The sequence below is a fragment of the Gobio gobio genome (genome assembly GCF_949357685.1).
Source record: "Gobio gobio genome assembly, chromosome: 21".
Taxonomy (NCBI): domain Eukaryota; kingdom Metazoa; phylum Chordata; class Actinopteri; order Cypriniformes; family Gobionidae; genus Gobio; species Gobio gobio.
Window position 1 is genome coordinate 27,257,668 of NC_137117.1, and position 111,760 is coordinate 27,369,427.

The 111,760-nt window shown below is 38.1% G+C and overlaps 7 protein-coding genes and 2 long non-coding RNA genes across 14 annotated transcripts; 4 read left to right on the plus strand and 5 right to left on the minus strand.

The window, feature by feature from the left end:
* Positions 1-990: 990 nt before the first annotated feature.
* Positions 991-15,414, minus strand: LOC307117578 (solute carrier family 35 member C2-like). Of its 4 annotated transcripts, XM_079802509.1 has the most exons (11): positions 15,315-15,414; positions 14,389-14,483; positions 11,176-11,322; positions 10,887-11,037; positions 10,265-10,328; positions 9,062-9,134; positions 6,286-6,454; positions 6,093-6,176; positions 3,528-3,703; positions 3,217-3,346; positions 991-1,760 (listed from the first exon to the last, which is right to left on the minus strand). In XM_079802509.1, exons 3-11 carry the CDS (start codon positions 11,284-11,286, stop codon positions 1,633-1,635), a joined length of 1,086 nt encoding a protein of 361 aa, XP_079658635.1. In that variant the 5' UTR covers positions 11,287-11,322; positions 14,389-14,483; positions 15,315-15,414; the 3' UTR covers positions 991-1,632. The 4 variants fall into 4 exon arrangements, with proteins under 4 accessions (XP_079658635.1, XP_079658634.1, XP_079658633.1 ...); XM_079802508.1 differs by lacking the exons at positions 14,389-14,483; positions 15,315-15,414 and adding an exon at positions 11,896-12,095; XM_079802507.1 differs by lacking the exons at positions 14,389-14,483; positions 15,315-15,414 and adding an exon at positions 11,739-11,952.
* On the plus strand, positions 11,227-18,839 carry taf13 (TATA-box binding protein associated factor 13). Of its 2 annotated transcripts, none has more exons than XM_079802514.1 (2): positions 11,227-11,341; positions 18,175-18,839. In XM_079802514.1, exon 2 carries the CDS (start codon positions 18,176-18,178, stop codon positions 18,548-18,550), a length of 375 nt encoding a protein of 124 aa, XP_079658640.1. In that variant the 5' UTR covers positions 11,227-11,341; position 18,175; the 3' UTR covers positions 18,551-18,839. The 2 variants fall into 2 exon arrangements, with proteins under 2 accessions (XP_079658640.1, XP_079658639.1); XM_079802513.1 differs by lacking the exon at positions 11,227-11,341 and adding an exon at positions 17,975-18,066.
* Positions 18,840-19,468: 629 nt separating this feature from the next.
* Positions 19,469-22,543, minus strand: tnnc2.2 (troponin C2, fast skeletal type, tandem duplicate 2). The gene is made up of 6 exons (XM_079802512.1): positions 22,386-22,543; positions 21,327-21,378; positions 21,101-21,244; positions 20,523-20,637; positions 20,295-20,431; positions 19,469-20,201 (listed from the first exon to the last, which is right to left on the minus strand). Exons 1-6 carry the CDS (start codon positions 22,386-22,388, stop codon positions 20,170-20,172), a joined length of 483 nt encoding a protein of 160 aa, XP_079658638.1. The 5' UTR covers positions 22,389-22,543; the 3' UTR covers positions 19,469-20,169.
* Positions 22,544-23,867: 1,324 nt separating this feature from the next.
* tnnc2.1 (troponin C2, fast skeletal type, tandem duplicate 1) lies at positions 23,868-35,437 on the minus strand. The gene is made up of 6 exons (XM_079802511.1): positions 35,327-35,437; positions 26,857-26,911; positions 26,576-26,719; positions 26,295-26,409; positions 24,900-25,036; positions 23,868-24,397 (listed from the first exon to the last, which is right to left on the minus strand). The coding sequence occupies exons 1-6, from the start codon at positions 35,327-35,329 to the stop codon at positions 24,366-24,368; spliced, it is 486 nt and encodes a 161-aa protein (XP_079658637.1). The 5' UTR covers positions 35,330-35,437; the 3' UTR covers positions 23,868-24,365.
* Positions 35,438-59,279: 23,842 nt separating this feature from the next.
* On the plus strand, positions 59,280-68,063 carry LOC307118206 (uncharacterized protein). Its single transcript, XM_079803739.1, has 13 exons — positions 59,280-59,425; positions 60,544-60,617; positions 61,345-61,418; positions 63,528-63,729; positions 63,839-64,138; positions 64,240-64,293; positions 64,376-64,426; positions 64,530-64,601; positions 64,724-64,822; positions 64,906-64,989; positions 65,140-65,360; positions 66,533-66,692; positions 66,781-68,063. The coding sequence occupies exons 4-13, from the start codon at positions 63,528-63,530 to the stop codon at positions 66,924-66,926; spliced, it is 1,389 nt and encodes a 462-aa protein (XP_079659865.1). The 5' UTR covers positions 59,280-59,425; positions 60,544-60,617; positions 61,345-61,418; the 3' UTR covers positions 66,927-68,063.
* A 663-nt stretch (positions 68,064-68,726) lies between these two features.
* Positions 68,727-71,557, minus strand: LOC307117874. Its single transcript, XR_013815473.1, has 7 exons — positions 71,437-71,557; positions 70,783-70,849; positions 70,531-70,578; positions 70,364-70,447; positions 70,033-70,213; positions 69,707-69,864; positions 68,727-69,610 (listed from the first exon to the last, which is right to left on the minus strand). It is a non-coding gene; the product is annotated as an uncharacterized lncRNA (long non-coding RNA).
* Positions 71,558-84,311: 12,754 nt separating this feature from the next.
* Positions 84,312-89,035, minus strand: LOC307117882. Its single transcript, XR_013815474.1, has 5 exons — positions 88,530-89,035; positions 87,806-87,877; positions 87,574-87,639; positions 85,287-87,324; positions 84,312-85,232 (listed from the first exon to the last, which is right to left on the minus strand). It is a non-coding gene; the product is annotated as an uncharacterized lncRNA (long non-coding RNA).
* A 1,609-nt stretch (positions 89,036-90,644) lies between these two features.
* LOC307117249 (olfactory receptor 2G3) lies at positions 90,645-91,832 on the plus strand (the record flags this gene model as incomplete). Its single annotated transcript, XM_079802041.1, has 1 exon — positions 90,645-91,832. One exon carries the CDS (start codon positions 90,645-90,647, stop codon positions 91,830-91,832), a length of 1,188 nt encoding a protein of 395 aa, XP_079658167.1.
* Positions 91,833-95,720: 3,888 nt separating this feature from the next.
* LOC307117405 (phosphatidylinositol 4,5-bisphosphate 3-kinase catalytic subunit gamma isoform) lies at positions 95,721-104,787 on the plus strand. Of its 2 annotated transcripts, XR_013815429.1 has the most exons (12): positions 95,721-95,823; positions 97,306-99,242; positions 99,370-99,435; positions 99,572-99,797; positions 99,875-99,969; positions 101,144-101,290; positions 101,388-101,478; positions 101,690-101,820; positions 101,995-102,106; positions 102,207-102,368; positions 103,208-103,365; positions 103,905-104,639. XR_013815429.1 is itself a non-coding variant. In XM_079802231.1 (11 exons), the coding sequence occupies exons 2-11, from the start codon at positions 97,311-97,313 to the stop codon at positions 104,160-104,162; spliced, it is 3,216 nt and encodes a 1,071-aa protein (XP_079658357.1). In that variant the 5' UTR covers positions 95,721-95,823; positions 97,306-97,310; the 3' UTR covers positions 104,163-104,787. The 2 variants fall into 2 exon arrangements, 1 of the variants encoding a protein (XP_079658357.1); XM_079802231.1 differs by lacking the exon at positions 102,207-102,368 and having other exon boundaries at positions 103,905-104,787.
* Positions 104,788-111,760: the final 6,973 nt, after the last annotated feature.

A 111,760-nucleotide genomic window follows, 5' to 3' on the forward strand; every position in this document is an offset into this window, starting at 1 on the left:
CCTTTGTCAACACTGTAAGCATTTGTCAACTCCATCAGTAGGCTATTTAATGTTTTTGTTAATTTTGAAAGAAATGTCTTATTCTTTAACACATCAATGGAACTACATGAGATTATGTTTCATTTACCTAAGAACATTGGTGATATGTGTTTAATATTAAATGAGGGAAGAGAATTAAGGAATTTAGGAACTGGATTGTTCACAATAGTGTGAAAACAGAAGAAAAAAAAAAACAGAGAATGTATTTTATGACAGCTCCTTTACTGAACACCAATATTACATAATTGAAAACTTAACACATAAGTGTTTATGAATGGTTAAATTACCATGGTTTGTAAAAATATTTTCATAAAAACCTGTTCCCTTAAATGAGTGTATTGTATTGTTAGGAGCCCCTGCTATTTAAATGTGTTTCAAAATAAATAAAGTTTACTTGGGCTGCAGGTGTGGATGTTCGCAAGACGTAATGGGAAACCGAAGCATACATTCCGCTTAAGTGAATCCATTCCCATCTCCTGAAACATCATATGCACTCTCTCTTGAGCTTCAGACTACTTGGAACCGAACAGGCCCTTTCTGAATTCATGATTAATCCACTAAACAAACTCAATGAACTCAATCAGGTTCATGAATTTATAGACTTCCCTCCACCTGCATGAAAACTCCAAACAAATCTAATAAGGCTAATCTGCTTTGCTGAATTCTGCCACCCACTCTAAGAGTTGATAACATTTGCTGAACGATGAAGTAAATGCATGCCATTCATAAAGTTGCCTTGTAGAAAGTTAAAAGGAAAGGAATCCATGATAGAATAAATCAAAGTTCATTTTATATATATATATATATATATATATATATATATATATATATATATATATATATATATATATATATATATATATATATATATATATATATATATATATATATATATATATATATAACAAAACACAACACACATTAAGTGTCATAATTAATAAAATCATCATTGTGGGCAAATTAAATATAATTGATATTTAGTCAAAAAAATCCTTTATTGTCATGTAAACAAATGTGTAAGGCCACTTGGAGATTGGTCCTGTGCTGTGACTAATGCCACAATGCCATTTCAAAGGTATAATTCATCTATACATTTACTCCAAAATCCTATTTACTCACCCTAGTGTCTTCCAAAACCCGTGTGACTATTCTTCAAAGACAAAATGAATTATTTATTGCAGAATGTCTATCATACGGCTTCAGGGGCCTTGAAATATTGCACACAATTCATATGAATTTACAATTTTAGAGCTTGACAGTCGTTGGTCCCCATCCACTTTCATTCTGTGGAAGACACTCTTCAAAACATCTCCTTTTGTGTTCCACAGGAGAAAAGCCATCCAGGTTAGAAATGACAAGAGGGTAAGTAAATGATGACAGAAGTGAACTATCCCTTTAAATCACCATCTTCTCAAGAGCATAGTGTCATCTCAGCACCACGGAGAGACAGACAACACAAATGTACCCCAGTACATTAGCTGTATAGTCTCTCCTCGTGCTTGTTAGGTACCTGTGGTCAATGTGACCATTGATATGAGCCTTTAAAGCAGAATATTCCACGAGTCTACTTAGGACATTCATGTCTTTCTCAAACTAATAAAGAATCTCATGCTCCTCTTCATCATTGGTGTCTTCACAATAGTCGTCTTTTGTTTGCAGAAGTGGAAGCTCAAGGTCTGGGTTGTCTCTGACTGGTAGTTGTCTCACCATGGGGCCATTTCCTATTAAAAGACAGAGATACACAAACACTAAGAGCAGCCAATAGCTGGGGTCCATACAAACAAAACAATAAGTGATTCAAAAGCAAGCTTTGTTGCACATTTTCTTCTTCTGAATGCCTGGTTCAAACTACACAATTTTAGCACGATCCGTTTGATTCATGGAGCGGCAGTACTCCTTCCTTTATGTTATGTAAAAAAAGATAAATGGTAGCGGAGGTGCTTCAGCAACCCAGTGAGTAGGCTACATTTATTTGTACCACTGGCCAAAAATAAAAAACAATATATTTTACCTCAAGTTCTCTTTTAAGGATTCCATACTGGTCTTTTTTGTGCAATCTAGGAACATGTCCACTGTCAGGTTCTTTCTTTTTGCTTTTCTGACAACAAGACATCCAGTGAAAAACACACCGCTTCAGTAGCCAAAGCAACGTTTGTGTTGCGACATTATTTTCATTGATACAATATATTTTCAGTCTCTCTGAAAAGCATGCATCAAACTGTGTCTTGTTTTAAAACAAATCCGCAGTAAAATGAAGCGAACAAATGAACAGTGTCTGAACAGTGAGTGACGCGATCTGACTTGAACATCATAAATAAAGTTCATCCGCGCTAAGGATCACAAGGATGGCAATGCAAAGAAAGACTGTGTTTTTTCCACAACTTGGCACTTCAAAACAAAAACATCTTGTAAACCTCAGAGGCATCTCTATCGTTTTGTTGCTGGAGTAATCCTGTGTTTGCGTCTCTCTCGTATTTACTACGCAAATTGGTGGGCGTGGCTAAAGAGGCAATGATGTAGAAGTAGGCATTGATCTTTCGACGCATTATGATGTAATAATGTGACAAAATCCAAAACGGGTAATTTTGCTTGGTTTCAATTAAAGCTGTTTGTGGACTGACAAGGATCTGAGCTCTGAAACTTACAGGATATGTTTATAGTACAATGTCAAAATATCAAGGAAAATGTGAAAATGTCATGACCCCTTTAAAACAAATTAAGTTTGTTTAAAAAACTTGTGTTCATCTGCCTTCCCTTTTGAGTGCAATGCCCACATTTCCAAATTAAATCAACAACAGATACATAAAACCAAGTCCCCGCCCTACATTTTTTTTTTTTTTTTACATTTTGTTACAATTTAAAGGTGCAGTGTGTTGTATTTATGAGGATCTATTGACAGAAATGCAATATAATGTACATAACTGGTGTATAAAGACCTTACATAATGAACCGTTATGTTTTTATGCCATTTCGATCTACATACACCGCGGGTCCCCTTACAGTGAAGTAGCCATTTTGCGCCGGTATGTTTCTACAGTAGCAGACAAACTGCTCTACAGAGCACTAGCTACTCTCTGCTGTCTCAGACGACGACATCTTTGTCCTGTGTCGGCCACCGTAGCTTCTCTATTGCATTGCATTACAAACATCTACAGGCATAATCAGGATGAGTCTTACCTTTGTTATAGTATGTTTTGAGGCTAATATGCAGTGATATGCCAGAGAGACACACAGCAAAGCCCAACCAGTTCACCATGCTCATTTTATCCCCCATGAACTCCACTGCCAGCAGCAGAGTGCACACCTCCTACAGAGAGAGACAGAGATAATGTCTTTGTGAAGAATATGAATGCTTTAAGTCTTATGAAGGCTTTGAAACATAGCAACTGAGAAATGGACAAAGATGAAGAGACAAAGAGCTTCTGCAGCTTTTTATTACTCATAAGTATGTGAAAGCAAATAAGAAATTGCTGAAGATGTATTCTCACCTTAAAAATGCCTGCAATGGATAGCGTGAGGCTGGATGTGCGGGACACCAGCAGGAATTCGGAAAAGCCCAGCCCAAATGCCAGCATGCCGCCCACAGAAAGAGTCACCAGAGAGTAGAGCAGGTGTGAGAGCTCACTGACCCTGAAGAGCTTCTCTGTGGTACTCACACTCAGTCCTGCTTGTGATTGACAAGATGAGGAAACAGACAAGCAACAGGTTACAAATGCACTGGTAACCAAGGCACATAGCAAATGGAAAAAAAGGGCCAAGCTAATTTTTTTTTTTTACCCCAAATGGAAAATATATTATATTTTGAATGATGTAAATTAAACGCATTTTAGAACCTTTAATATGCGTTTAAACATTGTGAATTTCATGACAATTACAAGGGGGAAAAATATGATATTTAAATTGTAAAGTAGAACTACGTTATGGTAATTAGTTGCACTGAATCTAAGCTCAGGGTTTCTGCAGCTTCCATGAAGGTAATTTGAGACTTTTTAAAAGACCTTTTTAAGACCAAGTAAAGATAATTTAAGGATAACACACATTACGTCAATATGTTCTCTAAATGTAAATGTCTAGGATATCCACTACTTTTAATCAATTTTACAGCAAAAAGTAGCTTGAATCGATCTGCTCCCAATCACTAGAATATGGATTTTTTTTTACTGTACCTTCTGATCACACTGCAAAAAAAGTGATGTTCTTCCTCTGTATTTGTGTCTTGTTTTCCAGTGCAAATGTCTAAAGATTCTTAAGTCAAGATGCATTTACTGGAGATGCAAAATCACATCAAATCTGAAGTCTTGTTTTCTGTGAAACTGATTAAAAATTAAGAGTTTATGATTAAAACAAGTACAAATATCTACCATATTATTATGAAATATCTATTTAATTATTACATTTATTAAATAAATATTATTAAATATCTATCAATAGGCTCAGAAAAATCAACTTACTTTAAAAGGAAGTCTTTTTAATTAATTCATCATTTTAATTCGTAACTCAAATTTTTCTAGGCTTCATTTTACATTTGCATCTCAAATAAATGCATCTTGATTTAAAGATGTCTAGATATTTGTACTTGAAAACATGACAAAAAAACTGAGGATGATTTTGCCATGCATGCAACATTTAAAGCCATGACTTTATGAATTTAAAACCTTTTAAAGGTCCTTTCACACTGGACGCGATTTTGACGCGCGAATAATTCGCGCGATGGTTTTATTTTTTGATCAGCTGTTTGTGTAATGAGTGCTTTCACACCGAACGCGAATGTGCTGCGGCGAAAAAACGAGGTTTATTTTTTTCGTTTCGATGTCGATTTTTTTAAACACTCGCAGCGACAGAAAAGACTTAAACCAATCACATACAAGGAAACAAAGGTGACGAAATGTCCAGTTGATGTCACTAGCCATTCAATCAACATTAACCTTTGCCAGGTAGCATTTCTCACGAGATTACAGCTGTAGTTGTGTTTACAGCTGCACAGATGCAGCTGTGTTTGCCCACTATAGGCTACTGATATTATAATCAATAAATTGATTTTTTTTTAATCTAATTGCGTCCGCGACTATGGAAAGTGAATGTGTTTCCGTAAGTACGACTGTGGCACTTAAATGTTTACATTGTGACTCAACTGGAAACACAGCAGCTCCGGATCGAGCCGTTCCTTTAGAGAGTGTGTGTGTGTGTGTGTGTGTGTGTGTGTGTGTCGTCAGATGCACTGCTACCGTCTCTGTCTGGAGGAGCTCCTCAAATTGTCCCACGGACATTTGAAAGTAAGTGCGGAACCGGCCATGATAAAGTTTTAGCTCCTGTAGAAGATTAGCATACTCCCCTTCAGACTCTGTTCTTTAAGACTGGGTGCACCCAAAACCTTCTTCTCTGTCTTTTAAAGAAAATTGAAAGCTCGTCTCCACTGAATGATTACGTGTCCGTGTTTCTCAGCTGTCGGCGCGAATGTTTTGGAATGTTGGAGCTCTGAAACGTCGCAAACTCTCGTCGCGGCTGGTGTGAATGGTTTTGACGCGAACTATTCGCACACGAAATATTCGCTTTTTCGTTACGCGTCCGGTGTGAAAGGGCCTTAAGGCGTTCATTTGTGTAAGAATGAATGAAGACTTTTTAAGACCCGCAGAAACCCTATAAACTGATTTTATTTTGAAAATGGTTTAGGAGATAGGATAACATTTTTGTCCATTACAATAATAGAAATAAAACAAAATAAAGCCTTTTAATCTAAAAAATTTTTTTTAGATTATGAGGTGAAATATAAACCTGACATTTCTTTGTGGGATTTCCCCCAAAATACGAAATACTGATAAAACTAATAATACATCTTCAATACATACAGGGTTCCCACACTTTCTGACCAATGAATGCCTTTATGTTTTAAAAATGATTTTAATCTATACAATTTTTTCCTATGCTCACAAAGGCTGCACTTATGTGATCCTAAAATACAGTGAAAAAACAGTAATATTGTAAAATATTATTAACATTAAAGTGTTGTTTTAAAATTTTAAACAAAAAAGAAAAAAAACTGGTGTCTGACTGACCCTCATTGAGAAAAAACAGAGGAAAGAGGCCCAGGAACATGAGGGGCTGTAGATGGTACATGGTGTCTATGGGGTTCTGAAGGCCTGTGTGGCAAAGAGAAGGTCATAAGAGTCACAAGAATTCACCAAATACAGGTCACAGTTTAGAGATCTTAACAGAACCTTTCAATGTTCTCCTCACACCAAGACTTACCAAGCTCTGCTTTCTGCATGAGTACTTGAGTGAGAGTCCACCGGATCCCTCCGATAAAAGAGGCCAACAGGACCATAAGAAAACCCTCCAGATTAAATTGAGTGGACTTGAGAGTGAACATGAACAGGCCGCTAGCTATCAGCAACACCACGAGGATCAGGAATGGGTTCTGTTGGGTTCAAAAGAGTCAGGCAGTACACATTACCTACAACAAACACCAAGCGAAAAAGGTGGCCAAGCCCTTCAATATCTCTCGCCCCAAGATCCTGTTTGAATAAGTAGTACATAAAAAACTGCATTCATGGCATTTCATGGGGTCTTTAATGCAGCTAAAATCAAAAGTGACCTTGGACTGATTTATACTGACTTCCTATAATGGGTTGGCACCTGCATACATACATACTGATTGCCTGCCATGAAGAAGCCAAAAATATTTAAGACTAAAAAAAATTATGTGTATTTTCAGTTGTTATCTTTAATCAGATGTATTTACATTGTGACCAGGGTTTGAAATGAACACCCACCAACCCGCCAAATATGGGTGAAATATCAACTCACTAGCCAATTTGGTGGATTATGATTAATAAATTATATCCTTCAACCAGGAGCCTCCAACATTAGCAAAACAAAGCATAAAGATCATCACACACTGGATCAGACCAAATTGTTTTCTATGAGTGTTTGGAGCACCAGTGGCACCACTCAATAGCTGTTGATGAAGCCCAAACACGACTCAGGCAAAATCCTGCCGGGCCACTCACATAGTTTTTCATTCAAGGAGACCTTTATATAAGATGTAATATAAGTCTCAAGTGTCCCCACAATGTGTCTATGAAGTTTCAGCTCAAAATACCCAATAGATAATTTATTACACCATGTTGTAAACGCCCATTTTTGAGTGGAAGGAAAAACATGCAGTTTTCGTGCATGTATCTTTAAATGAAAATGAGCTGCTGCTGAAAAAAATGTAGGGCAGGGCTTGATTTCGTCCTTCGGGAATTGATTGGATTGTTGGAAGTTGCTAACAAAATATAGCGCGATAGCCTCGCCCTCGTGCCATAGCACATGACAGGAAGAGAAGTCGTTTTGAGGGGGAGGAAAGGTTAACTCTTTTGATTAAAGATTATGAGGGTCCATTATGATTTCATGTCTTTAAAGCACTCAAGCAACTGCTCAGTCTACTTCAAAAAAATATAAAAAGAAAAACACACTGGGTGGTAAAAGTACAAGTTGGTTTAATAACATATCAAGCAGTTCCTATTTTTTTTTTCGTCTGAGTGTGACCACTCAAGAAAAGTGTTAATAAATAGCATTTCAACAGACCATAATCTAAAAACTGTTTAAAAAAAAGGTCCATCCAGCACCACAGTTGGAGGGCATTCTCTTTAAAATGTCATGTGTTTCCCCTACAATTTTTTCCAGCAGCGGTGTTGTTACGTGCCGGAGGTTGTTACCAAGCCGCGTGTTGGGGGGTCCGGGGGCATGCACCTCCGGAAGAAATAAAAAATAAAATAAAATAAAAAACCTTAAACCATGACTTCTGGCAAGTTTTGTGGATAGAAATAGACATTTTGAACATTAAAATCCAAATTAAACTTTTCATTAATTTAAAAGGTGACTAGCTTATAGCCTATTTTACTTTAATAACCTGCAGGGACGTGCAGAAATTTCCTAAGGGGCAAGGGCTCAAATGTAAGAGAGGGGCAATATGTAAAAATAAAAAAAAAGTGTTTGGATACTATTTTATGTTTTTGCAAAAAGTCTCATGCTTATCAAGGCTGCATTTATTTAATCAAAAATACAGAAGAAAAAAAAAACAGTAGCCTGATTTTGTGAAATATTATTACATGATGTTTTTATATATATTTTTTTTAAGAGCATCACATATCATACAAGAGCTGCAAGTAATTTTCTCTTTGCCTTTTGTTGTTTGATTCACATTAATGGCTCAATCGTCACCAGGTTTATTATTAGATGCTGCCCCTTTAAGACCGAATGCAGATCTAATGATATCATTCTCCCATTAATTTCTCCCAACTATTTACACCCATTTAAGCTAAACTGTGTTTAAGTGAATACTCTCCAAGCCTGTCATTTTGAGATATAGGCTATTTTGTTGTGTATTTGATGGTTTAGTCGCGCACACGAAGTATATGTGCAAGTCGGCTCAATCGTCAGCAGGTTTATTAGATGCTGCCCCTTTAAGATCGAATGCAGATCTAATAATATCATTCTCCCAACTATTTACGCCCATTTAAGAAAAATTGTGTTTAAGTGAAAACTCTCCAAGCCGGTCATTTTGAGATATAGGCTATTTGCTGAAAAAAAGCGAAAATAAGATTAATATCACAGCCCTAAAGTGTAAGCAGACTAAATTTTTGTTTAGTTCTCTCTCTCTCTCGAAACGTGGCCTAACTTTATGGGAGGATTTCACTTTAAGGGAGGATTTCATGCACTTAGTCAAGACTTTCAGAAAACAATTTCAAGATGACGTTGGCTGTTGTGCTTTTACTGCTGTAAGTGAATGTCGTAATATTACTGATCATGTGAAGATTTTGGCGCCGCTGCGAATACATTGTAGGGGAAACACTGCAGTCAGATTACATGCTTTTGTAAAAAATGTCTTATGAAATGCTGCACGTTGCTGCCTATGCCTAACTTGACAAAGCAATGCAAAATGTATGAAATTTGTCTGAACTGAAGATAGCTTCTTTTGAATAATAGCTTCTTTTTCTTTACTCCATTATTTAAGAATCAAGTGTATAAACACACTTACCGGCTCCTCCAGTTTGAAGACCAGGGAGAAAAAGAGAATGAAGAGAACAGCTGAAGACTTGGTCATGGTGTACCTAAAGGAAACCCAAAAATCCCAAGTGGCTTTAATTTAACTTGCATTTCTTGAAGCAAACACCAGTGCTTGTAACACAGGTCAAGAATAGAGTTCAGGTAAAGGCTGGAATAAACTACACGACATGTGCCCAGGTTTTCAGTCAGGATGAGTTGATGCTGGATTTCACTGAAAATCATGTAGTGTATGATGAGCAGAGAGTTTTTTTTAGCTTCAGAGTTTGACATCCATTCAGGGGAAATCAAACATGTTTGATATTTTGAGTCGATTTTAGAACACCTTGTTTTCATTACAATGTGACGCTGCCTGTATTCAACTTACGAAGAAAGTGTAACACCTCTAGCAGTTCAAAACGCTTACGCTTCGTCCAACATCATCGTTGCGGCAGTTATGATTTTATCATAAGTTGAATACGGAAGGCGGTCCACTGGAAGCTAGATATTTTACTTTATAAAGTGTTAAATATGGATATTTTTCTAACAAAAACCCATTGATTCCCTTCAGACGGTCTTTATTAACCCGCCGGAGCCGTATGGATTACTTTTATAATGGATGGATGCACTTTTTTGGACTTCAAATTTTGGGCTGCCATTCACTGACATTATAAAGCTTGGAAGAGCCAGGACATGTTTTAAATAGAACTACGATTGTATTTGTCTGAAAGAAGAAAGTCATATAAAGTCATAATTTTTCATTTTTGGGTGAACTATCCCTTTAATCATATGACTACTTAATTCCAAATATATCAATATATTAAAAAGACATTAAATATTTAATTAAAATGGGTGAACTATCCCTTTAATCATATGACTACTTAATTCCAAATATATCAATATATTAAAAAGACATTAAATATTTAATTAAAATGATCCGAATATGGGAGAAAAAGTGTCCTACAAGACAATGATAGGAAACTGGTTGCCAGGAACAACACAGCATATACATTTTTATAATTTTAATGGTCATTACACAAAATATTTGACTACACAATCACATGACTGACCAATCAGAATCAAGCATGTAATAATACAATTTGATTGCACATCTAAGACTAACAATATCTACAAAATGTTTGAATGTCTGTAGTACTTAGATTTAAGGGATTTTTTGGTAGGTAATAATAATGCTTACAAACTAATAGTGATGAAAAGGAAGCTCCAGTTGGACAGTCCAATATCCAGCGCTGTCGCCAGGGCTGATGGACAAAGACAAACAATTGTATAAATACTACAATGAAAACCCTTTCTCACAATAATATGATGGTATGATTTTAGTTTATTTGTCCTCAAGAGGAAATTTGTTTCCACCGTAGACTTGCACAACACATAACTTGTCATAATACAGTCGACACAATAACAGACAAAATTGTAGACCTCATAACAACAACAACAAAAAGAGCAAACATGAGATACAAATTATAGCCAGTATAAAATAATTCTATGGTAAAACCTGAACATGAATTGATCGTGAATGTTTGATGCTGAGGTTGTGGTTCATTTTTAGCAAGCTAAAGATAATGGTCTTGTGGACAAGACCCAAGAATATTCAAGCAGAGAAAATCAAGCTACTAGATTCTCCGTTCTTGGCACAATCAATGTGGACTTCACCCACCCAAACTGTATGTTGGACAAAACAAGTTATCTTTTTGTTTATCTCTTCAGAGACCATTACGACACACATTCATAACATGTTTGGGGTCTTTGGTTGGACTCACTGTTGACTTTTTCCGAAACAAACAAACAAAAATTCTCACCTGTTGGGCCTACTTTAGAAAGGTAAACCTTCCACGGAAGGCTAATTCGAGGCTTTCCCGTCCAGCACTGCATGGCAAAGCGTGTCAGTGTAGAGAAACAGAATATTATAACAAGATGGACGAGGGTCATGAACAGTGGAAAGTGGAAGTCCTGAGGCAAATGACAAAAACAGACATTATACAAAACCATGCTATCTTCAAAATAAAACAAAACAAACAAAACTTCTAGAATTTTTTGTATCCAAATTTCAAGAAGGGCAGATTTTTATGCAAATGAACTACACCCCACCTTCATGAGCCACTTGTTGTAGAACGTTATCCCAATGGAAAACACATAGTAGAAAAGCACCAGGCCGACAGTGCGCATTGCCCTGCAGAGGAACTGCGTCGGGCACGCCATCCTGGACAACCCGGATACAACAAGGCGCAGCTAGCACTGTTAAAAAGAAAGGAAGGTAATACGAATTAACCACAGCTAGTTACGAAGTATGTTAACATGTGGAAAGTCAAACCCTGAGTAGGTTGATAAGAACATGCAGGGCCAAAGTTTGATGTGCGCGATTGTGTCGTGTACGTTAGACCAGAGGAGAAGCACTTGTTGAAAAGTGCAACAGCTGTAACGTTACCGTTATAATTCCTGGTAAAATGGGGGTTGAAGCGTAAGATGTGTTGTTTTATTAGATATTTAAGCAACAAACTCTAGTAAAAAAAATCTAGCTCAAATGTTTTCCTAAGCCCTCGTGAGCACCAAAAACCTCGTTACCTCACTGATGATTTGACAGTTTGCGCACGCTGCCATTTCCAGCTAACCAGTTCTGGCTAAGGTAGCGAAGTGATCCCAGATTTCCTTACCTTACTGTTTACATAGTCCTTGTAAACGAAAAGCTGGTAGCATTAAACACTATGTAACCATCATTTGCAGGCTTCGTCTCACATCACTAGGGTGACATTAGCGCGCGAATCTGCCAAAGAATTGTGCCATTCAAATTAAAAAAACTTGTTTGTGTACCTAACATAGAGACACCCCTGTGTATGACTTCTGCTGTGACGTGGACCTCGCTCTGCTGACACACACGTGCTGCAGCCCGGGAAATTTTGAACTCTAAACAAATTACTCGAGATGTTTTGAAATTAAATATTTATTATGATCATATTCTTCCTGTGTGCAAATTATCTAACCATATGCCCAAGCCACTGTGATTGTGAACTGAGCAATATCGCAGAATGGCTGCTAAATCCATAGACATAATAAATACATAGACGCCCTATTGGCCGCTTTAGAACGTTGCTGCAATACGTCAACGCGTCCGCCATATTGCTGAGGGCAAGACTGCACTGTAAACAAATGCAAGTAAACGGGTGAGCTGCGGCTTTTCTGGATAAAAACAAAAAAAACGTTTACATTTATCAACCGATTTCAGTGGTTTATGATGTACGTGGTATACTAAAAGTTCTATTCTATAGTTACTTAAAATCTTGATAGTTAGACTTATAAAATAGATATATTTTAATAAGGAATTGTCAAAGGCTTGTAATGCGTTTGGCTTTTTATACTTGAATAAGAATTATGAAGACGCCCATACTGAGATATAATTTAATTTTCACATTAAATGAAATAAAGTTCTCTTATAGTGGAAAAGGCATTTTCTGTATTTAACCGATTTTTGCTTTTCTTGTGCTTAGAATTGACCGTCATTGAGAAAATGAAACATCTGCAAATACAAATCACACTGGCAGGCTGCTTTCTGTTTTTTTATAGCACTAAAATGATAGATATTTACAGGTAGATACTCTAAATATACAATAACAAAGATAACTCATGGATCCTTTATACATATGATTTGGTACAACTACACTGCAATGCAAATAGTAAATACATGATAAAGTGAGAAGTAATAGTAAATAGTGTATAGTCAATAAAAAAATAGTCAATGAAATAAACAAACAGTATACAGCAAATAAAATAATGAATAGTATAATTATATAATATCAAAAATACAATAATATAATGATTAATAGCATAGTTTGTATAATACTATAATAATAGCAATAGAATATGAAATATCAATTACAGAATAGAGACAATAATAAAACAGTTAAATAGTGACTAGTGAAAAGTACAATAATTTACCAGCATAACTATAATAGATTGATAATTGCAAGTGGTATAATATAATATAATAACGATAATAATAATAATAGCAAATACAATGTAATATCAATTGCAGAATAATATAGACAATAATAAAAATAGTAAATTAAATAGTGACTGGTAGGTACAATAATAGTATTGGTATAATAATAATAACAACAATAACAAAAGGCTGTATATTAACCATCAATCATCTATAATCAGTCATCCTTTGTAGGGTCACCATGGCACACATCACAGAAAAACACAAAACCTGAAATGTACACCAGGGCATTGTCCACAAGGCTACCAAAGCGGGTTGGCAGGAAGCTGTGGTCACACACAAGTGCAGAAACGTTTACAAAAGGGAATGGAAGCTCCTCAGATTCTTCTACTGCTAGAGATTACATTTCAACAGCTGGGGTCTGTTTTTCGTACCTCGCTTAATACATCTGAGATGATTTGACAGATCCCAGATCTTTTAATCGTGATCACTGATCTCTGGATAATTTGGTTCTTCAAACAAATTTGCGGATTGGATTAAAATATCTGGATTAAGTTATCTGAGATTACTGCACGTTCTTGTGTTCCCTGAAGAGGGCAGATACTCAAAACCACGATCAGCAATGCAGCGATTGGCTGGTGGCAAGACAGCAACGTAATGACATCATATAATTAAAAAAGCCACCTGGCTTTTAACTGTACGTGTGTAAACCTCTGATAAAATGATAATATATTCCATCACAAATAAATCTCTCAATCAAGTGGCTGTGTGTATAGTACTACTATACACAACATTATAGTATTATAATATTTTCAAATACTCATTTTTATATGATTTTTATATTCTTATTATTTAAAATTATTATTGCCCCAGGTTCAGTAATGAACTCTTGAAATAAAGTAGCAGTGGCTGGGACAGATTTTAAGTATGCAACCTAATCCTGTTTACATGAAATAAACCGCTCCTGAGCAGGTTTGAGTTTCCGGACCTGTTGCTATGACAGCAAGTCCAGGGGCCAGTTGCATAAACTAAGCCATTATGTTAAGACAGTGTCTTAAGATCTAGTATGAGCCACTAGCAGTTAGGCAAGTGGCATTCAGTCTTACTTTTCGTATCAAATTAAGCCAGTCTATGTTTTTATGTAACTGATTTAAAAAAAAATTATGAACAGTCTTAAAGAAAAAAATGTATGTCTAACTTGTAAGACTAGTCTTAATGGTTTATGCAACTGGCCCCCAGATGAGCTTCGAAGAACCAAACAATCCAAGATCATGCCAAATCGGCAACAATCAAGTCCAGCTAACTGAGTTAGCCACATACGAAGAACAGACCCCTGATAGCGACAGGGTCTCATCCTGTGGTTCTACTTTCCCTGAAGTGCTTGGAGAGACACCGCACCGGACCATGAGACACCGGAAAATGCCCTGGAACTGGCCTGCAGTTGGATGTTTATTCCATCCCCCTAAAAACCACACACACACACACACACACACACACACACACACACACACACACACACACACACACACACACACACACACACACACACACACACACACACACACACACACACTTAAGAAATAGTTCACACAAAAATTAAAATGAGCTGATAATGTATTCACCCTAAGGCCATCCAATATGTATATGTCATATAAACATAGATATATATGTCATATCTTGGCCAGCAGAGTTTCATATTTGGGTGAACTAGAACTGCACAATTCTGGATGAATCACGATTTTTTGCTGTAATCCTACTTATCAAAGGTTTTAATAGAAATAGAAGAATAATTGTAATTTAAGAATAAGATGATGTAGGTGTTTGAATTAATATTCTTTTTACAATTAATCATGCAGCTCTTCCTTTAATACAGATATTGCCTCTTTTCAGATTATATTTTGATATCTGAAATCCGTACCTGATGCTCGAATTCGAGCTCTGATATCGTACCTCTTTGTCTGTGAAACCTTCAATGTGTGATTAAAGTTAGCTAGGCAACTAACTTAACTTAAGTTAACTAACGTTAAGAGTCACAATATGTCAGTCGCCTGTCATAAAAGTCTTTCAAAAATATATAGATGAATCGATTTCAGGAAATTTAATTTATAATATAAAATATAATATAAGCTAAAACTATAATATAAATCATGTCAACTCATGTCTCAACTTCCACAGCTAAGTAGCGACATCGCTAGCTATTTTAGTCTGACTCTGGTGACCAACTAACGTCACTATTACTAATTATATAATAATATAACGACCAATACAACCAGAAACAAATGTTCAGTCTTACTTGTGAAAGGTAATTCCCCGAGAACTGTTTCCAATTGTGCGGTGATTTGTACAGCCCCGAGCAGCACACGAAGCAGGCATTTTTCTCAATTCCTGTTATTAGAGTTATTGGAAAGTTGCCCTCCGCAATATGGCGGCGTCGTTGACGTGCGGTCCAGCGGCCAATAGGGCGTCTATGTATTTATTATGTCTATGGCTAAATCAGCTACGCTTTAGCACTGCTAGATTCGTTCTTTTGAGTCGGATCTTTTCGGTGAATCAGTTGAACCGGTTAATAAAACCATCGCTGAGGGTTAGAGAATTTGGATTGAAAAATTGACTGATGGACATATGCAATTACAATAAACACCCTTATTAATAAAACGTGTGTATAAGACTTTGTTGGGATGCTTTTTTGTTGTTGTTTTTTTTAATGCTAAACACAATTTGCATAGCTATAATAAGACATAACGAACAACAAAGTAGTAGTACAAAGCGAAAGAAAAAAAATCTAAAATTATATAAAATAAAATAAACACAGTTTAAGGTTTTACTTTTCAATTATCTTTAATTCTTTAGCAAATAAAATTGTATATCTAGATTATTTTTAATTGTACTCCTTTTGCTTTGGTGCATGTGAATTTTACGATAAAAAAAATTGCTGATATATTTTATGATTCAAAGTCTTTGCCAGTTGTCAAGATTTTGCCAATATTTCTGTTCACTTTGTTGCAACGTTTGGACCATATAACGTTGTGAAACCTAACATTGTTATTTAACCCCTTAACTGTCACCCCCTTTTTGAGAATACACATGAAAATGCACTATCCGAACTTAAGGGCTATAATTCAAGAATGCTTTGGAAGTTTGGTCTTGTTTTAAAGCAGACACTCGGCATATTATTGCTGAAGTGAAAGCAATTAAAAATATGAAAGTATGAAAAAGTTATGGAAGTTTAAATTTTCTGTAAATAAAAAAATACTGTACTAAATACTGTATTTTTTATTATATATAATATATATATATATTACAAAAAAATTTAATCCAAAATTACTATAAAATCAAAGCTATATGTCTAACCAAGTTGTGTTCCAAATTTGAAGTTGATATCACAAAAATTGTAGCCTGGCGTGGCCATACTCAATTCTAGTCAGAATATGAGTCTGGTACCGCTCCATTGAGCTTTGATTATGGGGCGTGTTTCAACCGAGCCAGGAACGACCTCAATTGGATAGACCCACAACCAATCAGAGCAACGGAGCGACGCGCAACGTTAGTTGTCAAATGTCAACAGAACTCAACTGCACTGTGTTACCAAGTCCGTGTTTTTCTCCATGTCCGCGGGTCGAAGCGACCCAAATTATGTGATTATATAAACCCAGGAATGCGAATTTTAGCAGGCAACCTTGCCAAAATAACATATTTTGCCAACCAAACGGCATTTTTTTCCGGAGAACCCCCCGAAAGTTATTGTTTTGGGCTATAGTATTGAGTAGCAATTGTGCGCGACATTGCAAAAACACTTGGAAACCCTGTCTGCACGCACGCTGGATTAAGTAACGTTACAAGAAAAAGATGAGTGTAAACGATCTTTGCCAGTAATAAAATAATTTTAGGATACACAGAGTACTTACCAACACGATCATCGTTTCTGAGAGAAATAGTGAAGGTGAATGCATATACGAACAAGTTCTCGAACAAAGTCTGCAAATACGAATTACGTTACTGTTGATCATCTGTCCATCATCGTCTAAAGCCCGCCCTGACAATTTCATTGGTCCGAACAGTTTCTGTTCGGGCATAATTACTCCTCTATGGAGCGAGTCCAGACCGAATTGCCCGAGCAAAACATTTTGTGGGCGGGGCTAAATTCGGCTGGCATCCAGGCTACAAAAATTGAAGTTCCCATAAGATTTTGTTTAGGCGCTGTACCACAAATAGCCACTGGGTATCATTGAAATTCCATTGATTGTTTTTTTTAATGCATTTTCCTGTAAATTTCTGTCCAAATGTCACTTCCATCTCAAATTGGTCACCAAATATGGAACCTTGAGACTCAGACCTTCCCAACGATATGTGTTTTTTCAAGATTAGAAAATATTTTGATTATAAAGTAGTTAAAATAAATGTTGTAATATGGAACATGACACCGCCCACTAGGGGAGGAGCCCGCTAGAAGAATTTAAAGACCATTTCCATGGTAACGCAACGTCCAATTTCAAAACGGTTTTCACAGGATGAATTTTGAGGTCGTAAGCTTTCGAATGATACCTAATTTATATTATACGAAAAAAAGGCGATCAAAATGGTGACAGTTAAGAGGTTAAAATTGAACTTAAGCAATATATTGAGGCCCTAAAAGATTCAAGAAATAAAAAAGCGAAACGGATGTATAGAATTTTTAAATACTTTTTAAAATTATTTTTGTAAGTGTTCCCCTCTATAATTTTTATTATTTATTTTTTTTCTGTTGTTTTCTTTGATGCTATTATGAATGTAATGGGTAATAATTTAATACAATGTGATTCTCTGGGCTGTTTTTGTTCTTATTTTATACAATTCAAAAAAAATTCACGTTGTGACGTAAAAGAATCACTAAATTGATTTGTTCGAAAGAACCGACTCCCATATGCGTCACCCAGAACTCTAGGTGGCGCTGGCGGTTGTAATGTCTCCACCGGTGTCGTGTTAGATGTAAATGAAAGAACAGAATTTCCTGTCTTTGCATTTTCTGGTTGGATTGTTCTGTTTTGGTTCTGGTTCGGTTTTCACATGTAAGTTATATTATACTTATACACTCTGCCAGTTAGTCTTCTTATAATATAGAATATATTTGTGTTTGCATGGCTGTTTCTAATCAGCGCGTTGTATTTCTTTTAAAGAATGGCTGAGGAAGAGGAGGATCCTGGTTTTGACGAGGATTTAGACGACGGAGGTAACGGGGGAGATTCGGGCCAAGGTAAAAGAAAGCGGCTTTTTTCGAAGGAGCTTCGCTGCATGATGTATGGGTTTGGAGACGACCAAAACCCGTACACCGAATCAGTGGACATACTGGAGGATCTGGTGATCGAGTTCATCACGGAGATGACACACAAGGCGATGTCTATTGGGCGTCAGGGCCGTGTGCAGGTGGAGGACATTGTCTTTCTCATCCGCAAAGACCCTAGAAAGTTTGCCAGAGTGAAGGACCTGCTCACCATGAACGAGGAGCTGAAGAAGGCTCGTAAAGCCTTTGACGAGGCAAATTATGGGTCTTAAAAACAGGCCATCGGTTGCTATGTTATGTTGTTCAATCAACGTTAAAAGGGTTTATTCTTGATTTTAATGATGTTTGACCTGGTGTAAACCTAAGCCCACTTTTCTTATAGCTCTGTGTTTTTTCAGTTGCATGACAGTTCATTGAATGATGATTTCTAACATTATTATTGTTTTTCTTTTTTTTTTTGTACAATAAAGTGTAAACGTCTAACAGAAGACTAAGGTGTTATTGTTATGAGAAGCATTTCTGTAAATCTTGAAAATATCAATAAACATGGCTGTTTCTTAATTATTGCATGACATGTACAACAAACGTAATATCATTGATGACAATAGCATATACTGACATTAATGTCCCCTAAAATGTATCCTGGAAGATACTCCTAAAATATCATATGCTGTGAGAAGGCATCTTTTACAAGGGAGCTACAGTGTGTGTGTGTAATTTATTTTTTATTAAAATTAAATATTTTAAAGAAAAACTATGAAATGGTCCCCCATTGTTGTTGCAAATTGGAGGGTTAATCTACATTTAATAGGAATTGCTTTGGTAAATAGTGCCTGGTATTGTTTAGAATTATTTTAAAAAAGCATTTAAAATAGTTTATGCATTTGCATGTTGTTAATCATGTAAATATAACTAATGCATGGAGTTTGGGATACATCATGAGATTTTTGCTTTGGATGTTTTTGTGACATGCATTCTATTTATAGTTTAGGCATGCATAAATAACAGCAATGCATGTTATAGTAGAAAAATGGATTAATATAATCATTCATTATTCTTTTAACATTTTGGTCGTTTTTTTCAGTGTATGTCAATCAGAGAAATGGGTTTAATTGAGCTTTCAATTCTCAGTTATTTGCATTATTAGTGTTCAACCATTTAATTGTCAAATAATACTCGGCAGCCATTGACCAGATAAACAAGACACAATTTACTGATTTCCACACTTGCAGCACACAAAGAATGTCATGTTGAAAATCTCAATGTGCAATAAAGAAGCAGCACTATTTTAAGTTTAAGTTATTTAAAATTTGGGGTTTGGGTTTTGCTGCTACATAAACAGTAATAGTTATAGTCATTAGTATATACAGAAATGGTCAACTAATTGGGGTCAGAGACTCGGGAGAAAAAAATAATGTTTAATTGATAAACTCCTCAAAACAAAAGCATACAAATCAAACTGTCAGACCAACTAAACAATGTGTGTTTTATTTTTTATTCTGTTTTCAAGCATTTGTTCTTAAATACAATGAAGTGGTTGTAACTTTGCATTGGTCTATGCAGCGATAATAAGCTGCCGATCTAGACTAAATCTAGACTAAACACCCACAAACATGAGGTCTACCATAGTATGTGCTTCCAGTAAACTGAGCACAATCATAACATGATAAATCCGAACCACACCACAGCTTGGCTCCTTGGGTCTTGCATGAGGGTCAGTGGGAGCCCAACCTTGGCAAACCCCACAAGGGTGTTTATCTGTCTGTCTGCTGAAGAGGTGAGATGGAGGCAGAAAGAGGACAAAAGGGGAGAGTGAGTTTGAGTGGCAAGAGAGGGCAGGGTTTCAGTCGGCAGGGGTGAGAGGGGAGAGGAATGTCCGTGAGTCTTTGTTTTACTGCACGTTCTCCATCATCTTGAGGAATTCTGGGGGGAAAGGGACATTGTGTTGCTTCAGTATCTGATCAGAATCCAGAGTTTATAAGTTAAAAGAAATAAAATGTATAAACCACATCATACCATCAAAGTCCAGCATGCCATCGTTGTTCTTGTCTCCATCTTTAAGCAGCTCATCAATCTCATCCTCTGTGATGGCTTCACCAGTGCTGCGAATGATCTCAGCAAACTCCTCTCTGTCGATGTAGCCATCAGCGTTCCTGCAGATTGACATTAGAGATTACATATGCTAAAGTGAGACTAGGTCACATCCAACAACAGGTGCACACTAGAAGATATCAAATGACATACTTGTCCAGCACGCGGAAGCATTCGGCCAACTCTTCCTCGCTCTTGCCAGCCTGGTCCTCCTTTAGGAGTCTCACCATCATGACCAAGAACTCCTCAAAGTCGATGGATCCGCTGCCTACAATTTACAGTATGAAGTACCTTAGCAATTGATATTATTGCATTTTTATGCTTAAAACCAAACAGATCTTATAATTATTTAATTGTAGACATCATCACGTAGACCAGACACATATTGTAGGCCTACGCAAGTATGTGATCAATGTTGAACATAGGCTACTTAACGTGCGCTCTTCCATTGGCCTGGAGGACCAGTCATATAATTTTGAATTTACACAGGATGTTAATTTTCAGCAAGCAAGATTCTTTTCAAACGGGTTGCCTGCCTTATCAGTATTTGGCCTGAAAGAAATAACTGACTGTAAAGACATTAAACCTACACCAGCAGTGTTTACTGTATCGCCCCTTGCGGCAGCACTGAGAATGCAGCGCGAAAATAAGCTTGCTCGAAGTTTATTTAGAGCCATAGTGTTTTATATTGTGCTGTGTATCTACTCTTTCAACTGTGGCATTTTGTTTACCGTCTTCATCGACCTCCTCGATGATTTCTTCCAACTCCTCTTTGGTGGGAGTCTGACCCAACATCCTCATGACGGTACCCAACTCCTTGGTGCTGATATCACCGCCACCATCGGTGTCGAACATGTCGAAGGCAGCCTTGAACTCTTTGAAATATACGCATATAGTTTAATATGACGGGAAGACGTGGATATTGGTGATATATCATGTTTCTGTTAGTACACTCACCGGCAAGCATCTCCTCGCTCAGGTATGAGCGGGCCTCTTGTTGCGCGTCAGTCTGTGAAACGACAGCGGTTACATAATGAACAGTAAGTTTCAGATATGTACAGTACAATGTGTTAATCTGATAAATGAGAAATCCTGGTTCTCCTGGAGAGTCATTTGTTTTCCTAATCTGTATGAATTAAGGCAGCGTTTTAGGCCTTGCGAAATGCAAATGGTGCCTAGAACACCCTTGCAGGAAACTCTGCAACTATTTTAAGACTCAAGACGTTATCCCCTCAGTCAATGACTGTACATGGTAATTCCGAAATAGGACCCTTGGAATGTGACACCTCAACTTTTAGTCAACCCACTTAACCTAACCTGCTGACCAGCTTCATATCAAATAGCAGGATGTTAATATCCACGCACTTACTGAGTACTGACCGCCATCCCTTATTTTAGACTCTACTCTTATATATTTACAGGTAACTTGAAAAAAATAACTTTTGTCTCGTCCATGTTAAAACATTAATACATCGTTTAAAAAACAATCATGGCTGTGAGCTTCTTTACAGTGGATTCTGCTGTAATTTGTGATTTTTTAAAACAAACTAAAAAAAAAATAAGCATTGATAACTAGCAGTCAAATAACGTTGAATGTATATAAAATAACATCTAAATACACCTCATAAAGTTACTCTCAGATTATGACAGACATCTCTGACCAGACAGCATGAGCCCAATATAGAGCAATTTTCTTTAAAATGAGATGGAAATAGCCTATATACAAAACCTTTTTAACAGCATTGTTTTCTTTGAATATCCCCATCATTAGGGACAAGAAACGTTCCCCTAACTGAAGAATGACCCATTTTTATTCTTTATCTTAATGCTTTATTAAATGCATGCAAAATTGTAAAATAATAGCCTACTGTAACCTTATAATATCCTTTCTCAATAATGACAGATATATACTAATAGATGTAATTTGAATTACTTTGACTAATAGGCCATCTGCACATTTTTTGTTTTCATGCGTCCATTGGCCAAACTGACCGCTTAGATTATTTAAACTCTTACCATGGTTGTGGATTAGCCTCCCTCACTTATATCCACGAGAAAAGCAGTGGTCAAGGCACTCACACCCCAACAGAAAGACTAGACATCAAGTGACAGTTCTGACACACTTTAAACAGGCCACCCAAGACCCGCCCACAGGCCTCCAGATTTAGAATCCTGAACTTTTAGGGTTCGGCTGCTCCCTTAAGCCAATAGAAATGTGAAATGAGTACACTTTAAGAACAGTCTGCAAGAATACAGAAAAATGGTTATTCTGCCATGTTTACTATCAGAAAGCCTGTATTTATTAGAAGAACTGATCAAATACACAATATAATAATTATTATGTCTGGTAAAATGTAATTGTGGAAATGCCATGTTAATGTTGACCACACTAATGTTTGGGCATGATTTCCTAGCGGACTTTGCGTTTCACTTATTTCCCCTCAGAAATCCTACGAAGTCTAAGTCTGAGAGGTAACTAAAGCTCAAATGGTGCATAATGTTATAGCAATTGAAAATAAGTAATCTTTTTTTTTAAGTGTACAGATGGAAATTTTGGAATTTTTTTAAATGGAGCTGATAGCGTTCTGCACCACCCCCTTTTAGTCAAGCCGAGAAACCCTAAACCTCTTGGGAAGGTGCTGTGTTGCAAATCTTCAGCGTGCCCTGAATAGCAGATGATTCAGATCTCCACCCCCCCCCCCACCCACCCAAAATCTGCAATGGCGACACAGGTACCCCAAATTCCAAAGAGCCTAAGCTCGAGTTTCCATGTATAGCATGTGTTTCCTGAACGATTGGATTGGAGAAGGATGTGGGGGAACTGGAGGTGGAGGGGGTTGCGGACTATATACTTTCAGGCAGAAATGGAGTGATTTAAAAGGACATTTTGAGAAGAGCAGAGAGGTTCGGGTGTGCAGTTTGTATATGATTGCAGCTCTGGTGATTTGCATTTACAGCACTGGCATGAGATAATACATCCATCGGTATGACCTGAAGACAGTGAAGTGTCAAAAGGATCGCATGGCTTTCCACCATGAGAAGAAAACATCTGACCTTTTTGTCTCCGATCAGAACATATGTATAACTTGTATGCTCCTGGTACAAAAAGTTGTCTTTAGGATTCAAAATTGATCTTGTCATGACCTTTCTTGGCCATGTGAAGACTCTGTCCTGAACTCAGGGGTAAGTAGAAAAAATATCTGAAGAGACCAACAGACGAAAAGATAAATCCAAACTACAACACTGCAGATCTACTAGATGTTGTCTATTTTGGACATGGGGAACCAACATGGTGGGATGATCTTGTTTTTCTGAGGGGTGTAGTAAAATTATAGGCAAGGTGGCTGATAAGATCACATGAGTCTCAGTTATAGCTTGAAATGAAATATGTATCTTGAAATTAATTTTATCTTTAAATTAGCTAAAATATTCACACACAAGGATTAATAATACCAACACAAGGAGATACTTTTAGATAGTACAATACCAAAAATGAAACAAGGTCGATTGGCCAGAACATGCCTTTTTAATATATTTGCAGAAACACTCTTAACATGTGAGCTAAAGGAAATCAATTTCTTATCTCTATGACAACAAAACATCAAGTCTGTTTCCAAGGTAAATACTATAGCAGGGTTATTTTTGAAACACTGTAAAGGGAATGGGGAAGGGGCTTGAAGGAAGGTTGGAAAATGTCTTGGGAAGAAGCAGGTGTAGTAGGGGACAGCTGAGGGTAAGTTGTTTCCTTTTAAAAGGTTTGGAGGATTATTTATAGAGACCATCACATTGTGGTCCCCGAGGAACATCGCCAAGGAGACGGCATTGATCTATAATATTCTCTGTCCTTCAATACAAATTCCAACTTTATTTTTGGTGATTTAAAACCAGTGTGTTGTTCTCAGTAGTCTTTTCCTTGACAGAGCTCAGAGTGAGTTCTTCTTCAACATCTTTACTTGGTTTCATTAAGGATTGGAGGGAATGGAATGTAAGGTTTTCTTACTGGACGTTCTCCATCATTTTAAGAAACTCTGGAATGAAAATGAAATAGAGATTAAATATAATGCAAAACACATTTCCTGGCATTGTTCACACACTCTCCACAAATTTTAACATCCTTAGCATTCAGTTATTGTGATTATAAGATGTTGATGGGATTAAAAAGAGCTCATAGTTGCCGACAACTGGAGGTCAAGAAAAAGAAATCCTATGAGTATTCATGTATTTATATCTGTATCTGCGTTAATACACTCTAAAAATAAATAAAGTTCCTTTATTGGCATTGATTGTTCCATTAAGACACTTTAACATCAATATAACCTTTCCATTACACAAAAGGTTCTTAATAAAATGGAAAAAGGTTTTTCAGATTATTTAAAGGGAATAAAAAGGTTGTTTTGAGAACTGTTCACTGAAAGGTTTGGGTAATCCAAAATGGTTATTCTGTTGCATTGCTATGAAAACAGCTTTTGGAACCTTTATTTACCACATGAGAGCAGCACATACAAGTAGAATAAATAAGATGTGCTTTACCATCAAAATCAATCTTTCCATCTTTGTTTGTGTCCGCATCTGCCATGAGTTCCTCTATGTCTTCTTCTGCCAACGGCTCGCCAGTGGCGCGCAAGATATCCCCAAACTCCTCACGATCAATAAAACCATCCTGGTTCCTGTTGAAAAAAAGTATATAACATTTAAATGATATTACCCTTGTGAAAAAAAAACAGCATATGCTGGTTAGGTATGTTTTGAAGCATGGCTTTGTAAAGATGTTTCTCGAATATGAAAAATCTGTTCAATCATTTCTGCGTGACAGTCCAAAGTCCTTTTAATTTTGGTACAAACTTGGACAAAATTAGGAGGAATAGCAAAAAAAAAAAAAAAAAAAAAAAAACTGTTTTACATAGAGCAAAATAAAATACAAAATTACAAATGAGGTCTTAAATGAATTTTAGACAACATTTTCAAAAGCATATTCATTTTTATAAAACGCCTTTTTCTGATATATCTTCTGAACTCTAGGTGGTGCTGTGTTCAAACTTAGCCATCTAATTATGTTCTATGCGCTATGTCAAAGCATTAAAAAAATATCCCACAAAATGGTGAGGCTATACCTTGGTGTGCTCTTTGATTGCAATCTTTAATTATCTTTAATGTACAGATAATAGGGCTGCCATAGACTCCTTTTCAGGAAGAATACTAAGAAAACTAGTAAAATAAAATAGCAAAGTAGGCTAATGTAACTGCAATTATGTCTTTTTTTTCAGACACTTTTGGCAATTTTCTATAATTATAGACTACAGTGACATTATAGTTTGTTTTTTTTTAACATGTAGAGGTTTCACTGCAGTGATCACACTTGACTGCTTGCTAGATGTTATTAACCTTTCCAGTTACACTCTCAGATTTTTTTTAACCTTTAGGTGTACAACAGCTTGTCACTGGGGCAATACCCTTAAAAGGACATATTTGTACCTTTGTTACACCTAAAAGGTTCATAGTATACCTTAAGGTACATTGCTATTCTAAGGTACTGCACATTTTAAGGGTGAAAAAGGTACCAAGATGTCCTTTTAATGGTGGCCCTGTGACAAGCTGTTGTAAAGGTAAAAAAAAATTAATTCTAAGAGGGAAGATATTGTAACTGGACCACCTGGAAGTAAAATGTATCTTTCTCCAGTGACAGCTGTTACAAAATGTGGACAACATGAAAGACCAATCCAATGACCTTTCCTCACACTGCTGTTTTGTTTCATTTGCTGCTGATGTGGCCAGCCAGTGAGAGCTGTGCAGGTAAACCTCACTCTCCTGATCTCAAGAGGTTTACTAGAGCTGAGACTCTTTAGCATCCATGCCTGCCTCCCATGCCAGAGACGCCGGTTCAAGTCCCGCTCGGAGCAGGGTGAGTAGGACCGGAGGGTGACCTACTTGTCAAAGACACGGAAGCATTCAGATAGCTCCTCTTCGGACTTGCCAGCTTGGTCTTCTTTTAGCTGCTGCACCATCATGACCAAGAACTCCTCAAAGTCGATAGTGCCACTGCCTGAGGATGCAAAACTTAGATATAATGGGACAGACTGAAATGCATAGAGGAATAAACGGAGAGCAATTTAAGAATTTTTTTCCTGAAGTGTGGTTGGCACGAACCCTTTTCAAGCAAGCAAACCTATAGTTAATGTAGTCTATTTTTGTGTTGCGACCAGACTTACCATCTTCATCTACTTCTTCAATGATGGCATCCAGCTCCTCTCTGGTGGGATTCTGACCCAACATCCTCATGACGGTACCCAACTCCTTGGTGCTGATATCGCCGCCACCATCGGTGTCGAACATGTCGAAGGCTGCCTTGAACTCTTTCCCCCAAAAAATCAAAACAGGATGTGAAAGGCTGTCTGATCAGAACTTTTATATTTTAAAGATTCACCTCAGAAAAGCAAGCAGTGTGAATCAAATGTGTATAATGTAATGAGCAAAATTTTCACACACTCACCAGCAATCATTTCCTCACTCAGGAAAGAGCGGGCATCTGCCTGGGCATCAGTGGGCTAATAAGAAAGAGATTAGGGTATAATAAGAGCCTCATGGGGCTTTCACACATCAGACTGAAAATTTAAAATGACTTGGAACTAGACAAACTATAACTAGAAAATATATTTCCATAAATATTCATGACAAATAAAGAGCAGACACAGGAACAACAATATGAACAAAACGTAATTTTAAACTTTTCAACTTAAAAAGTATATATAGTATGACCGTCAACACATTAAACAACAAATAAAATCAGATGGCATTTGCAAACAAATTATGCTTATGCTTTTATCATAATTAGCTAAATTACCCAACTGGTTTGATATTTTGTTATTTGATGCAATTGCATTTATACATTTTTACATGTAGATTGAATGTCCAATTACTATAGGTAACCTGAAGGTGCAGTTGTTTAATAATCTTTCTACAGGGGTTGGACAAAATAATGTGAACACCTTATTATAGGGGTTAATATCATTTCTGTAGGCTACAGTGAAAAAAACACAAAAACAAACATTGTGATTATCTTTTGTTTATCTTTTTGTTTCTCTTGTTAATTAGTGCCGTTTTTTTAGCAGTGTTTAGTACAAGCCATGTGTGAAAAAGGTCAAATCATCGGACACGTTTAACGCATCTGTAACCTTAACATCCCAATTGTTGTGTGTTTTAGGAACAACAGTCTTTATGATTATGACGGTGCACACAAAGCATGGCAAGGAAGAATAAGAGGGCAAAAATCTAAAATGAATGATAGGGACCTTCGAACACTAATAAGGATTGTGTCCAAACAACACAGAGCAACTGCAACAAAAGTGACAACAAACCTCAGTATTCACCCTTAAGACCATGTTTCCACAAAAAACTGACCACAGAAAACTTCACAAAGAATGTAATTTCAGACACCAATGCTAAAATGTGAAAAACAAAAAAAACAAAGGTGTTATGATCATAAACAGTTGGAGCACCAAGATGAGCTTCATCATCTGCCCTGCCTATTGCACAAAACTAGGATAAGGGATTAAGCCGGGATATCTTGGTGATCCTGGCTCAATTTATCCGTGATCCGGTTGCACTAAAGCTGGATAGGGTGGCAGTTAGATGTTATGGTATAAATTACCATGGAGATTTATTCTGTGGAGCTAGCCTGCTCCAGACCAGGCTAAATTCCAGGATCTATTTAATCTCATCCCTTATGTCAGTCAGCAGTCACCACAAACGGAAACCAATAGTTATTCCACTGCCCACTATACATTATTATCACATATAACTAGACCCACTGTCATTATTTAAATGTTTGTGATCATAATTTCAATCATTTTGGATAAATTATGATTTTTAGATGATGTTGCTATATCATTAGATAATTTACGGTTTCCCGTAGACTATAAGGCTATATATAAAAATAATAGAATATTAGGGCCAAAGAGGGAAAAAAAAGAAAAGTCACAGACTTCGATAAATTAAGTCATAATATTGTAACCCGTTGTTTTAGAGGAAGACGGTTGTTAAAAGGACAGCTGTGGGGCATTTCATGGAATTGTTCTTCAGTATGGTTTCACAAACAAGGACATACTTAATCTTTTGGCACATCAGCGTCACATTGTCATAAGTATCAGGACTGTAAAAAGAATATGCATCTTTTCCGCAGAAAGAACCAGCCACATAAATGTATGACTTTTTCCTTCTTCCCTGGTGTGGCCCTAATACTCGGTTGTATAAAATACACATTCCATATAAATATAAAAACACAAAGTGTAACATTAGGTTCCTTTATTGAATAAGGATAAAACAAAGCAGGTAAACCATCAGCTCCTTTCGAAACTGAAGTCACACAGTGACTCAACAATACAACAAAAGGATTATACAACAAAAGGATAAATACACAATCAAAGGTCATGCGGATCATCAAGCAATGGAGAAGCAGCATGTCGCTCTCAGCTTCTGAATTCTATACAGAGATCAATACCTTATATATCATTTCATTATCACACCTCTTCATTACATATTCAATTACATAGGCATGGTTCATCCAATCCAAGATTTTGGACCATTGTCAACTCCCTCAGTTCTTTCAACATTTTAGTTTATAATGCTTTGTATTCTTTCATTCTTCTTCTTCTGGCTTGGATCCTTAACCTCCTCCTTCGTCTCGTCTGCAAGACATCATCCTGGGGTAAAACCTACTTCTTTGTTTAATACTTTGTTACATACTTGCATGCTAATACAGTTTACATTTCGCTTGCTTGTCTTTTACATTAATAAATGACTTTCATACATAGGGCTCAGTGTGTTCATTTCAATCATCCAATAAAACATTTTTACAAAGTCTTTGTCTCTGTGTCTTTACTATAAAACCAAATAAAACATTTTTACAAAAGTCTTTGCTTCCGTGTCTTTACTATAAAACCAAATAAAACATTTTTACAAAAGTCTTTGCTTCCGTGTCTTTACTATAAAACCAAATAAAACATTTTTACAAAAGTCTTTGCTTCCGTGTCTTTACTATAAAACCAAATAAAACATTTTTACAAAAGTCTTTGCTTCCGTGTCTTTACTATAAAACCAAATAAAACATTTTTACAAAAGTCTTTGCTTCCGTGTCTTTACTATAAAACCAAATAAAACATTTTTACAAAAGTCTTTGCTTCCGTGTCTTTACTATAAAACCAAATAAAACATTTTTACCAAACCATGTGTCTGTATTCTTGCTATGAACCAAAGTAAAACATTTTTACAATATCATGTTGTCATGTCTTTCCATGCTTACAAAGTCATTTATGAGAGTTGTATAAGAAAAACCTCCTTTAGGGTTTTCGGCCTTATAAACAGCTTATACATAAAAGTTGTAAAAATAAAAACTTCTTATAAAAGTTTCTCGGCCATACAAACAACTCTTTATTTTACTTTGCTTTTTCTGTTCTACATGTGGCTCTTATAAAGTCCAGCATAAAGGTTCTCTATAAAACCTCCACTACATTTCATAAGACTCTTATAAAGTCCAGCATAAAGGTTCTCTATAAAACCTCCACTAAATTTTCCTATAAGACTCTTATAAAGTCTAACATAAAGGTTCTCTATAAAACCTCCACTACATTTTTCAATAAGACTCTTATAAAGTCTAACAGAAAGGTTCTCTATAAAACCTCCACTACATTTTCCTTATATTTCCAACATCATAAAACCATGCATAACATATTTGTGTGGTTGACATAGGCCTCTTTACATTTGGCATCATCCTTGGTTACATATTGGGAGTAAGACCTCCTTACATTAGGCCTTATCCCTGTATATACATTGGGAATAAAATAATCAATTTCATCATTCTGCACACTGAAATAAATGCAGGACAAATCCATACACATCAACTGAACAGACAAATGAATGGATGCAGTAGCCTCCCTGCAAGCTTGTATTACACACAGTATACAGCACAAACATCATAAGAGGCCAAAAAAAAAATCATCGGTGGACAGCAAAAGAAGCAGAGTACAACGGCTAAAATTAAACTGTACTGAGCGTAGTATGTAAGCCTTTGATCAAAGCCTTATACAGTGTGATGGGGTTACTTTACACAATTTCACTCATATCTGTTGTCCATTTCAATTAAAAATTAAACTGTTTCATAATCAGTGTACAGCTGCACTTTTGGAGATGTGAATGAACTATTTGGATTGTAATTGTGATGTTTCAGCGGAGCGGTGAGTGTGTAATTGTGCACTACTTACGCATTCAGGAGGTCTGCAATAGGCCTACTTTGCCATGCTTTTTCTCTTTGCTTTATCACTGTGGCGGTGTTGCCTTTCTTTTTAATTATGTCTTTTACCTCCTCGTATGCCTCCATGAGGATTTGTGCCTCCAACGGGGAAAAGTACGCCGCTCTAGTTGCCATGGTGAATCAGTGAATCTGTGATCCGTGGCGGGTCTATATGAGTGAGCCGTGAGCGCGCACCTACCCAAGATTGGTTTAACCTGGCTTGATGAATCCGTGTCTGCTCATCCTGGCTTGGTCTTTGTGCAACCAATTAAGCCTGGGTGCACTTGTTTTGGCTTCATTGAGCTCAGGGGCCCGTTCTTCGTACGTTGCTTATTACATTTGAGATGATTTGACAGATCCCAGATCTTTTAATCGTGATAACTGATCTCAGGCTAATTTGGTTCTTCAAACGAATTTGCGGATTGGATTAAAATATCTGGATTAAATGATCTAAGATCACTGCGCGTTCTTGTGTTCCCTGAAGAGGGCAGATGCATCGATACTCGAAACCACGATCAGCAATGCAGCGATTGGCTGGCGTCAAGACAGCAACGTAATGACATCATATAATTAAAAAGCCCCCTGGCAAAAAACTTGACAAATTACACAATAAAAACCCCACGAATTTCTGGACCTTTATAAGGAAACAGCCAAATCACCAAACCAACATAAAAGTTCTAATAGATAAATGATAAAAATAAAAAAAAATAACATGATTACCAATTATTTATATTTATATTCAGATTTTATACTGTATTTGTACACCCTTTACATTTTTATTTCAATGTTGTCATTTAATTTTTAATTCAATTTGCAGATTTGTAACGTGACATCTCTTGCGCTGCATCAAGCCACTCCCTTAATATCTGTCATCACTTAAATTAATGCACGGCTCAGAGTAACTGTACAACATGTGTGTAAATCTCCAATAAAATGATAAAGTAATTATTCCATCACAAATAAATCGCTCAATCAAGTGGCTGTGTCTATATTATTATATACAACATTATAATATTATATACATTCTCATATACATAAACAATATAACATTTTTATATTATTATATAAAATTATTATTATTGCCCCTGGTTCACTAATGAACTCTTGTAATAAAGTAGCAGTGGCTGGGACAGATTTTAAGTATCACCTCAAGATGCAATCTAATCCTGTTTACGTGAAATAAGCCTGCTCATGAGCAGGTTTAAGCTTACGGACCTGTTACTATGACAGCAAGTCCAGGATGAGCTTCGAAGAACCAAACAATCCGAGATCATGTCAAATCGTCAACAATCAAATCCAGCTAACTGAGTTAGCGACGTACGAAAAACGGGCCCCTGCTCAGTCATTTATCCTGGATGTCTTAATTCTACTTTTGTGCAACGGGCCTCTGGTCAGCTTAATCACCTGACTTGAATATTATTGAACTGTGGGCAGTTTTGGAGAGAAAAGTGAGAAGCAGATTCCTTCCTTCAATATCTCTGAATAACTGTCAGACGTTATGATAGATGACATTCAACTGGAGAAAGTTGTACTAATCTATTCTAATAAGGTTGGAAGCTGTTTCAAATTTTGGTAAAAATATAAAAATAAAAATAAACCTTATTGTCACAGGGTGTTTTGGTGTTGGTTCATGTTCATTGTTCCTTGTTCATGTTTTAAGTTGATTATGTTCAAGTTATGTTTGAGTGTCATGTTTCTAAGTTTGTCTTGTTCTTTCACTTCCTGGTTTTGTCATGTTTTATTGTCATGTGATTCCCATGCCCTCATGTGTTGTGTCATGTCATTGGTTCATTGTTTAATCACTGTTCACAGGTGTCACTTGTCTTGTCATTAGTCTGTGTGTATTTAGCCCTCATGTTTGCCATGTGTCTTCGTCTGTTATGAATGTTGTAACCCGCTGTCGGTGAGTTCTGTTAGTTAAAGCTCTTTATAGTTTGTTTTTGCCAAGTCCTTGTTTTATGTTTTTGTTTGAGATAAAGCTGCATTTGGTTCCAACAACTTGGGTCCAACAACTTGCCTCCAGTGGAATATTATTACAGAATACTTGACCGCCATTATGGACCCAGCAGTTACCATTGCCCACCCTCGTCAAGGCCAGCGTCCCATAGAGGACTATGTCAGAGACTTTATTCGGTTCATGGATTTGTTGCCCTGGGATGAGACCTTGCTTAAGAGGTGCTTTTGTTCTGGTTTGGACTCTGACTTTGCAGCCCTCATGCCATCAGAGGAACACCCCTGCACCTTTTGGCAATACATTGACTTTGTTTTGTTTTTAAGTGGTCACGCTCCAGCCCACGCCCACGTCCACGCTCCATCCCACGTCCACGCTCCAGGCTCCAGCCCACGAGCCACGTCCAGGCTCCAGCCCACGAGCCACGCCCACGAGCCACGTCCAGGCTCCAGCCCACGAGCCCGCTGTCCCGCCCAAGAAAATGTTGGGGGGGGGGCAAGGGGTACATGGAGGCCACGAAGGCCACGCCTCTGTGGCCCCCTGAACTGCCGTTGCCGCCATGGCCTGTCGAACTGCCGTTGCCGCCATGGCCTGTCGAACTGCCGTTGCCGCCATGGCCTGTCGAACTGCCGTTGCCGCCATGGCCTGTCGAACTGCCGTTGCCGCCATGGCCTGTCGAACTGCCGTTGCCGCCATGGCCTGTCGAACTGCCGTTGCCGCCATGGCCTGTCGAACTGCCGTTGCCGCCATGGCCTGTCGAACTGCCGTTGCCGCCATGGCCTGTCGAACTGCCGTTGCCGCCATGGCCATCCACGGCTCCGGAGGGTCCAGGTCCGCCCACGCCACAGGGTCCAGGTCCGCCCACGCCACAGGGTCCAGGTCCGCCCACGCTCCCAGGCCCGTCCAGGTCATGTCTGGGTCCGGTGCCCCTGCACAGGCCTGGCCCACCATCCCTCCCCCAAGACCGCCCCCCAAGACTTTTTGTTGAGACTCTCAACAAAATTGTATTTGTGTATTTGGCCCTCATGTTTGCCATGTGTCTTCGTCTGTTATGAATGTTGTAACCCGCTGTCGGTGAGTTCTGTTAGTTAAAGCTCTTTATAGTTTGTTTTTGCCAAGTCCTTGTTTTACGTTTGAGATAAAGCTGCATTTGGGTCCAACAACTTGCCTCCAGTGGAATATTGTTACATTAATAAAGAAGTAGCCTATTTCCCACGTTGACAGTATTTTTGTCCAACCTATGTATTTCATTTATTAGTGCTTTTTAGAACTTAGGCCTATGCAGTAAATGAATAAAATAACAGAAGAAATGTGTCTGTAGAACCCGTATTGAATAAAATAACAGAATAATAGCTCAGTCACAGAACTGTGGAGGACATGCAGAATAAACAAAATGAATAGTTTGATACCATTACTATTACGTCATCAAGTGCGGCTGATTTAATGGATTTCTATTGAAGCCGTTCCTGAAGCGGTAATAGAAGCTTGAAGGAGTGAGAGATATACAAATCACATGATTATTCACAGATTCTGTTCTGCCACCAGAAAAAGAATGACAATGAGACAGAAGGAGGAAATCAATGAATGTACCTACGAACAGATATCTCATGTCACACTCCAGTAATACAAATGATTAAAACAAAATAAGACAGACCAGGGCTTATTCCAAGTATATAATATGGAATCTAATGTGTATACATTTTATGAAATTATATTTAATGCTAGTGTTTAAGAACTCAAAGCAGGAAATTGTAAGATGTATCCATGTATTCTGGGCCAAGTAAGATAAATGTACAGAGCTTTGAAATGGAAGTGGAACTACAAGAAATCTGCCACACATCTCTGAACACAGTGCTTAAATGTAGCAGTAACAAATTTGTACAAAGTTGAAGTGTCATTAACCAACACATATACACCACACATTCTCCATCGCTTTCTTCTCAAGCGTGCTGGTATTTTAATTGCCGAGTGGAGGAGGACACAAAAGCTCTAACCAGAAACAAGCATCTCTTCCTTATGGAGCAAATACCTGTTGTCCATCTTGCTATTTCAACACCAACATGAATATACAGCCCTCTTATAAAGCCAGAATCCGTTTTGTCGTGTCACATGTACATGATCACGAGGAACACCAACATGACATTGCAAATGTCAAAGCACCATGATGGTCTCAGCACTGTAATCAAACCCTAGGTTCTCTCTCTTTGATGATATGGATTACCACAAACAAGGCCAAACACTATCAACGATAACAGGCAAAGAGGAGAAGTCAGCTGTCGATCACTTGGAGCATGCACATAAAATACTTAACAGTAGTGATAGTTCACTAATATATAGATGACTACTGCACTGTTAAGAACTGACCTTAAAGTGTAAACAAATCTGCCAACACAAGCCAAAGAACTCTTCAAATTAAAGCTTTTGACACACAATTCTACACTTCGGAAAATGTAAAAATGCGCTTTATGTGTAACACCTATAAACTGGTTTTATTCAAGTAAAACTATTATTTAATATGACTGAATTAACTTGATGTCACGAAGTTAGAGCAAGTATGCGGGTTAGAGGTTTAGATCAAGTAAAAAAGTAAAACCTCCACATATCCACTTTTTCATCTTCTAGAAAATCTTCCAGTCATAAGTATGCATCCATTTTTTGTGATCAGACAAAGATCTCTGACTGACTGAAGCATTTTGTCCATACACTCCTTTCCAGATATCTTACCATACTGACAGCTTGTTAGTGAGATCAATGTGTATCTGAAAACAGTAACGGTCTTCTGTCCAGCAGCCTTCCTCCCAAATGTGCACAGATGGACAAATGTCTCCAGACTCCCCTATTAAGACCTTATGTTATTCTCACCTTTCTAGAAAATGGCCAGGATTGGACAAGAAACTCAAGACAGTGAACTTGTCAGCCAATGTCTGTGTAGCACTAAAAAAGCTCCACCCTGCTTCATATCTTTCTAATCCATCGCCACCTCTATGTGCCCTCCATTGCCCCATATTTAGCTGAAGGATGGACAAGTGGTCTCAATAACACGTCCCTGCCAAAAAAAGAAAGAAAGATTAATAAAAAACAAATAAGGAAAGCAATGAGAGGTTATTTAGGCAGTGGATAAACAGTTTCCAGAAACAGATAGGCTAAACTTCCACACAGGGTAGGATTTATTCCCTCCTCCATGAGCCTGTATTTCTTTACCTTATCTGTCAATCTGTCCATCCATCAGTCATCATGGCTGTGTTTCCGAGTCTGTGCTGACTGGCTCACTTGGATGTGCATCACGTTGACATACATTAACAAAGCGAGTCACAACAAGACAATGAGATGTGGTTCCAAGTCAGTCATTGTATCAGTTTATAACAGTTTTTCACCAAATAAATATGTAGCCATGAATTGATTTCAACTTTTCAACTATTGCGCTGAAATCTACTACTTTCACAGAGATGAGAGATCATTTTTTGTTTTGTTTGAGTTTACATTTAAAATATTGCTGTTTTGCTTCTAATGTGTTTATGAATTAAATGCAGATGTACCACCAAAGATTCTTTAAAATAGAATTCACTGTCTGTACCATTAAAGAAAGCTTAACAGTCTACTTCATTGGTAACACTTTACAATAAGGTTGTATTAGTTAACGCATTAGTTAACATTAACTAACCATGAACAACACATCTGTTCAGCTTTAGTTAACCTTTGTTAACGTAGTTAATAAAAATACAGCTGTTCATGGTTTGTTCATGTTAGTTCACAGTGTATTAAATAATGTTAACAAGATTTTAATAATGCGTAAGTAAATGTTGAAATTGACATTAACAAAGATAAATAAATGCTTTTTAAGTGGACTTCATGTTAACTAATGAATGTTACCACTTCATTCTTAAAAATAAAAGGTTCTTTATTGGCATCTGTGGTTTCATAAAGAACCTTTAACATGGAACCTTTTCATTGCACAAAAGGTTATTAAAATGTTCTTCCCACTAAGACAAAATCACAAGGTTCTTTGAGTGTTGGATCACATATGCCTCGATAACTAATCCCATTATAGCCTTGATGTCACTGAATTGCTGTCAGAGTTGTATGATAGAGATGTATGCTGTTTGCAGACACCATGGAAATGACATCAGACCTGTCACAAAATTGTCTGATTTCTCTCATCTAAAATTCAAATGAACCAGCACACTGCTGTTAATGCTCCCAAAGACATTTATTAACTTGCAACGCTTTGACAAAAAGGCCTTTTTTTTGTAAACATAAAAATTAATTAATCAACTCATTCAGTGATAAGCTCTTTCTACCATTATGTAAGGATGTTATAGGTGAGGTTTAAGTTACCTTATGAAGTTTAAGTTACTGTCATGTGTAGGTTCAGATGAAGATGAGAAGGATGGAAAAGGTTCCAAAATCAAAAGTACAGTGGGCAGAACAAGTATTTGATACACTGCCGATTTTGCAGGTTTTCCTACTTACAAGAGTTTGTAGAGGTCTGTAATTTTTATAATAGGTATCCAGAAAAAAAATCCAGAAAATCACATTGTATGATTTTTAAATAATTAATTTGCTTTTTATTGCATGACATAAGTATTTGATCACCTACCAACCAGTAAGAATTCTGGCTCTAACAGACCTGTTAGTTTTTCTTTAAGAAGCCCTCCTGTTTTCCACTCATTACCTGTATTAACTGCACCTGTTTGAACTCGTTACCTGTATAAAAGACACCTGTCCACACACTCAATCAAACAGACTCCAACCTCTCCACAATGGCCAAGACCAGAGAGCTGTGTAAGGACATCAGGGATAAAATTGCAGACCTGCACAAGGCTGGGACACTAGGCAAGCAGCTTGGTGAGAAGGCAACAACTGTTGCCGCAATTATTAGAAAATGGAAGAAGTTCAAGATGACGGTCAATCTCCCTCGGTCTGGGGCACCATGCAAGATCTCACCTCGTGGGGCATCAATGATCATGAGGAAGGTGAGGGATCAGCCCAGAACTACATGGCAGGACCTGGTCAATGACCTAAAGAGAGCTGGGACCACATGCATTCTCAAAGAAAACCATTAGTAACACACTACACCGTCATAAATTAAAATCCTGCAGTGCATGCAAGGTCCCCCTGCTCAAGCCAGCGCATGTCCAGGCCTGTCTGTAGTTTGCCAATGACCATCTGGATGATCCAGAGGAGGAATGGGAGAAGGTCATGTGGTCTGATGAGACAAAAATAGAGCTTTTCGGTCTAAACTCCACTCGCCGTGTTTGGAGGAAGAAGAAGGATGAGTTCAACCCCATCAGTTGCACAAGAGTACAAGAACACCATCCCAACCGTGAAGCATGGAGGTGGAAACATCATTCTTTGGGGATGCTTTTCTGCAAAGGGGACAAGACGACTGCACCGTATTGAGGGGAGGGTGGATGGGGCCATCTATCGCTAGATCTTGGCTAACAACCTCCTTCCCTCAGTAAGAGCATTGAAGCTGGGTCTGTCCAGCATGACAACGACCCGAAACACACAGCCAGGGCAACTAAGGAGTGGCTCCGTAAGAAGCATCTGAAGGTTGTTGTGAACTTCTGTTGTTTGTTGAAGAAGAGACCAGGAGACGTCGGATCAAGACAGAAGTGATTCTTTTAATGAGAACTCTCTGTGCTGCAGGTCGTCCGAAAACAGTCTGATTTAACAGTACAAGATAATGCAATTTATCTACATTTCAGGGGGAGTGGTTATGCAGCAGAGGAGGAGACATTCAAACAAAGGATTGCATATCGTCGCTGTCCGATGAAAACCACGTATGTCCATTTTGCCGATTTTGAGATTTTTCGACGGATTGAATGTCCAGGTTCATTTCCGTATACAGTATGCGTCCCATATCTAAATGGCCAATGAAAAGTTGTGAAATCATGTCATCTGATTTTCACGTATATCCATTTGGTGTCAAAGCTGTCAATCACGCCGCGTATCTCCCGCCCTGTGGAAGCATCTCGCCGGTCTCGCTGGTCTCGTTAAGTTGTTTCATTGAAGCTCAGCACTGGATAGCCGAAAGTACGACATTGAAGCTCTCCACAGTTTAGTTCTAATCTAGTTCTTCACAGATTAGTTTGCTTGCTAGTATGTAATTAAACTCGGTCTCTTTGATAAGATTCAGCCTTTTTTTTCTCAGTCAAACTGATCAAATTATAGCCTGTAATGCTACTGTCATGATTGTCACTAGAACATGCCTCACTCATACTGCTATCACCGCTTGCCAGAGGCTGAGAATATCCAGCACGCATTCCTCTGTATTCCTCACGTATTCCTCTGCTGAAACGCGACTTTGCCATTCTAATTAATGATAGAACGCGTATCGACCACCGTTACTGTAAAATATGCACGTATGTCCATTTAAAGGGGTGGTAAACAACGATTTCACTATTCTAACTTTAGCTAGCGTGTAATGTTGCTGCTTGAGCATAAACAACATCTGCAAAGTTACAACGTTCAAAGTTTAAAGCAAAGGGAGATATTTGCTTTTAAAGAAATCAGTTTCTAAGAACTACAGCAAACGGCCAGTAGGCGACTACACACATTCCTCCAGGGTTGGTGACATCAACAGGCTCAATATTTACATAAACCCCTCCTCCGAGAATATTAAATAAGGGGGGGGGGGTGAGGCCATTTTGTATTGCGGCGCTGTTGTGGTATAGTTAGGCTGGAGTGTTGTTGCCGCGATGCCAAGGAAACGCTGTTATATTCATCCGGATTGCAGGTCTGGGGTACTTGCTCTGTTCAGCCTTCCTTGGGACGGGGGTGCGTTGCAGAGCGTTTAACATACAGCATGTTATATGCACGTGTGTTTGAGTCAGCGGGGAACAGGCGCGCGCGCGGCTTCCTGCAGCACATCTAACAGAGGAAAACATCCACCGTCTTCGCGATTTCAATGCCAGATTTGCACAACGTCAGCTGCGTGAAAAAAACACTGCCGGTGCGTGGATGCACGACGCGCGCGCTGCACATTTCACGGAGGACAACACAAACTTCCACAAACTTCGCGAGTTCAATACAGGATATGCACAACGGCTTGTCCTGAAAGCTGGATTTACAAACAGAAGCTGTTTACGGGCCACAACCTGTAAGTTGATTTATTTTTCATCGATGTGTTTTCCTGTAATAGGTTGTAGCAAGGAAGTAAACAGATGACAACGCTGTTCTGCAAACCAGTCTGTTAAATGCTCATTCATACTTAACGTTATCCGACGAACACCTAACGTTACAAACACTAACGTTAAAATCTCAACAGCGAACCTGACATTAGTGTAAATTATTCTTTGATTAGAGCTTTTATGTATTGTTTATCTACAGGCTTGCTAAACATGCTTCTGTGTGTGATTTGGCTAACTTACTAGTTAAAGCCAGTGCTTAGTGTTCGTTTTGGGTTAACGTTAGTTCTTGCGACAGATATTTGGCTATAATCGTTCTAAAAATACAAAAGTTAAAGTGCCATTCAGTAGCGATCAGATCCGCAGTCTTTACTCTCGAGGACTGAGCAGGTTCTGCTCGATCATCTTCACTCAAATGTTCTGGGTCTGATTCGAGCTCATATGGTTTTATTGACGCCGTTGTTTCTAATACTGAACAGCCTCCGGTAAGGGGCGTGACGTTTCCGACGTGCACTGCGGTTAGCGAATCACAACACACTGGGCCAGCTAACCAATCTGAGCCCACTGCGTATTTTTGAGGGACTGGCTTCATACAACCCGGAAAGCATCAGACCGTTTTACAAGGAGGGACAGAGCAGTGTAGAATAAAGGTCAAATATATGAAAAATAAGGTAATTTTTTTTTAAACGAAGCATGAACACGTTACAGTGCACCCCACAAACACAGCCAAGCCTTCAAAAGAATGTGTTTTACCACCCCTTTAAACTCAATTTTGGTCAAATGTGGATTATATCATTACACTGGCAAGAATATGGTTACATGTAAAGATGCCGTACCAAGTATGACAAGCTACATTCAACTGCTTTTGAAATACAGTGTTTTTTTCACTTCCTGAAAAGTAAGCGTTTTGGACATACGTGAGTTTCATCGGGCAGCGACGATATGTTGTGCAGGTAAAGGACACACCCTACTATGAAATCCCTACCAGTCCCATTGAATCAGCATAACTATTTGCATGCTAATGCTGGCCAGGAACTCCAATTACAAGAGCCATCCCAGAGCCATTAAAGACAAAGGGGGCAACGTCTGGGCTCCCAAAGGTGGACTCTCAGTGATCTGACTCATTTAAAACACAATAGAGAAAAACAGGTCTGGCAGGAAAGGAGACTCTTACTAGAGCCTTTGAAATTAGTAAAACAGGAAGATTTGCGTAGCAGACTAATTCATCTGATATCATAATTTTTACCTAAAATGCTAAATGCAATGTACTTTCTAAAATTTGTAACCCCACAAGGTCCAGGAGTGGCCTAGCCAGTCTCCAGACCTGAACCCAATAGAAAATCTTTGGAGGGAGCTGAAAGTCCGTATTGCCCAGTGACAGCCCCGAAACCTGAAGGATCTGGAGAAGGTCTGTATGGAGGAGTGGGCCACAATCCCTGCTGCAGTGTGTGCAAACCTGTCATGCAATAAAATACAAATTAATTACTTAAAAATAAAAAAGGACTGAAGAACTGAGGGCACAAATACACAACAGGAAGGGCAATCAACAGAACAACGAATTGGTAAGGACTAATCAGGAACCATATAGTAACAAACAAGTGGTGGGAAAAAATACAAATTAATTACTTAAAAATAAAAAAGGACTGAAGAACTGAGGGCACAAATACACAACAGGAATGGCAATCCACAGAACAATGAATTGGTAAGGACTAATCAGGAACCATAGTAACAAGTAAACAGATGACAACGCTGTTTGGCTCTGCAAACCAGTTTGTTAAATGCTCATTCATACTTAACGTTATCCGACAAACATCTAATGTTACAAACTTTTTTTAAAATCTCAACAGCGAACAATAAAATACAAATTAATTACTTAAAAATAAAAAAGGACTGAAGAACTGAGGGCACAAATACACAACAGGAATGGCAATCAACAGAACAACGAATTGGTAAGGACTAATCAGGAACCATAGTAACAAACAAGTGGTGGGAAAACTGATAACAAAGAAAACTAGGTCAAACCAAAACACAAGGACAAGAACTAAAGTAAAACAGAACATACATGTGACATTAGCCCCTCCTTCCGAGCCCGACGGAGCCAGAGGGATGGAGTGGAGTGGAGCCATAACCTGACACCTTGGTTAATTTGACAATCGTTCCCAGTGTAGTGTAACTAGTTCTATGTAGATAAGAATATTATTGCGGATGATTATATGACTCTGACCCTTTGAGGCAAGAGCACACTGTACATATTAAGAGCTTCAATCTGTCAGGTATCCCTGGGTAGAAATGGGAGCGAAGACTCAAATGCAGGAAGAGTAGATTTATTGTAAATAATAAAATAAAACCAACAGAAACAAAACACCCGCGAGGGGGAAAAGCAAACTTGAAATAAACGTAAACATCAGGAGAGGTAAACAGGAAACACGACAGGGCGCAGACAACATCCAACAATGATCCAACCCAGGACTGCAGACACAAGAAGACTATAAAGGGAACAAACTAGGCAGGAAATGAGGGAGAACAGGTGGGGCAAATAAACCAATAATCATATAACAAGAGGGGCGGGGTTAGATAATAGACAGGAGACATGATATCACAAGCACATGCACAGAAATGACAAATACAAGACATGTGCTTTAAAGGGGTGGTAAAACAAGATTTCACTTTTCTAACTTTAGCTAATGTTGCTGTTTGAGCATAAACAACATCTGCAAAGTTACAACGTTCAAAGTTTAAAGCAAAGGGGGATATTTGCTTTTAAAGAAATCAATTTCTAAGGATTACAGCAAACGGCCGGTAGGGACTACAGACATTCCTCCAGGGTTGCTGACATCACCAGTCCCAATATTTACATAAACCCCTCCTCCGAGAATATTAAATAAGGGGGGGCGAAGCCATTTTGTATCGCTGCTGGGAAGCGTTGTTGTGGTATAGTTAGTAGGCTGGAGTGTTGTTGCCGCAATGCCGACGAAACGCTGTTATTTTCATCCGGATTGCAGGTCCACTTCACTGTAAAAAATGTATAATCTTCCCAACTCAACATTTTCTAGTGACTGGTCACATCTAAAATTTTCAATTGGCCAAATTGAATTTCTGTGAATTGAATTTTATCCATTGTGGCAACAGTCTGTTAACATGGGCTCAATTAGAAATAATATGTTGAGCCAATGGAAAAATTTAATTTACCAACACTGTAAAAAATGGCCAGGCCTCTCCAATTTAAAATTTTCTAGTGACCGATCACATCTAAATTTTTCAATTTGGCCAACTAAAAAATTTAGATGTGATCAGTCACTAGAACATTTTTAATTGGAGAAATGTTTTACAGTGAAACTGTGTGGTTGGTCCAATTAAATATTTTAAATTGTAGTAACAATTGTTTATTTCTCACTGTCCCAAAAGACAAAAATGACTAAAAACATAAATATATTAAGCAAAATACAGAACACAGACAACAGGGTTGTTCCAACACAGGATACAGGATACACTGGAACAAATTCCAACACAGGATATTTGGGTGAAAATACCTTATTTTCAATAAGGAAAAACTCTGAATACATTCAAGAAGTCTTCTGCATAACAGGATGTCTTAAAGTGGTGAAGAAAACACGGCACTGCAAGCTAAAAACCTGCAAATAAAAATAAAAACTAACATCGATGACAAAGCTCCCCTGCATCACATCTGGCAAGAGACAGAACAGAAGTTTCTTCATTATATAATGAGGATGAGACGAATTAATGGACATAAGAAAATCACGAGCTTGACGTGTTTGATATTAAAAGGCAATAACTTAAGCCCTGAAAGAGGCCGACGCCAAACGCACCGTGTTCAACAGTCGCATGCCGCACATATCACACAAATGACTTAATTTCCTTAGCCTATTACCTATTGTTTTAGACATATAAGACATGAGGAAAATAAAACTATTGGCTACAGGCTACCATTAGATAATTATGTGGAAAACGAGAACACACTCATAAAACCAATGAATGCATGAACTCGTGATTCTACAAAATGTCTTTTAAACTTCATACCCGGTCATAAAGCAAAACTCTGGAGAATAATTTCAGTGCTAAATACTCACCAACATCTTTGTGAGATGAATATCTCTATTCTCTTGGGAACGTCTGTTTCGGTCTTAAGCACCTGCTGGTTCGGCTCCGCTCGCGCTGCCGCTCCCGCGATCCACATTTGAAATCTCCACACTAACGCTTTTCTTCAAGTGCATTTTGCGCATGCGTATACCGTTTTTCGGACGTAGGACTTGTTCAGCCAACATGGATTTTTCACTTCGACTTCATAGATTGACTGAGCACAATTAAATATGTTCGGTGAATATACAATTTTAATTTTGAGTGAAGACCTTAAGCTATGATTAGTACAATGCATCTTTTTGCATGGCGATAATTACTTGGAAGTCATTTATTGGGCCAATATGTAATTTGCACAAATTTTCCCCCCAATTTTTTTTTACAGTGTTTGTTCAGCCTTCCTAGGGACGGGGGTGTGTTGCAGTGCGTTTAACATACAACATGTTATATACATGTGTGTATGAGACAGAGGGGAACAGGTCGCATTTGAAGCAGATTTATGCTGCCCATCATAAATCAAAGCACGAGACAAACAGGGGTCGGAGGAGAAGACCGGAAAATGTGACAAAATGGACAATATTCGTCTGTATTTGCAATACACAAGCCGCGGTTCAGCTGTGCAAGACAAACACTGCCAGTGTGAATGCACAACGGGCGCGAGCGGCTCCCGCTGCACATTTCACGGAGGAAAGCTTCCACAATCTTCGCGAGTTCAATGCAGGATTCGCACAACGGCTTGTCCTGAAAGATGGATTTAAAAACAGAAGCTGTTTACGGGCCACAACCTGTAAGTATGATTTATTTTTCGTCGATGTGTTTTCATGTAATAGTTCGTATTGTTAATTGTACGTTGTAGCAAGGAAGTAAACAGATGACAACGCTGTTTGGCTCTGCAAACCAGTTTGTTCAATGCTCATTCATACTTAAAGGAGCTGTATGTAGGACTGTGGCCAAAACTGGTACTGCAGTCACTTTCAAATTACTGTAGAGCGGTGTATCCCCTCTCCCCCTCCCCCTGACTCGAGGTTGCCAGATAGGCTGCAGGATCCAGCAGGAACGTAGGCTGCTACAAGGGGCTTTCAATGGCAATTAAGTGACGAGTCGTACACAGTAAGTTTTTTTTCTTTCTGTTAATTATGTTTATGCTTCAAGAGCGATGTTTTGTGAAGTAATTATGAATCGCAAAAATGTATTAATGGCGATTAGCCAAATATAATCGTAAATATGAACGCTCGTATGTGACAGTACATTCCCACATGAAAAAATACTTTAGTAAAATTACAGCAAAGCTAAATAACATTAGCAATGGTCATACAGGTCAACTTGCAGCATGTTTTGTCCACTATATATGCGAAGAACGAATGAGGAATAATTTTTACCGAGGTAACGTTAGGCTACTGTCTCAAATTCGTTTTCACATTGCCATAATAGGCGTGCTAATGTTTTTTTCCTCAGCGTCCCAGCATAATGACAGAGAAACGGGCTCTGATAATGCATTACTAATGTTAGCAATGACGACTCGCCGTTTTTATTTACCAAACAATTCCTTAACGTTACCTTTTCAATTCAATGACCCACCTCCTCCATCTGCGCTAACCTAACGTTACTTTACACGAACATGCATAACTTTGTTCGACTGTCATGAATATTTGAAATGTCCATTTACATTAAGTACAAGTTAGCCAAACATAGATGAACCTTACCTGTCCAGGAGAAAATTAGCAACTTTGGCATCAGTCTTCAAATTATTCTCCGTTTTCAGCCGTCTCCATCTTTCAAAGGCATCTCCTATACAAATCCTTGTTTTATTTCGGACACTGTCACAACGTTTTTCTGATTCATAACGAGGTCGTTTAGGTTTCCTAAAGTTAGACATTGTTTATCCAAAAAGTTTGTAGCTGCAGCTGTGGTAACTACAGCTGGCAAACCGAATGCAGAAACACTACTGACTTCGTGATTGGTAGACAGGTGGAGGGTGGCGCTTCAGGCCAAAACACAACATGTCAACATCAACATCAGTTGAGGGCTGCAATTTCACTTTTAAAATGACAATATCTTGGCCGGACAACCGTTGTCAGTGATATAAGTATTTGAAATTAACATGATTTCTTAATGTCTTGTGACATATCAGGGCCATTTTATGATTAATTGAAATACATTTCTTACATACAGTTCCTTTAACGTTATCCGACAAACACCTAATGTTACAATCTTTTTTTTAAATCTCAACAGCGAACTTGGCATTAGTGTAAATTATTCTTTGATTAGAGCTTTTATGTATTGTTTATCTACATGCTTGTTTATCTACGGGCATGCTAAACATGGTTCTGTGTTTGATTTGGCTACAAGTAAAGCCAATATTTAGTGTTCGTTTTGGGTTAATAGTTCTTGTGACAGCTATTTGGCTATATTCTAAAAATACAAAAGTAACAGTGCCATTCAGTAGCGATCACTATAGATTCGCAGTCTTTACTCTTGAGGACTGAACAGGTTGAACAGGTTCTGCTCGATCCGCTTCACTAAAATTGTCTGGTTCTGATTCGGGCTCAAATTGGTATGGTTTTATTGACGCCATTGTTTCTAATACTACCCAAAGCACAGTCTATCGGTAAAGGTAAGGGGCGTGACATTTCCGACAAACGTGCACTAGGCGGTTAGCGAATCACAACACACTGGGCCAGCTAACCAATCTGAGCCCATTGCGTATTTTTGAGGGACTGGCTTCATACAACCCGGAAACCATCAGACCGTTTTACAAGGAGGGACAGAGCAGTGTAGAATAAAGATAAAATATATGAAAAATAATGCAACTTTTTAAAAACGAAGCATGAACACATGTTACAGTGCACCCCACAAACACAACCAAGCCTTCGAAAGAAGGTGTTTTACCACCCCTTTAACAAAACAAGACAGACATGTGACACTATCTCTCTTCTTATTTTAATCGTCATTCCTTATCACAATAAGGCATATGGAGGGACTGACCTTTGTGAAGTACGTGAAGAAGATATCCAGCAGGATATATGGACAGGTAGAATCACAATGCCATGTAAAACATCTAACATTACATTAATGTGCTGCTTCATATTGTTCTTGAAGAATGTGTTGTAGGCAGTGCACTTTTGTGACATGTGAAGTAGTTTGTCTCTTGTCTAATGGATTTACACAGCCCGTTAAGGCCCTTTCACACCATGAACAATAACTATAAAGATAAATATAATGCTCACTATATTATCGTCCACACCAATGCACGATAACACTCTGTTTATTACGATACAGATATTTCACCTGCTGCTTTAAATGCTTGTGCTCTTTAAGGTTGTGAATTCTGATTGGCTGTCAATTTTTGTCATTCATCAGCTGAAAAAAAACATTCTGAAAGGGTCAACTTCTGACCAAGGCGAGGCCAGAGGGACGAGAGAGCCCGGTGGAGTCAGAGGAACTTCCCCAGACACACCCTCGTCGAGGTGTAAAGTCTGATGTAGGAAAACGTGTACAGGCAGCTGTCCGGGTAGTGGGTCAGGTAAGCCAGATCTAAAAATACCTTCTAGGGTTTTTGAGGGAGCGATCCTCTTATTCAAGGCAGTGGAGTTGAACAGCTGGCAAAAGACATTACATGCACCGAACAGGAACAGGAATTAGCCGATTGTCCGCAGTCTCGGCCCAGACCTGTGACCGGCTGGTCAGTCTCACATCTTTCCGATTTGATGAACGTTTTCATTGGGAACCACCATGAAAATGTTCAGAACAACAAACCGAATTAGACACTAGTGTTGTCAAACATAAATTTCGATATGTATCGATACTGAAATATCTGAAACGGCTACAGCTTTTCTGCAGTATCGATACACCAATACCAGCTGCGCATTCTCGCTCTCTCTTCTCTTCAACAGCGAAGAGACAAACACCCGCATCCTCTCACTCGTCTCATTTGCTTCAATTAAATAGTGCTTGTGATCTATATAAATGGCACTCTCAAACAGTCGCCTCTAAAGCAACTTATGATTCGTAAGTACCAAAATGAGTGGCTTACTGCGGTCAAATAGACACAAAATTCTGTCAAAATACCTGTCTTGATGAGTAGTCAGTTAAACACTGTCAGTTTTGGAACGTAAATAGTGAAAGATAATGCATGTTGTGTAACAGTATATTGGATCCTTGCATAAACTCTTAAAGCGACAGCAGTGTAATATTCCTGCTGCTGTCTGTCATGTTAATCAAAGAACAAAGGAAAATCACTCTCATACTTGTAAGCATTAATCTGTATTTAATTTTTTACAATGAAGACTATCCAGTGATATTTTACATTTGATTACTTTAATTTCTGTAGTATTTCTTACCTGATAATACTGTTAGACCTACCTGAAAAACTTAAAGCCGTGTTTATTTAATATCTCTCTTTATTCTATTGCACTTATTTGTTCTTGTTCTATTACTGACCTTTTATTTGTTTTTGTTTTTTTTATGAAAATTAAATTTTGCATTGAAGAAAAACAGATTTGTGTTTGTATATACTGTCTATAGTTCTTAGAAATCGGAATCTGCAAGAATAGGTATTGGCAAGTCACAATTCCACAAAAAAATTATAATTTTAATGAATAAAGGAACAGAGTAACACACTAGCATAACAATATCAACATCAATCAAGCACCTAACCAATCAAGAATAGCACTTAACATTCCATTCAATTCATTTTCTGTCTGTCTAATTTATTTAAAAAAAAAAAAAAAAAAAAAAAAAATTGTCGTGTGTTCTGTGTTAGATTAACTGAGACTTGTTACAGCACTTGCATACTGTAGCCCTTGACCGTTCTAGTTGCTTCTATTGCTCTCATTTGTAAGTCGCTTTGGATAAAAGCGTCTGCTAAATGACTAAATGTAAATGTAAATGTAAATCAAGACAGCAAGACAAAGGACTGAAGAACTGAGGGCTTAATACACAGGGATGGCAATCAACAGAACAACAAACAGGTGAGGACTAAAAGATAACAAAGAAAACTTTGCTTCCATTTTCTTCTTTATCAATAGATTTCTTCTTTACCTTCTCTCTTTTATTCTCTACTTCCGTTTATATTTTCTGTGATGTGACAGAACAAGGAGTGACCTTGTCATACTCGTAAGGCTAGTCATCATGACCCTTCCATGCCTTATCCGGTTTCTCCAAATAATCCCCTGACTTCTAGAGTTTCATAGGCTTTGCAAATATATCTACTCCCAGGACAAGTCTTAGAGTAGTTAGGCTTAAACCACATGCTTAACACAACTACACACTATCACATATAAACACTTGTTACTCAACTTGTTATACAGTTAAATCTAAGTCATGATGTTTAAAGATTTCATAGCCAAATGTAGACTTGTATAATGGTCTCAATTAAAGGCACAAAATAAAACCTTGCTTTTGGATATCAGACAAAATTGTATATCTAATGATGGGAGAGATTGAGATCTAGTATAGCAACTTGATCTATAACACACACGTATATAGTTAGATCTGAAATTATGAATTAAAACCGTTTTACTACTCCCTTCTAGCATTTTTTTCTAGTCCTCCTTTAAGTTAAAATTAATTAGTTAAAAATAAAGGTATGTCTCATTGATCTAATTCAACAACAATGCCTCCGACAAGAAAGGTGAAAGAAAGACAGCTAGCTTTCCAGTGAAAGCCCACATATTTTTCTAATAATAGTGGTTGTAAGAAAGGCTGTCCATATTATTAACTAAATTTGATGAATTCAGGGATCAGACGCATTTTCTTCTGTGACATCAGAAAGCACAAGCTAGAGCCAGATGTGGTCAATGTAGTTGCTAAAATTAAAATACACTTAATATAATGAATATTCATTTATACATTTCCTCAGTCTCTCTACCTTTTAGTCTCACTAACCACAATAATAAAAAAAAACATTTCCCATTAACTTTTGACGATGACTTTGAGCATCAAAATAGCTGCTTACTCATTACGGACAAATTTACATAAATCAACAAATCACTCAGTGGAGTGAGTGTCCTGTCATCGCTGTTTCAAATCCAGCCCCCTGCTCCAGTCCATAAGGCAGAGTGTGATGGTGGGACGGGACGCTGCACAGGTAGCCTCTGGGGGCTTGGTTAAAAAGCTTGTATTCTCTGTGAGTGCCTTATGTCACCCTAAGCTCTCCAAGACACTTAAGCTGAGGTAAATGACAGCAGCAAATGTCAACCTCTCATTCCTGTCTCTCTGCCTAACACTCCTCCTTTTTTCTTCGCTCTATTCTTGGACATGCTTAAGGACAGCAGCTGAATCTACGAGAACAACTAGAAGTGTAGCAAGCTAAATATGGAAAGAGCATACACCCTTGCTCTTGTCCTCTCCTTAAATCTCTCTTATCTATCCAGAGTGGTCACTGATTCTACAACTGTATGAATGAATGCTTATACAAGCCAGCCAATGACATGCCTATATGATTATGTTTGATCAACATCCTTTGAACCAGATTTTTTTTTTTACATGCAGACAAAAGGAGTTCTAATTAGGGATGTTCATCTACTCCTGTCAAACACAACTCAAGGGAATACAAACAATCGCTTACCTCATGCTGTAACAACTCTTTCTGCAGCCTTCCACAACCACATGTTCAGTCTATTTTAAACCGATTCTATTAACATAATGATCTTGCTTCGGTAGTCATGCCCGAAGACAATACAAGACGAAATGGAATATGCATGTGATCAACACTTGCATCTGTACAACACTTGCAATGACAACTGTATTAACAGAGCTATTTATGCCATTAATCTTGTCAACCTTCAAAGTTGAATGGACATTGGTCATAAATAAAGTCAAATGTACTGGCATTTAAACCATTTCATGCATGAATTATGATAACCATAGTCAGGATTTTTTCCAATGTGTTTGTATTGCTGTAAGGGCATGAAAAACAAGATTTGAACTTTTTTTTTTTACACATATTTTACAAAGAGATTTTCAGATGTCCACTTATGTTTTTAACTGAAGAGATATTAAACATAACACAGTAATAACATACTGTATGTAAACAAACAATATTAATAAAATGAAATAAAATTATGTGAAAAATATAAAATGCATACCGCTTCAATTATTGCAAATGCAATTGAGTTTGTTCTCGTTCGACCAGCAGACAGAAAAGAACTTCATGAAACTTCATTACTTTTTTGATGTAACAAGCAAAGTAATGCATTACAAGTAACGTGCATTAGGTAATCAGATTACTTTTTTATTAAACAAGTAACGCATTACAAGTAACGTGCATTATGTAATCAGATTACTTTTTTATTAAACAAGTAACGCATTACAAGTAACGTGCATTATGTAATCAGATTACTTTTTTATTAAACAAGTAACGCATTACAGGTAACGTGCCTTATGTAATCAGATTACTTTTTTGATGTAACTGAAAATTACAATCTAAAAACACAAATACATATTTACAGCCAAAAAAGTTACTGCAGATTAAGTATTTTCAAGAACAACAGTCACAGTGATAGGCTAATAGTTGTAGCTGAAATATAGCTGTGATGCATGATCTCCAAGTCCAATTTAATGGACAGATGACCAACCAGAATTTCTTCCCAATCTAAAATCAATCCTTGGAAAATTTAAAAATGATATATATATATATATATATACATATATATATATATATAGATGTCACTTGATATTAACTTTTTTTTTTATATACCTGGTTTCATGCTGGTTCTACTGGTTTCTGGTTTCTTGAGTAGCTACCCACGAATATGGCCGAGCACCCACGGAAAAACGAGATCGCTATTCTCCATTCTTTTTAACCAATTAAAATTGAGATACGGCAACCTCTCTTATTGGTGGATCTCACATCGACGAGGCGGTCAACAACCGGATAGAAAAGCTTGTGATTTCTGTTTTGTGGGTGGGCGCGCGCGCGTGTGTGTGTAATCAATTTATTTTATTATAAATAAAACGTCTCATAATATCAAAAATTATTGCAAACGTTATACAAATGCATTAGAAAATGTATCAGAGGTTTAGCTATACAACAGTTGTGAGATATTTGAATATCTATTTTGAATATCTATCTATTTTCCCTATGGGAGACCGGGGATGGTTGTAACACTTTTTGTTTGAGCCAGTAGGCCTAGCCTACAGTTGCAAGGGCTGTGCCAAGTGCGCGACTCACCAGGGCCTCGCGCCTCCCCAGGGCCTTGCGCAAAGTAAAGTGACAGCTGACTTGATGTAAAAGCCAATAGTTTTTGTCCTACAAAATACTATAAGGCTAGTTAAAAGACATAGCTAAAAATGCGCTTCGTGATGCTGTATTATTCTGCTTGTTAAAAATGTATTAGGCTATGCAATAACTTCCAATATTTCTCTTTGCGTGAGACTGTGCGTGTTGGAGTGTGACAGTGATTGCTGCACATATCCTATGTCAGTCAGCGGGCGTCAAGTTCGTAGAGAGCTTTATTCAGTCCATTCAAATTCTGATTTTGGCTGCTTCTGAAATGGGTTAAATCATAGATATTAGGCTACCCAAGAAGTTCAAGTAGGCTAGGCTACACTATATGGGGCGCCGTTTGTAAAGCGGCTCACGCTGAAAATAACAGCAACATTTTGACACATTTAGCTTCAAACAATGTTTAAAAAACTGGTATGAATTTTTGGCGGTCACTTTTTTAGCACATTTACAACAATATTTGTCAACTTAGAGATATTTTAAATAGTTAAATCTAAATGTTAATTGTTAAATCTAAATGTTAATTGTTAAATCTAAATGTTAAATCTAAATGTTAAATCTAAATGCTAAATCTAAATGTTAAATCTAAATCTAAATGTTAAATCTAAATGCTATATCTAAATGTTAAATCTAAATATAAATCTAAATGTTAAATCTAAATATAAATGTTGATCTAAATGTTTCGGGTGAAACTAAATATTTAACTAATATGCAAATTCAGAATGCAGATAACCGGAAGTGCCAAAATAAAAGCTCGAGGAGGTCAGTGTGTGTTTATAGTTTATAGCATCGTGTCAAATAAGTAACGAATAAAAACCATCTCATCCGAGGAAATAGACTCTTGGACATGGATTATCGTGATAATGACTACCTAAAATAATAAACACGTTTGGAGAAATTGTATTTGAAGAGGAGGTTAGTGTCACTTTTATGAAAAGTGCGGGACTTGTGATCATAGACATAATAAATACATAGACGCCCTATTGGCCGCTGGACCGCACGTCAACGACGCCGCCATATTGCGGAGGGCAACTTTCCAATAACTCTAATAACAGGAATTGAGAAAAATGCCTGCTTCGTGTGCTGCTCGGGGCTGTACAAATCACCGCACAATTGGAAACAGTTCTCGGGGAATTACCTTTCACAAGTAAGACTGAACATTTGTTTCTGGTTGTATTGGTCGTTATATTATTATATAATTAGTAATAGTGACGTTAGTTGGTCACCAGAGTCAGACTAAAATAGCTAGCGATGTCGCTACTTAGCTGTGGAAGTTACATGAGTTGACATGATTTATATTATAGTTTTAGCTTATATTATATTTTATATTATAAATTAAATTTCCTGAAATCGATTCATCTATATATTTTTGAAAGACTTTTATGACAGGCGACTGACATATTGTGACTCTTAACGTTAGTTAACTTAAGTTAAGTTAGTTGCCTAGCTAACTTTAATCACACATTGAAGGTTTCACAGACAAAGAGGTACGATATCAGAGCTCGAATTCGAGCATCAGGTACGGATTTCAGATATCAAAATATAATCTGAAAAGAGGCAATATCTGTATTAAAGGAAGAGCTGCATGATTAATTGTAAAAAGAATATTAATTCAAACACCTACATCATCTTATTCTTAAATTACAATTATTCTTCTATTTCTATTAAAACCTTTGATAAGTAGGATTACAGCAAAAAATCGTGATTCATCCAGAATTGTGCAGTTCTAGTTCACCCAAATATGAAACTCTGCTGGCCAAGATATGACATATATATCTATGTTTATATGACATATACATATTGGATGGCCTTAGGGTGAATACATTATCAGCTCATTTTAATTTTTGTGTGAACTATTTCTTAAGTGTGTGTGTGTGTGTGTGTGTGTGTGTGTGTGTGTGTGTGTGTGTGTGTGTGTGTGTGTGTGTGTGTGTGTGTGTGTGTGTGTGTGTGTGTGTGGTTTTTAGGGGGATGGAATAAACATCCAACTGCAGGCCAGTTCCAGGGCATTTTCCGGTGTCTCATGGTCCGGTGCGGTGTCTCTCCAAGCACTTCAGGGAAAGTAGAACCACAGGATGAGACCCTGTCGCTATCAGGGGTCTGTTCTTCGTATGTGGCTAACTCAGTTAGCTGGACTTGATTGTTGCCGATTTGGCATGATCTTGGATTGTTTGGTTCTTCGAAGCTCATCTGGGGGCCAGTTGCATAAACCATTAAGACTAGTCTTACAAGTTAGACATACATTTTTTTCTTTAAGACTGTTCATAATTTTTTTTTAAATCAGTTACATAAAAACATAGACTGGCTTAATTTGATACGAAAAGTAAGACTGAATGCCACTTGCCTAACTGCTAGTGGCTCATACTAGATCTTAAGACACTGTCTTAACATAATGGCTTAGTTTATGCAACTGGCCCCTGGACTTGCTGTCATAGCAACAGGTCCGGAAACTCAAACCTGCTCAGGAGCGGTTTATTTCATGTAAACAGGATTAGGTTGCATACTTAAAATCTGTCCCAGCCACTGCTACTTTATTTCAAGAGTTCATTACTGAACCTGGGGCAATAATAATTTTAAATAATAAGAATATAAAAATCATATAAAAATGAGTATTTGAAAATATTATAATACTATAATGTTGTGTATAGTAGTACTATACACACAGCCACTTGATTGAGAGATTTATTTGTGATGGAATATATTATCATTTTATCAGAGGTTTACACACGTACAGTTAAAAGCCAGGTGGCTTTTTTAATTATATGATGTCATTACGTTGCTGTCTTGCCACCAGCCAATCGCTGCATTGCTGATCGTGGTTTTGAGTATCTGCCCTCTTCAGGGAACACAAGAACGTGCAGTAATCTCAGATAACTTAATCCAGATATTTTAATCCAATCCGCAAATTTGTTTGAAGAACCAAATTATCCAGAGATCAGTGATCACGATTAAAAGATCTGGGATCTGTCAAATCATCTCAGATGTATTAAGCGAGGTACGAAAAACAGACCCCAGCTGTTGAAATGTAATCTCTAGCAGTAGAAGAATCTGAGGAGCTTCCATTCCCTTTTGTAAACGTTTCTGCACTTGTGTGTGACCACAGCTTCCTGCCAACCCGCTTTGGTAGCCTTGTGGACAATGCCCTGGTGTACATTTCAGGTTTTGTGTTTTTCTGTGATGTGTGCCATGGTGACCCTACAAAGGATGACTGATTATAGATGATTGATGGTTAATATACAGCCTTTTGTTATTGTTGTTATTATTATTATACCAATACTATTATTGTACCTACCAGTCACTATTTAATTTACTATTTTTATTATTGTCTATATTATTCTGCAATTGATATTACATTGTATTTGCTATTATTATTATTATCGTTATTATATTATATTATACCACTTGCAATTATCAATCTATTATAGTTATGCTGGTAAATTATTGTACTTTTCACTAGTCACTATTTAACTGTTTTATTATTGTCTCTATTCTGTAATTGATATTTCATATTCTATTGCTATTATTATAGTATTATACAAACTATGCTATTAATCATTATATTATTGTATTTTTGATATTATATAATTATACTATTCATTATTTTATTTGCTGTATACTGTTTGTTTATTTCATTGACTATTTTTTTATTGACTATACACTATTTACTATTACTTCTCACTTTATCATGTATTTACTATTTGCATTGCAGTGTAGTTGTACCAAATCATATGTATAAAGGATCCATGAGTTATCTTTGTTATTGTATATTTAGAGTATCTACCTGTAAATATCTATCATTTTAGTGCTATAAAAAAACAGAAAGCAGCCTGCCAGTGTGATTTGTATTTGCAGATGTTTCATTTTCTCAATGACGGTCAATTCTAAGCACAAGAAAAGCAAAAATCAGTTAATTAATTATATATTAAATGATATTATATAAATATATATATATATATATATATATATATATATATATATATATATATATATATATATATATATATATATATATATATATATATATATATATATATATATATATATATATATATATATATATCAGTCTAAGTTAGGCTATATATCAGTCATGTTATCAGTCTAAGTTGTATAAACTATAAAGTTGTATTAATATAAAGTTAAGTCCTTTTTTACAGTCATTTTATGGTTTAGGATGTTTCCATAAACACTGATATCACCCTGTGCAGGTCTTAGATGCCTTAAAATAGATTTTTAGTGTAGGTGATTAATAAATAATTGTGCATATTTTTAATGCCTAAAAATTAACGTTTCCATATCTTTTCATTTAATTGCTTATTCATGTATAGTAATGATTTATAAAAAGAAAACTAAAACCAGTGTGAAATAAATGTTAAAAGCAGGAATAAGAAATTAATTTTACAATTGTACTTTTCCTGCAGGTACTAAACATCTGCAATGTTTAGTCTGGTGTCCACAAATAACAACGGACCTTTCGCAAAAACAGTAGTATGAAACAGAGCTTACAATTTATTTTTATTTTTTTTACATTTTAAGAAACCCAATCAATAAATAGACCCACTGTTTTGTGACTTTACTGTGTAGCCTATAGTCTCAGTTCAAGCAGTATACGTGCACTGATCGATCATCTCTTCTAGCACATCAATATGTTGTTTAAGTGTGATAAAAACCAAGGCAGAATTGAAAGAGTATCCCTGGCTCTAAAATGTTAATTCTCTGCTAAATTATATGCTAAATAATAATAATGAACTGCTCTTCATTATTAGTTCTTCATAAGTATCTGTGGATATGTTGACAAGAAACAACAGTAAACAAAACTTTTAGATATGATAATTTGTGTAAATTAAAATGTGGTATTTGGAATAAAAAATCTATAGCTACACAAGCAAGGTAAAAGCACTTAATTGCTAATAAAACATAATTGAAGATCAGTGGGGAAAAAATAATAAAGAATGAATTGTGTGGAATGTACTGGAAACCCCTTTAAGGCAAACGCAGACGTCACGTTCGGCAGACGCAGGCGAAACGCTCGGCAGACGCAGACGAGACGTTCATTGAGAGGAGTGCATGTTGCAAAGTCATATTAAAGAACCCTTCGGAACGCCATAATTTCTTGCGAGATGCCGCGGCCGACTAGCCGGCGGGCCGCCGGCTTCATTTTCTCTGGCGGTTGCCTCCGCCTAATGGACCGCGGCCGGCTGGCGGCAAGCCGCTTTGAAATACAAGGATTTCTACTCTCAAAATCGACCAGCCACGTTGGTTTGGCTTGTTGGGAAATAGAGTGGAACTGACAGCATTTTAACTAGTTCTCACATTTGAAGCGATTATAAAATCATAATAGCCTATATGTGAATTATATCAAATATTAGTTTTTTTTTGCTCCAAAGCCATTAGGGTTTATAACAGATTCTTGACTCTTGATTCCATGATAAGGTTAGGTTTAGGAAATTACATTTAAATTTTCACTTGATTATTTGCATGTCGAGTGTGTTTAAACAGTGTTGGTCAATTTGACCCATAATGGATGTAATACTTTTTTCTTTTCTTTTTTAGCATAATAGGAGGGTTAAGAAAGTTTGAAAGTTAATTTTAGGATATTGAACACTTTTATTTTTGTATTGCCCTTTTTCTATTTCTTTTTGGACTGACTTTAAAATAGACATAAAAAAAAATTTGAACTTAGAACTTCATGACATTTTACTTTTTCAAAACCCATATTTTTCTGAAAAACAAAAATATATTATTAATTATTTAATTATTTTGGAAAAATTCTACATTCATAAAGCAAGAATAACTCAAAAGAAGCCCTCTAATATTACCTCTTATAAAGCTGATTTTTACAATATACTTTGAAACCCTTTCAAACATGAGGTCGCAAAACAAAAAGCTTACAAAAACAGAAACCTGAAAGCTTTTCAATTTCATGTGACTGCCTTAATATTATAAAGTATTTTCTATCTCAGAATTCTTATTTTTATTATTTATTTTATATACAGTGTTACATTTGTTGTTGTTATTCTTTGTTCTACATATTCGGAACTGTACCACAATGCTTTATTATTTTAATTTTTCTCTCATTGTACTTTTTGTATTGTACTTGTCTATAAATGTACTAATTTAAATAAAAACAAAAAGAGAAGTACCTCCACCGGCCGAGAGGGGCAGTATACCTAAAAAAGACGGAAGACAAACCGGAAGAAGTTACCCTGCGTGAGTTCACATCATAGTTGCCAAGTCCGCGTATAACACGCGACTTTGGGCTTCTTTTTTTGGCAAGTCGCGTTAAAAAATCACGAGTCGCGGGTTGCGGTTTTTTGGGCTTATTTTAAAAAATGTGGTTGCTTGTTAGGAAAATATAATAAGCAACTTCGTTTCTTTACATTTATGGTCGCTGTTTTGTCCAATACATTGACTGACACTGTCTTCTCACAACAGGCATTCAGTGCAACGATACAAGTGCTGTAGTAATCTGTCCTTTTATATCCCGCCTCCTTCTCCCCTTCATTGAAGAAAAATCGCGTTCAACGTGCAGGCATGTGACGTTATAAATGCACGTAATGAAAGTTAGTAGACTTAAATAGACGTATACATTTTTACAAACAATAGCACAAGCAGAGATGGAGAGGAAAGAGGGAGGAGAGGCACCTAATTTAATTAAAAAAATATTTTTGTAATGTATTTAAAATTACAGGCTATTATAAAAAAACAAGTCTACTAATAATAACAGTAGGTATGGTTCGAATTAATTTTATTTTAAATATGTGGCTATATTGCAGCGCTGTAGTGCTTGTGTCCCAATGTGCACACTATCCATCCTAAATAGTGTGACATTAGTCATTTTCAGTACTATTTAGGGCAGATAGTGTGCACAATGAGATGCAGGGCTTGTCTTTTTCACGGTTTGCAGTGTGTGTTCACTACTTACTGCCCCTAATATGTGTGCACTAACTCCGACTATGGGTTACCATAATTGGCCTCCATGTCACTCTTTACTCTTCAAAGTCAAACCTCTTCTGTTCACAGCTGATCGGAGGATATTGTGTGTCCTTTATTGCAATTTGATGATTTTTGTAAAATCACATCTGTTTTTGCTTTTCAAACTCTGAGAGGTTTCAGTTTAATATGTTGCAGGCTCATTTATTGATAAAAAAAAAATATTTATTATAAATAATATTGATGATAATAAATAATATAATAATATTGGGCTTGTTTTGGGCTTGTTTTTGAAGCTGCGGTTGCTTATTTGTCTCGCGAGAGTTGGCAACACTGGTTCACATATGAAACAGATTCACCAACAGCGGCCGTCCACTCATCACACGGTTTTAGTATTTGAAGAGAGAAGATCAGAAAATTTCATCGACTACGAGCGTTTAAGTAAGTACATGTTTCCTTTTTGTGTAACGCAATATTATGTTCATTTTTTTACATAGTTTTTAGTTTATCTTAGTCATCTATTTTCTTGCCCAACTAACGTTGGTCAAGCTAAAGTAGGCTTGTTTACATAGTTGCCTATTGTTAATGTTACTATTAACTTTCTGAAGAAGCTACATAGAAGAAGGGGAAAAAAAACTCAATGCCTGGAAGAAACTAAGATACATATGTTTATACGAGTGTGAGTACAGTATGTGTTTTAAGTTAGTTTTGGTCGAATACGTAACAAGTCCCTGAACTTCTTGTATGGACAATTCTGCCCCTTATGTGGTAATGTAGACCCAGCAGTAGATAGCGAAATCTTTACGACAAAGAGTGATCAGAATAACTTGTTGTTTTCTAACTAAACAGAATGATGTATATACCAGTAGGTTGTTTTTAATTTGTTTGTTCCGACACGCACGCTGCCAGTGTAGTGCACAATCCAGTGTTAGCTAACACGTGCTGTTTTGCCTTTTTTACACACTGAGTTCAGTCATGTTGAAATGTATCTAGCTACTGTAGGTAAGTTAGCCAAAGCTTTACATCTAGAAAGACTTAAGTTTAACGTTTGGTGTTTTCTTAGAAAAAAATTACATGCTGCTTGTCCAGTAGCAAGAGTGGCTAGCAAGTGTTAGCTAACACGCGCTGTTTTGCCGTAGAGAAATGTTACTAGTACATGTTAGAAATGTAACTAGCTACAGTAGGTAGCTAAAGCTTTACACCTAGAAAGACTAAGTATAACTTTTGGTGTTTTCTAACAAAACAGAATGATGTATATAGGTTATTTAAATGATTTTGTTAGTCCGAACAAGCATGCTGCTAGGTCAGTTCACAATGTAGTTACAGTGGCTAGCAAGTGTTAGCTAACGTGCGGTGTTGCTACTGTTCTTCTTGAGTTATTTATCTGAACTGCTGTACTTTTTATGTTTGAGGACAATGTAGTTTACTTGAATCACTACACTGAATTAATACATTTTACTGTTCCACATTTGCCTGACCAGGTTTTTCCCCCACAGCATAGCTACTGTATATTCTGTATATAACGTTAACAATGCGGTTTTGTTCAAATTTTTTTGCAGATACCTTGACTAGAGCATAAACGGTTATCTTCACCCAAGAGACCTACTGTTGGACAATCGTTTCGGCTTTTAAGGTAAATGCATTGTTAGTCACAATGTCTAGTTACTGGGCTAAAAGGAGAAGAATATTGAAAGGAGTTGAGATGGACAAACAGGAAATTGCAGCTGCAAACGATGCTCTACTTGCTGTTATTCCGGACTTTGACCAAGTAAATCCTCCTGTTAATGAACATGGAATGGCTACAACAAGCCATGGACAAACAGTAACCCCTGAAGCACAGAAAAAATAACATGCTGCTTGTCCAGTAGCAAGAGTGGCTAGCAAGTGTTAGCTAACACGCGCTGTTTTGCCTTAGAGAAATGTTACACACTGAGGTTAAGCAATGTTGCTAGTACATGTTAGAAATGTAACTAGCTACAGTAGGTAGCCAACGCTTTACACCTAGAAAGACTAAGTATAACTTTTGGTGTTTTCTAACAAAACAAAATCATTTAAATAACCTATATACATCATTCTGTTAGGCCGAACAAGCATGCTGCTAGGTCAGTTCACAATGTAGTTATAGTGGCTAGCAAGTGTTAGCTAACGTGCGGTGTTGCTACTGTTCTTCTTGAGTTATTTATCTGAACTGCTGTACTTTTTATTTTTGAGGACAATGTAGTTTACTTGAATCACTACACTGAATTAATACATTTTACTGTTCCACATTTGCCTGACCAGTTTCCCCCCCCCCACAGCATAGCTACTGTATATTCTGTATATAACGTTAACAATGCGGTTTTGTTCACATTGTTTTGCAGATACCTTGACCAGAGCATAAACGGTTATCTTCACCCAAGAGACCTACTTTTGGACAATCGTTTCGGCTTTTAAGGTAAATGCATTGTTAGTCACAATGTCTAGTTACTGGGCTAAAAGGAGACGAATATTGAAAGGAGTTGAGAGGGACAAACAGGAAATTGCAGCTGCAAACAATGCTCTACTTGCTGTTATTCCGGACTTTGACCAAGTAAATCCTCCTGTTAATGAACATGGAATGGCCACAACAAGCCATGGACAAACAGTAACCCCTGAAGCACAGGAAATAACTGTTGATGAGGTATATGAATCTGGTGAATTTTCCTCAAGCACAGAAGATAGTGAAGATGATTGCCTAAGGACACAACTGGCAGGGTGGGCTATTGACAACATGATCCCCCATGTGGCACTTGGTAAGCTTTTAACCATTTTGTCCAAGGATCATCCAACCCTTCCTAAAGACCCAAGAACCCTTCTGAGAACAGTGACTTGTGTTAAAACAACAGAACTCTCAGGTGGTGTGTACCATCACTCTGGAATTGAAAGTGGAGTACTATTGCAGTTGTTAGTGTCTCCTGAATTGCAGAAGTTGACGTCAGTTTCAATGCAAGTTAATGTTGATGGACTTCCACTTTTCAAAAGCTCAAATGCCCAGTTCTGGCCAGTTCTTGGTTTAATTGAGCAATACGTGAGTAATGTCCAGCAAAACAAACTTCCATTTGTCATTGGTCTCTATTATGGGAAGAAGAAGCCAACCAGCCTTCACTTTTTGAATCCTTTTGTTGAAGAGGCACAGCGACTTGAAGCGGAAGGAGTTCTGTTTGAAGGGAGAGCACTTCCTTTCAAAATATCAACATTCATCTGTGACGCCCATGCTCGTGCACTTGTTAGAAATGTGAAAGGTCACAGTGGATATTATGGGTGTGACAAGTGTGTTCAAAAGGGGGTCCACTATGAGAACAGGATGACCTTTCCTCAAACAGATGCTACTCTAAGATTAGACAATGCAGTCCGTGACGAACTTTCTGATGACAGTCATCAGTGTGGAGAAACGCCATTGGCATCGTTGTCTGTTGGTTTGGTCACCCAGTTCCCACTGGATTATATGCATCTGGTATGCCTTGGAGTGACAAGAAAGTTGTTGCATCTTTGGCTAAAGGGACGGCGGCTGACAAGATTTTCGCCCAGCATGGTAAAAGAGCTCTCCAGAGTACTTCTGACCTTCACACCTCATGTTCCGTGCGAGTTCAACAGGAAGCAACGATCCATGGAAGATGTTGAGCGTTGGAAAGCTACAGAATTCAGGCAGTTCCTCTTGTACACTGGACCAGTCAGCTTAAAAGGCCTTGTACCAATTAAAGTGTACAACAACTTCATGCTGCTTTCAGTTGGCATCACCATCCTACTGAATGTGTCCCTGTGTGCTGACCTAGCAGACTATGCACACAGAATATTGGTTCTCTTTGTTGATCACTGCAGCAAGCTTTATGGGAAAGAACATGTGACATACAACATGCATGGATTAGTGCACCTCAGCCAAGATGCCAAAAAGTATGGTGTCCTTGATAACATCTCATGCTTCCCATTTGAAAACTTCCTTGGGCGCCTGAAGAAACTGTTGCGCAAGCCTACACAACCATTGGAGCAGGTTGTTCGCCGATTGTCGGAGAGAAGTCAGCACAGAAGAACAAACATTTCCAAAACAAGGTCCTTGAGAGAGCACAACCATGGACCACTCCTCAACGGTCTTTCTGTGAAAAAGCAGTATGAGGAGTGTTACTTTCAAGACTTTGTTGTGAAACGTTCAGAGGGAGACAATTGTGTCCTGTTGGAAAATAAGGACATAGTTGTTATACAGAATGTCGTCGTTGATGAAATGGACAACACTTTTGTCATCTACAAGAGGTTCCGGAACATGGTCGATTTCTTTACTTACCCTGTGGAATCCTCCAAGCTAGGCATTTTTCATTTATCGGGCCTATCAGATATACTCCGCTTTACGCATACAGCAAATGTGCAGAAGAAATATTATCTTCTTCCTTGTCCGGATGGAAAGGCTGGTTTTCCGTTGATCCACTCATAAAAAATTACTGCTTTTTTGAAGGGGTGAGAATTGTAATGTTATTGATTTTGCCTGAAAATTAATCAAAATGTAGACTTTATGCTAATTTTTCTTCTATTTTAGATGCTGTTTGCCATTGTTCAGTTTATTGATGAGGAGGATCTGCCATTTGCAGTGGTTCCGCAAGTGTGGCTCAGTGAGGGCATGTGCTATTGGCCCCCATTCAACCTCCGCAAAAAAGAAAAAGGCAACAATTTAGCCATCCGCTGCACGCCTCCACACAGCACCTGGGAGAAACATAACTTTAAGTTCATGAAGGGAGCAGGTAAATGGATCTGACTTGTGCATTTGTTTTTCCTGCATTTCATCTGTGTAATTGCTTTGTCAGTTTATGGTGGATAACTGACTCTTTCATTCATTATTCCCTGTTCTAGAATCTTGGCAAGAGGCGAAGAGATATTTGGTGCGCTTCCAAACAGGTTCCAGCATTGAAACGACAGACGATGACAAGAAGGGAAAGCGAAAGAGAATATCAAATTCCAAGTACAGACCCCAAGCCTCTTCTGATGAAGAGGAGTCTAGTCTTCCAGATGCACCAGCAGTGCTGTCGTTTCGGCAACCTCTTTTGAGCTGTGAAAACATTGTTCCGAGTAACACTGTTTCAGTGCTGCCCGATGCTCCAGAAGTTGCATCAATTTCCGAAAATATTGAGCCATCTGTAGACTTCAGCGTTGGTATGTAGTATGTATTGCTGTGATGCTTGATTTGAGATCTGCCACTAAACTATACACGTTGTTAGATTTTCAAATTTCTGTTTCCTCTTTCTCTGAACCAGGTTTCTCCCCAGTAACCCAGACTCCACTTCACAGACCCAAGAGTTTGAGTACAAGTAAGTGATGTTTTTTGTCTTTGAAACTATTGCTTGTATTTAAGATGAGGAATCCTTTGATCCATAATCTGTTTTTCATTAGGACACTTGATGGGTTACTCTCCCCAGCCGTTTCTGGATGAAAGGTGTCGAGGTGTGTTGTACATTCCATTAGCTTTGCACAGTTCAATTATTGTTTCATTACTGAATATGCAATTTCTGCAGTGAAATTAAAGCTGTTATGTTTGCTCCCCCAGCTCGTCAAGTACTAAGCTTTACACCCCCAGCAGCAAATTTACCCTGGCAGCATAAGGGTGAAAACGCTGGAGGTATGTACACATTTTAACAGTATGGAAAATCGTGCCTTTTAGTTGTTTTATTTATATATATATATATTATATTATTATTATTATTATTATAATTTATTATTCTTTTTTTTTTTTTTATGTAGATTTCCAGAGACCCCAGGATGAGATCCAAGCCCTGAGGGAGGAGAACCAAGCCCTGAGGGAGGAGATCCAAGCCCTGAGGGAAGGCAATGCACGAGCAGGTGAGAACATGCACTCTTTCTTAAATTTGACTTTTTTGACTGTGATATAGGTCCAAAATTTCCAAATGCCTTTCATTTTGTAGCTTCGGATGGCAGCGGCTCACTTCAAGAGCAGGTGAAGCAAATTGGGACTATGTTGACGACGTTTGCTCGTACTGGGCAATCAGGTACAACTTGCAAACAACACCTGTGGTTGTTGGTTTAATTCCCACTGGGGCCACCTGTACATGTAGTAGACCTAGATGTAAATGTCATAGTTTAGTAGTTGAGGGACCAGGACTGACTGCTTTATTCTTTTATTCTGTGAACCCCTGTAGGTGCAGATCAGACCCTAATGCTGCGACGTCTTGGAGAGTTTGGCGATGTTGTGCGTAGCATGGACAACAAAATGGACACTATGCTGCAACATTTCAGTGCCAATGTGTCTGTTGGAGAGTTATCCCTGCCAGGGGGTCTGTTACTCCCCCTAGACACCCAGGAAGATTTGGCGTTGCTTGACAACAGTATGAGGCAGGATAAAGAGCTCCAGGAACGATTTGTAAGTGTGCTGGTTTTGTTTATAATGCTGTAGGGCAGGGGTCGGGAACCTTTTTTGACCAAAGAGCCATTTTTTCATTTTTGGTTAATGCATTTTTCCAAAAGAGCCACAGAAAAAAATAATATTAAATTATTATTAAAAAACATGCTTTTTTCCCCAATAAAATTTCAACAATAGTAATTATTAGGTCCATAACTAAAAAAAACACATATGCAGAAAACAATAAATAAATTGCAATATGGAATTAATTGTGCAGGGCTTTGTGAGGTTGAGTTATAAATCCTCTTTGTGTGTGTGAACATCTACTGTGTTTACGGGAATACTCGACTTGGCATTTTGATATATTTCTGTAGTCTATTAATCTGACGTGCAGCCGAGGACAAAGCTGTGCTTGTCCGTGTTGCGCTCGGAGCGCGTGCACAACATCCTGTCAGTAATTCAATTGTCTTTCGTGACTTATCACGCTTTTATCATTCATTTTCGTCAACTGAAATCTGCGTGGATTATCATAAATACACATTTATTTATCACAAAGGTCTCTGCGGCAAAAGCGAAAGTACCCACGGGTGAAATGTTTCGAAATGTCTCTTTCCACAACAGACCACCAGTTTCAATAAAAGGATATATTAAAGTTTGTATAGCCTACTTTTATATTTTCGCTGCTGTTCTAAAAATGGTTTTCGGTTACCTTAAACAAGCCACAGCTGCTTGAATCCCAGAGCAGAAGCTGTTACCACAGAAACGCAAGTGGTTATTGTTTGCTGTCGCGAGACTCGCGACTCGTGACACTCGCTAACAGCAATGAACGTGCGCGGCCGGTACAACTTGAATATTAGTTATTATCATACGTTTCATTAACTTCGGTTGGCTGTACAACAAGGGAATTGTAATTGGCTGCTTTTTTTCTGCAGAGAGCGGATCTCTGTTGATGTGTCTAATTTTTTTATCGATCATTTACAGGGTGAGAGATGAGCCACATTATTTTTGTCAAAGAGCCAGGTGTGGCTCGCGAGCCATAGGTTCCCGACCACTGCTGTAGGGTAATCTAAAAAGTAAAATTTAAGATTGTACACTGCATATTCTACAGTCTGAATCCACAGCCTGTCACATTTTTATATTTATGTATGAAGCTTCAGAGATATGTAATTTGTAACACTTTTTTGTATTTTCAGCTTCGGTTTTTGGCAATCAAATGTGGGAGGGACCTAAAGACAACCGTGTGGCGAATGCTTCAGAGTATCTTCTCTAATCACCTTTCAATGAATACAACCTGGACGGGTGTAGGGGATAAAGCATGTTTTAGAGACATGTTCCTGAAGACCATTATTCAAAGTAATATATATAAATTTGTTGTATATTTAAGTAGATGTTTGTGGCCTTATGCCATTCAAATGGAATGACAGATCTGTATTTTCTACAGGAGCCATCCGGAAGAACCCGGCAACCCAGGATGCCACTGATGAGGCTGTCCAGGTTAACGTTATGCGTTACCTGAAAGGAGCATCGGACCGTGAAGGTGGAAAAAGACGCCGCACAGCTGAGAGGGACCCACAGCCGACCTCTTAAGGCCCATTTATACTTCTGCGTCGAGTGTACGCCGTAGGCTACGCGCGTAGCCGACGCCGTCGTGAGCATTTATACTTCTGCGCTGTTGTCTGCGTCAATGTGCAATTCCACATGCAGACACTAGAAGGCAGTGTCCTCGGGCATGTTGGTGTAATCAAGACAACAGCCGAAGAAGAAGCAGCTTGGTGTGTAGAATCTGTACATTCATGTCGGAGTATCAGCAGCAGTGAGAGAGCGGCTTTTCTTGCAGCTTGAGTTGTTGTATCTAATACAAATTTAGCATCTCTAGTTGATTAGTAAAGTTAAATAAGGCGATCTGGCGCTGGAATGCATTTGTGAAATCATGCAGAGCTCGTGGCCGCTGTTTTCAGCAGCGGTGGCTCAGCAAGCGATTGCTGTTGCGGAGACTTCATTCACGAAATATACCCTAATGTGTCCCTGTTCTTGATATACAATTGCTGATTAACATCTTTGGTTTTAATGAGAAAATAAATAAACTATATTCAGCGGATCTATGTATTTATTTACTACCATAAAGAATCGCTGGACTGCAAAATAGTGTGTTATAGCAGACGTAAGGAACTATCATCCAATTTCTGGACACACACACACACACACTCCTATCGCAGATTTTTTATTTATTTATTGACCTGAGGGAAGGGTTCTGGCAGACCAATCACAGCGCTTGCGGTCCGCGTAGAATTGACGCGTTGTTACATTTTTGGAGAGGTGCGCGTCAGGCTACGGCGTAGGGTACGGCGTATCCAACGCGTCTATGCGTAGGGTACGCCGTACCCTCTGCGTGCACTCGACGCAGAAGTATAAATTGGCCTTTACACCTAGGCTGACTACTGACACCCCAGCATCACTGACAACTGGAACCCTAAAAGCATTCCCAGTATCATCCTAAAGAAGCCAGAAGTATCAGGCTACACTCAATCCACACTGTTCACTGTGGAAATTACTTCTTTTTAAATTACTTTTTCTTTAGTAAATTTTTTTTTGTTATTTATAGGCCTATTTAAGCTTATTTATTGTTCTGTTATATTTCATCTTATTTATATTTCATTTATATCATTGACTTGTATCATTGACTGTACTTTAAAATGTGGAATTAAAACGCCAAATGGGAATTTGTCTGGTTTGTTCAATCATTATCCTTCATAAACTGCATGTTACAAATATATGAATAATAAATAAATAAATATAAATTATTTATTACACAATAAGCGGAGGCAGATCGCTCGAAAATAGCGTTTGCCTCCGACGGGCCGCCGTTTGGTATAAAGGCGGCGGAACGGCGGTTTGCCTGCGGGCCGGCGGCGGTACGAAGGCGGTAGGAAGCCGGCTGCCGCTTTTAAAAAGCGGCTGCCGCCGGCGGTGCGCCGTCAAACGTGTTTGCGATTACGCAATTCTGACGCTTCTACTGCCGCCGGATCACCGCCGGTGGTCCGCCGACTCATTGCTATCTGGGAATGATAGCAATGACCACCGGCGGTGATCCGGCGGCTGTAGAAGCGTCAGAATTGCGTAATCGCAAACACGTTTGACGGCGCACCGCCGGCGGCAGCCGCTTTTTAAAAGCGGCAGCCGGCTTCCTACCGCCTTCGTACCGCCGCCGGCCCGCAGGCAAACCGCCGTTCCGCCGCCTTTATACCAAAAGGCGGCCCGTCGGAGGCAAACGCTATTTTCGAGCGATCTGCCTCCGCTTATTGTGTAATAAATAATATATATATTTATTTATTATTCATTTATTTGTAACATGCAGTTTATGATGGATAATAATTGAACAAACCAGATAAATTCCCATTTGGCATTTTTATTCCACATTTCAAAGTACATTAACTGTCAATGATACAAGATAATATAAATGAAATATAACAGACAATAAATAAGCTTAAATAGGCCTATAAATAACAAAACATTTTTACTAAAGAACCTGCATGTTTCCAATTAAATTTTGGTAAAAAAAAAAAAAAAAAAAAACAGCCTTACAAGCAAATTATAACACTTACAATATTTGTTAATAACAAATAGGTCAGCTCTGGGATGAAAAGAATTACCATTAAATATTATATCAAATAATGAGGATATTTGGTACCAAAGAATGTGCAGGATACCAAATAAATCGAGGTATAACATCACATTTAACAAGCCATTTCTAACAATAGGATAAATGGTAATAATTTAGAGTAAAGCTCTGGAGAAGAATAGAACAGTAGTAGAACAGAACATTATAACAAGCCTGACTATGGGTTCTCCGGTTTTCCCCGACCTCCAGAATGAGGCAGCGCAAATTGGCTTATCTTCAGTGATTTCTTGTGCGCCTATATAAAGGACAAACAACCTCGCCATCCCATATCTATCCAAGGAGCTGCCTTCAAGGCAGGGTCACAGGGAATAAAAAAAAAGTAATTTCCACAGTGAACAGTGTGGATTGGGTGAGTGTAGCCTGAAACTTCTGGCTTCTTTAGGGGTCTTGATGTTACTGACTGTAGGATAAAGAAAGGGTTCCAGGTGTCAGTAGTCAGCCTAGGTGTAAGAGGTCGGCTGTGGGTCCCTCTCAGCTGTGCGGCGTCTTTTTCCACCTTCACGATCAGATGCTCCTTTCAGGTAACGCATGGCGCTAACCTGGACCGCCTCATCAGTGGCATCCTGGGTTGCCGGGTTCTTCCGGATGGCTCCTGTAGAAAATACAGATCTGTCATTCCATGTGAATGTCATAAGGCCACACACATCTACTTAAATATATAACAAATTTATATATTTATATATATTACTTTGAACAATGGTCTTCAGGAACATGGATAAAACATGCTTTATCCCCTACACCCGTCCAGGTTGTATTAATGGAAAGGTGATTAGAGAAGATACTCTGAAGTATTCGCCACACGGTTGTCTTTAGGTCCCTCCCACATTTGATTGCCAAAAACCGAAGCTGAAAATACAAAAAAGTGTTACAAATTACATATCTCTGAAGCTTCTCATACATAAATATAAAAATGTGACAGGCTGTGGATTCAGACTGTAGAATATGCAGTGTACAATCTTAAATTTTACTTTTTAGATTACCCTAAAGCATTATAAACAAAATCAGCACACTTACAAATCGTTCCTGGAGCTCTTTATCCTGCCTCAAACTGTTGTCAAGCCCCCTGGCAGGGATAACTCTCCAAAAGACACATTGGCACTGAAATGTTGCAGCATAGTGTCCATTTTGTTGTCCATGCTACGCACAACATCGCCAAACTCTCCAAGACGTCGCAGCATTAGGGTCTGATCTGCACCTACAGGGGTTCACAGAATAAAAGAATAAAGCAGTCAGTCCTGGTCCCTCAACTACTAAACTATGACATTTACAACTAGGTCTACTACATGTACAGGTGGCCCCAGTGGGAATTAAACCAACAACCACAGGTGTTGTTTGCAAGTTGTACCTGATTGCCCAGTACGAGCAAACGTCATCAACATTGTCCCAACTTGCTTCACCTGCTCATGAAGTGAGCCGCTGTCATCCGAAGCTACAAAATGAAAGGCATTTGGTAATTTTGGACCTACATCACAGTCAAAAAAGTAAAATTTAAGAAAGAGTGCATGTTCTCACCTGCTTGTGCATTGCTTTCCCTCAGGGCTTGGTTCTCATTCTGGAAATCTACATAAAAAATATTTTATTTTAATTATATTATATATAATATATATATATATATATATATATAAAACAACAACTACAGGCACAATTTTCCATACTGTTAAAGTTTCCAACATCTGCAATTTCCTGTTTGTCCATCTCAACTCCTTTCAATATTCTTCTCCTTATAGCCCAGTAACTAGACATTGTGACTAACAATTTATTTACCTTGAAACGATTGTCCAACAGTAGGTCTCGTGGATGAAGATAACCGATTGTGCTCTGGTCAAGGTATCTGCAAGAAAATGTGAACAAAACCGCATTGTTAACGTTATATACAGAATATACAGTAGCTATGCTGTGGGGGGGGAAACTGGTCAGCCAAATGTGGAACAGTAAAATGTATTCATTCAGTATAGTGATTCAAGTAAACTGCATTGTCCTCAAACATAAAAAGTACAGCAGTTCAGAGAAATAACTCATAAATGACCTTAAACGCTAGAAGAACAGTAGCAACACAGCACATGTTAGCTAACACTTGCTAAAACTGACCTAGCAGCATGCTTGTTCGGACTAACTCAATCATTTAAATAACCTATATACATCATTCTGTTTTGTTAGAAAACACCAAAAGTTAAACTTAAGTCTTTCTAGATGTAAAGCTTTGGCTAACTTACCTACAGTAGCTAGATACATTTTAACATGTAGAACATGCTTGAACTCAGTGTGTAAAAAAGGCGAAACAGCACGTGTTAGCCAACACTGTGCATTGTGCACTATATCAGCGTGCGTGTCTGAACAAACTAATTAAAACAACCTACCGGTATATACATCAAAAATGAACATAATATTGTGTGACACAAAAAGGAAACGTGTACTTACTTAAACGCTCGTAGTCGAGGATATTTTCTGATCTCCTCTCTTCAAATACTAAAACCATGTGATGAGCGGCCGCTGTTGGTAAATCTGTATGTTTTACCGGTTTGTCTTCCGCCTTTTTTAGGTATACTGCCCCTCTCGGCCGGTGGAGGTACTTCTCTGTTTTTTATTTTTTTATTTTTATTTAAATTAGTACATGTATAGACAAGTACAATACAAAAAGTACAATGAGAGAAAAATAAAAATAATAAAGCATTGTGGTACAGTTCCGAATATGTAGAACAAAGAATAACAACAAATGTAACACTGTATATAAAATAAATCATAAAAATAAGAATTCTGAGATAGAAAATACTTTATAATATTAAGGCAGTCACATGAAATTGAAAAGCTTTCAGGTTTCTGTTTTTGTAAGCTTTTTGTTTTGCGACCTCATGTTTGAGAGGGTTTCAAAGTTGTAAAAATCAGCTTTATAAGAGGTAATATTAGAGGGCTTCTTTTGAGTTATTCTTGTCTTATGAATGTAGAATTTTTCCTAAATAATTAACAATATATTTTTGTTTTTCAGAAAAATATGGGTTTTGAAAACAAAGTAAAATGTCATGAAGTTAGTTCAAATTTTTTGTCATGTCTATTTTAAAGTCAGTCCAAAAAGAAATAGAAAAAAGGGCAATACAAAAATAAGTGTTATCCTAAAATGAACTTTCAAACTTTCTTAACCCTCCTATTATGCTAAAAAAAAACAAAAGTATTACATTCATGGGTCAAATTGACCAACACTGTTTAAACACACTCGACATGCAAATAATCAAGTGAAAATTTAAATGTAATTTCCTAAACCTAACCTTATCATGGAATCAAGAGTCAAGAATCTGTTATAAACCCTAATGGCTTTGGAGCAAAAAAACTAATATTTGATATAATTCACATATAGGCTATTATGATTTTATAATCGCTTCAAATGTGAGAACTAGTTAAAATGCTGTCAGTTCCACTCTATTTCCCAACAAGCCAAACATAGCCAACGTGGCTGGTCGAATTTGAGAGTAGAAATCCTTGTATTTCACAGCGGCTTGCCGCCAGCCGGCCGCGGTCCATTAGGCGGAGGCAACCGCCAGAGAAAATGAAGCCGGCGGCCCGCCGGCTAGTCGGCCGCGGCATCTCGCAAGAAATGGGAGTGACGTATTCGGCGGCAAACGTTTCATCACCGCCATAACCTATAGCCGACAGCTTAGGGCCGGCGGCAAAAAGAAGCCGTGCCGATATTTTTTGCTATCTGGGAAGGTACCAGAGTCAGAGTGCATACTGTAAAAAAAGCATAAAATGTATCTCTCTTTGTTTCCTTTGCCAATCTCAACCCTGGTTTTTGACTGCTGGGCATATATAAACATTAAAAACACATGAAATATAATGTTGCTAATATTTTGCTAATGTCTCTTCAGGCTTCCACCACTTACAATTACACACCGGGCCCAGCCACACCCACCACCTCCACTGGGACATCATACCCAGGGCCGGATTAACATAAGGGCTAGGTGGGGCTGAAGCCCCAGGGCCCGAGCACGGAGGGGGCCCGTGATTGGCCGAGAAAATGATTGACAATCGATCGGGAGCACCTAAAGTTTTCCTGTTGGGCCGCTCGCAAAACCACACCACGCCCCCACAAATTAAGCGCTGTTATTTAGGCTACTGGAGTGCTGCGAGTGCATGGGAAAATCAAAAGCCAGGTGCAGGTGAAGAAACGGCGCTACCTGAATAAACCGCACGCGCATCCAGCAGTGGCAGCGCGAGAGCAGCTGGGTCGTCGCTGACAAACTCGTTCGGCGCTTTCGCCGCTCCATTGAAGTCATAACGAGCGCCAGGCAGTCGTTTTATCCATTTGAATTTGATACAAGCTCAACATCATGTGTACAGTAAAGGCTCTGTGGCGAAATTGGCTGAACCAGACTGAAAAGCTCCGACCATGTCTGTATTGTTGAGGTAAATATAGACTACACGATGGCCGTAGCCAGCTATGAGGTCTCCGAGGTCCGGACCGCTGTATTTTTCCGAGGTGTAGGCTACATAGCTAATAAATGTTGTGAAATAATTGACCACCAATAGAGTGCTTTATGTACACATAAGCTGCTGCGCGAGTCACGCGACGCTTCAGTAAACGGTGTGAGATGTAAGTAGCCTATACATTATAGCCAAACTAAACATTTCATATTTCAAACAACGTTCAATGTTAAACAACGAACAGACTATCAGCCAGAGCTCAGCTTTAGGAGGGGAAGAGACAGGGCAAGAGAAGGAAACTGAGAGAAAAAGAATGAGAGAGTGATGAAATGAGGAGAGAGCAGGTATGACCAGTGTTGCCAACTCTGGCAAGACAAATAAGCAACCACAGCTTCAAAAACAAGCCCAATATTATTATATTATTTATTATCATCAATATAATTTATTATCAGTTATTTTGTTATCAATAAATGAGCCTGCAACATTTTAAACTGAAACCTCTCTGAGTTTGAAAAGCAAAAACAGATGTGATTTTACAAAAAATCATCAAATTGCAATAAAGGGCATGAAATATCCTCCAATCAGCAGTGAACAGAAGAGGTTTGGAGATGGAAAAAGTGACGTGAAGGCCAATTTAGTCGGAGTTAGTGCACACATATTAGGTGCAGAGTAGTTAACACGCACTACAAACTGTGAAAAAGACAAGCCCTGCATCTCAATCTGATACTATCTGCCCTAAATAGTATTGAAAATTACTAATGTCACATGCTATTTAGGATGGATAGTATGCACATTGGGATGTATGCAAGCACTAAGGGAGTGCTGCAATATAGCCACATATTTATTATAAAATAATTGGGAACCATACCTACTGTTAGTATACTAGTTTTTATTTTTATTATAGCCTGTAATGATAAATATGTTATACAAATATTTTTTAAAATTAAATGAGGTGCCTGTCCTCCCTGTTTCCTCTCCATCTCTGTTCATCTCTGCTGGTGGCATTGTTTGTGGAAATGTATACGTCTATTTACGTCTACTAACTATCATTACGTGCATTTATAATGTCACATTGAATGCAATTTTTCTTCAATGAGGGGGAGAAGGAGGCGGGATGTGAGAACGAATTACTACAGCATTTGTATCATAGCACTGATTGGCTATTAGCTTTGAGAAGACAGTGTCAGTCAATGTATTGGACAAAACAGCGACCATAAATGTAAAGAAATGAAGTTGCTTGTCATATTTCCCTAACAAGCAAACACATTTTGGGTACAACTATGGGTATGACAATCTACTGCCCACCTGCATGGTTTTGAAAGCTTATTATTAAAAAAAATTTAGCCTTCAAACATCTTAAAATGCACATATATAGATCAGAGAAATCAAAATTTTCTTGGGGGACCATGCCCCCAAACCCCCCAAAATACCTCAAATTTGGGACCTCACAGGTTTTAAAACTCCTTAAGGCAGTTGTATATACTCAAAAGTTGTTGCTTTTTCTGGAAACCGGTTTGCTTTGACCTCATATCTGGAGTTAATGCATTTATGCATTTAAGGCCTACCGAATATTAAAATGGAAAATTCAGACAGTATATACTCATTGTATCTCTGTGCTTTGAAGATTTAGTTTTTAAAAGATACTAATTATTTCTGTGGTAGAAAACGTTGTGGCACTAAGATCGGCTACTATGGGGGCCCTTGGGTTTGTCATAGCCCCAGGGCCCTACATGTTCTTAATCCGGGCCTGATCATACCGCTCGGTATACTTGCATACTCATGTCAGGGTTCCCACGCTTCTTGAAAGTACTTGAATTTCAGACACATGGATTCAAGGCCTGGAGAGTACTTGAAAACAAATATAGGTCCTTGAAAGTGCTTGAATTAAATTTGAAATTAATTTAGTTTAGAATGGTGTTATTCCAAAAATTGTTCTACAGTATTATGTGCTATCAAAGACAGAACGAAACGTTGCTTACGTTTGGGGGGTGGAGGGGTAGCAGGGGAAATAACTTGAACCGATGGAGAGCAGTACATACATTCACTGAAAATGAAAAGTTGCGATTTTTCTAGGCCGATATGGCTAGCCTAGGAACTATACTCTCATTCCTACGTAATAATCAAGGAACTTTGCTGCCGTACCATGGGTGCAATGGCGCAATGATATTATGCAGCACCTGAAAATAGGCTAACTTCTGTCTACATAACAAATAGGGGTGTAACGATTCGTTTTAACAACGATTCGATTCGTATCACGATTTGAGGTTGTCGATACGATTCAAGGACGATTTTGGTTCATTTAGAACGATACGATCCGAAACGATTCAGTGACTTGAAATCGATTCAGTAACTTTTTAGCCAAAAATTGTGACTGAAATAAATATCTGGATACTGGTCAGTGCAGGTGAAGTTTCCTAGATTCCTGTTGTTTCTTGTAAGGGAATCAGGTATCAATTAATTATGGATATAAACAAACAAGTAAACAACAATTAATGGCAAATGCATTCAAATTTTATTTGAATAAAGTGCAACCAACAGTTTAGGTTGAATTAACAGGAAGTTATCCTTTTCTGCTCTCATTTTCAATATTCAATACATTTTCAATAAAAGCACAGTAAGTGCAACCAACATTTCAACAGTAGGTTAACCTGCTACTTCTGCTTTTGTTATCCAACATAATATTACAATATTAATATCAAAAATAAAGTGCAACTAACTTCTCTTCAGGTTGAATAAACTGGCAAAACCTGCTACTACTCTCAGTTTAATAAACAAACAATATTTAACAAAAGATAAAATGTAACCAACTACTCTTCAATGACTCTACATATTTCTTTTTCAAAAATATCAACATGATCTGACCGCAGAACACTTCTCTGTGCGTTCACTATGTCGCCAGCAGTACTACAAACTCGCTCTGCTGGCACACTGGTCCCAGGAATGCACAGGTAACAAGCAAGGGTTGAAAGTACAGGTAAAACGTTACTAACTTAGCTCTTTCTCCTGGTGGCTTGATCATTTCTCGCTGGTTGGCTTCTCCTCTGTCATCCGCCATGCTAAGTTTTGTTTTCTTAGCGCTGCTGCTGGTGCGTGCGTTGCGATGATGTCACAGATAGGCAGACTGAATCGAGTAACGTTTAACGCCTTTATCATTAAAAGTGCTAAGAAAAAACATCCATTTAAAGTCTGACGTGCTTAAATCCAATGCGTTATTTCCTATGATCGATACAATCGATTGATTACCTTTTAAAACGATGTTAGATCGATATATGTCGTCCGGAAGGCCAACTTGCCGAGCACAGATCGATGTAGTTAGATCGTAGGAAAATAAATCGATACATCGATGTAGTAGATGAATCGTTACACCCCTAATAACCAACGTGCCAACCTGCTTGCACAGAGAGAGTGCTTGGGACTATTTTCAGGTGCTGCATAATATCATTGCGCTCTGCACCCATGGTACGGCTCAAAGTTCCTTGTTCATTACACAGGAATGAGAGTATAGTTCCTAGCCATATTGGTCTAGAAAATCACAACTTTTCTTTTTCCGTCGGTCTTTACATTTACATTTATGCATTTGGCAGACGCTTTTATCCAAAGTGACTTACAGAGCCCTTATTACAGGGACAATCCCCCTGGAGCAACATGGAGTAAAGTGCCTTGCTCAAGGACACGCTGGTGGTGACCGCTGGGATCGAACCAGCAACCTTCTGCGTTTCAGTTCCATGGTTTAACCCACTGGACCACCATCTCACAGATCTTGATACACGATGTAACTATACACATCACAATATGTAAATAGGAAAATGTTGGCGTTATTTTGTCACTTATTGAACAGTGGGCTAGCTGGAGCCGTTTACCTCCAGTCTTTATGCTAAGCTAGGCTAGCGGTGGGTGCGTCAGACAGAGTTATGGCACGCATGGAGATGAGAATGGTATGTATGGACTAATCTAACTCTTGGGGATATGGTGAATAAGCTAAAGTTCCACAAAGTCGGCGTGTTCCTTTAAGTAGCCTACTTTAAGAGGTGATGCTACATATGCTGGGTTAGGAATCTGATAGGTGCTTGAAATATAAAATAAATGGTGCTTGAAAAAGTCCTTGAATCTGGTGTTCATGAAAGAGTGGGAACCCTGTCATGTAAACTAGCTGGCTGTTTGTTGGTTTTTTAATTTGTGTGGTGTAATGTTTCAGCATTAGTTCCAATCATGATGGCATATTTTATACAACACCAGTGTTTTGATTTAATAAATTGCTTATTGACAAAAAAAGGTTAATGAATCACCTGGTAATTGATCAATAGAGACCCCATGATGGGTTGATGATACTATCAGTTAGTTGGTTTGCATCTACAGTTTGCATTCATATTCATAACGAAAACGTATTGCTCTCTTGTAATGCATGTGTCTGTGTTTTCGTTGATTTCAGGTTCCCTTTCCATCAGTTCATCAAAGGACTGCTACACATTCACGTTTTGTCAGAAAAAACAAAGCCTGCAAACACTATACAAGAGATGTTGTGTGCTTGCCTTTTTCGTCAGCATCAACATTCCGCATTCCAAGGGGAGACTCAAGAGCAAATTTAGCACGAGATGGCCTTATTGGGAAGATCTCCTTTACATCTGACTGGTCTGAAGCACAACTTAAAGAAGAAATGACCGCCATTTTCAGAAGAACGTTTGCATTGTCTATGGGCCAGTCATTCCCATTTGAGTATTTGAGTACAGTCAAGGGATGCAAAAGACTAATGAAACCAAACGTCTAAAGCAGTTTTCTGTGGGGTGGAAAAGAAGTTGCCTCGATTAGTTCAGCCACTTGTCTCTATATAATGGCATTAATAAGCAAACCTGTACAGGTAAACAGTTTATATGACAGTACAGAGTTTCAGTTATGGGCAACATTCAATGTATTAGAAGTAAAAATATTTATGTTGCTTATTTTGCTTCTTTACATAAATAACATATTCTTTTTTTAGGTTAACTTAGTGTTAAATACTTTACTACCACTGGCTTGATGTATTCTATATCACGCGTAACATACTTTTTTCTCCAGGAGGAACCTGAGGAACTCTCCGATAGTGACTTTGAAAGTCCTGTGGGCTCGAGAAGGAGAGGTGGGTTTGAGAATTTGAAATGTTGTTTTGCAACAGGTTGTAGGCACAGTCAACAGTTATTTTCTTACAGCAATGGGTTTATCATTAATGTATAAAAATTTGTATCTGTTCTAATTCTGCTCATCCCAAAATTCAGATATGGGTAATAAATAAAAAATGTTAAGTACTTTGCTTCCAGTTACTGATATATATATTTTCCCTTCTTTTGTCCATAACATGTCATTTAGTTCATACAGTGTCGCCTTCCACAAGTGAAAGTGAGCTCATCAGTCAAGGGAGTGAAAATGAGAGAATGCAAGAAAGTCCATCACGTCAAAGAAGTAGGTTAAAGCACTTGTTTATATTATATTTTCTATAGGCTGTATGGTAACTCGGTTCAAACCCCGGTCCAGCCCTGGTCCTTTCTGTGTGGAGTTTGCATGTTCTCCTGTGTTTGTGTGGGTTTCCTGTACCATCAAAAATGGGCATATTTCGATTAATTATCCAGTCAGTGCCCTTGAACAAGGCACTGGCTCAGAATCTGGAGTTGGTTGACGGGCGCTGTGCTATGGTTGCCCCTGCTCCTGGGATGGGTTAAATGCAGAGGACAAGTTTCACTGTACTAAATTGTGTGTGTGATTAATAAAGTATACCCTTGTCCTTGACAACTCAGGAATTACTGCTTTATTTACTGCAAAAGTTGAGTTCACACCTTAGGATTGTAGCCCTGATTTTCCACTTGCCAAGAGCAATCAACAAACTTTAACCAAATGTAATGTAATGTGTGATTCCAGTCTTCCGGCTTGTGCTCAATCCGAACAATTGTATAAAAAGTATATAATTGTAATTTTTTTTTATTTTGTAAAATGACCGATCGTTTCGCTAGATTAGCCCCTCATCCTCGGCTGGGATCATATAGATCAAAGTTAAAGCACTTCAAAGACTTTTGAAACCGCATTGATTTGGACTTGAAAAACGATGGTAACCATTTGAGTCTGTAGTGTGACCAAAGCTTGTCTCAGCGACCAAAGCTTGTTAGTTCACCCAAAAATGAAAATTCTGTCATTAGTTACTTGCCCTCATGTGGTTTTTAGTTGAATCTGGAAAGTCCTTGAATCTGGTGTTCATGAAAGAGTGGGAACCCTGTCATGTAAACTAGCTGGCTGTTTGTTGGTTTTTTAATTTGTGTGGTGTAATGTTTCAGCATTGTCTCAGCGACCAAAGCTTGTTAGTTCACCCAAAAATGAAAATTCTGTCATTAGTTACTTGCCCTCATGTGGTTTTTAGTTGAAATCCGATGGATCGGATCTCAACTAAAATATCTTCATTTGTGTTCCGAAGATGAATGGAGGTCTTACGGGTGTCGAACAACATGAGGGTAAGGAATTAATGACAGAATTTAAATTTTTGGGTGAACTAACCCTGTAACAAAAGCCAACCTGACAGAATTTAAATTTTTGGGTGAACTAACCCTTTAACAAAAGCCAACCTGACAGAATTTAAGCACCAGTTCTTTTATTTAATTTTTTTTTGTCAGCCTCAAATGAATCACTGTAAGCAACCTGTAAACTGTATTTGGATTGGATGTCTTGATTCATCTACATACAAGTCATTATAAGAGGTGTAGACTGAGCTTAGTAGCACAATTCAATCATTTGTACAGAAAGGAAGAGGCGACTATCAAACCTAGCTCATCTCATTCAGTTTTGCTTCACCCTCAATCCTTAAAGCTACACTGTGTAACTTTTTTAGTTTATTCTTAGCTAAAAACACTTAGTTCTTTCAAAAATATATGTGCTCATTAATGTATATTTACTTCTTTCAAGTAATAAAGTATTCTCGTAAGTTTATAATATGCCATTGAAAATACATACGGGTGAGGGTTTCGAATGCCGGTCGCCATGTTGCCCCTCCATCTTGAAAGTACATTAGCCAAAGAGGGACATACCCGTAAATTCAAGCTTTGCCTTTCGCGTTTTAACACTTGATGGCACCGTGTTGAATGTGGACGAGGTCGAACTGGAAGCCATATTAATCTTGGACTAAATCGGCCACCGTAGGAGTTAAAACGAAATCGGAATTGAGAGGAACAGAAACTAATATTCACTAGATGGTCATATACCTTTTCACCGCTAGATGGGGAAAATATCACACTGTGTAGCTTTAAAGGCTGCCTTTTAAATTTCTTTTAAAGGGAAAAACACTTAAAAATGGAATTAGGGTTAAGTTTCACTTAGATAAAATGAGATTAACATCATTACAAAAATATTTCCCTTTAACTTCCTTTTCTTTATGCAGTGCTGAGTACAGTGCCTTCATCACAGAGGGAAAGGGAGGCCAGATGTCTGGAGACAGAGAGCAGCGCTCAAGAGAGTGTAAGTCAGGGCCAGGCAGAGGACCTGAGACAAGTATTTCCTTATAATGTGGCAGAATTTGTGTAATATATTGTTTGGGCTTCATAGAAATACAGCAGTGTAGATGTTAGGCTGTTTACATTATGAACCTCTGATAAAACTCACTCTCTCTCTCTTTCTCTTTCTCTCTCTCTTCTGCCGAATTTTCTGCTGTCCCTGTTTATCTCTGTTTGCTCAGCCCTGTTTATCTGGAGGAAGATGAGGCTCTTGAAGAGGCAATTCAGCGTAGTCTACTAGAAGAGTGTGATGGACCTGCTGTTAATACTTTAAAGTAAGAGTTACAAGTAATTTTTATTACTGTAAATATCTTGTTCACACCAGTGTAAACATTGCAAACAACATCGAACAGTTATGTCATCGTGCTAGTCGAGTAAATGCACAGATAGTCAAAGGTCTGTTTATCTTTGTCATTGTCTTTTTTAATATAGGTCATCTGAAATGCTGAGCAAAGAAGAAATTGCAGGTCTTCTACAAGCTCACAGTGAGAGAGTTATTACATCGGGAACAAGACAGATCTATATCAGTCGAGCCAATGTTTGGACCACAGCATTACATGTGTTTAAGAGACCCAGTTTTGCAGAAAGCTGTGACAAGCTCTATGTCACATTTACAAGCGATGAACATGATGCTGTGGAAGATGCTGCTGATTTTGGGGGTCCTAGACGAGAGTTTTTCCGCTTACTGGTGAAGGCTATCTTCCAGGACAGTGGAGCTTTTGAAGGTTTTTATATATATATATAATATATATATATTTTTTGGCTACCTGACCACAAATATTGGTTTGTAAATGCCAGAGAAAATAATACAGAATGTGCTGCTTAACTTATTTAATCTTTCAGGCACACCAAATGGATGCACACCAAGACTGAACATGCTCCACTTGCAAAATGGAGTGTATCGAACCATTGGCAGGATGATTACTACAATAATAGTGCAAGGGGGTGAACCACCTGCGTTCCTGTCCCCGAGTGTAGTGGACTACATTGTGTCTGGGGACATCCTTCAAGTTCATGTGTCACCTGATGATATAGGTGACCCTGATTTAAAGGTCCCATGGCATGGCATTTTTCTATTATTTTATAATGTTTCCTGAGGTGTACTTATATTGTTAGTATGACTTTTACATCATAAAATGTCATAATTTAGAAATAAAAGGCATTTTTTCTATACTGCTGTTTGCCCTGTGGCTGAATGCCCTGCTTCAAGAGGCGTGTCTGCTGTGAGACTTCAGTAAAAACGCCCACTGTTGTGATTGGCTGACATCTTTGCATTTTATATGAGCGGAGGGGGCGTGTGTTTAACGAGGCACGAGCAGGCACGAGCTGCTGCCAGAGGATGGACCTGAGTTCACTTCTCATCAGTTCTCAGCATGTCTGAACTGTTGTAGTTACAGCATATACTTCAGGTTATTAGTCTATTTCTAGTCGGAGGGACTGTCACTCATGTCAGAAAGTTAGTAACTTTAGTAAATTATGGATCAGCGCTGACTGGAGACGCGAACCGTTTAGAACGATTCAGTCCGATTTGGTGAACTGATTCGGTTCACTAAAAAGAACTGGTTCAAAAGAAAGATCGTTCGCGAAACGGACATCACTAATGCTGCCTTCACGTGCTATCGGAATTATCGTAAATACGAGTTTCCTAGGTAAAAATTGCACATGAACGCCCTCTGATGTCGTGTTTACCACTGGGAAGTTCGGAAATAATTTTGATACCCCAATTCCCGAGATGGGCGTGTCATAAGCGTTAAACATGGTGGCGGGAGCTGGACTGCTGTGGCAGGTGTGGTTTTATTGTTGTTTTTTTCCAAAACAGCTTGGTCGTCTTGTCTTGACATTAACGTAGTACATATTTACATGTAAGAGTAATCATATGAAGTGTATTGTATGTTTGGTACACAGCGAAAATAGCCTTCATTTGACTGAAATTACAGAATCAGCAGAAAGCGGACTATCTGTAATGTGTATATGGTTGTCGGTGCATGGGAGACTACAAATGATGATGGTTTTAATACGATTTTCCCAATAAATAGGCAAGAATAACCTGGTGTCCACCATGATTCCTGTTCACTCCGACAACAAAGCACTTGAATGCAACAAGCTCGTAATCACGACTTCTAAAGTGGGAATTAGGAAATTTCCGATAGCACGTGAAGGCAGCATAATGTACCAGAGATGGAGCTCAGCGATTGCTAACAAAGTTATTTATAGTAACTACTGAGTTATGAGAGCGCTGTCAGCGCGAGTTTATTGTGTTTGTATCTGAGAGTTCTGAATAAACACGAGTCCCAGTCACACCGAGTCCGTCTTCTCTTCATCATTATTCTACCAACTTTGTAACACATGCAAAGTACCATTACAGCTGTCGAGATGAACGAGCTAAAAGTAAGTTGATAATAGCATTATTTTTAAAATAAAATAAAAGCGTCAGTGACGCGCGTTGAGTACACAGCGCAAACAAAGACACAACAGCAGTAATCGAATGTAATCCAGTTTATTGTGGGGAAAGCTGGCTAGCCTAGCCCGGATATGCTCACGCTTACCCCCCTTCTGCTTAATCTCACGCCGCGTTTGGTGCCTCCGCTGTGGGCCAGATGCAGTACTGGGGGTCGGGGATGTTGGAGGCCGAGCTTCGGCGTGTGTGAGGTTTATCTCTGCTGATGTTGAGCAGAAACTCATGACTGTATGCACATTTTAGAACCGATAGACGCGACGAGGACGTACAAAAACACTGACTCACAAGATATAAAACACGAAAACACCGTTCTGTCTGGAGAGAGAGAAGCCGCATTGTGTGCACGAATAATAAATAATTAGCTACACATCAGAAATCACTGATCACAGATCAGAAGGAACTGAAGAAAGACTTCTGTTTTCATTTGTACATCCAAACACTGAGAAACTGCCAGCGTTCACTCGTTCACAAGTAATGATCTCTCGACTCGAGCGTTTGCATGGGCGTGCCAGATTCTCTGGGCGGAGGAAAGGGAGGAAACCATTCCTGCTTGGACGTCAAACCAGGAGACTTCAGGATTGGCTCGTCTGGCCTGTCATTTTCTCAAAGGCAGAGAAAGACAGCCACAACTCGGTTTTACACCGATCAACATTTCTATCCACTTGGGGACAATATTCAGGCTAGGGGAACTCATATTAATGTTGAACAACCTCATAAAATGAAAATTTCATGCCATGGCCAAAGGTCAAGAAGCTGATTTTGTAGCTGGTATTCTCAAACCAAGCTACTCGGTATTGGGGAGTAACAGAAGAGCTAAGGAGGAGTTGATAGTGGTCAAATTTAGGGAGTTTCTCCAATGTGTTGAAAGTAAGTACCGGTATGTATTTGTAATTCAGTATATTATACAACAGGCAATCCAGGAAATTTACGGTTTCATTTTATTCTTTACAACTCAAGAAGCTGTGCCTATCTAATGTTTATGTACCACAAACAAGAATACAGTTATGATTGCTTTTCAGAATAAAATTGCTTTTTCACCAAAATACCTATACAGTAATCCATTAGTCACTCAATTATTCATTGATTCAGGCTTTCTTAAACCTGAGTATTTTCCAGTCTGCAAGTCAACAATGGTTTCCCTTTGCTTTTAGATAAAGAGCTGAGAGACACATATGGGGACAGGACTCTAACCAACGATGAGGAGGCATTCCTGAAGACTTTGAGCCCTGGACAAATCCTGGCGTTTGCTACAGGTAGCAGCAAAGTCCCAGCCATTGGCTTTCATCCATCTCCTAAATTAATGTTCATTCATGATGAAAAAAAACATCTTCCCATTGCGCACACTTGTGCAAATGAGCTTCACCTTTTTGTAAACGCAAAAACAATGGCTGATGATGATGAATTTAACTACTGCTTCCTAGTAGCACTAATGAATGGATCTTTATTCAGCACCATTTAAACAAACAGTTAAAGGGTTAGTTCACCCAAAAATGAAATTTCTTCCATTAATGACTCACCCCAATGTTGTTCCACACCCGTAAGACCTCCGTTCATCCTCCGAACACAGTTTAAGATATTTTAGATTTAGTCCGAGGGCTTTCAGTCCTTTGAATGTAAGTGTATGAACACTTTGCTGTCCACGTCCAGAAAGGTAATGAAAACATCAAAGTAGTCCATATGTGACATCATTTGGTTAGTTAGACTCTTTTGAAGTGTCGACAATACATTTTGGTCCAAAAATAACAAAAACTAAGACTTTATTAAGCATTGTCTTCTCTTCCGGTTTAGTTTGAATCCGCGTTCATGCGCCACAGCTGACGTAAGGCGCTGTGCCGTGTTATCTGGTGCGATAGCAGGGGTGCGATACCAGATAACACGGCACAGCGTCTCGATACCGCAGTTTTGTCTTCGGTACGGTACCACAATCTAATACCGAAGTACCGATATTAAATCCATACCATACAGGGTCTGAATTTTGATGCGGGTATTGCGCATAATTTTACTCACTCTCGCAAGTTTTGGATTTATGAAGCGGGAAATTACCGCAAATGTTTATTATTAAATTAATCAACAAAGATTATAACATCAATCAGTCATTTGGAAACTTTCTTTTAAGTAATTTCAGCATTAATGCGCGTCTCCATTCTCTCAAAATGAGCAGATTGCTCCTGGCTTCAAAAGACATCACACATGCACTATAAAAGCAATCTGCGCGCTCAGATTCAACACTTTAGCTTCCGTTGCGGGACAGCTGACGGAAATCACTGCCCACGTCTTTTTAAACCTCGCCAATTTGAACATACAAGCGATTTTATAGCATTTCGTAATACATATGGGCTAAGAGAGAGTTTTCTTTGCGCTCATGCCAACAACAAACACACAAGCCTAAAGAGCTCGCGCATTCCAAATTAAGTTGTTTTTCCTCAGTCAAATACACGCAAAATTATGTCAAAAATGTCCATCTTTAGTGAGTCGTCACATAAACACAGTTGGTTATGTCTTTCGCGGATGTAAATAGTGCAATAGTGTGCGTGCAAATATTATGAGATCTAAATGTCACTGGTTGAAACGAACGCTGGAGATTTCTTTATATTTAAACGATACGATCTTATGTATGTGCGTTAATCAGTGTTAAAAGAAAATAATTGTCTAAATTAGATATTTTGAATGCACTCACCTGTCGATCTCTTAATGTCTTGTACAAGTCAGGAATTAAGTGACGATGCTTGGCAAGGTTTGATGGTTCTTCAGCAGTTTTATAAGCAAAGTCATTCCAAATTTCACGTCTACAACTCTCTTTATTAATTAGTTTTGTGCGTGTTGAGTGAGATTCAACTGCTGCATTCATCTTGTTCTGTTGCCACATTTGCTGGTTTCGCGTCAGTTTGGGTAGCGCTGCCACCTAGCGGTGAACTTCAGAAAAGCAGCATATACCAAAATGAGCAAAATCATGATATCGTACCGTTTGAAATAAAATACATACCGCAATTTATCCAGTACCGGTATACCGCGCATCCCTACAATGGGGAAAATCCTCTTTGAGAGTTTGGTGAGGAACTAAAAACTACCCCTGCTGTTGAGAGTTCTGGGTTGTGAAAATGAGGCAAATCATTATCCAGAGTAAAAAGCTGAACTGGTGTTCTATTTCCTTCAGAGGATATAGAGTGATTATTAAATCCAGCTTTGAATTCCTCCAAAGTGCAGTTGATTCTGGATAGAAAGACATAATGGAGACAAAATAGGTCTGTTGCATTGTCTATGTCTAGGATACCCAGGGATTCCAGTACAGAACTTCCTGTTAAGACAGAGCCTTCCCCCCCTGCTCACATGCATGTCCTCCCAAATCTGAACGTTCTCTCCTCCGTGATCAGTCCTGATGTGCAGTGGTCTGCCAAACTGTCCAACAGCTGCAGTAAAGAGGTCTCTTACAGTTTCAGCACGATTATTGTTGGAGCAGTGAAGAAACATCAACATCCTACTGTAGCCGTCTATGGCACTATGAACAACCAATTTCCACCTAATCAACTTGTGATTTCCATCAACATGCCATATGAAATTTGGATGTGGGACAGAGTATACTCGCCGAGCTATTGCTGTTCTTCTCCTGGCTAGGACACCAATTGGGTCCATCCGTCGCAGTGAATCTCTTACACGTTGTCTTTGAACCACAATGTTTTTGGAGCGGAGATGCCCCATAAGCATCACTTCTCCAACATTTGGGTGATCAGTTTTTATTTGTGACACTTCAAGATCCAACTGTTGATCACTGATGCTCTTAAATTTTGATGTTGGGATATTTAAGTCTTGCAGTAACTTGTAGAAAGTTGGCCTTGAGATAGAAAGAATAGATGCCGCTTCTGTAAAGGTGGTTTTCAGTGAAAGAACATGTTCAAGCTCCTCTTTGGAAATCTGATGTCTTCCTTGGTAGTCATTCTAGAACACACCAAAGAATATGACATTTGGAATGTTTCTATAACAAACAAGGGTTATTCAAGAGAGAATTATAGACATTATAACAGATGAGCATTCACATCCACTCATTATCTTTCTGACTGAAGAAAATTATAGATTGTACTGTAATTTTTTTTAAGGAATGTTTAAATAAAATGGGCAATCAAAAGATGAGAGGTAAATGAGAAATAAATCAAACAAATATGAACATGAATATTAATGAGTACTTACTGACAGACAGGTCACTGGAGCGAAGTCTGTTGCTGGTAAAGGTGTGGTAGCGCTAGTGCTGGAGCCCTGAGGAGTTTTAAAATATAAACAAAATACCAAAGACGTTATCTTGTCACATGTTAGTGTTGTATAAAATATGCCATCATGATTGGAACTAATGCTGAAACATTACACCACACAAATGAAAAAATCAACAAACAGCCAGCTAGTTTACATGAGTATGCAAGTATACCGAGCGGTATGATGTCCCAGTGGAGGTGGTGGGTGTGGCTGGGCCCGGTGTGTAATTGTAAGTGGTGGAAGCCTGAAGAGACATTAGCAAAATATTAGCAACATTATATTTCATGTGTTTTTAATGTTTATATATGCCCAGCAGTCAAAAACCAGGGTTGAGATTGGCAAAGGAAACAAAGAGAGATACATTTTATGCTTTTTTTACAGTATGCACTCTGACTCTGGTACCTTATTCACATTAAATTAAATGTCTTTATCATTGTGACTGCCTCTGTCCTCCATCAGCAATTTCTCTCTTTCTAGCCAAGAAGAGAACGGTTTTATCTTGTGAGTTAAGGCCAGCAGGTAAGTTAAGCCAAGGTGAGGTGAGATGTCTGACTGAGGACAGAGGCACATTTCCATTTGACCAACAATTTACAGTGTCATTTGTGGGCCCGAGGGGTGACAAGTAGCCTGTTAGCGGTAACGCTAAATTATAATTTATCATGCTTTGCTGCTCAGAAAATCTTCACATAAATCTTAAACTCACATTTACTCATGAGTTCATCCCACTGCGCCACTTACGTTAACCGGTGCGAGTTTTACGCTTTATAGAAACATATGTGCTACACATAAAGTGCATTTGGTGCTAGTAACAAATCTATACTGGCTACCGCTAGCTAGTTTAGTTAAGTTAGCCTTGACAAGAATCCAATGCTACGTGATTTGGAAAACATACTTACCGAGGTGGCCCTGAGGCGGTTGCTGTCGTTGTTGAAACATTTTGAATAGCCGCCAGGACGGCTCTGCCGATGCTCTCGGCTAGCGCCGATTCGTTGGACATTTTGAACGACAGCAACGTTAAAATGTACCGTCCCTGGTCAGGGGAGCGGGCGGGATATAGGCTCTTGCTGGCGTTTAAGCATGCGAACATGACAGAGAGTGATGACATGAGTCAGTCAAACATAACATTCAGTCAAAGTGAGAGAGTGAGACCCCTTGTGGCTGGCTATTATGGCTAACGTTACAGGTCATCACAAGTCCCGCACTTTTCATAAAAGTGACACTAACCTCCTCTTCAAATACAATTTCTCCAAACGTGTTTATTATTTTAGGTAGTTATTATCACGATAATCCATGTCCAAGAGTCTATTTCCTCGGATGAGATGGTTTTTATTCGTTACTTATTTGACACGATGCTATAAACTATAAACACACACTGACCTCCTCGAGCTTTTATTTTGGCACTTCCGGTTATCTGCATTCTGAATTTGCATATTAGTTAAATATTTAGTTTCACCCGAAACATTTAGATCAACATTTATATTTAGATTTAACATTTAGATTTAACATTTAGATTTATATTTAGATTTTGTATTTAGATTTAACATTTAGATTTTACATTTAGATTTAGATTTAACATTTAGATTTAACGTTTAGATTTAACATTTAGATATAGCATTTAGATTTAGATTTAACATTTAGATTTAGATTTAGATTTAACATTTAGATTTAGATTTAGCATTTAGATTTAGATTTAACATTTAGATTTAACATTTAGATTTAGATTTAGATTTAACATTTAGATTTAGATTTAACATTTAGATTTAACATTGAGATTTAGATTTAGATTTAACATTTAGATTTAGATTTAACATTTAGATTTAACAATTAACATTTAGATTTAACATTTAGGCTAACATTTAGATTTAACTATTTAAAATAGCTCTAAGTTGACAAATATTGTTGTAAATGTGCTAAAAAAGTGACCGCCAAAAATTCATACCAGTTTTTTAAACATTGTTTGAAGCTAAATGTGTCAAAATGTTGCTGTTATTTTCAATGTGAGCCGCTTTACAAACGGCGCCCCATAACACCAGAAATCCGCGCTCATTGAAGGATCCTTCAATGAGCGCGGATTTCTAGTGTAGCCTATTTAGACATCGATGTGCATTTATTGCATGGACAGAGAAAGCACGCCTGCATTTAATCTGACGGCACAAAAGGTTTTGTATTTAAATATAAACGTGTGTTTTACTGTAAAACTGCACAAACGGGAAAAAAAGCTCAAACTATATAACTTTATATGTATATAGAAAGAAAAATACTTAAATTTCTACTCTTCCATGCAGCCTATCGTGAAGTCATTAGCCTAGCTACATTAACAACGTTTTAAGAAAAACTATGTCGTTTAATAGAAAACTATGAATGGCGGTGCAGGATTAACTCTGCGCTTATGCGCGACCCCTTTTATTATTATTATAAAACAATGAAAACAAATAAGCATTAGATTTTTAATAAACTGTTACAACTATCCCTACCCCAAACAGCCGTAACGGCATCAAATTACTAACTAGAGAAATAGATAGGCCTACTTAGGTCATGCAAGTTCAATAGCCTAATGATAGGCCTACTGATGAAAAATGTCACTTTCCTACCTATATATATATATATTTTGTCATAAAATTAGCTCAAAGTCACATGCAATTTCTCCTGTGAGTTCAAAAAGAAGATGGGAGTGTATGATAATGATGACCACAGCTCTTTCTGACCAGTCAAACATCCCGTGTTACACACTCCCCGCGGTCTCCTACACCCACAGTCCAATACATGAATAACATAAAAGCATGCAAATATTTAGACCTATTTATTTTATTTTATTAGGCCAGAAAGGGAAAATCCATGATTATTACAATCTATAGGCTCTGATCATATGAACAAACAACTGCATGGGTCTGAACGGTTCATTTACAAGTGCAATTAACTCTTTGGTTCATTTTGAGGATAGTTAGCCTACGTAGGCTATCTGTGAATGAATTTAAGCTCCACCTTCATTCAAGTCATCACCTGCTGGCCACATGTTCCCTAAACACATCGCGTGCAAATGCAACAACCGCGAACATCCACCACAGAGTGCCGAAGCTGCCATAAAAGTGCTCGTCCTCATCCAGATGCGTTTCACACGTGATTTACCACGTATCATGTTATGGGCTGCAGCCTGCGCGAGTCCGACTCCAAACCAGGATGCCTGCAACATCACCTCAGACACCCTCCAGCTGTTGAACCAGGGACGCTGCCTCTTCAGATCCATCCTGCCTTCAGATGCAGCTGTGCAGGTACTGGTGTGTGTCTTTGTGGTGATGACCATAACCTCACTTGTGATCAATGGGTGCACTCTGTTTAGTATCGACACTTCGGAAGACTTATCCTGGGAGCCACGCTTTGCCTTGCTGAAAAACCTCATAGTGAGTGATGTTCTACTCATTGTCACCCAAGGTCCAACAGTGATACACTGCCTGCTGCAGAAGACCACGCTGGTGTACGGAGCTTGGTGTGTCTCTCAGTTCTTCATTAACACCGTTTGTGTTTTCTGCACTATACTTACTATCACCTGCATGGCTCTGGAGCGCTACCTGTATGTGTGCCAAGGCATCTACTACCTCAGTATACTAACCACCAAGCGCCTTTACCTCATACTCGGGTTCACATGGCTTACTTCAGTGTGCTTATCGGCAATGATCACAGCTTTGCTCAGTTTAGCGCACAGTAACTCATTGCTGGGCAGACCCATTACAGGACTCCTTTGTGAGCCGGACACATTGGAGTCCCTGCTGGGCTTTCCACGGGCTGCTGCGTTGTTTCGCAAAGTGTCAGGGCTCGTGGTGACGCTGCTTTGCATCTTTTCCTACTCGTTCTCATACCTGCGCATGTATCAGGAGGCGCGCAATGCCGTTCAGCCTTTCCAGCAGGTCAATGTGAGGGCGCGCAAGACCGTGATGTTCTACTGCTCAATGCTGCTGCTTCAGCTGCTCCCCATCTTTCTGAAGATAGCCTCAGATGCTCTGTGGGAACTCAAAGGCAACAGGGCCATGATCCAGTTGCTGGATTATCCTGTAGGCTGGACGTCAGGAGGGACCCTCCACATCATGCTGCTGGTGATGCTTCAGGTGCCTCCTTGCATTAATCCAGTCATTTACGGTCTGCGCAACAGGGAGGTGAGGGAAGCTCTGGCCAGGCTGCTGTGGTGGAGGAGGGAGAACCACTAAGTGAGCCCAGGATTAAAGCCAGGTCCTCGCATCTACTGTAGGATGTTTCAGGGAATTTTCAGTAAGACGAAACAGAATGGAAGAAAGATAGTGTGTACTGTTGTGAAGGTTTATTTCTGAGATTATAATAAGGCACAATAATAAACGTCAATGCAAAATACATGCAAAACATAGTAAGTTCGACCTCTTATTCACACAATATGCCTAATTTCTACGTAAACAACACTTTACATTAAGGTTCAATTTGTTAATATTAGTTAAAGCATTAGCTATATCAGGAACAAAGAAATGAACTATAATTCAGTTATTAATCTAGGTTTGTGTCATTTTTTTATTTGTTCATTGTTAATTCAGGTTTGCTATAAAAAACAGATGAACTTTTTTAAAGGTAGCCTATATCTTGACATGAAACATTCTTTAGTAGATATTCAGCATTAACCAAAAATGTTCCAACAGATAATGGCAGAGACTGTGGCAGAGACTTCATAAATGAATACAATATATTACTTTTTATTTATTCATATGAATTTATGTGTACAGTATGTGAATGTATGGATTTATTTATGAATTTGTGTATTTATATGTACAGTATTTATTTGTTTATTTATTGTGACAATTATTTTTTTTTACTTCAGTCCAGTTCGATGTTAATTATGCATTATGAAGACATTGTTGATTCTTTCCTTTTGAAATCTGAGTAGAAATTAAAGATATTTATATAATTATTTAGTGCCAAGTCATAAAAGTGTGTGATGCAACTTCATACCCTTATTAAAATACATCGGAAATCTACAGTTCCACCTGGAGTTCCTGTGCTTAATAAACTGTTGGAAATGTGTCTAAATCCATTGGACACTAACTGTACACATAGCACAGACACATCGCTGCTTCTTTTGTGATCTGGATTTTGTGATCAAATGGATAATTACCAGTACCACCCAATCGCTTCTAGTGAGTGTTTGAACGCATGGGCGGATCTACAGGGGGGCAGGTGCCCCCCCCCACTCTAGAGCCTTGCCCCCCCAGCTGCCCCCCTAACTTTGATGATCCAAAAACTGTACTTGTAAAAACAACCCGCCAGTATGTCCAATACATTTACCAAAAATAAACCATTTAATTTTTTATTTTAAATGTATTAAAATTAAAATACATAAAATACCCCTCCCCCAGCCCCTCAAATACTTACGTCCCTGATTCAAACGTGCAGAGCTGCGTTCGCTCAGTCTGGCTCACACACAGCGACAGCGAGTCTGCTGCGGTGCGGTGGCCCTACAAACCGACTGGAGAGACTGAGCTGCCCCAGAGCCCCTGAAGGTGAAGTGAGTTTCCCCAGGTGTAGTTTAAACACACTTTTAACTTAAAATTACATTTGTAATGAATGTATTGTATGCTAAAGACGATTCAGCAGCAGCAAAAACAGCGAGTCTATTACGTTAGCCAAAATCAGCGGTTGTGATTCGTAAGAGCACTCTTCCCTTTGATTAGCCTAATTTTGATTTTAGTAAAGACAAGAACAGCTTAATAAAAAATATAAAAATATTGTATCCATAACTGCCAAATCTCACACATTCACCGTGAGACACGCGCAATTGACATTTTTCACGCTCTCACGCACAGAAAAATCAGACAGACAAGACAGAGCAGGTTACTTATGATATAAAAAAAAATCTCAGCTCTCAGATTCTGTCACTTTTATTACGAAATTCAAACAATAAATGCCGTTTTGGCGCTTGTAAATGTTACATGACAGATCCCTTGCTGCACGTGGACCGATCATCTCTACTAATATAAACACGAATGAACAATGTTGAAAGAAACAGTAGCCTAAAACTTACCTAAATGTATATTCATCATACATAATCGACCAATCAATCTAACAAAGGGGTCAATATAACAACTGGAGAACAAATATGGCACACAACATTTACCTCAGGAAAGCCATTTAATGATTATGATTTAATGATTTAGCCATTTAGGCTATAGCACATTAGTTGGCTAGAAATGTGCTATAGTCGAGAGTATTTTGCTAAATATGTGTAGTGTACCATATTACATATTACATATTTATTATATTTTTATTTATATAATTAAATAAAGTTGTTATTATAATAAAAAAAACGCATTATATGTAATTTGAGTTATTTTTAACCTTAAATAACACTGCCAGCTGATAGGGCTCTCTGTATGTTTACAGCATTAGGTGAGTTGTTTTTTCTTGAGATTAGGTACATCTTGTGTGCCTAATATTTATCCAAATGAGTCAATATTAAATCAAATCACAATAATTTAATTTAATTGAAATAACAAAAAAGTGTAGCTTACCAGAAATTGTACCATGTAAACACTAACATGTTGAGAAACACATAACGCTGTTTTTGAAACATTTTGCTGCAAAGCACAACAACAGTCGCCTTAAGCTTTCCCTAAAAAAGATGGGTGATCATGGGTCATTTCATTTGTGGACTGTAATTATACGTTTTTAATTATAATAAGAACTTGAGTATTGTCCACTGTTGTATATTTGCAGTCCACTGCAGCTTGGACACAATTATGGTACTTTTTAATATTTTCATTTTGCTTTTTATACTGTTTTGTTTTGTTTGAACACTGGGCTTATTCCTGTTGTGAATTAAAAACCTTTGTAGTGTGTAAGGGCATGATTAAACAATAAGTACTGTAGTTTAAAAGTGGTTTTGTGTTTGTTTTGTTAAAGCAATTCACATATAGTGATTTCCATGTACCGTCTACCCCTGCCACCCTGCCAAGACCTGTTGCCACCCCTTTGCCCCCCCATGTAAAATTTAGATCCGCCACTGTTTGAACGCAACCTTCCTGCTTTTCAGACTATTTCCTTATATTTGCTGGCAAAGCATGTGCTACTAAAGAGGTCCTTACATTTATTCAAGGTGAACTGCATGAAGAATTTCACTGTACAAACACATCTCTATGTCATGAAACAAAGTCAGCCCAACAAGCTAGACCTTGTTTTCCTGGCATGAGACATGGCTTGACATTAATAAGCGGTTCTAGAGCAAGTAAACAATTGCTATTAATCACTATTAACTTTATACAAGACTATTAACGAGAGATTGTTGACAAACAAAAGAGTTGAGCTAATACTTTTCTAAGCAGTTAGACATACAATTTTTGCCTGATGGCTAACCTGCTAAAAAACTACCAACTTAAAAAAAGACTTTATAGCGTGTTCGGAAAACTCCTCATAATGCCTAGCAATGGCAGACACTCCAAGAACCACCCACAATTTTTTTTTCAGAAATGTGAAAATCTTTTCATTTCACCTGCTGGAACATGTAATAATTATTATTATTTTTTCCTGAATGCTTCCTGCACACATTACAGAAGCGTGCATATATATATAGGAAAAAGAACAAAAGTGTCTTACCCTAACCTTAACCTAACACTTTCATTTAATGGAGAGAGAAAATAGAGAAACCTTGACTAAAAATAGCTTGCAATGCAAGTAGTGCAAGAATGCAATACTTTGTAATATACTTGCTCACCAACTAGGCTACTATTATTGTTGAGCTCTCTCTAGTGGATAAAAAGAGTAACAGGTCTTTACTATTTCAGAGTCATTGTTCAGTTCAAGCTCTTTAGATGCATTTTAAAGCCCCCAACCCCACCTTTTTTTAATGATAAGAGTCCTTGACAAACACTTAAACAAAAAAAAAGTTTTGGTTTACAGATAGATAGTATAGGTCATAAAAATAACTATTTATACATCAAATAATTTGGTCATGGGAAATCCATTCTGAATTACATGAAACCAACAAGAGAAAACAAGTCTGGAGTGATTAAAACTTTCTTCCTCTCAGGTGCACAAAGACAAAGGAATGAGGAAGTAATGAGTCGTTGTGTCAGTCAGTCACTTCACATTGATGCATTACAGTAAGGGAAATTGAACACACACTCACACACTCACACAAGCCACAGAAACTGAAGTGAAACCAAAGATATACAGGCTGTAGAGGTAAGTGAAATATTAATGATTCATAAAAATCACGCAACATAAGTTGACATTTCGTTTGTATTTTAAACATGTAAAACTAATTTTGTATAGTATTGTACTCTCGACGGGACAATGCTCAAGACTGATACATTCTTCTTGAGTGGCTGGCAGAACCAGTTTGTGTGTTGCAAATCCTTTGTAGCCATATTCCTTAACCCAAAATATATAAATAATAAGAATACTATACTAGTTGTACCTGTTAAAATTTTTATTTAAATACAGGTTAAGGACAATAGTACATTATATATTTTTTCATTTGTTTTGTTTAAATGGGGGAGGAATGATCAGCTATTTACATAGTCCAGTGTTTCCATGTCAACCCAATTGTACCACAATAATTGTATATACAGTGTGTGTATATATATATATATATATATATATATATATATATATATATATATATATATATATATATATATATATATATATATATATATATATATATACATACATATATATATGCAAAGTTGATTTTCTGTATGATGTTTGAATTTGTTTTAATATTTTCCCACAAATAAATGTATATATTTTGTATACATATACATACAGTATATACACTGATTAGGCATAACATTATGAAGACAGGTGAAGTGAATAACACTGATTATATCTTCATCACGGCACCTGTTAGTGGGTATATTAGGCAGCAAGTGAACATTTGGTCCTCAAAGTTGATGTGTTGGAAGCAAGCTTACGGATTTTAAGTGATTGTGATGGCTAGACGACTGGGTCAGAGCATCTCCAAAACTGCAGCTCTTGTGGGGTGTTCCCGGTCTGCAGTGGTCAGTATCTCAAAAGTGCCCAAAGTAAGGAACAGTGGCGAACCGGCGACAGGGTCATGGGTGGCCAAGGTTCATTGATGCACGTGGGGAGTGAAGGCTGGCTCGTGTGGTCCGATTAAAACAGACGAGTTACTGTAGCTCAAGAAGTTAATGCTGGTTCTGATAGAAAGGTGTCAGAATACACAGTGCATCGCATGTATATATCATACAATCATAAATATTTAGCTTCACAAAAATGGGGAAATGCAAGGAGGAAGCAACACTCGTATTTACCATGCAACATTGTTGGAATGTAAAATAGTGTGACCAAGACAACCTCTGCCATGGTTTTAAATATTTTATGGTCTGAAAATATGCAACAATACGTGATCATATTACAGAAGTCACTCTCTTTGAAATCCAGATGTGTTGGTTCCTTTAACTTCCTAGCTCAATATCCTAGTAATTGCATAGCAAAACACTAAAATCAACTAAAGAAACTGCCCTGGATCATGACAGAGTTTAACAAGTGCAAGCACCACTCCACTATTTTCTTTTAAACAAATGGTTCAACTTACCCCTCATCCCAACTTGGATGATATAATTAATTTCTGTACCACAATACACTCCCTGTTTTGAAAAGGCAAAAACTTTTGCTCATGCTAACTCTATTTCATTCCAGCATCCATGGAGAACAAATGGGATGCACACCAGCAACAGGAATCTTGCTCGGATAACAGCCTTGTATTTATTTGTAAGTTACCGACCAGGGAAGGATTCCTGTCACTGGACAGCCAGGAACCTGTTCAAATCAAACTCCCAGCGCAATGCAGCGTCCATCAGCTTCGTGTGCGCCTGTGTATGCTAGCACAGGAGAATAACAGACTTTCGGAGCCATTTGCACTTCTGGACCCAGAACGATACAGTCTGTTGTACCACAAGGAGGATGAGTGTTATGAAATTTATGACGACTTTCAGGTATTGCGAACTCTGGATGTGCCCTGGTTTCAGGGTACTGATGGTCTTCAAACTGTCTGCGTCAATGTTTTGGCTCAGAAAACTGCCTCAGAGGAGAGAATTCGTTTCCAGGACATTCTGAACGAACTAATCGGCTATGATTTGGACTCCTCAGACACTAACCGTTTAAGTGAGCTAGGCTATACCCGAAGAAAGTTTGCCACACCGCGAAGGGAAGAACTGAAAAAACGGGATCCTATAGCTTATGCCATTGAACCATGGACAACTTCCATAGTGCTCCCAAATGACCAGCAAGGTCACCTTCAGCGGAAACTCTCAGTGACTCTTTATTATAATAGTTCAAACATTTCCATTAAAGCTGACTTGACACATACCCCCAGTGATCTTCTGAAGATCTTCTGGGAATCGTTGCCAAAGGGGGACCTGTCATTCAAAGGATGGTCTGTTGATCATGTCCTCAAGGTGTGTGGCAGAGAGGACTTCTTGAGTGGAGACTTTAAGCTCTCAGACTATTTGTGGGTCGGGCACTGCCTTAAAAACTCACTGGAGCTTCATCTCTCAGTGATTGCTGTCTCATCCCTTCCAGATAACACAGTAGGTAGAGAGTACTGGCCGCTAGTGGACAGTCTCACTGGTCTCTCATACTCCCATGAGGAACTTTCCCTTAAAGGGAAAGAAGTAGAGGACATAGTGATGATTTCTATGTGGGACTGTGATAGAAAGTTCAGGGTTAAACTTTTAGGGTTTGACATCCCAGAACTACCAAGTAAGGTACCTCCACTTGTTCATGTGGAAGCCACCATAATATATGGTAGAAAGATTGTGTCATCGGTTTGTTCAAATCGAAAAGAGTTTACAGATGAAGTGCTGTGGAACACCTGGCTAGAATTTGACATTCTGATCAGGGATATCCCTCACGGAGCGAAACTAGGCCTCACAATTAATGCCGGTACCACAGAAGGCACGTCAACGAAGGACACAAAGTCAAACTCCTCTAAAGTACCAGATTACCAGAAGGGAAAAGGGAAAGTTCTATACTTTGTAAACCTCCAGTTGATTGACCACAGATCCCTTCTTAGCCAAGGTCCACACTCTCTGCACATGTGGCCTTTCCCAGAATGGGACGAGGAGGCATTCACTTACGAAGCAGAAAAGCTGTCTACCGCCACTAACCCTGATGTCGCTAAATCAATGGCAATTACATTTATGCTCGATCGCTACAGCTTTCCTGTCGTCCTGCCGCACGGCAAGAGCTCCTCTTTTAGTAGTACATCTCCTATCTCAGGCTCTTCTACACTGGACCTTTCAGGAGAATCCAGACTCTCCTCCCAATCCAATAAGGCTCCTACAACAACACCCTCCACAAAGACAGATTGCCTCAGGAGGCTAAAAGAAGAAAGTGTCCACTATGCCTCAAATTTACCTCAGTTTCTTCGCAAGGTCGACTGGATGACGCCAACAGCTGTCCAGGATGTCCACTGGCTGTTGAGTCATTGGGAGCCAGAGGACATAGAGCTGTGTGTGGCCCTTGAGCTCATGAGTGTGGATTTTGCAGATATGAAGGTCAGAAGACTGGCAGTTCAAAGATTAGACATCCTATCCAATGATGAGGTACTTAAGTACCTGCTGCAGCTGGTTCAGGTAAATTGCTATAAAAGTATACTGACCTATACAATAATGCTACTGCCAAAGTAATGACCCTCCTAAGAGCTCTTTCTTGGGTTTGTCTCCAACTGTGAGTTCCAATAAACCATGCTATTTTCTGTAGACCCTTAAAGTCGAGCCATATCATGATAGCTGTCTGGCAAGATTCCTTCTCAAAAGAGCACTAAGAGTGAGTCATATGTTTCCATCTATGCACACTTCAGTAGACAATGTTTCACATCTCTTTAATTTTCACCAATAATATATTGCACCTGTCAAAAGATAAAGGTTAAATCCATTTACTGTTGCCATTTCCTGGAACACAGAGCAGACGGATCGGACACTTCTTTTTCTGGTATTTGCGAAGTGAGGTGGCAGGATGCCCATTTTTCCGCCAGCGTATGGCGGTTATCCTGGAGGCATACCTGTTGGGCTGTGGAGAGGCAATGCTGACTGAATTCCAGCGTCAAGTACAAGTTGTCAATTGCCTACACGATGTGGCTCTAGCAGTGAAAGTGCTCTACCCAGATAGGACAGACCTTCCATCAACAGGTAAAGTTCAAACAACTGTTCCCTCTGTACGTTTTGTGTTTTATATATTCATCTACATTATATTATATGTGTATCAGCTCCTCAGAAGCTGCAGGAGTTATTGGAGGAGTGCAATTTACCCACTGACTTCCAGGTGCCTTTTGATCCTCGTGTCAGAGCAGGAAGTATCATAGTGAGTTGATCATATTTATCTATAGATATACACTCACCTAAAGGATTATTTGGAACAAAAATGTTGCCTGGTCTGATGAGTCTCGATTTCTGTTGAGACATTCAGATGGTAGAGTCAGAATTTGGCGTAAACAGAATGAGAACATGGATCCATCATGCCTTGTTACCACTGTGCAGGCTGCTGGTGGTGGTGTAATGGTGTGGGGGATGTTTTCTTGGCACATTTTAGGCCCCTTAGTGCCAATTGGGCATCGTTTAAATGCCACGGCCTACCTGAGCATTGTTTCTGACCATGTCCATCCCTTTATGACCACCATGTACCCATCCTCTAATGGCTACTTCCAGCAGGATAATGCACCATGTCACAAAGCTCGAATCATTTCAAATTGGTTTCTTGAACATGAAAATGAGTTCACTGTACTAAAATGGCCCCCACAGTCACCAGATCTCAACCCAATAGAGCATCTTTGGGATGTGGTGGAACGGGAGCTTTGTGCCCTGGGTGTGCATCCCACAAATCTCCATCAACTGCAAGATGCTATCCTATCAATATGGGCCAACATTTCTAAAGATTGCTTTCAGCACCTTGTTGAATCAATGCCACATAGAATTAAGGCAGTTCTGAAGGCGAAAGGGGGTCAAACACAGTATTAGTATGGTGTTCCTAACAATCCTTTAGGTGAGTGTATTTTCCAGTATATGTTTGAATATTAAAGTTGCATCACAAAATACCTTGTAACCAATCATGTCAACATGCTGGCAGGTTTTAGCATATCATTAACTATTCTCTGAAGCAGCTGAGTCTCAAGAGATGAAAGTGATCAAAGTTGACTTTTAAGGGATAAAATTATTGACTACAGGATTTTAAAATGCTATCAGATTTCTTTATGTAACAAACTTAGAGCAAACATAAACCTCTCTATGTTGTGGGTTTGGTTTACTGAAACTTGGTCCCTACATAAACTGTTTGTAGGCCTTCATTAATTCTCAAACTATTTATTCACCCTCATGAATGACACAATAAGATATTTTTTGAAAAAAGTCTGGATAAAACCAGCTGACACATTATTCAAAATATCTTCAATTGTGTTTGTCAAAAGAAAATAAGTCACACAGGTTTGGAATGACATGAGTGTGAGTAAATGATGACAGAATTTTTTGGTGAACTCACACAGCTGAAAGACTGTAAGGTGATGGCCTCTAAGAAAAAGCCACTCTGGCTTGAGTTCTCCTGCATACAGTCAGAAGCTCCAGCCTTTCCTCCAGTCGGCATCATCTTTAAGCATGGAGATGACCTCCGACAGGACATGCTCATCATCCAGGTAAACTAGCAACTATTCAAAAATATGACTGATTTTTATTAGCAACTCAAAACTGAATAAATTAAGAAATGAAAGGGTTTTTAATTTTGTTTTTCAGACTCTTGTGGTCATGGACTCAATTTGGCAAGAAAAAGGTTTAGACTTAAACCTGGTGCCCTATGGATGCATTTCAACAGGATATAACATAGGTCTCACTCTTGTTCTTATAACAGCAGTAATGTCCGCAGTCACTGAGAGCACTCAGTAAACATTGACAGCAAAGCAATGCAAAAACATAATTAAGAAAATACTATTTTGACACAGCAATCAGGGATAATTGATTCTGTCGAATTGAGTTGTACACAAAAGCCTACAGTCCAACAAACTGATCAAGTAGCTGTATGTCTGTCTTTGACACAGGAATGATTGAGATTGTGCGAGATGCGATCACTATTGCCTCAGTTCAGAAGAGTCAGGGAGGTATGGCGGGAGCTTTCAAAAACAATGCCTTGTATGACTGGCTCCAGAGGAAGTGCCCATTCCAGGAAAAAGTAAGCAGATGTAGTGTACTAATACACTATACACTAATCTCATAGGCATAGCCGCCCTCTCACAGTCAACAGCATTCCATCAGATCTGATTTAGGATTTATGAGATGTCTCTACAGTCTGATAAGCAGGTATCTGATGATTCTCTTCCTTATGTCTTGAACTTTGGTGAAACAGCACTTTCAAGCTATGGAGAAGTTTGTGAACTCGTGTGCCGGCTACTGTGTGGCCACATATGTGCTGGGTATAGGTGATCGCCACAACGACAACATTATGATCACCGATCAAGGTAAAAGAACATGTTAATAATAAAAAAAGCCATTTTGCATGATGTAAACATATTGAAAGAAAATGATCTATTAAATACTACAGTCATGATTTCGTTACAGCTGGTTACTACTAGCCTGACGTCGTCATACTCAATTCTAGTCAGAATTTGAGTCTGATACTGCTCCGTTGGGCTGTGATTATGGGGCGTGTTTCAACCGAACCAGGAAAGACCTCAATTGGATAGACCTACAACCAATCAGAGCAACGGAGCGACGCATAACGTTAGTTGTCAAATGTCAACAGAACTCAACTGCACTGTGTTGCCAAGTCCGCGGGTTGAAGCGACCCCAATTATGTGATATACAGACACAGGAATGCGAATGTTAGCAGGCAGCCCTGCCAAAATAACACATATTTTACCCCCCAAATGCCTTTTTTTTCTTCTGAGAACCCCCCCCCGGCACGCTATTGGGCTTGTTTTTGGCTAGTTTTGAGTAACGTTAGCAATTGGGCGGGTTTTGTTGTAAAAACTTGGCAACCCTGTCTGCACGCACTGGAATAAGTAGCCTAACGTTAGAAGAAAAAGATGAGTGTAAACGATCTTTGCCGGTGTTGTAAAAAAAGAATTTAAGGATACACAGAGTACTTACCAACACGATCACCATTTCTGAGAGAAATAGTAAAGGTGAATGCATATACGAACAAGTTCTTCATTTAGGATTAGAACAAACTCAACCCAAGCGCCTTTGATGACGTGGATTATTACGTTACTGTTTATCATCTGTCCATCATCGTCTAAAGCCCGCCCTGACAATTAAATTGGTCCGAACAGTTTCTGTTCGGGCATAATTAATTCTCTACGGATCAAGTCCAGACCGAACTGCCCAAGTTAAAATGTTGTGGGCGGGGCTAAGTTCGGCTGGCATCCAGGCTAGGTTACTACGATTCATGCCACATATTTGACTTCTGCCACCCATCTAAAATGCCCAGAGTATCATGAAAATATTTTTTGAGCGGTTTCAATAGCACAGAACATGGGAATGAATAGATGTACTGGTGTGTTACTAATGAATGATTCACCAGAGCATCTAACAAATATGAATTATTCTGTTCTTCTCAGGCAACTTGTTCCATATTGATTTCGGCCATATCTTGGGAAACACTAAGAGCTTCATGGGGGTGAACAGAGAAAGAGTGCCCTTTGTCCTGACCCCTGACTTCCTGTATGTTATGGGCAGGGTGAAAGGCCGTCCCAGCCTTTACTTCAAGAGATTTATGGTATGTTCTTCTGCGCTTTCAACATCTTCTCAGTTTTACAATGCCTTGCAACAATGTTGTTATTGTTAACTAAAACTATTAAAAACTGTTTTCGGCACAGATAAAGCTGAAATATGATGAATTACAAATATTATTAACATAAATATATAAAACCTAAACAAAAATTGGAAATGCTACTTCGCCATCTAAGTGAAATAAATTATATTCAGGTAAAAAAGTAAAGCTATAAAGATTTTTTTTTTTAAATGACAAAAAGCATATAGCAAAAAACTACTAAAACTTAAGCTAAAATTAATTGACATTATAAATAACACTAAAATAACACTGCTTACAGGTAGCACCAAAATCCGAGAAGGATTTGTTTCTCATGTCTGTCTGTTTTAAGCTATTAGAAACTAGACCCTGTTCTATTTGGATTATAGTGACAGAGTAACTAGTAGTAAAAAAAAAAAAAGAAATGTATATGTTCAATCACACAGACACATGATTTGAACAAGCCAACAAAATGCTACAGCCTCAAGTATCTGTTCTTTCTCTAGGACACCTGTATCAATGCCTATCTGTCCCTCCGGGCCCAGTCTCGCCTTTTTGTCACGCTCTTCTCTCTAATGCTCCTCACGGGAATTCCTGAGCTCAGCATGTCACAGGACATGCGCTACCTACGTACTGCACTGCAACAGGATCAAGGGGAGGAAGAGGCTCGCAATCACTTCCTGCAGCAGATTGCACTTTGTGAGCAGAAAGGTTGGACTGTGCAGGCAAACTGGTGGTTTCACTTGATGGCAGGCATTAAATAGAAAACATGAGGAAACTATGCACTTTTCTGACAGATAATGTAAGTTAGCAAAAATAATGTTTCTGCATACAATTCAACTTAAAGGCACAGTGGTTACACTCTACAATACGATTTCATAAGTTAACATTAGTTAACTACTTTAGTTAATCATGTTAAGAATGAAATATACTTCTACAGCATTTATTAACCTAAATTTACTAAAACATTATTAAAATCAAAAGTTGTATTTGTTAAGATTAGTTAATGCACTGTACAGTAACATGAACAAACAATGAATGACTGTATTTTTATTAACTAACATTACAGTTTTTCTCAGTCGCTTTGGTACATTTCTCAAATTTTAGATTATATTACATTTCAAAATACTCATCTTCAGACTACAGTTACTTTTTTATTGATTACATGATTACATGTTATTCTCACAATTGCAGTCAATTGATTTTCTCAACATTGCATATCTAATAAACTGATTAACACAAATATTATTTGAATTATCACTCAGTTTCAGCAAGTTATTTAACCATGTATTAATGTCTTTGGAAGGCTTTTGTCTGAAATTCAGAAATTTCTTTGACCTAATATATTTAAGTAAGTAACCCAAGTTAGGTCAATGATAAAATTAAGTCAATAAAAATAATAATAATAAACAATAAAATTAAGTTATCGGTTCTCTGATGTCGGTTAATGGTCACATGACATGCAGGTAAAAAAAAAAATTAAAATCTTTTTTTAGTAGTTTTATATTTATTGTTTTTATTTTTAAATGATTTAATTAAATATGTTTAATTTAATTACTTAATAGCTTTTCACGAACCCCTGAAGATCCATCACAAACCACAGTTTGTGAAACCCTGACGTAATGTATAATATTTGATGCACTTCATGTTGTTGGTAACAAAGAATGGAACATATTTTTTTATAAATATCAATATAGTACAAGATTATTCTTCTTAAATCAATGTGATAAAAAGTTAGGTCAAAAGTATTCTAAAAATCTAAAAATAATAGATACGTTATACGTACAATTTGTCATGCAATTTGGAATCAGTAACCAATTACAATTTATAAGTAATCTACTCAGCACTGTTAATACATTAACTAATGTGAAACATTATTGTAAAGTGTTAAAAGGCAGAGTTTACGCACAGATGAAGATTATGTCATTTACTCAACTTAATGTCATTCCAAACTTTGCAGATTTCATTTTCTACACTGAACACAAGGGGATGTTTGTCAGGGTGTTCATGTGGCTCTTTCCATACATGAAGTGAATGGTGTCTAGGAGGTGTTAAATTCCTAAAAAGGACAAAAAAAAGCAAGTACCATCGGTCCGTATGAATCCTGCACTATTACTATCGTCTAGAGCCATACAGTTATGTAAAGACAGAAATTTAAAGTATTAAAGTTTGGGAGAACTATACTATACATTTTATATTTTACAATCACTTAGTTACTATTTTCAGAACCTTGATGCCATTTTTCACAACTCTAGACACAAAACTCAAAACGGTTATCACTTGTAACACAGGCTATCTAATGTTCAAAACATTACATTGTGCATTCACATCTTTAAAGAAATCTTGCACTTGCACAATCATTGGTTCAAAAAACAAATTTACTGTGAAATACTATTGAAACATAACTATAGATCACCCACACAGAAGCAACTGATATTTTCACTGTGTTATTGTTCGTACAATCATTAAATATTGTAGAACAAAATAAGTGATACAGATTTCATTATGGTACTACATGTACAGTAAATCTCTGTAAAAGTACTGCAGTAGTAGAGAGAATACTACAGACACAGTGGAATCATTGAATAAAGTTTTTAATATATTGATGCAAAACTACAGTACAATCACAATATAGGTTTATTTATAAAACTAATCATCAAAAATAATTATCTATGAAATAGAAAAGAAAAGACAGTACTGTAAAACATCAAATGTAGTGTTCTTGCTTGCTTGTACTAGAAACAAAACATGAGTGATTACTGTACTTCTGCATTGTCATCAACTCTGTGTTGTGGATTTGGCCACAGGTTCTCATCTACATCACAATGGATGTTTTCATTAGCCAAACATCTTGGGAAAAACCTTCGGGCATGGCGAATCCAGGCCTGACACTGGTCTGCTGTAATGTCATTGCAGGCTTCATCCATGGCTTGGAGAAGAGTGACTTGTTCATGAGGGTGCCTATCATGAACCTTCCATCTCCATGCGGAGAAAAATTCCTCAATCGGGTAAAGGAAGGGAGAGTATGGGGGTAAATACAGGGTGGTAAATTGTGCATGGGCCTGAAACCATGCTTGCACCACATGAGCATGATGGAACCTGACATTGTCCCACATAATGACATAGGTCACACCTTCAGCTCTACAAACCTGATCGAGCTCATCAAGAAAGGTGACAAGGAGAGCTGCATTATATGGTCCAATATGAGGTCTGCGTCCCACCACACCATCTTCTGATATAGCCGCACACATGGTGATGTTGGCCCCATGTTGTCCAGGTACTTGGATGGTTGCCCGCTGGCCAATGAAATTCCGACCTCTCCTCCTTGTCTTGGCCAGATTAAAACCTGCCTCATCCAAATATATGAATTTGTGATGGTCGTCATCAGCATCCAGCTCCATCACCCTCTAAAAATACATTTTGGAAAGAGATTTAGAGATACTGTACAATGTAGAATTTTGGGGAATGTTTTTACAACAGCCATCTTGAAACTGAACTCACCTGAACATACTCAGTCCTCATTTGCTTCACTCTGTCTGCATTTCTTTCGAAAGGCACATGATATAGTTGTTTTATAGATACCTGGTGCCTTTTCAGTATGCGTGCAATAGTCGGCAAACTTATGGATCCCACATTGTTGAACATGTCTTCATTGTCCAAGATATGCTGGCGAATTTCTGTAAGGCGAATATCATTTCTGGCCCGAACCAAATCGACCACAGCCTGCTCCTGTTGGTCAGTTAGAATTTTGCCTCTGCCTCCACTATTTGGCCTGGTCTCAATTCTACAGGGAAAATTAGAGTAAGAAGACACTTGGTCACATCACCTATTCTGTGATACACGTTGGTATGCAGTCATTTGACAATTGAGAGTAGCATAATGTTTAGTGCATGCTGATAACTTACCGGTTCTCATTGCGGAATGTTCTGATTATTGAGGCCACGGTTGACCTTCTGAGGTTTGGTTGAATCATTGCAGCCGCCTCAGTCATTGTCATGCCATGATTTATGACATGGTCTACAACTATTGCCCGAATTTCATTGGACACTCTATGCTGTTGCTGCCGCTGTCTTGGTCCGTGGTCTTGTCCTCTACCACGTTCCCCCACACCTCTCAAACGAGGCCCACGACCACCTCTCAGAAGGGGTGCCTGTCCCCTGCCATTCCTTTGACCAACACGTCTTCCTCGTCTTCCTCCCACCACTGCTTGACCTCCATTGTGACCTGGATCACCTGCTGGCTCCATGTTACATATCACTACGCTCTTGCAATTGGATCCCAATCAACTCTTTATATACTCATTCCACAAAGTGCACTCAATCATTAGTAACGAGTTGGCAGAATTGGACAAGCAATTACAAGGGCCTGAATACAGTGCAGTGCTGTCAATAGGCAAGGCAAGGCAAGTTTATTTGTATAGCACATTTCATACACAGTGGCAATTCAAAGTGCTTTACACAGAAATGAAATAAAAATATTACAGTTATAATAGGAATTTAAAGAAATAAAAAATAAAGAAAATATTGAAAGATAAAAATAAAGAGTATAATTAAAAATAAAAATAAAAACAGGGTTAAATTTAAGCATATAAATTAAAATGCAAGCAGTTCGGACAAAGCACGTACAGTGGCACAGCTCATTCAGTAAATGCACAGCTAAACAGATGTGTTTTGAGTCTGGATTTGAAAGTGGCTACTGTTGGAGCACATCTGATCTGGTCAGGAAGCTGGTTCCAGCTACGGCTGGCATAATAGCTAAAAGCAGACTCTCCTTGCTTTGAGTGAACCCTTGGTATTTCTAATTGACTTGATCCTGATGATCTGAGTGATCTGTTGGGTTTGTATTTAATCAGCATATCTGCAATGTATTGAGGTCCTAGGTCATTGAGTGATTTATATACAAGTAATAGCACTTTAAAATCGATCCTAAATGTAACTGGAAGCCAGTGTAAAGATCTGAGGACTGGTGTGATATGGTCATATTTTCTGGTTCGGCTCAGGATCCTGGCAGCAGCGTTCTGTATGAGCTGCAGCTGTCTAATGGTCTTTTTGGGAAGGCCGGTGAGAAGACCATTACAATAGTCCACCCTACTGGTAATAAAAGCATGAACGAGTTTCTCTAAGTCTTGCCTGGAAACAAAGCATCTAATTCTTGATATATTTTTGAGATGATAGTAAGCGGATTTAGTTATTGCTTTGACATGACTATTGAAACTCAGGTCTGACTCCAAAATCACACCAAGATTCCTGACTTGATTTTTTGATTTCAGGCCTTTAGCCTCAAGATATGCATTCACCTTCAGAATTTCATCTTTGTTTCCAAATGTAGTAATTTCAGTTTTGTCTTTGTTTAACTGAAGAAAGTTTTGCCACATCCAACTGTTAACTTCATCAATGCATTTACATAGAGAGTCAATGGGGCTGTAGTCATTTGGTGATAGGGCTAAGTAGATCTGGGTGTCGTCAGCATAGCTGTGGTAAGCCATTTTGTTATTTTTCATTATTTGGCTGAGTGGCAGCATGTACAGGTTGAATAGGAGTGGTGCAAGAATTGACCCTTGTGGGACTCCGCATGTCATGGATGTCCACTCAGACTTATGGTCACCTATACTCACATAATAACCTCTCCCTTCTAAGTATGACCTGAACCATTTGAGGACCATTCCAGAAAGCCCAACCCAATTTTCTAGCCTGTCAAGAAGTATTTTGTGGTCAACAGTGTCGAATGCAGCACTGAGGTCCAATAGTACCAGAATTGATGTTTTGCCTGTATCTGTATTGAGGCGAATATCATTTATTATCTTAATGAGGGCCGTCTCTGTGCTGTGATGCGGTCGGAAACCAGATTGAAAATTGTCAAAGTATCCGTTTGAGCTTAAGAATTTGTTCAGCTGACTGAAAACAACTTTTTCAATGATCTTGCCTATGAAGGGGAGATTTGAGATTGGTCTGTAGTTGCTCAATATGGAGTTATCCAGATTTCTCTTTTTCAGGAGAGGCTTAACTACTGCGGTTTTAAGGGAGTTTGGAAAAGTCCCAGAAAGAAGTGAGGCGTTTACCACTTCTAGGAGATCTGCTTCTAAACAGTTAAACACACTTTTGAAAAAAGAAGTGGGGAGTGTGTCAAGGGCGCAGGTTGATGTTTTAAGGTGCTGTACTGTTTCTTCTAAAATTTTACCATCAATTGCTTCGAAATCAGTCATAGTAACTTTCTGAGGCTGTGGTCTGATCTGATTCACCTCAGAGCAACTGAACGATGTGCTGATCGCATTTCTGATATTAATGATTTTCTCGGAGAAGAAGGAAGCAAACTCACTGCATTTGCTGTCTGAGAGCATTTCACTGGGAATGTGACTCGGGGGGTTTGTTAGTCTCTCTACAGTAGCAAAAAGAGTGCGCGTGTTGTTTATGTTTCTGTTTATAATATTTGAAAAGAAGGTCTGTCTAGCTTTGCCTAGTTCCACATTGAAAGCACGAAGACTGTCTTTATAGATCTTATAATGGACTACAAGTTTTGTCTTTCGCCACATGCGTTCCGATTTCCTGCATTGTCTTTTCATTAATTGCACTTCTGTTGAGTTTCTCCAAGGTGCTTTTTGTTTGTCACTCTTTTTCCTGGCTTTTACAGGAGCAATATCATCAATTACACCCTTAACTTTTGAGTTAAAAGAGTCAAGGAGAAAATCAACAGAGTCTGCAGATATGCTTGGTGTTAGAGATATAGCCTTCATAAACAGCACACTAGTGTTCTCATTTAAGCATCTCTTTTTGATAGAGACAGATCTGGTTTCAATGGCAGGAGAGATTGATATATCAAAGAAAATACAGAAATGATCAGACATTGCCACATCCTTAATAACTATTGATGAAATGTTTAGCCCCTTACTGATAAGTAAATCTAGAGTGTGTCCACGATCATGTGTGGGTCCGTGAACATGTTGTGTTAAATCAAAAGTGTTAAGAACAGTCATGAGATCTTTTGTTGTACTGGATTCAGCATTGTCAATGTGAATGTTAAAATCCCCAGCAATAGCAAAACAGTCATACTCAGATGAGATTGCTGATAACAGCTCTGTAAAGTCATCAATAAAGGCCGGAGAATATTTCGGAGGCCTATAAATAATGATAAGCAGGATGCGTGGAGCACCTTTTAGCACAATGCCCAGATATTCTAGAGACAAATAGTCACCAAACGATACTTGCTTACATTGATAGACATCTTTAAATAGTGCTGCGACCCCCCCGCCCCTTCTGACTGGTCTGCAGACACTCATAAAAGTAAAGTTAGGAGGGGCTGTTTCATTGAGGACTGTTGCACTGCAGCTGTCTTCTAGCCACGTTTCATTTAGCAGCAAAAAATCTAGGTTGTTTGTGGATATTAAGTCGTTGACTAGAAATGATTTGTTTTTAAGTGAACGGATGTTTAAGAGTGCTAACTTAACAGTATTAATTTTAATTTTTTCCCCCATAGTAATCTTAGTTTGACAATTAACAGGCAGCAGATTAGATGGGTTTGCCATACGGCCTGAGAAAGCCTTGGACTTTCTATCACGTAACAGAACAGAAATAGAGAAAGATAGAGGCACACTGGATTCACGCATGTTTTGTAAACATTTGATAAGATTGCAATACTGTAAATAGTCTGAAAAGGTGTAACAGTATTTGGGACCATAGACACAGTGTCTGATGAAGCATTATGATACAGTAAAATATTACTGTAGGCTACATCCATGGGTATTGTAGTCTAAATGGTTCATGCTTCACACTTATTAGTGACAAGGAATCTCGTTATCTTGAAACTTTCATGATTGAACAAACATTGAACAAACTGTTCATGATTTACTGTAAACATGGAAGATTGTTTGTCTGTTTCCATACAACTATGCATTAAGAGTAATGCAACAGTTACTTATCATTTTGAGCAGTTGTATCAATTGATAGTTAGATCATTGTAAGGAAATGAATAGACACTCATTTGAAATGTAATGTGTGAATTGCCTTTTGAAATAGTAGTAATTTGATGTTAAGTTGTGTCATATTGAACAGGTGATTTTTGTTGAATGAACAAATGATCTAAGTTTTAATGTGTATTGTATCCAAGCAATTGAGAAAAGGGTTAGAGTTTTGAAAAATGTGCATTTTGATCATTGGTTGTGAGTTTTGTGTCTAGAGTTGTGAAAAATGGCATCAAGGTTCTGAAAATAGTAACTAAGTGATTGTAAAAAACTGTATCATGCAAATTACATGGAGAAAAATGTTGTGTTTCATATAAACAATAAATCTTTGTTTGCTACATAATGTGATTTCTTTCATTTCAACAAACATCAAAGAACCTGTCACAAATCACAGATAAATTTAGACCA

Coding starts and splice junctions, on each gene's coding strand:
- taf13 (XM_079802514.1), top strand. CDS start 18,176: ATGGCTGAGGAAGAGGAGGATCCTGGTTTTGACGAGGATTTAGACGAC.
- tnnc2.1 (XM_079802511.1), bottom strand. Junction 26,720..26,856: donor GAGTGAGGAAATGATTGCTG/GTGAGTGTGTGA, acceptor TTTGGGGGAAAG/AGTTCAAGGCAGCCTTCGAC. Junction 26,410..26,575: donor TGAAGAAGTAGATGAAGATG/GTAAGTCTGGTC, acceptor TTGCATCCTCAG/GCAGTGGCACTATCGACTTT.
- LOC307118206 (XM_079803739.1), top strand. CDS start 63,528: ATGCTGTTTGCCATTGTTCAGTTTATTGATGAGGAGGATCTGCCATTT. Junction 64,294..64,375: donor ACCCAAGAGTTTGAGTACAA/GTAAGTGATGTT, acceptor GTTTTTCATTAG/GACACTTGATGGGTTACTCT. Junction 64,990..65,139: donor TGCTCGTACTGGGCAATCAG/GTACAACTTGCA, acceptor GAACCCCTGTAG/GTGCAGATCAGACCCTAATG.
- LOC307117405 (XM_079802231.1), top strand. CDS start 97,311: ATGGAGAACAAATGGGATGCACACCAGCAACAGGAATCTTGCTCGGAT. Junction 101,479..101,689: donor TTCAACAGGATATAACATAG/GTCTCACTCTTG, acceptor TCTTTGACACAG/GAATGATTGAGATTGTGCGA. Junction 102,107..103,207: donor CATTATGATCACCGATCAAG/GTAAAAGAACAT, acceptor TGTTCTTCTCAG/GCAACTTGTTCCATATTGAT.
- tnnc2.2 (XM_079802512.1), bottom strand. Junction 20,638..21,100: donor CGAGGAGGTCGATGAAGACG/GTAAACAAAATG, acceptor TGTAAATTGTAG/GCAGCGGATCCATCGACTTT. Junction 20,202..20,294: donor TGGCATGCTGGACTTTGATG/GTATGATGTGGT, acceptor CTTTCCCCCCAG/AATTCCTCAAGATGATGGAG.
- LOC307117578 (XM_079802509.1), bottom strand. CDS start 11,286: ATGGCGTGCCCGACGCAGTTCCTCTGCAGGGCAATGCGCACTGTCGGC. Junction 10,329..10,886: donor TTCTAAAGTAGGCCCAACAG/GTGAGAATTTTT, acceptor TTTGTCCATCAG/CCCTGGCGACAGCGCTGGAT. Junction 3,704..6,092: donor TCTGTTTTTTCTCAATGAGG/GTCAGTCAGACA, acceptor AATCACAAGCAG/GACTGAGTGTGAGTACCACA.